The sequence below is a fragment of the Centrocercus urophasianus genome, unplaced genomic scaffold, assembly GCF_019232065.1.
Source record: "Centrocercus urophasianus isolate 14NV4802_14NV808 unplaced genomic scaffold, USGS_Curo_1.0 seq_14, whole genome shotgun sequence".
In the NCBI taxonomy this organism is placed as follows: Eukaryota; Metazoa; Chordata; class Aves; order Galliformes; family Phasianidae; genus Centrocercus; species Centrocercus urophasianus.
The window spans coordinates 29311948-29451852 of NW_024884586.1; the positions used below are offsets into that span (position 1 = coordinate 29311948).

Here is a 139905-nt window from a genome sequence, read left to right on the forward strand (position 1 = left end):
GTGAAAGCAAATGCTTTTCCTTGCCTGCTGGGAATGCATGTTATTTTCTCACCCAGATAAGTCCCAGGGGCCAGAACACCCTGTTTTTGCTTTTGTTTCTCCTTCAAAAGGTGTGAGGTGGGGCCTTTTCCAAAGGTTCATAATTTGTCTTTCTGCACCCCCTCTCCCCCTGTTTTTCTTTTTTGGTGAGGAGTGATAGTTCCTCTATCTGCAGGCAGCTGTGCTGGAAGGGCTGCTAATGCTCTAATGCTTTTTTCCTGCTCGAGTTGAGACTTCAACCCCCTGCCACCCCAACGGGCGGAGAGGCAGATGTGAGGGGGACGCAGAGCAGGCCAGGGAGCCCAGTCTGCCCTGTTTGACAAGCCGTTCCTGATAGTCATCCCCTGTACGTTTCTCCCCGGGCTCTCCTGGCTCTGGTTGCCGCAGTTGGAGGACGCGATGCCCGAGGTGTGGCTCGACAAGGCGCCCAGGCCCCGCGCGTTTCCCCATTCCCAGGGCAGAGGCCTAGGGACGGGAGCACAGCCGGACCCACTAGGCCCCAGCTGCCCTCTGTCAGCGCTCCGCCCCGCCGGGCGGTGTGACGGGCGGCGCCGCCCGGTTGCTCGCCTCCCTGGGCCGCGGCGGGCCGCTGCCGCCCTCCCCCGGCGCCGCGGCGGGCGGGAGGATGGAGCAGGGGCTGTCCGCCATCACCCTCTACTGCGCGCCCGCCGCCGGCCCCGCGGCCGCCGCCTGCGCCATGGAGCCCGAGCAGGTGAGCGGGACCGCCGGAGCTCGGCGGGGAGAGGCAGGGGAGGGTCGGCCGGGGCCGCGGCGTGCGTGGCCGAGCCCAACGGGAGGGCTGGTGGTCGTGTGGGCGGCAGCCGGAGCGGCTCTGCTCTTCAGTGCGCTGTAGTTACAGCCTGCAGCGCGGGCGTCTTCTGTTTCACGGGCGAACAACGCCTTACAAATCGCCTGATAAATATTGAATCAGGGCGGCTTATCCGTTTCCAGCCAGCGTGTCAGCAACAGAGCCGAGGCGTCAGAGATCACTGCCTCGGCCGCACGCGACACCGCGTCTCGGGCAGACTTCGACCTGCAGAGCGCTCATCCGCCCGCCTGAAGTCTCTGGCAGCGGCTCAGGCTGTGCGCCCGGTGCTCCTGTGCCGCGCCTTGGCTGTGCGCTGGCGTCCTGAGCCCTGCGGTTCCGAAGGCTTCTTTACAGCTCTGCTCTCCCAACCTTCACTTCATCGTTTTCTGCTTGCAGAAGACTCGTGCGGTTTAATTTCGTTTGAAACACAGGGTAGAAAGTTAAGGAGGATTATAAAAATAATACAAATGCAAGCAGGCAGGATAGCATGGGCAGGACTGAGTCTTGATTAGTATTACACCCTCCTACTGACTAGTGCCGATCAAAAGCTCAGTACGCAGCCCAAGTTCTGATGGACTGGAGGATGACAAAGTGAGTGGTATGTTCTCCTCTTTGTCCTTTAGTTTTCTTTTTCCTCTCCTCAATGAAACTTGAGGCTGTTGCATTGTCCTGTGTTAGTTGTGCTGAGTGCCGCCAGCTGCAGGTGTCCTGGCACACTTCATCCATAATCGTAGTTTATTTGTTTTGGCATTTTGGTTGTGGGCTGGAATTCCATGGTGCTGGGCATTGTACCAGCGCAGCTGAAGTGCTCCCTACTCTGTGTGCTTCTGTCAAAAGCCGAGGTGAGAGGGATTGAAAGGAGTAATGAGGAGCAGCACTTTGGGATGTAACCTTCCAACAGGGGAGATGTGTGAGGGTCACAAAGTGAATTAAGAATTCCAAGGGGGCATTTGAAAGGAAAAGGAGATAGCGCGACAGACTTCACAAAGCATCTTCACAACTAAAGCTGAAGCAGAAAGTACAAAGGTAACTAGCCTCGTGTTTAATAGCTGGCAGTATGGAAGCCAAGGTAAATGCTTCTTCAGCATTTCTTTGTCATGCCACGTGCCAGGGCTTTCAGGACTTGTGTAATGTGGTGGTGGGAATAGGCCTGTGGAAGAAAATGAGATGGCAGCCTGACCAGAGGTGTGCCCATCAGGGGTGACCTGCATGACAGCTCCTGGATTGGAAAAAGAAGGTAAATGTGTAAGGCCTCAAACAGAAGATACTGTTGTGTTTAGCTATAAAGTGAGTCTGGGTGATAATTATAGATAAGATCTGTATTGCCACATTTTTTAGCAGACCCTGTTGGGAAGAGAAATAAAACTGGGCTTCTGCTTGCAGCTGGGACAGGAGGCTTTTGTTGGTGTTGTGCATGTGAATATTAAAACGACAAACACCACAGGGATGACTGGAAACAACTTCTGGGTTTGCTGCCCATGTAATAATCAAAGCAGCGGCTGATGCATTTTATTTTATTAAGTAAATTTAAGTCTCTGGACCAGATTACTAAGGGAAACGTTTCATTGTTCCTTGATTCTTTTCTTGTATTGATTACATTTGTCCAAAATGTTGTAACAGAACCAAATGTGCTGTGCTCCTTTCCACAGGTAGTGTAAGAGGGGTACAGAAACGCACTGAGAAGTGTACAGTTTCTATAGCCAGAGAATTAAAACTTGCTTTTAAATTTTAAAAACTTATTACACTATTTTTCTAAGCTAAAAGATATTTGAAGTATTTGAGTTAAATGAATCAAAATCAGAAGGATTTCTAGGAGCTTGTAGTGAGGCTTACTGTTATTGATCACAATAAGTAGTCATAAGAAATTGTGCTCTTCAGTACTGCGACTAACCATGAAAAATGGAATCATTGTTCTGTGCCAATGAAGAAGTGTGAAATTTTTTAAGAGGCCAATTCTGTGGTTCTCTGTGCTCCAAAAAACACAAAACCAACTTGCAGTGAGCAGTGCCTGCCCTCGTGGCAGCACAAGGGATGCTCCCTGTGCTCAGGCTGTTGCATTTTTTCAGCACTCAGATTTCTGTAGATTTGCTGTTCTACTGCTGCTGTTTTCAGGACTGAAACTCAACAGAGTCCACTAGCCGCAGGGCTGTCAGCTTTGTGCTTCTGCATGGAAATGTAATGCCATTTCAGCTGGATTATACCACTGAAAACTTCATTCTGCCACTTCATTCTGCTTTGTTCCTCCAGAAACATACACAAAATGTGCCACGGTAGCTAAAGAAACACTGCAGGAAGCCAAAATGACTTGCAGTTTTCTGCAGCTGCAGTATGAGGGCTAGAAGGGATGATGAAAGTGTGTACTCCCTCTCCACATCATCAGGCATAGCATGTGATCGGTGTATTCCCTCCCTCTTCACTGGGTATGAGATAAATCTATTGCCTGGAATGAAAGAGGCAGTTCTGCCTCCCTACCTTCACCTGTCCCACTGCACTGTGCCCATTGGTTTTCCTAGTGAACCTAGCATAAGTGACAGGAAGAGCGATACTGTGCTTAGGATTGAGGGTAATCCTACAACTGTGTGTTAAAAATACACATTTTTACTAATATTTTTGATTTGTGATCTGTGAAGATCTGTGCTAAGCTTGTCTAGACAAGTAGTCAAAAATTGGAACGTGTCAATTTTACTCAAAGTTAGTTCTGTGTACGTATGCATGCATGCATTTCTTTCCCTAAGTTCCTTATGACACGCTTCTACAATACATGCACTTGTGTGCTTTTTAAAAACCTGCATGATACATTAAAAGCAGCTGACTAACATTTCATGTCTTCTGTGTCCTTCTCTGTACAATAGAAGTATTTTCAAAACACCTCTTGCATTTGTTGCAGTAGTATTTAAATGCTTTGCCAAAATGAAGGTTCTCTTTTGATGGATACAATACAAAACTTACTAAAATTCTCTGTCCGCATGAGTTGTTATCCTAAAGAATTATGGACTGGCCTTTGAACCAGAAGTAAAGCTTTCCCAGTGCTTTTTCTTAGACTGGAAGACTGCATTGTAATATTCGGCAACTGAAAGAACAAACCCACACTTCTCTTTTTCATTCATCCTTACCTGCTAAATTAAGTGGGTTTTAATTAAGCTTTTTTCATGCGCCCTTGTACTAATGGTGATTGCTGATGTACTAAATGATCTAAAACTCTTAAACAGATCATGAAGTTTTTTAAGGGAAAAGTCCAGTTTTTCAGCTTACTGCATAGAAGTGAACTTGAGATAATTTTTAGTTTTTTCTTCTATGTAGCAACTTACAAATGGAGATAGAGGCTTTGAGAATGTGGAGCTGGGTGTCATAGGAAAGAAGAAGAAAGTTCCAAGGAGGGTTATTCACTTTGCAAGTGGAGAAACAATGGAAGAATATAGCACAGATGAAGAGGAAGATGAACAAGAGAAAAAAGACCTGTTGCCTCCTGTAGATCCTGTAAGTACTTCACTTGATGCATTTCTGCTTACTGGTTTATTGGATAACTACTTGCATTTTTTCCTGTAGTTCTGATGTTACAAATTTGATATGGTGTATAAAAGATTGAGTTAATTCAATTGGCTCTAGGCACTGAGGAAACTTAGAAGTATTTGCCACATCCGCAGTCTTGTGTTTCTTTTATGACAGCTCCACAAACTGGTATCCCAACTATTTCTTCTCTACCTTCCTATGATTCTATTTTCCCATAAATTGAGTCTACAGTCCTGTTCCTTGCCTTCTGTCTGTGGGACTCCATTCCCAGCCGTCTCTGTACTTGTTTGCCTGTACTGAGCTTGAAGTGGGGTCCCAAAAATCAGCTAGATCTTTCCCCGTGTGCTGAGTACTGTCAGGTGGCTGGGGGTTGCTGCCTTGTGCAGCAGCCAGCCTGTCTGTGCTTTGGAGGCAAATACCTGTTTAGAGCTGCTTGTTCTTACACTTCAGATAAGAGTCTCTGCACACACAGAAACTGGTGGTGTTTTCTACCTGACATAAGCATTGCTGTTGAAATGACTTGTGCGTCATGGTTTGGGAATCCATGATTAAGAAATGTTGTGTTTAAAGTTTGCTAATTACTGTATGACTAGCTGCTATACTTATTTGTGTGTGCATCCTTCCCAGGGATACAAAAAGGAGGGATTTCAGTGGACAGTTTGACTTTGTTTTCTTTCTCTTCTGAAGAAGTGGTGTGGCCACAAGGTGTGCTTTGTGAAGGACTATCAATCAGTTCTCCTTTATTCCGTCTGTAAAGTTAATTTGGCTTGAAGAAAAAGTAATAGTTTGAGGATCGAGCTGATATGAGACTATGGAGAGCTGGGATTGGGGCTCCAAAGGATTCAAGTATAAAGATGCTGTATTTAGACCTGGATGGACGGATGCATCAGTACCTCTTTCTTGTACACAAAGAAGAGTAACATTAGCCTGAGAGCAGGCGTATCAGTATAAAAATGCATGTCAAGTTTACACGTTAATTAAAGTATAATCATTGAAAACAAATATATTTAACTTATAAACAATTGCTAAATGATAGCTGTTAAGCTACACTGTTGGGTATTTTTGTTTTTCTTCCCCCTAAGGGTTTACTCTAGAAGTGCAAGAACTGTGAAACTTAACTACCGTAACATTAATGGATCTTCAGACTCAGATCCTCAGATCTGCTTCACACAATGAGGGCTCTGTCAGATATCCATAGATATGTACAGAGGTTATTTTTTTTTTTTTTCAATTATAATTAGCAGGGGACTAGATCTGTGTAGTTTCTCTGTCATTTCTCCTCAGTAGCATTAGCATGATGGAAGGCTCACAGGACTTGATATGAGTGTTGTGAGGCCAGAGAAGTACACACTGTTGAACAGATGGACACTTAACTAAAAAGTTCTCAAATATCCACAACTGCCAGGATTTTGTGGGATCATACTCCTGCTTTCCTAATTTGAATTTTATTCTGAATACCAAAAAGCATATTGTGTGGTACAGATAAAATTGCTTTATTCCACTATAGTTTATGAAATATTTAATTTTTATTATTATTATTATTTTAATAATAAAAGAGCCTTCTGAAGCAGAATACTTTATTGTGGAGCACAGTATGCCCTATTAAGCATTGCTTTTTACCTTGGCAGAATAAACTTGATTAGACCAAGGGTTGCCATTAAGTGAAGTTTACCTTATCTGCTGAATGCTTCGTGTATCCCAACTGAGCCACTGAATTGAAGAAATGTTAGTCCAAGCTGAGCTTTGATGTTTTAGCCAACAGCTGCCTTGAAAATGTTTTTATTGTAGGATTTCTATAAAAGCAATTAAGTAGTCAGTTTGCTGAGACCAGCATGTCTAAAACTTGTTATCTCGGTTGGGATACTAAAAAGTATGTTGCAAATAATAGCTGTTCCTGGACCAATTTATTTTTAGAAAAAGCACATAATATTTGGAATAGAAACTTTAAATCATGAAAATTCAAAGCTCAGCTGGTATTGGCATAATAGCAGGTTCTAAGTGAGTTTAAACTTAAGAGTTTAAACTTAACTCTTAAGAGAAACAAATATTTTGCTGTGTTGTAAAGAAACTTCTTCAGTAGCCATACCTTGGTTTAGTCACGCTGCAGAGCTAGGCAGACAGCGGCAATGCCTTCTGTACTAAGCAAAGTAACATGTACGTATTCTGATAATATGAGAACCAAAGAACTCAGTGTGATGGGCTGATGCCACCTAAAACAAATTCTCATAAAATAGTGAGTCTTAAGTTTTGCTTTGAAGCGGTGATTCTGACAGTTCTGTAAGTCAGTTCATTGCTGCTTTTGGATCAGTGTCCAGTCTGTTGTGGTTTTTAGAGAGGGAGCTGAATCCAAAACACGGAGCATGTTTACTACATTTTTGTGATTTCTTTTTTTAAGATAGCATTTTTTATTATTCATGTTCTCCTTTGCCTCTTTGGTGTTTGTAAATGCTTTGCTCATAACTGAATCTTCTATCAAAAAATGTAATTTATATTGTAAACCTCCTTCAATTCTGTTCACAAAGACCTTTACCTTACTGGTTCTGGAAAATAATCTTTCTGCTTATGCCTGGATTGCCACTTTGTTGCCTTCACCTATTAGGTGAATAGGCAGAAATGCCTTTGCAGACCAACTATAAGCAACTATATATGTTTAGCATTTATCCTGAGAACGTTTCAGCAGCTCCAAAACAGATACATTTTGTTGGAAAGACTGAAAGATGTTCTTACAGGAAGATTATTCCGATATCTCCTAGTCAAAAAGGAGCTTAACTTCATATAGCAAAAAAGCATTATTTTATGCTATTGAGAACTCAGAAAGTCTGATTTTATTTTAAGAATTTGGCAACGAGGGAGGAAAGTTGCCAAATAATTGCTATTCATCACACGATGTATGATTATTTTTGATGCTCCTCAATCTTGTTTTAACCGGTTTGTGATAGCAGTTTCACCTGCTGCGCTCACTGAAGGACTTGTTATGCCAGTGACTAGGCAATCAGTAATTAAACTCATTAAACTTGCGTCTTGACACAGTAAACAATGGAAGAGTATCTGGCAGTATTTAACTCATTAAACACAACTTGCTTTTTCTTAAATCAGTAAATGATTCTTTATCTCATTTTGCCATTTTCTCTGAGGAAAGGCACACACTCAATCCAAACAAACAAAGCAACCAACCAACCTAACAAAAAACAAAGTGCCAAACCTACAATCTTTAGAAAGGTCAAGAAGTATTATTAGGGACTGAAATCTAGCAAAAGAAATATGGATGTGGATTGTTTATACGGCGCATTTAGAAGTTCAGCAGCGTGTCTGCTCCCTTAGGCAGCACCATACTAGGGAACAATATCATGTTCTGTTGCTGAATCATAGCCCTCTTGGTTTTATCAGTGGATGAATTCATTATGTTAATTCCTACTTAAAATGCAGTGCACTGACACCTTCTGTATGTGGACTTGGACAGATGATATTGTAGCTGAGTTTTAGATTAGAACTGTGCATTAGGATGTTTTGTCATTTAAAATCAAGTGTAAATAACCATTATATTTTTAACTTTAAAAAACAAAATTATATCATGATAGCAAAATAGTATAGTTAAGCACTGTAGAAACATATACTTAAGAGAATGATGGTAGGAGAAATACTGTTCCCTGATATAAAACTAGTGTCCTGCATTCCATTCAAGAAATACAGTATTATCTGTCCTTGTTTTGATTACACTGAATGTTAAGACTTCTCTGGACAAAGAAGATACGTAACATCTGGGTGTGCAGTTCTTACTGAACTGACTTTGGTACCGTAAGACCTGACTTCAGTACCATTTTCCAGTGTCATTCAGTAAATCAAAGATAATTCATATAGTACTATTAATTTGTATTCAGCTTTCGCAGAACGTTTATGTTCTTATCACCCATAAGGTTCTTGTTCTCTCCAGTACCTCTTCTCACCTCATATTTGGCCTTCTTGCTTAGGTATCTGAGGTTCTGCCAGAAGCTGCCCAAACTTACCCTGAGGAAATAAGAAAAAAGAAAACAGAGGAGAGTTATTTCTCCCGGATGTGTTCATGTCCCTGCTTGTTCTCAGTGGTGTTTACTCTACAGGGCATTTCATTTAACTGTTGAATCTTCATTACGTGGTTTCTTTTGGCTTTATATTGCCTTTTGAGACACTTGAAAGAATGTTCCTTTTGCAAGGTACCAGAACTGGCACAAAAATATTGGAATGAGGGAAGAAATATCTAGCTAGGCCAGAGATGCATGTTGTAGGAAGCAGACATTCGTACAAAGTTGAACTTAGAATTACTTTTAACATAGCAAACTGATCTTTAATTGTGGTGGGGGAATAGCAGAAATAGAAAGCATCTCTGTGCCTGCAGAGACTGAAATTTAATGTTTGTGGTACTGCAGTAGGACATTAGAATACTCTGTGTCTGATTTACTTCTGTCACATTGAAGCTCAGCTTCTCTTTTTGTCCTTAAATGTTAAAGGGGCTCTTGTAGCTTCTTACTTACTGCTGCACAGCAGGCTTTTGTTTGTTCTGTGCGCTCTGTGAGTGCTTTTTGACCTTGTCACCTCGTTATGAAGGATTGTACAAAGGCTTGTCAATGCCATTATTTGCACCTGTGGCAATGAGCTTTTCCAGCACTTTTTTTTGAGTTCTTCAACTGAACAAACTGAGAAATGATTGTCATTAGCTTATCTGCCAACTGCGTACATAATCAACAAGCTGGAGGTGCTTTTGTATAAAAGCAGGATAGCAGCTGGTTTTGCTTACACTATTACCTTGGCAGGATATTTTTAATGTCCGTTGCCAAAAATATGTAGCATCTGTTTTACTTGTGTCTGCCAGCTTGAGCTTCTTGCTTGACAGATTGTACTCATGGATAAGATTTCCCCAGAGTCTTCTCAGTGCTGAATAGCCCCATCTCTCTCATCCTTCCTTCACGTGGAAGATGCTCCAGTCCCTTCACCATCTTAGTAATTTTGCATTAGGGTTCGCTAACTTAGCTGTGACCAGTTTGCTTAAGTATTCTGGAAGCAGATCCTCTTGCACTGTCTTTCTTACACCGCACCTTGCTCCTTGTCCTTTAGATTTCTGAAGTCCAGTCCTACAAGGAAATGTGGGATGAAGGCAGTTTTCTCACTACCACAGATTTTTCCGTGTCTTGTGTCATCAGAACCTCTGCCCCCTTCTGCAGTAAGCCTGCACCTTCCTCTTGCCTCTTAGGTATTTGCAGAAGCACTTCCTGTTGCCTCTTACATTTCTTGCTAGATTCAACTCCTGGTGTGCTTTGGCTTTCCTAATTCTATCTCTGAATGCTCAGAATGCTTTATATTTCTCCAGTGTTACCTATCTCTGCTTCTACCTTCAGTATATTCCTTTTTACAGCTGAGTTTGGCCAGAGCTCCTTGTTTATCAAGACAGGCTTGCTGGCATTTTTGCCTGACTTCCTACTTTTGGGATGGATCGCTTGTGAGCTTGGAGTAGATGATTTTTGAATTTCAGCTAGCTTTCCTGGACCCCTCTTCCCTCTAGGGCCTTTTCCCATGGGCCTTTTCCAAGCGGATCCCTGAAAAGGCCAAAGTCTGTTCTCCTGAAGCCCAGAGTTATGATTTTTGCTTGGCTCCTTCCTCTCAGCATTCTGAACTTCATCTCATAGTCATTGCAACCAAGGTTGCCTCAACCCTTCCTATCCCCAGTGAGGCTTTGCTCATTGATGAACACGAGGTCCAGAGCACCTTTTCTTGTTTTCTCTGTTACTTGTGTCAAGAAATTGTGGTCAGGACCATGCTGGGTTTATGCCCTGCTGTGTTGTTCCTCCAGCAGGTGTTAAGGTGGTGGAAATCACCATTGAGACAGTTTCTAGCTGTGTGAAGCAGGCCTCATACGTTTGCTCTTCCTAGTCATTTTCCCTATAGCATGCACATGCTCCACTATCAGCCATAATGCTTTAATCCTTACCTGTAAGCTCTCAGCTGGCCCTTATCCACGCCTGGGCAGAGCTCTGTGAACTCCAGCTTCTCTTACACAAATGGTGGCACGCCCATCTTTTTCCTCACAGACATTTTTTGCTTCTCTCATTATTATAATCAGAGAATTATCAGAGGTCAGGTCAGTTCTCTGCTTGGTCTGACAGAATTCAGAAGATAATGAAAAAGTCTATATAGTCATAGGAAATATCTTGGGATTGAACTGGATGCTTGTTGCTTCCCAAGTCTGGAAGCAGGAAACAAAAAAGGTGAAAATAATGTTCCCAGATGTAAACCATGGTTATTTGTTATATCTTGTAGTGATATCTTGCTTCAGATATGCCTGGTCTATACTTACTGTAAAGCAAAAATACTGTGGTAGCTGCAAACAGGTGCCACTGCAGATTTTGTTCTAGATCTATTTGAGCATTTGCATGTCTTAATGTGTATCTTTAACATACAGCTATACATGTTGGTACTGTTTTTGTGGTTACAGACAACGCTCACATGGGGACCCTACTTATGGTTTCATATGCTGAGAGTTGCCACCTCAACCTTATCAGGTACTGATTCACTTAATTCTTAGTTAAACACATGGAAGAATATTGAGTCACTCTGACAGACTGTAAATAATCTTTGTAGTCTACTGGTCTTTTTTTATTTTTTTAATTTTTTTTCAAAAAATTAAATTAAAAAATTAAAAATTTAAATTAAAAATTAAAAATTAAAAATGAGATTGTGGTGTTTTCCCCTTGTTTAGGTAGTCATGTTATTTATTTATTTTCAATCAACAACTGTTGTATGAAGCATGAATCCTTTTGCTGAACACTTTTATTTTTCTGTTTTTCTCCATATGGAGTTAGATGATGTTGGCAAAGGTGCATATCAGCTTCCTATAAAGTCTTCTATGGAACCATTTTGAGTGATATTTGGAAAAAATTTTTCACCTAACTAAATCATCAGATTTTACTAAGACAACTGGCAAGTATTCTAAGAGTATACCTAGTCATGTACTTTTCAACAGTCTGCTGAGGTTGCAAGATAGACAAAAATAGGACTTATTGTCCAGAGTCTTAAACTCACTACACAGAAGTTTCTTTGACCTGTGGACCTCATAAAAATTGCTAAGTTTTTAGAATGCTTGTCCGAGTCTGTGTTCTTGTGTGTGAAGTATTTTGTATTGTATATTGACAAATATCTGTGGGATTTCCATCACTGTACAGCCTGATTGTGAGTATTTAAAAGACTATTGGCAGTCTATTTTATTGATTAAACTATTATTATTTTTAGAAACACTTTACACTACAGTCCTGTTCATTGCTGTATCTTTTCCTCATTCACAGAGATAGATATTGCTCTCCTTTTTTTTTTTCTTTTCTTTTTTTCCAGGAGTCTTTTATCAGTTTGAGGACAGCTAGATGCTTCCTCCTTCCCTCTTAACTTTTGCCTCCTGTATTTGCCATCTGAACTGATCTTTTGAAAGAGCTCTGTCTGTAAGATTATCTATAAAATGACTGTACACTCACAGAACCATTCAGTTGATTACTTCTGTTTTCACTGAAGATGACTGAGTAATTTATTTGCATCCTAAAGGCAGATTTGTAATTTGAAGTGCAGTATATTTGATTTCTTGTTTGCTTTTATTGAAGCAATAGAGCTGTAACCATTGTCTTGATAAAGCAACCAACTGACCCAAGCCCACCTGTGCTGTTCTTCTGACTTCACTACATGTTTTGGCAAAGTAATCCTACATATATCTATATGATTCTATGTAGCCTTGAAAACAGAGATAGCTAAAATCTATACATTTTATCAACCCCCATCAGTATGCAACACAGAGCATCGCTAAAACTGATATGGGATTAAAGTGTACATCTATCATTAAATAACTTCTCTGGTATCATTAGACTGAAGGACCACTCTAGTTGGTAGCCATATGTTTTTATCTAATCTTCAGTTAAATTTCAGTTGAAAACTGAAAGTAAGTAGCTTAGCATAGCAGATTTTCTCTTTTAAGTGATGTACAATGATGGAAAACCATTCGGGAAAGTTAACACCTTTTACAGAGAAACTGTGTTCAACAACTGTCTTGTGTTTGTTTTCAGTGTGTGATTTCCTTGGGGAAAAGATTGCATCTGTTCTGGGGATAAGCACTCCAAAATACCAATATGCCATCGATGAGTATTACAGAATGAAGAAAGAGGTATGTGTGGGAGATTGCGTTCTTAAACTTTTCTTTTCCCTACTTATCTTCCCTGGCATTTTCAAAAGTAAAATCTGTATTCCTACGCTGATTACTGAAATGAAGTTTCAGAATGTCTGCTTCGGCTCACCTTCAGTTTCACTTGATCCATGATTTATGCTTGCTTATCCATGAGCATTTTCTCATCAGGTAGTCGGTCTTAGAATTGGTTGGGTCCTTACCACTGCTCTGCTTGCTTCTCTTCTGCAACACATTTTTAAGTCAAAAGCGTAAGAAAGTTGAAAGGAACACTCTAAGGAGGCAGCTGCCTCACTTTACTCGGTTAAACTAGGTGTGCTTTCCAACTCTGAATTCAAAGGGAAATTGAACGTTACGTTTCCATTTATTCCAAAGTGCAACTGAAAATGAATGATGGATAGCCAATGCTTTATGCAAAAAAGCTTAAGTGTTAAAAGTGTTAAAGCTTTATTTTATTTCAATAGCTTTTCATTATTAAAATAGCATTGAAATGCTTCATAGAAAGTAGGCCTATCACTACTGTTGTTCGCTAAAGATTGCTTATCTGGACACACATCATTTTTTCTGTGTTGGTGGGACACAGTTTAATCCTTCACTTTCGGTGGTATTTTTTTTTCCCCTTAATGGAAGTTGTGGAATTACAATAAGCTAGTGACTGTTATTAAACAGAACAAATTTTTGTCTCTTGTAATGGGAAGTGATATGTTCTTATGGAATATAAGCCTCATTTACTTCAAGGAATCAGTAGCTTATGAATCTGGTTGTTTATTTTAGGAAGAAGAGGAGGAACAGGAAAACAGGATGTCAGAAGAAGCAGAAAGACAGCATCAGGAGCAGCAGGACAAGCCACAGGCTGAGGCTCCTGTCCAAACAGACCAGCCTGAAGCAACAAGTACTTCCTTTGTGAATGTAAACTTTGAAAATGAGGGAGATTGCCAGTCTGTTGTGGAAAATAAGCAAGATGTAGTTTCTACTTAAGTGAAAAGCTCTGTGTACTGTAGGAAATAGGAAGTGTCAGGTGTCACAGTCTGGCTACAAGCAGAAAAATAGGATTATACTTGTTCAGTGTAATACAACTTTTAGTGTTCTTATTGATCAGGAGAGAGCTAAGTGATGTCTCTTCCTTCTGTCAGCCTAATAAAGGCTGGGGCATTCTGCCAAATTGGCACTTCAGTTAAAATGAAAATTGGGCTACAAATGTTTGGTCTAAAATTGAATTTCTTGTAAAGCAAGTAAAACATTTAAATTGTTGTCTGGCACTGTGGATTGCAGATGTAGTGCTCTTTCCTACTTCTAAACACCTATTTCTGATTTGTACACTGCAACTTGGCTCTCTATGAATAGATTAATAGGAATCAATATCCTGTAACTCACAAGTCATAGTAGCTTCTGAATTCCCCTATTTGTTGTCACTACTGTGTGCATGTGTCTTTCTGTTACTGACATAAGAGATGTTAGATTTAATGTTAATTAGATTTAAAGGCCCAATGAAATACTTTTATTATTACTCTAAACTTTAAAGGAGGCTATCAACACCCCTGAGTACATAGGTAATAGTGCCAGCACTACTGGAAGCTGATACTGCTCAGCTGTTCCATTTAGGGCTATAATCAAGTACAGAACTAGCATCAGCAGAAGATGCTGTCCCTCTAGATCCAAGAACTAATAGTGAGCCACCTGTTCAAATACTTCTTTACATGCTTGCTCTGAATTGGCAGGGAGAGTAAACTCAAGTCTTGCTAAATTATAGTGAATGGGACATTGTGTATGGTAACAACTTGTAACTACACTTTTTTTTTTTTCCTTTTTGTTATAAGATACCTGAATCAGTGTACCTAATTAAGCTGAACAGGCAGCTTGTTTAATGTTATAAGTAAGGAATGTGCTATTGCAGGTATCTCTTTCTCCCTAGTGTAGAATTCATAAATAACTGGAAATTTTAAAATCAGGCTTATGAATCTTCTTTTAAATTAAAAAAAAAGAAAAAAAAAGAAAAAAAAACTTGTTTCATTATTGAAACAACTCATTCTTTTTTTAAGTGAAATGCAGCTTCATCCAGTTTTAACTACCCCCAATTACCAATCAAAGCAATTTATTGCAATGACTGTGATCCTAGCTCTAAATTGCAAAACGTGAATGGTTTACATTGGGACAATCAGGATTCACTGCTGCAGGCAGGGAAATAACTAACTGTCCCAATCACTTCCTTTGCAGAATAGTTACAGATAGATTAGCAGAAAACTTATAATATGTAGTAACCATTTGAATAATTGTTTCTGTCCTTGAGAATGCAAAAATTTCAAGAACCTTCAGTGAATTTTTCTGTTAGATGTCATCATATTTCCCCAGCCTTGTTTCCACTACTAACTAACCAAGGAGCCTGCTGGAACAGCACAGGCCAGGAACCTTGGGCATTAGTTTGCAGAGCTCAGCTATGTATTTCAGATAGCTCTCTGAACTAGTATCCTGTATAACACAGATTCTTTCTTCTCTCATATGCCCTTCTACACTACAGCAGAGCTTCTGAGAAAGATTCAGTCATCTGTTTTGATGCTCTTGTTTTGAATGGTAATACAGAAGTTGCTGACAGCTGTGTAAAATCATTCCACCCTGAGCACCTGCAAGGAAGAGAATGGATCAGTACCTGGGGAATACATAGAAAAATATTGGGAGTTCTTATTGTACTATGGCAAAGAGAAAGCCTCACTTAGCTTAATAGTGAAAACTTTAGAGCTGAAAGATGCTTTGTTTTTCTGCCATGAAATTAATGTCAGTTGTGTTTGTTTTCTTCTGTCCCTACTGTCTGGTATACCAGAAAAACCTCTCACAGCCTTGGGGTTAAACTTCTTTGTATAATATGCTGTATTACTCACTGTGCCTTAACTGAAGGATTAAGTTTTTTTTTGCAAACTGTATGAAAGTGGTTACTTTCATAATGGTTTAATTTTTCTGTAAATGCATTAATTGGTTATTTTATATTTAATATAATTTTTGAACTGAAAATTGGCTGTGCCTTTTCCTTTGGAACTGTGAGGCGGTTGAAATTTTATGCCTGCAAACAGGTGAAGTGCTTGTTCACTGCTTGCATTTTCCTGGAGTCACACACATCGTGGCAGAAGATCCAGACACTGACACTCAAGACATCTCCATACCACCACCCCTTCCTTACAACTTCATGGAGTATGTATTAATGAACTCACATTTTCAGCATTATCTCAAAGTGTGAAACAGTACAGGACTACAACCATATCTGGCCTGTACCTCTTCTAATTTCATCTGAAATACATAACACTTATGTGACTTTATTAAATCCGTAAAACACTCATTCTTTAACTACTGCTGTAGCTCAGCTATATAATTAAGTTAAATTTCCTATAATACTTACACAGGAGGTTATGCTGTATTATTTACCTCTTACAGAAGACTTTCTCCCTTAGAGTAGGATACTTCACAGTGCTGTCATTAGACAAAGCCATGCAGAACACTGTGACTGAGTGGATACAGGCCAGTGTTAAGAATACTCAAGAAATACATCCTTAATTTCAAGATAAATGCACATTCTAGAAAATTCAAATTAAAAAAAGGTTCAGTATATAAGGAAAAAATTTGAAAACATTTATTTGAAAAGCAAAACCAAAAACACAACAGATCATAGTTACCTCTTAAACATGACCTGCTCTTTCACTTCAAAGAATCTGCAGAACTAATTTTTACATACTGAGTTTTATTTTACATGCCTGAGGAAGATGAAGATGGGAGGGCAGTAAAAATGGAAGAGGCATCAATTTAAATAATGTTCCCAGCATCCAATAGTTAATGAATGCATCAGTTAAGAGAGATCTCAATGGATGCAGTTTACTCCTGTTGAAAGTCACGTATCATCAGCATCAGCAACGCTGTCGTTATCATTTGCCACAAGGACCTCTCTGTTCTCATATGTCCAGAACCCATTCAGATCGATTAGAATACTGGTAACAGTGTCTCCTTGACTGCTATTGATTAAATCTTGAAGGGAGATTCTGTAAGGATCTTTAGGCTTTACCATATCAAAGATCTCATCCTGTGAAAGAAAAAAAGTCAAAACTAGGAGTTGGGAGGGGGAAGAGCCCACACACATTACTGAGCAGAATAATGGTTACTTTATACTGTATACAGAATGATCTTAGGATAACCAAAGCCATCCATACTAATACACAAAACAGGCCGTTAAGTTCCTAACCATGTAAAATGTAAGACATAGTAACAACTACAAATAGGAACAGTGTGCTCAGCTCCCACAGCTTCAATAAGAGCTTGCTTTTCTGGGAGCCTTTGGGCTTCAAGTGCCAATATGAAACTCAGCTCATCCGTGTGAGTTTAGCTTTACTGAAGCTTGCACTTTTAGTACTGAAACTGCTAATGTAAGTAGGCAGTACAAGAAAATTGTATTGGCAACAGTTTTTTAGTCAACTCCATGCTTCCTTGGTCCTGAAAAAGAGACGATTCCAAGTTATATGAACTATCTTGAAGTGTAAGGCACAGCACTGTATATTAACAGACAATTTACCTATTAAATATAGAAACTACTAGCACAGTTGAATACCAGACTTTTTTCTTATGCAACACATGTTGAATAGAAAGACGTTTTCAAACCCATGAGACACAAAAGTCAGATCTACCTCTGCTACACTGCAATTAAATACCTATCAACCTAGAAACTACAATACTCCATTGGTAAATTGCAAAATGTTTATACAAATATTTCACATAGTACTCTATTTGGGAATACCAACCTTGACATCCTGAAAAGAAACTGGTTCTTGTCCATGGATTTTCATTTGTTCCTGAATAGCCTAAAAAAGAAAAGTTAGAAACAGGCAGTGCAGTATTATATTGACACTGGATGATACCTTTTAAACATGCTTCTGCTTGTTAAGATGCACTGCTGTGTGACAAGGTGTTAACAGAACAGCTTGCCGTCAGTTCTCTTCCACATGTAAGGCAGTGGTGAGTTAAGGTACAAACAGTGATGTGCATCTCCAAGTCCACAGTTTTTAGTATGATAACAATCCAACTTTCATTATGACCAACATTTGAGCATTCAGAAGACAGGATATGCAGACACTCTTATCACTCATTATTCAAGACAGGAATATAATCAAATCAGAAGATTAATTATTGTCTCTTTTGAGGAGGGCATCCTATAGTAGGGGGGTTGGAACTACATGATCTTAAAGTTCTCTTCCAACCCAAACCATTGCGTGATTCTAAAAACTGTCCAGTAATATGGAGTATGACACAAGCGAGAAGCTTTTTGCAATGATTACCTGGGATTAAAAATCCCACAGCCTTGCAGGCCATCACTGTACTTCAGCATTTTCCTTTGTTGTACTAAATTTTAGGATTACAGCGGAAACTAAAAGCATGAGCAATAGCCAACTAGAACCATCATAAGGGATTTTAACAAGTAATCATTACATATATATAAAATTTTTTAAGCTACAAAAATATTTCTCCTTGATTAAATCAAAACAATTTCAACTGCAGAAAAACAATGCTGAATACCTTTTGAATTCTTTCCAAGTTTCGGAATATAATTTTTAATGTTTAAAATCTTCTTACAAGCAGTTACTGGCTTCCCAGTGGGTACTGGTAATTTAAAGGGACTCCCTGCAGATCTGCATGCAGAAGCACACAGGCTGTAACACCATAAACACAGAAAATGGCCTACCTGTATAAAGAGACTTACCCTAAAGAAATAATTAAGGGAAAAGACATTCAGGTATCCTTTGTTCTCAATGTCGAGCAGTTTGAAAATATATTGCAGAGCTGCAGGCTCCTTTCTGTTTTCTAATGCAAGTACAAAGTCCAGGTAGGTTTTATAGTCCTAAAAGTAGATACAATCATGTTTATTATAGTCTTCTTTCTAAATTGATTTTGCAAGCAGGAACATTATAATTGGCAGCTATTTCATTGTAGGGGATCAGCCTATTTTCTGAAAAAGACAAAATAAAATGGAAAATGGCTGCTACCACCAACATGAACAGAAAAGTTAGTTCCTAGTGACTGCTGAGGAGAGGAAATCTTGCCATTTTTAGATGTAAAATAGTATTCCAAGCATAAATCCAAATTGAACAGGCTTCGTATACTTTTAAAAATGTTTATTACATCCTTAGAACACTGAACATACCTAATCAGTTAATTCATAGTAGTTTTCATTAGCACAAATTAATAGTGTTCAGAGGTAATAACCCTAGTCTTATCCCAAGAGTGAACCATTTGACCAACTGAAGTACACAATCCTTAGACCAGAGAAGTTGTTTGGCAATTTGTCAGGATGAAGCACTAGTAAACATCACAGATATGTACCTTTCTTACATTTTCCTTACTTTTTTGCTTATACTTATTTTTGGTCTCCTGATAAAGATACAGTTGTGACAATTAAGGACAGAAGCCTACAGTCCTGTGTGTGTAACTGTGTACCTTAAACACAAGGGGGTTTGCTGCCATTCAGAAAGACCTCAGCAGGCAGGAGAAACAGGCATCGCATTGAGTTCAGAGGGAATGCAAAGTTCTGCACACAGGGAGAAATAACTGTGTGCACCAGCACATGCTGGGGGCTAACCAGACAGAAAGTAGCTTTGCATAGAATAAGCTGAGAGTCTTGATGGGCAACAAACTGAATATACATAAGCAATGTGCCCTTGCAGCAAAGGCAACTGACAACAGCATTTTGAGCTGCATGAGGAAGAGCTTTACTGGCAAGTTGGTGAAGATGATAATTCTCTGCTTACCACTGGTTAGCCCACATCTGAGTGCTAGGTTCTGTTCTGGACTCCTAAGTACAAAAGAGGTACAGACCTACTAAAGCAAATCCAACAAAGGGCAACTAACAGGACTTCTCCTAAGCTCAATGATTCAGCAATTCTACAAAAAATTACTAAGGGAGCAGAAATGCTACATCGTAAACTGGAGTTTGGCACGTTTAGGGGTAATTAATCATCTGAAAACACGTATTAGAAGTACTGATACATTACATAAATATCTCAAAATAAACAGCACAGATATTTTTCACTTTAACTCTGATTTGGTTAGATTTCCCATGCCTCACAACTATGCAAAGCCTACAATAAAAAAATACTACTCTCTTCATGAAGAAATGTACAGATTAGCAGACCAGCTATGTATGTACAGATTAGCTGATAGCCCCAAGTATGCCACTTGCCTTCATCTCTCTTCCAAGAATCAAACAACCTCTAAAAACATGGATAAATATATATATATTTTTTCCAACGTGCACTTTATGTATTGAAGTGGAAGAGAAGCTTTATCCTGGGCTACCTGGATTCTGTAGCATTTCTGCTTTTCAAAACAAGAAACTTGTCTTCCAACTACACAGTCATCTTGCAATCACCTTGATATTAAAAAATTTATTTTCTAATCTAACAACAACCAACAGAATTTACTTTACCTCAACATACTCTTTTAGAAAAAGATACTGACTGTGAGACGTTTCCCTTTATTAATAAGTAAAAACTTCAATACTGTGAACAGAGTAAAATCATGCAGTTACCATTTCTCCATCATAAGTTAAGCACTCCTGAAAGACACGGTCCAGAAATATGTTGGTGAGGGTCCCTGTTCCATATCGGGACAGCTCTTCTTTACTGAGCATGCCATTGTGATCTTTATCAAGGTTTAAGTACTGTCCTAGGAAGGAAACAGATGACAAAAATACAGCATCCCTACAGAAACAACGAAGTGTTTCAATGGAGAAAGAAAATTCAGCACATTTAACATTTAATTAATTCTTACCATAGAAGTTAGTTAAGTGGGAGTATGCTAGAACCACAAAAATATTCATGGATCATCACAACGAGCAACAGAAGCAGTGGGGATGAGGAGGGGGTAAAGGCTGCTTACATGAGAAAGGAGCACAAGACCAAGAAAAACAGTATTTTTAATGTATCTGTTGTGATCAAATAAGAGCTAAAAGTGATGCAAAAGTATGAACAGACCATGCTTTTGCATCACAACAAAAGAGAAGGAGTTTTATACCTTGTGCAATAAGAAGCGCAAAATGACAAAGAATAAAACCACAGTAAAAAGCAACAATGGAGAACAGAAATTGTAATGGAAGTTAGAAGGCTGCACTGGAATGACAGCTAGAGGCATGGAAAAGACTGGTTATAAGAAGGAGTTAATGAGAAAAGAAACACAAAAAAAACCAGGCGAAATAACACCAATAATTTAACTAAGTCACATAAGGTACAGAAAAAAAAGTGTTCGCATATAAAAGGAACCTACCATAAACTCTTAGTGCAGAAGGAGCAGAAAACCAATTTGTTTCCTGACTTTCTTTAGAAAGTTCTTCATCCCTTAACTAAGTGAAATACAAAGTTAGAATTCAGAAATAGTAAAATAAAAGACAGCAGTATGTGTTAAGAGATCTTTACCTCCAGTAAGTCATCCAGGAAACTGCAAGCTAAGATGTCCTGTATCTTTATCTTCCCTGTAGAAGAGAAGAAAGCTGTGTTTTAACTTACTCGGCCAACATATCCATTTGGCTGTTCTCATTTAGGTGGACCTCACCAGAACACAAACAAATTTCTATTCTGAAGGAAAAAAAGCCCCATCAATTGATAAGGCAGACAACTAAATAACAAAATAAAAATAGCCTTTAAAATGGCAAAAAAAAAAAAACCAAATTGTTGATTCTGGTAGTTATTCTGCAACCTTGAAAGCCAGGAAACTTTATAAAAACATAAACATTCAACAAAAAATGCAAAAGAAAAATAATACACAGAAAGCACATACTTAAAACGCTTATTAGAACAACAGTGTCTTTCACATCTTCCAAAACTATAGACCTGACAAAGCTGAGGTAGAAGACTGAGCATCTGCTGTTGTATCTTTAACCAGTGGAGAGACTGTATAAATGGCTGTGCAGAATAATGACACTATAACTTCACATACACCTTCTCTATATGCTTGTTGTTGCTCCTGCTGGAGACACTGCCCACACAACACTGCTGACTTCAAGTGACACAGTGAAATTTTGGAAGTGCAGTTTGTGAATTGAAGGATATAGAAAAACCAAACTGTTGTCCCAGTAAGCTACATCTGTAACAAGATGATTAGCATCCATAACTGGAAACCATTTGTAGCGAGCTTACATAGTGCACACATTTAATCATGGGGAAACAATATCATAATCAGCATCCTTGAGCATTTCCACAGCTTGCAGGGTATTCTGCCACACATTCTGAATTCCCTGTTAGCTGCCATGCCTTCTATGCATTTGAATTAGCTGTTATGAATGTCTTATTTATTAATTTCTGTAACACAGAGTACCACAACTGATGGAGCTTTCAGTAAAATTAATTAGCACTGCAAGTAGACTATCAGACACACATAAAGACTCATGCTTTCAGGGGAGATTAAAATTAAAATACAGTACTACTGAATAGGAGTCTACAAAGACAATACTTTAGTTCAAAGGCACAAGTAGTTTCAGTAGAAACATTTATTTAACATGGAAACTACTCACACATTTAGAATCTGAAAAACATGGACCTACCTGTTCTGAGAGGATCCAGAAAGAAGAAAAACTTCCTAACTGCTGTGCAGACATAAAAGGAGTAGAAAGATTTTTCTAAGCCATCCAGTTGTGGCAAAGTAGGAATGAGTTCTAAAATGTAGTTTTCTAAATCCTGTAGAATTAAGAGAATATACACAGAGAAGCTTTAAACACTGTGGTTGTTTAAAGAATGTTTGTTATACTCCACTCTGACTTTCATGTATACTCAGTTAAAAATACAGCAATGCAGCAAAGAGCATAACTGAAGGCATAAATACAAATCTCTTGGTGCAAGAAATGCAGGTCAGACACATAACATGCACATGTGGTGCCACAACTGAAACTGTCTGCTAGCAAAACAGAATGTTAAAAAAGAAAGTATGACATTCACAACTAAATATAAATGAATTCAACTGCAACTTTTTCAAATACCAGTGTGTAATTCCTAATTGGATTATCCCTACTGCTGAATGTTCTTTACCATGTTGTTTCAATTACAGCGGTAACTGCAACCTTGTTAGTTATTTTATAGTATTATCACCTGACAGAATAGGAGATTAATTTCACTCCCACTCTGGGGAGTGAAATTTTTCACTTCTTTTTGTGATTTCTACTGTATTCTAACAAAGCTAGTAAAGAGCCAATCACAGAAAACTTTGCTATCTGCAACCTCTTTTTTGGAATTATCCATAAGTTAGAAGAACTAGGAACACTCACCACCAAGTTTCAAGTATACAAAGACTGCTAATTATCCAAATAAACACACCTCATCCAAATCTACAATATAGATTTGGATAGACAATATGATTTTGTTTTTGTGACACAAAATGAAAGAAATCTGGACATTCTCTAATCCTCTAGCACGTGAGTTAAGATAGACAGCAACTTTGTAAAAAATGTACTTACTGATTCTCTGAGGTAGCCCTGTCCTGCCACATCATATAAACTGAGACCTATTCTTGTCTGATGAAGCCACACTGTAAAACAGAAAATAGAATTATAAGAAAGAAATCTGGAGGATTTTTCGGGGCCTCACCAAAACGTGACATTATTCTAAAATGCACGATGCACTGTTTAATGTTAAGTGCCTCTGTATTTCCTGTTTTTCTGAGGCTTAAGCAGTTCTGTTGAAAAGCCATGATCCTGTCTTCAACTTGGCAAAAGTCAGCAGTGATAAAGAGTGCACTGTGACCAAGACTGTCCTATAATAACCAGCTGTGAGAAATGGCTGAGAAGCTACCATGTTTCACCTGGTACATGGAATCCTACATATTAGTTCTCTGTCACTAAATTATTTTCATGCATTAAAAACAGCTGCACAATGTGCTATATAGATTACCCATTAGACTGCTATAGCCCTCTGTGCAGTATGAAGCACTGCAGCCACCATCCAACTGCCCTGATCTCACTTCTGATGTATAATACAACAGCAGAATTTAAATAGCACATGCACGTACATTTGAAATGAGAAGGCAAGTTAATCAGATAATCTACAGGACAACAGTTAGGATCACACTGGTTACATAACTTCCCTGTTTTGTACTTCACAATACTGACTGAATAAAGAAAATCAGAAAGATAATCAACCCTCAGATTTCTATGAAAACAGCATCAGCAATTCAAGGATAGGATTCTACTGCTGTTGATGAGAACAGCAATTAATTAATAAAGCTTAAAATGCCTCAAAAATAAACTAACTTCTCATTAAAACGGGAAGCATCAACTAACCTTTTCGCATGACATAATTGAAAAACTGCATTATAGATATCCTTCCATAAGGATCATTATGGAGTAATTTAGCAAAAATCTTTGCTGTGAAGAACTGCCTGTAAAACAAAGAAAGTTACTTGTCTGCACCTGATTATACGACACTGACAGATGCAGTTCCAGTCCTCCCAACTTGCAGAAAATCTAAAAGACTTCTAACATGTTCTGTGTCTTCAGAAATATTAATTCACTAACCTGAAAGCCAACCACACATATTGAGTGCATTCATAGCAAGTACACATGTAGTTGGGATCCTATCAGATAGCAACGGTAAACTCAATAGACAGCAGCAGCCTTTGATGCTCATAAACACGAGACTCTTAACAGTCTGCGAATTCTTAATTCTTCTTCAACTTCATTTCTCTTTGGTACAATATAGTTGGTAGCTCCCAATCCTCTTCAGTGATATAAAGACAACCAATCTGCTTCTGACCGAAACTTAATTACAAAGCCATGTGTGCAACAGCAGTCCCCAATAAGAATGTAAAACAGCAATACTCATCACATGACATACACAGAATATTTTGTATTTTAAAGGAAATTTTCTATCAAAATATATAAGAGAATGCTGGACAATGTTGCTGCAGACAAGATTTTCCCTTCAAGTATAATGCGTGTAATTTCGTGGCCATACTAACTTAAAAACACTTACAATAGTGAGAATTTCTTCTTTAAAAACAAACAAGCAACACAGTATCCTCTTTTCCAAACCTATGAAAATTTTTTGCAGAGATGCAGAGAAACTTTGCAAGGTTGTAAACCAATTAGGTCAGCAATAACTTCATGAAGCCTCTCACCGTTAGACTGTCAACATTTACTTGAACAGTTAGAAGTTACAGCACCATTTAAACTTGGCCAGAGTAAGCATAAACAATAAAAGAAATGCTTACTTGCATTTAGGTCCAGCTTTTTCACCAACTTTCAAGAAGTTCTCATAATTAATCATCGCTTCTTCCCCAATCATTGGTGACGTCTGATGTTTGTCCAGTAGAAACCATAGATTCTTGAAAGTTATTTACATATTTGATTAAGAAGTTAGTATTCCATATACATCAATGCATCTAAGATAAAGCATCTACACAACGCAGCAAATATGTCTTTTTACTGTAAGGCTGTTTCAACCGGGACACAACATAATTTCAACCAGCAAAACAATCAAGGAGCACTTCCACCACTCTAAACTGGTGTTATAAACATGCCATGGGGATTTCTAGGGTTACATCTCTTTGTGTTCACACTGCAGTTAGCCCAACAGCCTTTGGAGTCTCTCTCAGCGATACATAAATAGAACTTATCAATTCTTCCAAGCCCTTTAGAAAATCATCAGAACAAGTGGGAAAACCAGCAGCCATTGATATATTCCTCAGGCATGTCATAACAAGGAAGCTTTACACTCACGTTACCAGCCTTGGACTACTCAGCACTTTGGCTTTAGCTAGTGTTTCACAACTAGTCAACCTGCATAAACACAAAGCACCTCATCAATCACACAAGATTCTGTGGACCCACAGGAGATGCTCAAACTCTGTGGAGAAAAGAAGTTTGTCAGAAATCATCATAAGCTATACATAAAATGTTTTCTTACCTGAAGCTCTTCATTATCCAATAGCTCTCTACTTTTTCTTTGCAGAAAGACTGCCCTAGATTCTTCTCTTAACTTCTGAAGCAAGACTTCATCTTCAGCTGGCAGCTAGAGAAATTGTGGCATTTCAGTTTTCTGTACAGTGGTTCTCTTGAAAAACCACATAGTCACTAAGTATTTTTAGGTACCCCTGCCTCATACACTTGGACAAAGTTGCTTACTTGATAGAAAGCAGTCAACTATCTACCAGAATACTACCATAGTACCTGCTTCTTCTAGAGGAATACTTCTAGGCTTGCATAGTCTCAAATTAGTTCAATACTGGCATGTTTATTTAAAGCAGGGCACCTTTATCATGAGAGACGGAAATTACCCCTTATTCTATAGTTTATTTGTTAGCACTTTCCCACTGTTATGGGACAGAAGGGCTTGAACACTAAACTTTTACTGCTGTTATTTCAGTCAGCAGAGTAGCACTTTCTATTTTATGGTGTACAGTCAATGAATATAAAGATGTTATACTTATGAAGTAAACAAGAGAGTTCGGCAAAGCAGATTATAATAACAAAAAGAGAATAGATAGAAAACTTATCCGCATCCCAGGCTTGCTACAAAACTCCAGAGGAGGGATCTCCAGAAGAGATCCTTTCCCACTGGTAGTCAGCTCTTAAATGGATCTAGGAGAGATGGAGCCAGGCTCCACCCCTTCCAGCAGCATAGATGAATTGCCTTCACCTGTGCTCCTGTGGTTGACTCATTGCTCGCCCCAGGTGATGCATCAGAGGTTCAGGCCATGATTCAGCAGTTCCCATACACATGGTAAGCCTGACTCTCCCAATCGTGAACATCTACTAGATGCATTTTGGTCAGAAAAACAGATGGGAGAATGGTTTGCATGAAGATTCTGCTGATGTTTACACACAAAATTGTATAGAATTAACAGAATGATGGCTACGTGTATATTCATCAGCTGAAACATAGTTACTTGAGAACTCTATTGGCAGAACCCGAGGATTAAGGAATGATTAGGTTAGACAGCTGCTGACCAATACCAAAGGTGTCAAACTTCTGCTTTTATTCCCCCATCTCAATTTGATTTATATCACAGATAAGTTGTCTGACCACGATGATGCAAGCAACAGCTCTGTCTTTAGTCTGCAAGGCCAATGACCCTTTCCACAAAGTAGCAGCCTACTGTGTATATACAGAAACAGGGAGATAGGTATTTGTAACAATGGTACATCAAAACATGAAAATAAGAATCATAGAATGTCTTAGATCAGAAGGAACCTTAGAGATCATCTAGTTTCAAGCTCCTGTTATGGGTAGGGTTAAGAAGTATCTCTGAAAGAGAAACAGGATTTGTTACCTTTAGTAAACTCCCAAGTTTATGGTCCAAATAGCAAACTATTGTGTATTCTACCCAAAGGTGCTCAGTAATTATTTGAAACTGCTGAAATTCACAAGTATGCAACGTCAAAGACAGATTATGCTTAACAATCTACATCTTTCAGAGCTCAACTTACTTCAGCTTCTGGAGCTGAAATGCCCCTTTGACATGACACTTTTTTTTCTTATAAAATAGCCTCTTCCTTAAGTGTACCCGGACACCTCGCTTACCCTGTAATAAAATCGTGGTATGTTTGCATATGACGTGTTGACATTAGCTCTTCCTCCTTTCCATTCCATGTAATACTTTGTGAACAACTCCATCTCTTCATCTTTCAGCTCCTGTTCGCTCTTTCTGGCTAATTAACACAGAAAAGGATTTTCAGATCGGACTCCAAGTAGAGCTCTAACGTAACGAGGTGCTTGAAAAACAGTGTTAGCGGTACGGCTTACGCAGCCCCGCTAAGGAGGGCAAACAGGCAGAAGGGATGGCACGCAGACGCTCGCAGACACAGGACCTGCGTGCCCCACCTCAGCACGTGCCGAGGGCCGCTTCCAGCAGCCGCGCGCGCCCGATGTACTGAGCCGCGTGTATGACAGACGCGGGCACGGCGGGCAAAGCAACATTACAATGGCCAGATTCTTTACTTAAGCCCCGCGGTGCGACTCGAAACCGCTCCCTCCCGCCCATCCCTCCTGAGACGCCCCGCTCCCAGTGATATCCCCGCGGCCCCACGCTCACGGGTGCGGCGCGCTGCCAGGCGGTTCCTCAGGCTCTGCTTCCAGTCCATGACCCCGCCGCACCTCACGGCGGCCCCGCGCATGCACCATACGCTGCCCGACGCGCCGGCCCCGAGCTTGACACGGTGGAGGGAGCGGAGCACTGTGGAGCCCTCTGATAGGCCGCGCCGGGTCACGTGCTTCTCCGCAAGATGCCATTGGCTCCAAGCGCACTGAGCGCGCCTGGTAGCACTTCCGGGTGAGAGCGGGGTGGGGAGTGTTGTGCGTGCCGCGCGGTCGTCTCTGTCCTACCCAGTGGTTGGGCAGCATCGCGCGGCGCCAGGCGCCGATGGCCGCCGCGCAGCAACAGAGGTGGGTGCGCCCCTCAGGGCAATAGCATAAGCTGTGCCGGGTCCGTGCTTCGCGACGCTCCGACAGAATAAATGTGGCAGAGTGGGAAAGACTGTGCTTCCCAGCAGGTAGCGCGCTGCTGGGACGCGGTGCACTGTGGGAGTTGTAGTGCTGGGGTTCTCTGGGGGTTGTGGCTCGGATCCCTAGAAAGGTGTCGGTCCCTGGTTGGAGGCCTGAGGGCGTTCCTGTGGGCGTGCTGTGCCTGGGCTGGCTGAGGAGTTGGAATTTGTGTTCCTGATCTGAAATCGTATCGAACTTTGTTAGCGTGGAAATTTAAATGTGGTGGTCATATGCCCAAAGTGTGATGTTTTGGTGATTTTTACTTTTAGGAAGACTTCTGACTCGATTTGGATGAAAGCAAGAAAGAAAAAACTTGTGCCTTCTACCTGGCAGCATCAGTGGTCCCTGACTGCGCACAGCACACACAGTGCTCATCTTCACAACATCTGACAAAGAGGAATAGTACGCTGCAAACCTGCAGAACATCTCTAGAAAGAAAAACAGTCTCATCTGGGTGAATGTCCTTATAGCTCTGAGAGAGGTTGCTGGGTGGTTGTTTTTTTTTTGGTTTTTTTTGGTTGTTGGTTTTTTTTTTTTTTTTTTGAAGATTTCACTATTTTGCGTATGTCAGAGCTATGAAGAACTCTCAGAACAAGCATTCTGAAAGTGAAGCATATTCGGCTTGACAGCTCTTAGGCTTCAATAATAAACTTTCCTATGCAAACTGCATTTTCCACTTCAGAACTTTACTTGATACAGTGAGCTAAAAGTGAAGTGATTCATTTTGGTGATGGCACTTTTTTCTCAATCCTGTCAGTATGGTTTACAGGTTTTGCTGTGGAAGAGCCGTGTATTCTGGCCTGCTTCAAGATGCCGTCAACTGTTTGCTGCCTCTTTTGGCATCCCAGAAAGGGACAAGGTTAGCTATTTCAGCTTTATGACATCTTCCAGCACTGCTTTACCAGCGGATCCCCAAGGGGCTGATGCCTGTCCAGCTAAGAAAAGGTCTGAAATTGATTATGAAGAAGAAAAAGGATGGGATGAGGATACTCAAGAAATACATGAAGGGAAACTCCGCTTTTCTTCCTCTGGGGGAGCTTTGAAGAAACAGTTAATGAATCACACTGTATCAAGGCATAAGTTTGCCACTGTACAGCCTCCTGAAAGGCCTTTGTGTGCCGAGGAGTGGAGTAGACTGAGGGAAAGTTTTCAGTCCCCAGAAGTATTTGAAGAAGTGATGTTTAACAGTATGATCAGATACAACAGCCCCATTGACGTGGCTAAGTCCTTACTGACTCATGTGGCAAAGAGTAATGGTGACATTGGGTATAATTTATTGGTCAAATATCTGGCACTGTGTGTCCAACAAGGGAAAACTTCAGAAATTTGTGATGTGTACGACATACTGAAAATCAGATTTAAGACTTTAGAGAGTGGGGCTTACAACCTTCTTATCAGAGGACTGAGTAATTCAGATCAGTGGAGAATGGCACTTACTCTTTTGGAAGAAGTTAAAAGGGTTACAGTTCCTTCACGATCAAACTATGAATCCTGCATCAAAGCAGCTGGCCGTCACCAAGAAATGGCCCTTGCTTGTGAACTTTATCATGAAATGTTGGCTAAGGATTTAGTGCCAACCTTGGATGTCCTGCAGGCCCTTTTTGACCACAGCAGGGGTATGAAAAATGCTGCATTACGAAAAGAGCTGTTTGGTATCCTCTTATATTTGAGAGAGAACCAAATATACCCTCACAAAGCATTTATGCGGAGTATAAAGCTGTGGTTTGAAAGGTAAATAATGTTTCAGTAGCAAGCTCCTGTTCTTGAGGGTCAATTTTGATTGTCATATATTAAATCTAATAAGATACTTGAAATAGTGTTTGAGCTGTTGGCTTAAAAATAAATAGGCAGTTTATGTGGAGTTCCCAAACAAAAGTAGGATCTATGAACTTTGAGCTCCATTAGCATCACAGAAATAATGCAGATTGGGACTTCTATTAACAGAGGAAACAGAAGTTACAGTAAGCACAGAAGTGAGTGTAACTGAAAAAGTGTTATTTTCAATAATGATTTTTCTGAAGAGCAGTCCAGCGCTGACTTTACGAGTTAGTAAAGCCAGATCCAGTAGTGATCTCAGTGTCTAACAATCATGATATTTTATGCTGCCTATTGTCTTTGTTAAAAAACAAACACCTGAAGAACCTCTGTGTATCATCATACAGAATCAGAAAGGAGGCAAGTTGTGCTGTGGGCTTTGGGATAGCCGTTCCACATAATTGTACAACCAAAGATAATAAAGGCAGTGGCAAAGGGGGAGGTATCTGCAATTTCATGCTGTTGTGCATATAGCCTATTCTGTTCTGGATCTTGTGGGCAAAAAGGAACATTTGCGCCAGTGTGGTGACACCAGTGTTAATAGCAAAGGTGATGATAATGATGTGGCATCAGAAAGTCTCAGTGCAGCATTTTGCTATGACCAACATTACTCTTAGAAGTGTGTTTGTAAATCTTTCGATTACACTTGCATAGAATTCTTGATTTCCTGCTTTTCCATCTGATTTCTGAGTGCTTTATGAATGTGTATGGCAGCACCTTGGAATTTGTCAGCGCAATCTTGTTATTTGTGTGTCTTTATATCTGGGGACAAAGTAAACGGAAGGACTTGGTGTCAGTTCTCAGCATGTTAAACACTGGTTTGTTGTTTGGTACTTCAAGTTGTTGAATTATGTATGAATTTTTGTGTGGGGTTGTTTTTTGTTTGTTTTTTTTCTTCAGGGTAGATGATGGGCCTATTTCTAAATATTGACTAAATATAGATTTTTATTTTATTTTATTTTATTTTATTTTTGTTATCTGTAATGCTGGTATAGCTAAATGAGAATCTAATGCTGTAATTTATCTTTTCCTGTGTATGTTTTAGTATACCAGGAGAGAATTGGAAAGGACACCTGACCAATATTAAAGACAGGTAAATGCAATGTTTTACTTAAAAATGAGCTGCTGTCTTTGTATAAGATGAACTTTTCTTTCATAACTGTAAAACAACTTTTTAATCCTTGACAATATGAACATTTGTTGCATACATATAAATTCCCATACTCTAGTTTCCAGAGGTTCAAGGTAATGATGCATGATTCATACATTTTTGATTGTATGGATTGTATGAAATGGATTTGTGCATTGCGTTGGTGTACAGCTTTTGTTTGGAGAAGTAGCGAGGGAAACAACTAGGAAAAAAAAATGATGGTTGAGAGCAATGACAGTTACAGTTTGATTTCCTTCAGAATGTGGGTTAAGGCAGAGACTGTGGCTGTGAAACATGGAACAACTTTAAAAAGGCTGGGTCTTTAAAAAGGTTCTTATTCTTTCTTCTGGCATAGTTCTGGAAGATCATACAAAAATCTAGAAATGGCTACAGTGACTTCAGAGTTTTGGATGCATGCCAGAAAGACTGCAACCGATTTTCTTTTGTTGTGTTGGATTTGTGTTAAAAATGTTCTTATAGTCAGATGCCCATTAAGATTGTAAAATTTAAGATAATTCTTTTTTTTTTTTTTATCTTCTTTTTTCACTATTCGCAGTGGACAGTGCCCAGTTTGCAGCCATCAGCTGGAAGATAGTGAGCTCACTGAAGAGGAATACAATAATTTGAGAGAGAGAATAATTAGAGATGTGATACATGGGACTGACACTTTCAGAAAGACAAGTCCGCAGGTAGGTCTTGTGTGCTGTCAACCTGAGAGAGTAATATACAATTGGTGTTGATGTACTCTGAAAACAGCACAGGTGTTTTTTTCCCTTTGCTTTAAACTTTAACAAGCCTTTAGATTCTTTCTGACGTTTTTTATTTTTAAATATATACTTTCATCTTTATAATTACAGCATACATCAAGAGTATCAAGCTTTCTCAAAGAATGTTTTAAACATCTGAGGGGGCATGATTTCCATACTCTATTGTATGTTGCAGTTCTGTTCGTTACTCTTCTTATGCAGAGGTTCAGCCTTAGTGGTACTGAATGAAGCTGAACTCCACTAGATGGAGCCCACACCACATTGTGGGGTCGTTTTGCATTACCTTATAAGCAGTGATGTGATTTGGCAGTAGGTGGCAACTCTGGTCCATGTGGATTTTGAAAATATGGAAAGACTCAGCAGGTTTAGTGCTTAAGGCTTTCTGCTTTCTTCCTTATACATGCGTAACAGTTAAAGGAAATTGAAACTGTCAGGGTGCTCATAGTACCTAAAGCCAGTTCAGACCTCTAATTTATGTGCAGATATTCATCTCAGTTCAGGACTTCTGGCTGATCTGCTGTGAATTTTAGAGGAGAGTGAAATTATCTTTAAAAATGTAGCAGTAATTCACTAGCGAGTATTTGGTGATTCCAGTTGTTCCGTAATATAAGATAAATGAAAGGATGTGTTTTATTGCATGCTGTAGAATTAACTTCACCTGTTCTCTAAAAGCCTTTGTGAAAAGATGAAAATTATGTTTGAGGTAGGTTTATTAAAGAAAGCTGTGACAAAACTTTGATTCCTTAAGCAGTTTATACAAAGCTTTGTGTTATATATGGTGACTGCTGTCTTGAAAATTTCAAATGTGGGAAGTGTTCAGAGCTAGCCCGTTAGCAGTACTGGTTGGAGTGAGAAAGATTTAGGAAGGCAATTCATGTTACCACTGTGAAGACCTGATTGATCATATGAGTGCAATCTAATGAAACAAAGAAGGAGGTTGTAAATGCCCCATCCCTGGACATAGCAGGGGAGTTGAAACTAGATAATTATTGTGGTCCCTTTCAGCTCAGGTCATTCTATGACTTCAAGTTTTAATGCCCACAGATTTTGCTGACTTGTGTGACAGCTGAATTTCTGTCATTTACCACCCCAGGGCCACCTTTATGGCTGTTGAGAGTTGACCTCAGTCCAGTTCTGTACCAGCAGGCAGATTGAATGGGGATAAAATGGGTGTGTTTACTGGTGGCAGTGCAGCTGATTCTGCTTTCTCCCAGTGCTTAGCATGGATGTGTGGCAGAGGCAAAGTGGTGTTTTGATGTGTTGGAGGTTTCCAGAAATAACTTTGGGACTTTTTAGTTGCCTTTGCACTCTGAAAGCAGACGTGGTAATGAAAATATCTTGCCCATTTTGGGTATACCAGACTGTGTGACTTCTCCTGCAGCCAGGGTTTTCCAGAGGGGAAACTAAGTGAAAAGGCTGTACAATGTAGGCAAGTATATGTGAGAGGGTGTTTTCCATTTTCCAGTCAGTCATGCTTTTTTTTGTAGCAGCCACTAATAGTAAACATTTCAGCTTTCTATTCCCTTTTTTTTTTTTTTTTTAAACCTAATATTCTTCAGTGCATTGCTGATTAAGCAGGGAAACAGTTTAAGTAGTTGTGAGCTCTGAAAAGTTTTATTCCAACAACACTTTAAATTGCTTTATGGAATACATTTGGAATTTTCTTTTTTCTTCACTGTGTACTCTTTTGTTTTGCTCTTGAAACAGTATTGTTGCTTTTACTCCTCTCAGGCATAAATGCAATCAGAGTATTTAATGAAAAGCAAAGGTTTAGTTTATTCTCTCTCTGAAAATACTCTGTTATGCTGTATGTAAAGAAAAAAAAAAACAACCAAAGACTATGTGATTGGACACTTCTAGCAAAGAAGATGAAACAACTTAGTGTGATGCATAAGAATGCCAGTGAACAGTACTTACAAATATTTTTAAGGTGGCCTGCCTGAACTATTAAACATTATCTGTAATGAGAAAATATCTATTACATAGATAATACAAATTCAAATCTTTATATACATCTACCAAAAGCTGTTAGGATGTTAGGTGGTGATCTGATTGCAAGCAAGTTGCAGCCTTACAAAGTGGTGTAGGAAGAAAACAATTTTAACAAGGCTGTCTCTTTTGTATTAAGGTCTATACGATACTTCCAGCTGTTTACTCTGGCTACATTTAATTGGGAGCTATACTATCGAGATGGAGATAGTGTAATCAGTATACTGAGAGACAGTATCATCTCCTGCTGGATGACTTTCATGCTCAGGTGTTTCTCAAATAGTTCAGTAATATCATCCTATTCGTAGCTACTTCATACTCCTGATAAGGGCTGATGTGCATGAGGAAAGAAGTGCTTGGCAGATGTGCATGTGCTGTGAGGAAGACAGGAAGAGATGGATTTGGGGCATGTATAGTCCCCACACTAGGTCTGGTCTAGGTGTGTAAGGGGGTTTTACATGTTCTTTTAGAATGTAGTAGTCCGGAGGGAGAAGAGAAAGTGACCCATTCATATACCTGTAATTCTTGCAGCTGATTTTGTGAAGCTTTGAAAATAGATCTCTCTGTCTTAACATTTAAGTTGATGGCTTTTGTATAATGCATTGGTTCTCCTTTGATGTGTGCGTTTCCCCACTCTAACATTTGCCTCAAAGCCCTTTGAGCCCAGAGGGACTGAGTGCACCCTCCAGAAGTTTGTCAGCAACAGCAAACTGTGTGGTGTGGTCAACATGCTGAGGGAAGAGGGTGCAACCCAGAGAGACCTGGAGAAGCTAGAAAAGTGGGCCCATGTGAGCCTAATGAAGTTGGCTGCTTTTGAGGTTGGCTACTCATACCTGCTCTGAAATGCCCGGATGATTATGGTTATCTTGCACTTGGATGCCATGACTAATTTGCCTGATCCTTTCAGGGAGAAAGAGTGGTTAATTCAGCTAGGCCTGTGAATCCATCTGCAGATAGGGCTGAATATGTTTTTTTTCCTTCTTTGCTAAGTACGGACTGCTGGACTCAGTCAGAGTGAGGTGCAGCAGTATCCTATGTTGCATTATAAGGCAGGTTTGCTGCTAGGTCTTATAAGATCCACAGGGACAGAGCAAAGCTGGATTGAGTGGGACTCTGGTTTAGTTGCAGGTTTCTTTTGGTTGTGGTGTTTTGGTAGGACAAAGGCTAATTTGGGGGTTAGTAAGAAAGCTAGCTTCAGTGCTTGATCCAGTACTGAATCTTGTAAGGGCCAGTAAGCATAGAATAAAGATGGGTAAAGTTATGGTGAATGTTCAGATAAATCCAGTACTGGACTTCCTGAACAAAGTCTGAGAACACTGCAGCCCAAGCTGCAGGCTTGTCGTGCTTACGTTCTGTCTTCCTACCTCCATTTAATTCAGGGTGGATGTTAGACTCTTCCTTTGATATTGTCTTTTAGGACTAGAGCAGAGAGAACTTAAAAAAGTGGGAGAAGAGGAAAGACTGAGTGGAAAAATGGGTGTTGAGAAACAAAGGCAGCCGGAATTTTTTAAGGCTTCTTATTTTTCTTGCATCTCATCTTACTGCAGATGCTCCTGATTTATAATGGAAGTAAACAGAAGCACAGAGATTATTCTGGTAGAAGAGTAAAAGACTAAGCTGCTTCCTTAGTAGCAAGGAATAGATCTCGATGAAAACATATTTATCATGTATTTCTTTCTCTTGGTTATGTCATTGTTAGAGAATGTTCTTGAAGTTGGGTCAGATCTTCTGGGGTGGCCCACTCTTCCTTTTCTTGATTCATTTGACAAGGAATGGATTGAGATTTTGTTCAGGTCACTGTCTTTAACTGGTTGTTCAGCAAAAATAGGTCATCATGCAAAAAAAGTTACATTTCCATCTTCCAGGTCAATGTAAAAAAGTCCAATGTTTTGTTGTCCACCACAGTTATTTTTTTTGTAACAACTCCTTCATCACCTCTGTATTTGAAAATTCTCCTAACGTGATACATGTTGGAAAATCTGTTTCTGATCTTAAATCTTTTTGAAAACTTTTTTGCATGGTTGAAAGATAGGTGCTAATGATACACAGTTTCCACTGTATGTAATTTGGAGGTCTTGCTAAGCAACATACGAAGTTGCTTTGCTGATGCAGTGATTTTTTTCAGACCTGAATCTTTCTTTCATTATCTAGTACATGTAAGAAGAAACAGGAAGAATCCACTGAAGTTTTAGAATGTCATACCTTAATAAAGTGCTTTTTTTTTTCCTGCTTGTTAGGTTATTTTCCTGTTCGTTCAACAGATGCAGATAGATCTATAAACATAAAATTAGAACAGTAAATTTTCACCAGAGAGTTAAACTAGTCTGACTTAGCTAAGTAGCTAAATTTTAAGGAGATTATTTTATCAGGAACTCCTTGAGTACACAGTCTGGTACTTGTTGATCATCCATTCCACTTAGAAGTTTCTTGAGAAGTCTGGCATGATGCAGTTTTGAAGTGTTTTCTGCGTTTGAATATTGCTAATTTTTTTTAATAGTACTTGTAAAATGAAATTAATGTGAACACATGTTGGGTTTCACACAGTTTACAAGGTTACCCCTTTAACTTGGGCATTATCAAGTGGTCCTTCACCATTTCATTGTTTGATCCATCACCAAAGCTACTTCAAACCTGAGGAGCTGCTTTCCAGCTGTGGTCAAAGCCAGAGTTTTCTGATATTGCAGAAGATGGCATTGTAATTTATGATAATTAGGATGGCATAACAGGTTATAATAATTTCATGTTATCTATCTGGTGCTTTATTTCTGAAGATTTAATTAGCTTTGTTTTAGAACAGCAACAGTTCAAGCAGATATTTTCATTACGCATTATGATCCTTTAAGTCAATGCAGTTTCTCCAGAAATGTGTAAAATATAAGGATACTTTTTTCCTATGGCGTGCATCATTTCATCCCTTTTATGTTAAATTTAAATTTTTTTGTAATCGTTACTGATTTGGCTTCTTAGCCATTCTCTTTTCTAAATACCTGTAAAGCATTTTATGTATATGGAAATTAGTACAGAAATTTGGAAGATGATGCTAATTTTTTGGCACAACCCTTTGTTTTTTCTGTTCTGCATTTTTAAGATGCTATAGCTAGCTCAGTGTTCTAGTAGCCTTTTATGAAGTTGTCAGGTGTTTTTTTTTTGTTTTTGAAATCTAACTACTGTTTCCTGGTTTTCTTTTACCTTTTGTATAGATATGTGGAAATATTTTTTTTAAATACTCCTTTGCAAAAGGTATGTACATCTAACTCAAACAGATCGTAGTATTCCAAACGTTTTGTACTGTTTTTAATTGTCAGTTTAATCTTATTACAGTGTACAGATGCTGGGTGCATAGGTTTTATAATTCTCTGGGTTGTTTCCAGAAACATAAGGGCAGAACGTTTGGTGCCATTCAGCCCCTTGAGTTGCTGCTGTTTGTATTGAGATTGCAAATATTACTCAATGTGCAGTTGGTGGCAACATGCTTTTCAAACTAGTGTAACTGGCCTCACCACCCTCCCAGCTGCTCATTTGTGTCCCCTTCAAGTGTGCCAAGGGAGAAAGAAGGTGAGCGTGTCCCCATAGTGAGCAGGGGATGTGGCTAGATTGCAAAATAAGGTTGTGTTTTGCCTTGGATGACTTTTCACCTTTTTTCAGCTAGATGAGTTGCTTGCTTAGATTTGCTACAAACATTTGCACCAGCATAGCAGACAGCAGCACGGGGGTATATTTGGCTGTCTGATCTTCATGTGACATCTTTCCACATGGAGATTATGGACTGTCTAAATGAATGCTTGCTGGCCTCATGTACTTGTCATGCTTTTATATTGTCCTGCTGTCTTTGTATAATGCCTGTTACGGTATTATTCGGGATTCAAATTCATGTAAGATGACAGCATTGCAAAGCTGAGGGTTATTTTTTTTCACTGAGGGCAGCAGCACGAACTGCTTGTTCTCTCTCCATTGTCAGTGTACTCAGGAAGTGCTCTGCATGGGCACTCGTGGCGGTGGGATTGACTCATATCAGGCAGCAGCAAGTCCTGCAGCAGCACTGCCTGCTGCTGACGCAGGAGCATGAGCTGGCAACACGCAGCTCACTTCAGCCTGGCTGTCTGCCTGCCTGCTCTTTGCTGCTGGGATCCTTCTTGTTTGTGACAGTGTCTCTGGAGGTTACAGCCACAGTACTTTGAACCTCTTGCATTATTTTTTAACTTTGCAAGCATAATAATAGAGGACAAACAAATCGTATTTAATCCAGAGTACATAGTGATACCATACACATTACTGAGAAAAGCCTTCCTGCTTACAATGGTTCGAAGGGGATTTCCAAGCTTTGAAACTAGAGGGGGAAATATTTAAAGCCTTCAGGCATAACAACAGCAGACTTAAGGGTACTCCAGCAGTTTCAACACAGAGCACCTTAAAAAACTGTCTGGATTTCAACTTGACAGCTGGATTCTGTGTCTCACGCACTAACGCCTATTCCTGTGTTTTTCTTCTGATACCAGGAAACGCTGCCAAAAACAAAGCAGCCTACACCACTTTGTGTTTTATGAAACTGATAAAAAGTGAGTGTTTTCAGTTCTCTAAAAACTGCTCTCACAGTATTGAAAAATGCCTTGCTTGATGCTTAGGATAGAGTTGCATAATAGTTAAGTGCAGTGTAACATTCTGTTCAATGTAATTTGCTCTTTCGTTGCACTTGCGTAAATTGCCATTCAGTGTGGAGAAAGGACTGATTTTTCTTTTGTTCAGAGCTTAGAATTACGAATGTTTCTGGAAAATGATGCATCAGTAACTGTAGTTCTGTTCTTACACGCATCTTATAGTGTCTCTACCATTCCTTATGAGTGAGCACAGGTTTTATTGTGTAAAAGTGACAAACTCTTGTTTCTGCAGTGGTTTTGATAGCTTTTGGTAGGGTTTTCTTTTTTTTTTTCTTTCTTTTTTCCTTCAAATTCCATGCATTTGTATAAACAGAAAGGCCTTTCTACTATTAAAATTCCCCTGTGGATTTGCTCGTGTGTCCGTGTATCTTCTTTGCATGCTACATTACTTTGTTTTAGCATTTAGATCAGTGGGCATTTTGGCTTGGTGAATTTGAAAGACTGATTTTTATTTTTGGTTGCCCAGATATTTTCTATTTAGACTTGAGCAAAAAAAAAAAAAAAAAATGATCTAACCTTCCTGTGGTCTTAAGCTTTCACCTGGTGTCTTAGATAGAGAGATACTGAAAATCTCATAAAATTCTGTAGTTTCATAGTGCTGTAAGTTAGCCTGGTCAGTGCTACCTGATGATTACAGTAGCCTCACCTGCTCTTGGCCTCACCCCTAATCTGTGCTGTCTGCTGCTGTGCGATACAGACTGACCTGAGCAGGGGAACCAGGCTGTTCCGTTGACTCAGCTCATGTGAGGTAAGTTCTTAATCTGCTCCTGTCTTCCTTGTTGCTCCAGCAAACTTGTTTGCATAGGTAGACGAGAGTTAGGAATGAATGGCTGAGGGAAGGGAAAAGATAGAAACGCCTATTTCTGTGTTAGCATCAGTACGTGCCGGTGAAAAAAAGAAAAAGATGGTGAAAGAGAGCATGGGACATCCAGATGGTGTGGAGTACCTAAAAATTTGAATTCACTTTGTGCTGTTGCTGAAGTATGAATGGATTTTGGCCACCCAAATGCTAGTGGATAATCAAACAAATATTTCAAATGCCTTCTTTGTGTAAGGATAAATTCCACGGTGGATTTTTATGGCTGACTTAGTGAAGAACTGATGTAGTCACTGCCATATCCATTTGCAAACATAAGCTCTCTTAATAGAAATGGCTGTGAATCACTTCTGCTGACTGTGTAGTTAGCATTTCCCTGTTTTCCCAGCCAGGCAGTGAATGAAATTGAGTGTATTCTTTTTCCAGTTCCCTTTTCTTTTGAACATAGTATCTAAGAGGCTATGACTGGAACCTCCCTTCTGTAGGCTCTCCACAGTCCTGCTGCAGTGAGGGATGCTCATCAGGTACACAGACTGCTGCAAAATATCTGGCAGCAAGTATGATGGAATTGCTGTACAGCTTATTGTGGTACTTTTCTGTGGCTCCCTTGCATTAAGATAAACTTTTCCTCAGCAGCTTCTTGAGATGAACACAAGTTAGAAATTGGTGTAGTGTCTAGAGTTTGTTTGAGTGTCCTTGTATGTGAAGAGAGATATTCTGCTACTTGTTGGTGTCCTGCAGGGTTTTGCAGGAGTGTACCCTGTTGTATTCAGCAGGACATCTTCATCTAAATGTTCCTTTTGGTCTTCCTGTGTTCATTATCTCCCTTCTGGCAAACACTGCTGCATGCAGATCAGGTTCTCAGTGTGGAAGGAGAAGCTTGTTTGAGTAGCACAATTTCTTTTGTCTAAATTGGCCCTCATGTCATTACTGTACTGTACTGGTGAATTTTGTGTCTGGCTTCTCTTGATAGGTTGTAGCTTAGCTACAGCTGTGCTCTGCTTAATTACATTTCATAAGGAAGATCTTCAATTTCTTTTTCCAGATGGTTAGTGAGGGGAATGTCTTGAGAGAATTATGGGTGAATCATCTCTTGATTACTGTAGCTGTAAGTAACAGCTGGATAAAGCCCAGACAATTCTTGATCTTTGGAAGATCAGCATCTTTCAATTTTTATACTGTATCTCTTCTAATGTAGGTCAGTGCTTGTGTGTTTGAATAACCCTTTGTACTGCATTAGGGTGGTGTAGCCTGCTGCTAATTCCCAGGGTTTGCCCTTTTCCCTTCCCTAAGCCTGGAGAGGATGGGAAATCTGACAACTTGGACTCTCTTTCATAGAGTCACATTGGTCATGTGGTTGGAGTGGACCGTAAAAGGTTATGGTTCTAACCCCTGCCATGGACAGGGTTGCCTACCAGATCAGGCTGCCTAGTGTCCCATCCAATCTGGCCTTGAACGCCTCCAGAGGTGGGCCATCCACAACTTCTCTGGACAGCCTGTTCCAGTGCTTCACCACCTGCGAAGTAAAAATCTTCTTTCTAGTATCTAGCTTCAATCTCCCCTTTTTCAGTTTAAACCCATTGCCCTTTGTCTTGTTGCTATCAGACTATGTAAAAAATCAGTCCCCCTCTTGCTTGTAAGCTTCCTTCAAGTACTGGAAGGCCACAATGAGATCTCCCCAGAGTCTTCTCTTCTCCTAGCTAAATAAGCTCATCTCCCTCAGCCTTTCTTTGTAGGAGAGGCACTCCAGCCCTCTGATCATCTTTGTAGCCCTCCTCTGGACCCACTCTAACAGTTCCACATCCTTCCTCTATGCAGGGGCCCCAAGCAGTACTGCAGGAGTAAAGGGGGCAATCACCTCCTTCATCCTGCTGACCACCCATCTTTAGATGCAGTCCAGAATACTGTTGGCCTTCTGGGCTGCAAGGGCACACTGCTGGCTTGTGTCCAGCTATTTGTCCAACAGGACCCCTGAGCCCTTCTCAACAGGGCTGCTCTCAGTGAGTTCTTCTCCCAGTCTGTACTGATATCTGGGATTGCCTCAACCCAAGTGCAACACCTTGCACTTGGTCTTGTTGAACCCCATTAGATTCTCATGTGCCCACTTTTTGAGCATGTCCAGGTCTCCCTGGATGGCATCCCTCTCTTTTGTTCAGGGAAGGAGATCTGAGTTATCTTCTATGTGGTTCTTTTAGGTAATTGGCTATTTTGTTTTGTTTTCCTGAAAGGAAAGGAGTAATCTTCTGTGTTGCTGGGGAAACATAGATGGAATGGAGAAAGTGAACAGATTCTTGGGGTTTTTCTAGTCTCTCTGAGGCTTATCATTGTAGTCTTCTGAATTTGGGGATGTGAATTTGGCCTTTTGTCTTCTGCACTTATTCTGATGTTAACTCCTCACTTCTGCTTGTGTGACTAAATCTCCTGTGGCAGCAAGCCTTCTCTTCCAACTGTATTACATTGTCTCCTGGTATTGGGAGTGTTTTCTCATGTGCTCTTATATGCTGTATTGCATAGATTACTGGTAATGAGGCAAAAGAACAGTGCAGATCTGGAGGCTGCTGGCAACACAACAAAACAGGCCTTTGAGGTTGGAGAGAGAGGTGGTGGGGTAGGGTGGTTGAGAGAGTGACCATACAGGATGCAGCTTCTTTCCTGCTCTGAAAGTGAACCACAGAGAGCCAAAGTTGGCTTCTGAAAGGTGCTGCTCCATCTGCCCCTCTGGGAGAGGAGGAAGAGCAAAGCACAGGGTGTGGAGAGAACACCCAGCTCCTCTGTGGCTCTTCCAGTGCCTGTGCTGCAGTGCTTGCTTGACAAAACTCTCTGCCATTGGGGTGATCCACTTGCTTAAGGAACTGCTCTGTAGCTATTGTCACTTGAAATAAAATACCCCTGTGAAAAGTCTTCACTAAGTGTTTATTTTGTAGGGAATGGAGCCCTGAAAGACAAGATTACAAGTACACCATGTTTTCTAAAAACATCTACTTGACTGTTAGTGTTGCTCCCAGTAACATTGGTATTTGTTGGCACTGGAAAAATAATGCCCTGTTGGAGTGTTTCCCATGTATTTTCATTTGCTTCCTCTTTGTCTTTTCTTATCTTTGTCTCCAGGCTTTCTTATTTTGCCTTTTTTCTCTCTGTTTCCTTCTTTTTACTCTTCTCATTTCAGACAGCTGTCCATTGTTGCAGCAACGACTTGCCTTATTTTGAACCATGAGGAGTTCTGCTGGGAAGCCAGGGATCTTTTTTTTACCTCAATTGCCTCTCTTCCTGTTCCCCACCCCTCTCCAATGCCATTGCTAGTGATGTCCTATCTGAGTCTTGATGTCCCTGTCCCTCAGATGGCAATGGAAATATTTATTTGTCTATATAGAATGTCTGGAGATTGGGAGGGGAGAAACACTTTACAGGTGTCAACAGTTTGTTAGTGGTTATAGCTTTCTTGCCTTATTTCTTATTCTTTCTAAATGATATTTATTTAAGCTGTGGAGAAGTAAAAAGATCCCCTGAAAGGCAGTTGATTCTGGTGATACCAGGCTGAGCCACGTTGTCTATGTTTTTACCAGTGTGCTTTTGATTGGTACAGGTCTGTTCACTTAGAATTTATACCTGAAATTTTAATGTCTGAATGAGGCATTCTTATCTCACTTGGTCTGTTTGTGCTCTTAATACAAGTAATCCTTTTTGTATTATAATTTGTCATAAACATTCCAACTAAATTTGAAGTTGGTGATCGTATGTTGCTGCCTGACAGCAGTATGCTTTTTGAGCAGATACATTCTTTATTATGCTTCTTTCCTGAAGAAAGAATTGTATGTGCTGTTTTTTATTGTATGTGCACGTTTTTTTTTTCATGTGGTGGACACGGCTTATAGTTCTTTAGATCCCTATATGGCTATGTGGATACACAGGAGAAATGAAGGTTGGAGGAGTGGTTCTTGAATTCCTAGCAGCAGAGATTAGATTTGTGATTGTTGTGAGTTCCTGTGAGATTATTGTAGCTTTAGACTGAAACCTCTATTTCCCAAGAAATAGGCTTTATCTTTAACAGAAGAGCCTGTTAGGAACTGCTCACCTAGATGGGTTACGGTTGACAATTCTGTTAAAATCAGTCAGAAACATGAGATTGAAATGTAATGCAGGTGTCTGCTAAAAACACTAAGTCTTAAAAATAAAATCACAGATTCATGAAGGCTTTATTGCAACTTTCTACTCTCTTCCTTTGGGATCTCGGGCATAAAGCAATTGTGATTTTTCCTTCTGTTGGAGGAAAGAAAAATAACAAACCAATACCACCCAGGATTGATGCTGTTTGTTTGCTTAATCACTGTGTTATGTTTCTGTTATAATAAGGAATTCATTGGTTTGTTAGACTTAAAACTGTATCTTTCAGAAACAAAGGCCTGTGCTTGTAAATGAATGCTTATGTAAATACAAACCTGTTATTCAGAGACTAGCATTTGGTGATTTCAAGATTCTTACAGAGAAATTAAGAACGCTGCTTATTTTATGTTTGGAAACATTAGTGATAGTGTCACAGTCTCCTGGGGTGTAAATTTGCTTTATTTTGAAGCTGTTCTGTAAAAACGACTGTAACATGCATCCTTATAAAAGTGTGTGATGCAGATTATAATTGTTAAAATCTGGACAACTGCAAAGTTCTGGTTTTCAATAGTAATGTAATTTAAAAGTATGTCAAAACTATCCAATGAAACATTTATGTCTTCTGAAAGTTTTTCTGCCTGTGTTGTTGTTTTTTCAAATATGCAAGTAAGAAAATTGAGAGATTTAGTGGAGGCTTCTTTGATTGACTGTTTTTTATAATAAAAATTGAATGAAAACTATTTTTATTAAATGAAACCTACTATTTCCCATATCCTTTTGTTGATTTATTTCAGGAATTTGAAGCCTTTCAAACATTTGTGGAAAATCGACTTCCGTTTGATATCGTTATTGATGGACTCAATATTTCCCATATAATGCCCAGAAAGGTGCAGTGTGAAAATGTAAGTGCTGGTTAAATATTAATTAAGGATTATGTGTATGCTTAGGCTGATGGCAGAACAATTAGTACCTCATTATTACTTACCCTCTTGAGAAAATGAGCAAACATTTTTGTAGCACATATTACAGTGAAATTCAAAGACTATCTAGACTTTGCAGATTAAAACAATTAGATGAAAGATGGTGGTTCTTACATATTTGACTGTATTAGTCAAATAAAATCATACCTGAATTTCCCTTAGTGTGTCATGCTCAGAGATAGGCCTAACTTTATTAGGACATATATTGTATTTGTTTTCATAATAGGGAACAGAATAAATGTACTATATAGAAGACTTGGTCTAGTACAGTTATGCTCATATATTGAAATAACTCTTATTTCAAACTGTATCCTGTACAAGTTTCAATTTCATTTTGGTTTCTGTTGTCTTAAGCATTTGAGTCCTGTAGTAGCAAGGGGCAAACAAGCTTCATTTCTTTCTATACTTTGGTGATTTTTAGGATAATGCTGTCTCTTTACCAGTGCCCATTTTTGAGAATTCTTGATACTCCTTTTTTAGTATTTCACTAAGAAATGGCTTCATGTTTTTTATTGTTGTTGCTTTTGTCCCATTCAAGATCTATTTTAAATTAGTAATTATGGGAAATAAAACTATTAGAGACCATCCAAAATAGGGCTAGGAAGATGGTGAAGGTTCTAGAGGGGATGACATATGAGGAGCAGCTGAGGTCTCATGGTTTGTTCACCCCAGAGCTGAGGGGAAGCGTCATTGCTGCAGCTCCTCACAGGGAGTGGAGGGCAGCACTGAGCTCTGCTACAGCAGTTGCTAACAGTACCCAAAGGATGGCATGGAGCTGTGTCATTAAAGGGTCAGACTGGGGGGTTAGGGAAAGGTTCTTTACCAGAGGGTGATGGGTATAGAACGGGCTTCCCAGGGCAGTGGTCTTGACACTGAGCTGTCAGAGTTGAAGAAGTGTCTGGACAACACTGTCGGATGTATGTTTTGATTTTTGGGAGCCAGAAGTCAGACTCAGTGTTCCTTATGGTTTCCTTCCAACTTGGGGTATGTCTTCTAAAGCCAAACTTTACAAAGAGTTTGAAAGTTTAATTTACTTCTAGCAATTACAAGAAAAGCATTTTAGTTCTTAGAACTACTTTAAAACTATTCAGAAGAGGCAGGATATCCTCTCTTATATAGAGATAAAAGTGGTTGAGCTAGGAGCTAGATAAACCTGCTGAAAGATGTCTGAGAGCTGTGGTGAAGTTTCATGAGACTCTGGCTCATGAAAAGGAGTGTGTCCTTAGTGTGAAAATAGGAAAGGAAGTTTACAAGTTTGTATGGAAGATGGGGAAGAGTTGATTACCTGAGAAGATTCCTAGGCAGTGTGCAGTGGCACAGTATTTTTAGACCTATAAAGACAGATTCATGCTGTCAAGGGGGGAAGAGAAATGAACTGTTGGCTTGTTGATGTCCAGCACTGGTTCATGCCTGTACCAGTGTGGGAGCTCTGAATGAAGTCCTGAGTATTCAGTGAACTCTCTGAAGATATTCAAGGCTTGCCTGGACTCCTTCCTGTGTGATCTATTGTGATTTCATAGTGGTGTTTGGACTTGATTTCTACAGAGCTCCCTTCCAACCCCTCCAGTCTGTGTGACTGTAGGCAATGGGGTGAAGAGTCAAATTGGTTACTGCTGATTTCTGGTCAGAAGTCTTTCTAGGAGATATTGGCATGTTGAGCAGCATAAGCTACGTTTTCCTTCCTGGCTTCTCCTGTGTTTGTTGGAAAGACGTTAGGATCTGCCATGCCAGGCAGCTCCAGGAGGGCAATATGGAGACATCAGCTTTCCATTTAGATGATTCTGTGTTGGTACAGGTTGAATTCCTCATAAGTCCTAGGTACTTACAAATTAGGAGAGTATGTATGCTTTCTGCCTTGCATAACAGGACAGCAACTGTTAAACAGAGGAAAAGAAGAAAAAGAATGAGCAATGCAGAACAGTGCAACTCTTTCTTCTGCCTCCAAACTTTGCCTCTGGATAAGGGAAAGATAGGCCAACTTTGCAAGAATGGCTCCCTGTGTGTGACTGTTTATCTGGCTGTAGGCTGCCCTTTGAGGGCTCGTGATGCCACTACCTTGCTGGAGGCTGCCATCATCACAGCAGAAACAGCTGACTGGCAAGGTACAGAGTAGCAGGTCTGGGGCTCAAAGGGCAGAACTGAGAGGATGAAATGAAGAAATACATGCAAGAAAGGTTGAAGGAAGTGGGAAGGATAAAGTTGACAGCGAAGGCTGCTGAGGTCGAACTGGATGTCCATCATGGTGAGAATGGCCGATTTAGAGGAGCGTGTTGTGACTCTTTAGTGTTTCTCTGGTTTAGACCTTCTGTGCTTGTCCTGAGAAATGATAATACAGGAGCATATTTCCAAGAACTTGTGTTAAAAGCTGGACAACACAACATGTTTTATTTGGAAAAAGTTAAATTATTTTATATCTCCAGGTGGGAATCATCTATGCTCTTCTCAAGGGTTTACTACAGCATCTGTCAAAGTTAGTCAGGATGCTGCATGGTATACCTGTTTCCAGCCTACAAGGAATATGCTATGATGGGTAGAAGAGCAAATGAGATTGCTGTTCTCTGTAAATGTATGTGTAAACTGTTGGCTTTTTGTACCACTTGTAACACAATTTAGAGAGAATACCAGAATATAAGTCACTGTCAAATGTGGGAGGTGGCATAAAATCTATGTGGCAATTTTGATGCTTTCTTGTCTTTATTTAAATTTAACAAAAAATACTGTGCCATTTTTAGATTTAGTTGTAGGAAATGTGAATGTGGTGCTGAAGAACAACTAGCTAACTCTTAGTGAGATTACTGAAATTAGAAAACATTGGTAAAAATACTACTTTGTTTTTCAAACAGCTTAATATTTGTAATTCCACTTATGCATTTTGTAAGCATCCTGGAAGGTGGCTGGGTATGTGGGGGAGACACAAGTATCTTGTTTGTGGGATGAGAAGAAAAGACAAAACAGCAGAACTTGAAGGAATGATTTTTACTCATTTAATCCCAAAAGTATTCCGGTGTTCTTTAGAATGAGATATGTGACTTCCAGAAGCCATGGGGACCTTCAGTTTTCACAACTAGCACTTAACAGAGCATGATGAATCTTATTGACTTAGCAGATTTACAGGAATATTCTGTGGTAATTTCTCTATTACACGTTATGGTCACTTTGTAATTATAATCCTTTTTTTTTTTTTTTTTTTTTTTTTTTGCCAGGTTGATTTTTAAACTAGAGCTGTTTTTCCTGATGCACATCACTATGCAGCTGCATCAATTACTGACAAAAGAGGGGGGAGCATGAGGGTGGGGTCAAACAATTTGTAGAGGAATAGAACGTTGAGAAGATGTCTTTTGAAGGCAGTCACTATAAAACTCCCACGCTAGGTATTAGCAGTACCTCTTTTCAACCCTTTGCAACTTAGCTTATCACTTTAAATTAGACATTAAAATTAATTCTAATTAAAAGGTATGATAGAGTGGAAATTATTCTGCTAATCCAAGCAGCAGAAACAGAATCCCATAAAGTGTGAAATAGTTGAGTCATGTATTTCTTGCAGTCTTCTGTGCATTATATTTTCTTCCTGTTTAAGACTGCTCCTGATGTCTTTGCCTTGATGAGTCAGTCACAGTTTATAAACTAGCATTTTTGCAATAGAAACTGAAAAAGCCTTGCTGTTTGACTAAGCAAAGGTCACTGGGGCTGTGTTGTGACTTTAAGTTAATCCAGATGTATCTAATGACATAAATCCTCAGCTAACACAGTATCAGTTGGAATTCCCTGTCCCTTGCTGCCCTGACTCCCTACAGTGCTTCTGCCTTTCACCTTGTAAAGGTCAAGAGAGGGAATTTCCACACATTAGCTGCGCAGGTCTTTTGTTAAACAAAAATGTTGCATAATTTTAAATGCACTTTTTCTGGTTTATCAGTTTTCTGTAGTATTCCCTAGAAGTGAGGGGAATCTAACTGCGTGCAGGGATACCAAGGCTCTGAAGCATCCCACTTCCCTTGTGGCAGGGGAGTGTGGAAGCTCTGCTGAGCTCTTTCCAACTATTTCTGGATTGTAGGAGCAGGAGGTAAGAGGTAGGAAGCAAGCATGATACGGAAAGGGCTTCACTATTTTTAATTTACATCGAAATTAGTTTGTTGTAAATGAGGTGTGCAGCCATCTCCCCTCATAGCTGTACCCAGCTGGTCTTTGACATAACTGAATATATATGAAAAAAAAATATATACATACATATACATGTTTCAAATGTGTGCTGGAATAGATCAAAGCAAACTCACAATTCCGTTCTTCAAACAGTTCAGCCACTTAGGCCTGATCAACCCTAGCTTTTTACTCTGATCTCTGTATTGAACTCAGACATCTAAAAGATTGGTAAAATACTTCCAGATTGAGTTCATTAAGCACAAAGGAATAGTTCTTGCTCTTGGCATGGAGTTCAAAGTGGTTGCTTCCAAACTTAATTGGAATTTCTGTAAATGGACTACACAAGTTCATATAATTCCCATGCAAACTACAGTAGGCTTGTACAACAGCTGACAAAGCCAGACTCTTGCTGTTCCCCTCTCATCCCAGCCTGGTGGCAGCAGTTGGCAGCCAGTTCTACCACACCTCCTCCCCACAGCAGCAGCTGGGAGGAAGAGCCACCAAAACTGCCTTTCTGCATCTCTCACAGCCTTCCACAGGAAAAAAAGCTGTGACTGTTCCTGTTGGGGGCAGCTCTAGGACAGGCAGAGGGTTGAGATTTACCTGGTAGATACTTCCTCTCTCTGCTAGGGGGAAATAGCAAACTTGCTGAATGGAGATTTAACAACAGGAGAAAGGTTGTATGACTAGATGAACTATGTGGTCACAAGTAGCATAACAATCACTGGTTACTGCATTTGTTTTTCATGTTAATTAGTTTTCAAATTTTGTCAAAGTTTGAATGTAGTATTACAGTTTTAGTTGTTCCAGTGGTTTTGTGTTAGTTATACCTGTGCTCTCCGTCCTTGGCAGCATGGAAAAGAAAGAGAAGAAAGAGGTTGCAGCCTGTAAGGGAAAGCTGACAGTGGGAAGACTTCCACTGGAATAGAGAAGTAAAACAGGATGAAGGATGCTAACCTACAGGCAAATAGTGAATAGTCTTATTAAATTTTACATTTATTAATTTTTAAATGTATTAAAAAAAAGAAAAGACTAAGGAGTTGAAATAATTTAAAGAATTATTCTTTGTGAATTCAGCTCAGAACTACTGTTTTTGATATGAACCTTACTCACAATGTCTAGGCTCTTTCTTCATGTATGAAGATTAAAAATACAGCTCTTAAAGTGGGAAAAAAAAGAGGAGGAAAAGTACAGGGATGCAGTAACCCATCATTATTAATTCCAGTCAGTTTTGGAGTATAACTTTGTTTCTTTGAATTCTCTTGCACCATGATGTAAGGGGAAAAAAAAAAGCTATTGGAACTTACAGTATTTGAGTTAAACTACAAGCAAAATTTTCTCTCGCGTGTCTGATGTACTGAATGTATTTGGAGGTCAAAGAATGAAAGAAGTGTGCTTACACGTAGTAGACAAATTCAGGTACTAATGTACCCAGATTGTCATTTAGGAACTTTTCCCAGTAATTAAGTCTGTTTCTAGTGTACTACATGCGTATGAGATCTAGCGAGACAGTGATACTTGGTACAAAACATAAGCACTTCTGTATGAGCTGTCCTGCAAAACAAGCATTTATTAATGAATTTGCCCCAAATCAAGTCATGCATGGAAAACTGTTTTTTTCGTTGACTTGTTTGGCAGCATCTGTGATTTGTTCAAGTACTTTAGTGTCTTCAAATGAAGTGAAAATTGAGTAGATCCATGAGTCATTCTCTGTTCAGAATCAATACATCCAACAGAGGTCTTATTTGTCATACTGTGACAGTTCATCAATTCTTCCTCCCACCATCTCTTGTCTGACAACTTTGCTGAGCGGTAGGACATGTTTGTCCATTTGCTCTCAGCCTTTTCCATCTCTCTCTTTTCTGTCTTTATAATGATAGTCCAAGTTTACATTTCCGTGATGACTGAAAGTTTGCCTTGTTACTTAATTTTAAAACAGTAGGAATTTGTCTTTGCAAAATCTTTTTCAGTCTTTGGAACTGTGTTTTCAGTTCCTTTGAGTATTAGTCAAATGATGAAGATGGATTTGATGGATTCACTGAAAATCACCTTCAGCATCTATGTAACATGATACAATCCTCAGTTGATTTAGTCACAGGATACCTCTACTAATATTCAAGTTTTCTCTTAGAAGAGAAAAGGAATTCAAATACTAGCAGGTACTCTTGCAACTTCACTTATTTTTAGTGTTAGAGGTGTGTGACTAGTGCTCTCAGCATTGCGTTTTATCTCTCCTCAGTTAATTTCTGAGGGTCCTTGAGTGTGTCAGGAGGTGTACTGGGTCAGTTTCTTCTTCTAAGTCACATGTAAGAGACTGATAGGCTAAAATCTTCCCTCCACACTGGGGCCATGTAAAATAAGGTAGATCAAGTTTGTACGTTTTTGGTCACCAGATCCTGAAGAAGAGCATAGCTTTTAAGCTTCTAAGGAGAGGTGAATGAAACTAGGCTTGTTTGCCTCATACCTTGAGTGAAGACTGTCTTCTCACAATTCTTTGGAAAGGTCTGACAGTTTCCATTTGTAGCTAAAAAAGAAATGAAAGGACACTTAGCATACAGCTTCACCTACATAATAATTGAAAGCATATTTGTCACGAGTGTCACAGATTCTAGAAATACACCTCCAAGTTGTAAGGATGTATGCTTTCACTTTCCTTTTAGAGGTAGTCAGCCTGCTTTTGCATTCCTTGTTGGGGAAAATGAAGCAGCAGAAACTGAGCAGGTTAAGCCATTTGACCATCAGGGAACCTCTCCCTGTTGCTTTCTGCCCAATTTTGATAGTTTGTTGTGGTGCCTCACCTTAATATTTGCAACCTTTGCTGCTGGTTACAAGGCTGAATAAAGATGATTAAATGAAGGATCTGTGTTGATTCCTCTCTGGCATTTATTATTTTCTGCCTTTGGCAGTAGCAGCAAATCAAATGTTGAGTGACGCAGGCACTCCTTTTTTGTGAGAGGAATTGCATCACATTTTTTGTAACTAAAACTCTTGTACATCACCAGATACATGAGCTTGAATTTCAAGAAAGCAGAATGATTCTGGCCTCATGATTTGTGTCCCAGTGAACTCTGTAACTGTAGCAACAGGTTGTTTGCTGTGCTTTAGAGAAGTCCCACTGAAATCTAGGTGATAAAGTCAAATGGCATCTATAAAGTGGATGAGTTTCAATCTGGCTGTTTCACTTCCCCCTTAAAAAAAAAATGCAAGATGAACTTTCTTTGGGCTGCCCAACAGATTCATCTAATTATGGAACTGTTACCTCTATGGCAGTAGTATGGTATGCCTCCAGACCTGAAACCCAGTCTTCAGGGAACAGAACTACATCCTTAGAAGGTATTCTTAATGGCACTGGTCCGTATTGAGCAGTGCCATAAAGATATGGAGAGTAGGCCAGAAAACAGGAAGTTTGGTTTATTAGGGGCTAATTCTATGTAAAAATAAATATTTTATTTGAGCCTGAGAAATACTGTGGGTTAATTTTGTGTGTCGTCTTAAAGATAATGTAGATAAAATCATCAGAACAGTGGTTGCATTCATTTATATGCATCTGAATTTATGTACTTCAAAAACAATCGATTTTTGATTCTCTCTTGGCTTTTATTGCTGATATGCTAATTTTAGCAGAAAGAAAATACACCTGTTTTGAAGCTGTGTTATCTGAGGGAGAAAAGGTACGATGAATCTAAAGCCTAAATTTCATTTTGATTTGTTTTTGAAGTTATGAAAGCCTAGACTTCCTTGCATAATCAGTTGTTCCCAGAAATTTCAGTATATTGACATGCAGATTAATAATTCAACAAGTTATTAACCAACACTTTTGTTTTTTCTCTAGTTGAATACTATTTGTAGAGCTAGAGTGGAGTAAACATTTATATAGGCAGCTAAATCTATTTAAATTGATAAAATGGTTAGAAACTGCAGTGGAAATTAAAACCAAAGTTAAATAGTTTTTTTTAATATCTTCCAGAAAAATTGAGTAAAATTCTCCACAGCTTCTGATCTGAATTTATTCATAAGCTGATTTTTCACACTCATCTTTGAAACAAGAAAATTATGAATTCCTATTTGAATCTACCACGATGAAGAAAGCACGGTGAACGTGATCTCACTGACAGTGTGCTTGTTCAAAAACAATTCACTAGAATTCCTATTTCACACTTCTGACACATTGTAAAAGCACTAAATGTAGAATACTGTTACCATTACAGGTGAATCCTGCATCAAACAGTTACTGTGAAAAGCATATTTTTTTCCAGTACTGATTTTGTATGTCAGATGCAGAAGTTGACGGGTTCTATCAAGTTTGGAGGGATGATTCCTGTTATTAGTCTCCCACAGTTTGTTACTGATATAGGAACTTGTAGATTAAGAAGTTGCATCCTGACCAGCAAATCTAACTGCTGTTGATGGAATTTACTCTGATAAATTTTGTTAATTACCTTCTTGGAATACTTCTGATTTGCATCCCTAAGGGTGTCCCCAAAACCACATTTTAAATCACTTGGAATGCTTCATCTCTGACACTACATTAAACTGCCTCATATTTTTAGGAAACCTACATCTTCTTGAGAAATTCTCCATTTCAATTCAAATCATTTACATATTTCATTTTGATTTTTTCAACTATGTACTGTTGCCCTTTTCTTTTTTTTTTTTTTCCCCACACAGGGATACTGGCTTCTGATACTCATGTTTCCTCCTGGTCTCTTATTCACCATGCACATCTTTAATAATCTGAACTGTTCTTTTCATGGTTCTATTCAGAAACACACATTTAAGTTATAGTGAGTCAAGTAAGCCAGAAGCTAAAGATTTTGTCAAAATTGTGTGAATGTAAAGACTATTTTCCAAAGAATTTTACCAGTATTAACTGATACTTTCTGAATTGTTTTATATCATTCCCAACTGCTGCTTTGTCCTGTCCTTGCACAATTTTTCCTTCCGTTTTTTACTTGGGTTCAGTGTGGACCCATGCATGTCAGATTTTTTATGACACCAGCTTAGCTTTGATGTAAATGAAGAAATACTAGAAATACTACATCTTGCTTATATTGTGTCCTCATTGCTTTCCTGCATTCATCAATTTACCTGCTCACTTCTGTGATCATTAAAAAAGAAACGGGTTGGCAGTAATATTTCTACTGCTTGCAATATTTTAATCTATTTGATTTAAAAATATCCTTTCCAGAGTTCGTGTTGATATGGCTCCTTGAGCAAGTTATGTACACTGTGTGGCGTGAGCTCTCTAGCAGAAGTTAAGAACCAGTTCATTCCCACCGATTCAGCGGTGCTGTTCCTAACACACATGGTGTACCTGTGTAGAAGAATCCTCTTTGCTGGTGCCTTCTCTCCTTGTTTATTTCCTAACTGCATCATAATTGGGTAAACTAGGTAGTGCTTACACTATGCAGTGGAAAAATTAAATGTAGAAGTATGATACAGGAGCTTATTAGAGTTGAGTTTCATTGGAATTTGAGCATTGATATTCAATATGAGTCGGGGGAAAGCTGAGTGGAAGACGGGTATTGCTTTGATGCTGATACTTCCTATATTACTACCTGATTGATTAATTGATAGGAATTTTCTTCTACTGCAGCCCGAAGTTGGCATTTACTTGAATAAATAAATGAAGTGGTTGTAAGTGGGATGCATGAGGATAGTCAGAGAACTGAACCAGACAGCCTTAATGGCGTTCATTTATCCTGCTCATTATTAGGAGTCATTGTCCTGGGCTTGTCTAATGTTAATTTTGCTGCATTGCTTTCAATATCTAAAGTCATTTTTTGTTTACATGTTATTACCCTGAAAAACATTGCACTGCACTATCTACATCCATTTATGCATGATGGCCCTAACATGCAGTGGTTGAACGAAGAGGTTTAAAATAAAATACTTGGAGGCTTTTGACATCATCACTTGTCACTGATACGTATGTCATACTTCATGTCTTCTTGCCTTGAAAAGTAGGAAGTTCTATCTTTCTGCTGAATGAGCATCTCCAAAGGGACTTTCAGAAGTGCCAACAGTAAAACAGGGATTCTATTTTCTTGTCCTACTCACTCTCACATCCACAAGCTCCTTCACTGGGCTCGCCTAGCCAACGTAACCTGTAATATCAAATATTTTTAACACTGAATTATCAGATAAATTGGGCTGTATTGTCTGGAAACTAAAGTTATCCCTTGCACTTGAATGCAGACGTTTGGTCTTGAGTGCTGCAGAGGCCATTATGTGGTATGTGCATTCTTTCCACAGAAGTGGGCAAAGATGCAGTGGAATTCCTCAAATGGGCTGGTGGGTATAGTCACAGACAGATAGCTGGAAACAATTGTTCCAAGTCCTCAAAATGAAATCTCCTTTGAAATGAGAAAGACTTCCCTGAAACAATGGGTGGAATGTTCTTATTTTGCTTCTGTTGCCTGAATCTTTCTGGTGATCATATTTTAATATTCTTGGGCTTATTTTTCTGACCGTGACAAAAATTAACAAAGTAGACAAATGTTTTTATATAACCAGTTATTTCCAGGAGATAGAGCTTTCAGATAAATGTCAGATATCACCCATAATTAACTCGTGGAAGCTGACAATATTATCAATTTGTCAAATTACTTTATCTTATCTCCTTAAAGAAAAGTACTTAAGATAAACACTGACCCACCCAGTGCTCAGCTATTGAGTATTTCAGGCTGTTATCAACCCGCTTCTATTTAAAAGCATTGAAGTAAATTAGATCTTGTGGATCTTAGCCATGTCTAGGCCACTGTCTAGGATCTCTAGCCTCAGATGTTGGCAGCAGTGATGCTGGTAGCAAAGTAGCCTGAGTCTACATTGTTGCACAATGCAAGTTAATGTCTATATTAATAAGAATAATGCTGAAATATTGAAGTCCCCTAGGTTTTCTCCAGCCTGATAAATATTAGTTATGCTTACGTTAGTATTAAGCAGATTGCTTCCTTGATCTCTCATTGCCAGAAGCCTCATTGCATGGTCTGCCAGGTAGCTGGTATGTGTGCAGGGCAGGTGGGCCTGGCTCTGGCCATACAGCTGTTCCTCCACCCTTGGCCTTTTTTTGCTGTAGTTTGTTTTTTCTAATTTTTGCCCTCTAGAAGGTGAACATTTGATATGTTCTCTGTCGGATTAAACACATTTTCATCTTTTAAATTGAAATCACTAGGTCTGAATAGTATTGGTTAATGTATTTATTTGTGTAAAGGACTAGAAGTCCTTATTGGAACAATGTTTTTTGGAGGTAGTGTCTTTAGCTGTGAATAATAATCTGTAGCAAACAGACGGGAAATAGTGGTAATGAGGAACAGAACGAAAACCATGTGAAAATTCTACCACAAATATTTGCTGCATGCTATAGAATTTTATTTATTTATTTTTTTAAATTGCAAGCTGTTGATTTACAAATGATTCTCCTTGTTATTGTGTCATTCTTACTGGGCCGTAGGCCCGTTTACCTCTTGGCACAAAAACTGTCTATATTTTAAAGTTTTTCTGTAATTCTCAAATTTATTGAGAGGTAAATTGTCACTGCAGAAGTACAGCTCTACTGGGCCTTGATCAGCATCATACCTGTGCCTGCTGACCCACCGATCTTCCCAGCTGGTGCAGCTCCTTTCCTCAAAGAACAAAAGTACTGCCTGGGACTTTCTGAACCACAGATTGGAAAGGGGGAAAACACTTCACGCTGTACTGGGTCAGTGGTGCTTTACAGACATCTGCATAAGACAGTGGTGAGAACTAAAATATTGGTATCTTTTTAACTGTCATTTTTGGTCTTACAAAGCTGATTTCAGTCCTGCTCTAAGTTATTTCCTATCTATGGAAAAGATCAATCAAGCTTGTTCTTTCATTTTCGTAACACCACTGCCACCACCACCTGGAGAGTCTGCTCACATTTTGGATTTTCAGTACTTACATACAACTTCTGACCCAGCCTGTCAAAATGTAAGATTGGTGCAGCTTCATGTAGTTCACAAATATTCCTTTCTAATAACTTTTTACATTTTTTTCTGAAATGTGAAATGGTAACAGAAACTCTTCTGTGATCTAGAGGTTTTTGTATGTAGCTGCTACAGTAATAATAGAAATGCGAAAGTGACAACGCAATGGCAGATCCCTGAAATTGCAACTTCATTTGGGATAATTATTTCATTTACAGTTTGTGGCTCCAGTAGATGAAGTTTCACTTCTGCATGCTATATAAAATAAATCAAATACCTTCTCATTTTCATAAAACTTGTTAGTTCATGAAAATAAAAATGGCATATTTGCAGTATGAGGTGCCATTAAGCAGCGAGTAGTGAACAATAAGAAAATAATTGTTGAGGAAACAGCAATACAGGCAGGAAAAATTTCAGAATGAGGATAAAGGATAGTACTGAGATGTGGAAACGCTTATGTGACACTTCGTGTCTTTCGAACTTTTACGTGCTCATTTTCCTCCTGCTGTATAATCACTGATTGACAGAATCATCTCACTCATTCCCCAAGTATGGAGGATTTATACCAGTGGCTCTTCTCAAGACTTTGCATATCTCCAAGTTTTGGTACAAAATTGTGAATACTCAGTAGAAGTCTGGATTAAAAAAACGCTCCACGTAAGATTCCTGTTGTGGCTTAACTCTGCAGGCAGCTCAGCATGACACAGCTGTTCACCCACAAAGCAGAATTTATTGAAATTTGGGAAGGATGTTGTACCATGATAGTAGTGTGTTGTACCATAGTAGTTTTATTTGTGTAAATTGACTTCCTAGATTTCATAATAAACCTTTTATCATTTTTTTATTTTTAATTGCAATGTAAGGAAAAAATGCCTCATCTTTTTTAATTTATGGTATTGATACTTAACTCCTGGAAAGGAGTTATCTAGAATGGGAAACATCCAGGAATTAACAATAACAATAACGTTATCATAAATTTGCCATTATTTCTAGAGAATTAATTTCTTAGACATGAGTAAAATGTGTATTTTTAAAACTTAGACATATCTAAGAAAGAGATTTTATCCTTAATAGTAAAGAGTTGTGTTCCAACAAATCATGCTATAATTCCTGGAAAGACTTGAGTGACACAGGTGCTCAATGTTAATTTCTAAGGAGCTCCATCTAACAGGAGTGTAATTTTCAGGGAGAACAACTGAAGTCTAAAACTGTTCATGTTTAGAGTTGATTAGCCAAGCTTATGAGCGATGAATGATACCTATGTCTTTTTATTGCCCAGTTTAGTCTGAAAAGAACATATTAAAAAGTATAATTCTACAATAAGAATAAGCTTTGCATGTGAATGTTTTAATTGCTTGGAGAGATGAGCAGCTCTGCCTCCCACAAATTCCTTTGCAGGAGAAATCTCCATGTTCTCTTCACAAGCCCCTTGTCAAGAAATCAAGTCAGTTAGATGGGAACATAGAATCAGGAGCCACACACCTAATCTTCCTGCCCCTCAAAACTGTGCAGCCAAGTGGAGAGTGTGGAGCCAAAACAGCAGGAGCCATCTCAGCCTAGATTTGTAGTTCTCACACATGAACTTTTTTCAGGATGTAGAGAGGTGCAACTTCTGAGATCGCGGAAGTCAAAGCCTAGGTGTAGGTTTCAGATTATTGATTATGACTGCATTGTGTACTTTTGAATTCCTAAAAATCGTAAGGAAGTTTGCTACACTTGCAACAAAAGGAAAGAATGACTGTATTACATTATTTTCCTTGTGAATACAAACATTTCCCAGTTTTAGTTGTTGCTTTGTAAGAATGCTGCTTTGGATTTCAAATTCACTGCTTCTCTTGATCTTTATGCTACTTCATAATTACTGAGCCAACATCAATGAGTCTGCTTGCATGTATAAACCAATAGTATACATATATTTTTTTTAAGTGACTGGGAAAAAATGGTATCATAACTGGTTAACAAAAAACTTCTCCATGCAAGTTGGAGCTTGTTGCTACATAACAGAATAGTTTGCGGATTGGGAAACTTAACTGGCGCTGCAGTGACTTTCAAAACTCAACTTTCAAAAATTCAGTTATGCAACTGAGGAATGTTTGTGTTTCCACATATTTTTTTAGTTGTTTTAAGAGTCAGAATGTGGCTGTTTTTCTCTTGTACAAATTCTGCTACAAAATTGAGCAGTTCCCTACCAATGTTTCTCTTTTTTAGCTGTCACTTCAGAGTTCTTGGCATTGTTCATTTAATAACATGCTATGCTAACTGTTGTCATTACGCATTTCTCTCATTTATCTATAGTTGACCTTTATTCATCTGAAGATCATGATGATGATGAAAATATTATCATTCAATAAGAGTGACATTCAACAAGTATGTGCAAATATGATTTGTGAGGTGTAAGCTCTGAGAAGGGGCTGAGGTCTTCCAAAGTCATGATCAGTTCTGAAAAGCCAGAATACAGAAAGCTCTCTTCCAACTAATGATTGTGCTCCTGCCTCCCTATCCTTCATGTCACACTAGAAAGTTAAATTGTGTGTACAGTATATATATACTATATATATATATATATATACTATATATATATATATGTTTATTTGATACCTACAAGGGTCCCATTTGATTGTTAATTATTGTAGAAAATACTTCTTCATTATCCATTAAATGATTACTTGTTATGCCTTCTGAGTGTAAGAGCAGGGAATAACTGTAATTGGATTATATATTAGAAAATATCTACTTCAAAACTTTTTTTTTTTTCTTTTTCTTTTTTTTCTTTCTTTTTTTTCTTTTCTTTTGCATGCCTCTTTGCTGGAAATTGTAGGGATCTATGGCATAGGAGAAATTTGGATCAGTTTCCCAAACATAAAGGCAATGTAAAGAGGTTTATTTTGTTGAGGTGGCTCTTCAAACTTGTTTGAAATAGGAAATTTACTTATAGTCTATAATAAAGCAGAATGGAATGCCAGTGTCTAATTACAAACATACTGCTTCTGCATTCCAGACTGTTTCAGAGATTATTTTGAGGAAGTTCCACCTCCTTCACTTTAATCAAACAGAGTAGTAATTAAAGGTATCTCCATTACTGGCAAAATACCCAGGGTAGCATGAATGCAGGGAAACATAAATTATGCTATTGCTTCTGTGCCTGAGCTTAATCTGTTTGAGGCTGGTCTTTGAAACTCTTGTTTGCATTTAGAAATCAAGAAGACACATTAGCTTGGATGATGTGCATGGAGTGTCCTTGTAGTTAGTTTCTACCTGGGTGAAGGCATGTTTGTATTTATGCAGTGCTGCACTTGGGCAAGTCTTGCAATTAGTATCAGTTCTGACTGTGATGAAACACCAAGTGTCTTGGTATACAGGTCAGACTTGGCTGCAGAAGCATCCTCAGGATGCCTCAGAAAACAGACTTTCTCAGTAATAACGTAAGGAATATAAGAAGCTTCTATTGTGTTTGATGCTTTGATGCTGGTGTTGAATTCAGTGAAATTACCAGGCTCAGTGGGAAAGTCCAGCCTGTCTTGTGTGCCTTCCTGCGTAGCTGGGGTGCTGTGGGGAAAGTCTCTTTCCTCCTATCACGTGTACCAGCTATGTGCACAGGTTTCTTGAGTTTCTTTGTCGGTATTATGTAAAAAAGGAACTAAAAATGATGAAACTGTAGTTCAAATGAATATATTGATGGTGGGAACTTGTTCCTTGCTTAACCCTGGGGATGCTTATGCTCAGTCGCAGCTGGCAGCGTGCTCAGGCCTGGTACCTGCATCAGCACAGTGGTTTCCCCTGTAATTCACAGCTATAGGAGTGGGTGGGAGGCAGCACTACCAGCGGGGGAAAACAGCAATAGCAGTAAGAGCAGTTTGTTGCTGTTATTAGCAGCACCAGGCGTGCTTTGCTTTTAAAATGATGGTTAGTAACACCCAATGTTTAGAAAATGGTTAACATAAATTTATTAGCATCAAATGGACTTAAGCTATTTGTTTGGCTACTTCTTCCTGCTGTAGCTGTGTGCAGGTGAGCCAGCTCTTGCTGAGAGGCTGAGTGCTGTGCCTCTGAGTGATGGCTCTTAGGGGTTTCCCATCTGACAAATGGGAAAGCACCGGTAATGTCTAAGGAAAAGTGCTGTGTGCAGAAAGCTAACCTTTGAAAATGTGACATGTGGCATAGGGTGATCAGATTGGGTGGCTGGCAGTGAGGCCTTGGGAAATCTATATCCTGCCCTGTTCAAAGTCCCTTGTATGAGCTCATAGCCTGTCTTCCCAGTGCTGCATTGTGCACCTGTGAAAAAGGAGATTTAATTGTGCATTTACTTCATAAGACTATTTTACAACTGAAGGAAAAGGATTAATCTTGCAGTGTGACAAAGACTGTCTGCTCCTCAGCTTAACTCCTGGGTTTGATCCTTGGTAAACTGTGCACAATTTTTGCGTGAACGTGATTCTCTGCAAAGCTCCTTCCAGGAACTAGTGCTGGAGCATTCCCTTCCCATGGGAAACTGTTAATGATTGTTCCAGCACAGCTAGCAGCGAAGGTGCATTTTACTGCAAGGGCAAGAATGTGATGGTGGTGGCAAATTCTTTCAAATAACACTGCATCAGGAACAAGAAAGAACTCACTTGGGGGGAAGTAGCTACATGCACGTATCTCTGGGACTGTCCTGAGGAAAGATGAATGTACATACTCAGCCAGAGTGCTGATTTTTCTCTGATTCACAGCTTAGGGAGCTGAAATAAAAATTAGAATGCACACACTGTAAATATGCATCAATTTAATTATGCTTTTCCTATAAAAATTAAGCAATAACAAAGTCCTTCAGGGAGCCACACTGGGGATCAACATACATTTGTGAACCTGGTCTTCATTCCTGCATTGATCTGTAGTAGCTTCAGACTGACTTGTGGCTGCATCCTGGCTCCCTCAGAGTCTGGTTTACCAACTCATTATAAATAGATGTGTATAAAAGGTCATTCTTTTATTTTGTAATCCTCATTCTCAAGAAATTCTTGAGTGACATGAGGAATGTGCGTGCCATATATTTTTTAACGTTTTCCACCCACTGCCTTCTGAACAGATTATTGAACAGCCAACATTTGCTGCAAACCTAGTGTAGGAATGTTAGAAGAGTGCATCTGCACAGAGCTTGTTGCATCCAGGGTGCTTGCACTTTGTAGTGGTACATAACAGTAACTTTTAGATAACTCTTGGAAACAGGAGATTTATAAAATACTCCTTGTTAAGTGAGGTATCACTGCTGCTGCTCTGTTAACAGTATTATGTTCATTTTCCTCTCTGACTAAAGCAAGTGTTACTATGTCTCATGTGTTCCTTTCTCAAGAAGCAGCTGTGGGTGGGAGTAGCCACACTCAGGAAACCCCCACCTGGGCAATGTGACACCTCTGCTAGTGCTCTAGCCTCAAAGGAGACACAGTGCTCTCTAGTAAAGTCACATCATGCAAGGCAGTGTGCAGAACAAAATTATCTGTACCTTGTGAAATTAAAAGTTATACCTGCGTTCTGCCTTTCATTTGTGTAAGTCAAGCATAGTCTTTGTGGCAATTAGAGGAAGGATGGCATGCTGTTGGGCCATTTTTTTTTAATGGTGAGTCCAGTTAATTTAGGGAAGTTAAAGGGAGGGAAAGAGTAAAAAAAAAAAACAGGAAAAAAAGAGAAAGGCAGTTGGAAGTATAGTGGGGGAAGAGAAAAAGGGGAAGAAGGAAGTAGTTAGCAAAGTAGGAAAAGGGATTGGAGAAAAATCAGGAGGCTGTATCTACAAACAGTGGCAGCAAACAGTTGCAAATTAGAGAGCACCTTTCCCTGGAGGTTGAGCATACAATCGTCAGCCTTCGGTCTGAAGAAACAGTTCTCTTTTTCTGGACAGAATTCAGGTGGCAGTGCTTTGTGACACCTACCAACTCCTCTCCATGTGTACCCATGTGTAGGTTGAATATCAGAACCTTTGCCTGCTGAGAGCAGGAGGAGGGAGGACAGGAGCTGGAAACATGCTGAAGAACAGCTGGAAGAGGGAGCTGGGCAGAAATGCCTGCACTATGCAGCATTTATGGCTCTGAGAGCCTGGCAAAAAGTCCCTTTGAAGAGAAGCTGATACAGCAGTGAATTTGCCACCTCAGGACGTTGGTTCATCAGTGGGAGGCTAGTCTGGATGTGGCTTTCATAAACCCTTCATCCTGAGGTCATGAATTTCCTTTTGCCGTAGCTTGCTACTTCCTCACAGGGCAGTACATATCAAATGTAGTTCTGTGATTTGGACAACAGGTGGAGCTGGAAAAGCAGTGTGGCTTAGGGTTTGGTCCTTCTCTCCAGTACCAGCTAGGACTTCTCTGTATATCTTTTCCAAGGCTAGACATTATTTAAATTCCAAAGTGATCTAGGTCCCTAAGGTAGCTCAATGCAAAATTGCAAGAGCTGGGAAAGCTTTATAGAAGCAGTGCATTTTCTGTGTTTTGAGAACAGCTTCCTGCGAGGAATTTTTATTTGTTTATTTATTTATTTATTTTACTTTTTTATTGAAGAATCAAATTAGTTATCTACTTAATTTGTGTTGCAGGTAAGAGCTGTGGGAAATGAGGGTGTGTCACAAGTCCCACTGGCTGACATACAGATGTGAAAGTGTTTTGTGCCATTCTGTTTGCTTACAGCTAAGGAAATCTTTTTGTTTTGCTTTGTTTTTCTGCAGCTATTTGAGGCTGTCAACTGCCTGGCAAAGGACTATGCCCGTTTACTTGTGCTGGGCCGCAAACACATGCTGACCAACTCTTCCAATTGGAAAAGAGAGGTTATGAAGGAAATGCAGAATAAGGCAGACTTTTTCTTTGCTGAAAATATGTAAGTTGAAGAAAATACCTAAATTTCATGGCAATCAACACCTGATTTATGTGTGTTTTTAATTAGTATTAATAGCTATAGGTTTTAGTATCTCTAGTTTGCATGTGTGAAAAAGAAACATACTCCTTGCTATACTTGCTTTAAAAAACTACACATTAAATGATGCATTATTAAGAGTTACATCACATGAAATTGTTCACCTGTCTCTGCTGCTTCTTCTGTGATCCTAGTTCCCAGACCTTCTGACCAGGTTCCATGTCCCAACAGCCAGTCCGACACTCTTCTGTCTTGCTCCTTCTTTCAGATCGGTTCTCTTTCATCACCCTTCTAATTCTTGCTCTCATTATTTTTGCTGTCGAGTCAGTTGCTTTCCTTTCTACTGTCTGAGCACCAGCAAAGGGGACACTGTCACCCTGGATAGAGAGCCTTACTAATCTCGTGTTCTGACACTTACTGTTACAGTAATCCACAACAATCAAAAAGGAATTTCAAGCAAAGTTCTCAGCATCTTCAGCTATAGGGTAACTATAAATTCAGTTTTAGAGATTTTCCCCTAAAGCTATTTTTGTTTAATAGTGGCTAATGTTGAATACCTTTTGCAAATAATCATCAGGCCTTTTTTGGAATTATATTTATCCATGTTACAGATTTAAGCCATTGCCTATATTATGCTTTATTATCAGTGGTGATTGTTTATATTTCTGCAAAGTTTTGAGGCTGCCCTTTCTGGTTTTAGCAGTTCTGTTCCACATAGTGCTGTATTGTTAAGTTTTGTAACAAAAGATTATGTTGTTACATTAGCAGATGGTAACAAAAGGGAAGAATGTTGTGTAGTGTGTATTTTTATTGTACTCTCTTTCTTTTGGTGCCTTATGGTAAGCAGAAATTATTTTAACACAGAACTAAAATAGCGACGGGAATTTTGTGTTGCTGATGAATGAATCCCAGATCAGCACTTGATTCATTTACTGCAGCCAGTTACGACCTTGTGAGTGATCTCTGTCTTTTCCATTTGTTTTGTTAAGTTCTGAAGATGATGCCTTCTTGTTATATGCCACTCTCCGGTCAGGCAAACATTGCAAATTTGTCACAAGAGACTTCCTCCGGGATCACAAAGCTTGTCTTTCTGACAGCGTTACTCGTCATCTGTTCCGTAAGTGGCAGCGTGGACACCAAATAGTGTTTTCCTCTTCTGCAGGAGGAAAACACATAAAATTTTTGGTAAGTTTTCTGCTGCGTTCAGAAAGCACACAAAGGATATTAATTAACTGGAGTTTTTAACTCAGTAAGCAGGAAGTTTTTTGTTGGAGCATAAGAAGCAGATTTGTACCAGTGGGCTCAAAACTTCCATTTTTACTGAAGATTATATTCACAAAGCACGGCATAAACATGAAAGCTGTCAAGAAGTAAGAAATTGTCACCTTAAATGTTTATAATGTAAATGTTATATTTTTGTGTATAATAGTCTGTCTGCTGCTGTAAAATGTAAGTGCTAGTATTTTTTCACTTAATTTAAATTTTGAGCTATAGAATTCTCTGTAGCACTATTATGCTTCTAATTGTGTAATAGAATTTCTCTCATATTTACGTTAAAGGAGAAGCCATAAGAAAATACCTGCATTTCAGTATTCTCTGTAATGTTATCCAGGCATAACTGTAAGGTTTCATGAAGGAGATCCCAGAGTAGTCAGAGCTGTAGTTGGTATCTAGCTACTGAAATCACAGACTTCCTAGCACAATCTCATACTGTACTTTTTGCTTTATGTGTGTGTGTGTGTGTGTGTGTGTGTGTGTGTGTTTGTGTGCACGCACAGGAGACAGAAGTCCTTGTGAGTCTTGAGCAGATTTTTCTGGGGAAAAATTAATCATGTGACATTGCATATCATGTGGTTTCTCGGTGGCCGGTCTACCTCCAGTGTTACTGCTGAATTAAAGCAATACTGCACTTATTTAGATTCATTTTCTTGCTGCTCTAGTTAAAATTGTAAATGAATGTTCTTCACTGCAGTGTAACTGCAGAGACACAGGTTTATAAAGATGACAGCTATATACAGAAAGATGAATGCTATATACATTCCTATTAATGGAAATGAATATTGGATGTAGTGTTACTTGAGTAACACAGCTTTAGCTGTACTTATTTTGTTGTAGCAGGGCTAGTAATTTTCAAATCTTAATTCACATATGAATGATTTTGGATGTTGGACATTCCCAATCATAGACTTCCAAGTGTATAAATACAGAGTGACAATATGTTCTGAGAATAATTGCAAACCAGTGATTTTTTATATTTGTATTGCACACGTTGAGTTAATATACCTGTAACACAGTAGACCAGAATTATATTTGTCTGACTGGCTGTTCTTGTAAGTGTTATTGAGAACTCCTTTTCTTAAAACATCCTTGGTACAAATCAGTTTGTGGAGGTACACTGGAGGGACAAACACAGGATGTCTTTAATGTGCCCTATGTGTTCAAGCTGCCAAACACTGCATCCTGAACTAATTCCCATATGATTTCATTTAACTGAACAGAAAAAAACAGTTTTGTGTTTCTGAAAATGTAATGTGTTGTGCCCAAATCATTATTACCTGGTGGAGATTGAAGACAGAATTTTAACCATTTATAACGCCACCTAGACCTCAAAATAGTAAAAGAGATTTTAACTTTTCCTCCAGTGCTAAATCTTATAATTTATTTTCATGAGCAAATAATTGAGAGTTGCTAAATAACTGAGTCTGTGCAGATTTCTAAGGAAAATAGCTAGTTATAATCAGCGTTTTGCTAATGTATTAGATAAAGTCTAAACAATTGTTTTTATTTTTCTTTATCCCACAGCCTGCTTGCAGTTATGACTGTGTGGTACAGACAACGGGTGACACATGGCATATCCCCTATAAAGACACTTTTGAGGAAAAATATTCATATCAAATACCAAGAAAATGGCTTTGCCTTCAGCAGAAATACAGAACCAAATAATTGCACAAGCTGAAGCTTCTTCTGTGATGTTTTTTGTTTTTGTTTTTGTTTTGCTAGGCAGCTGCTGCAAATTAGGAGGACTCAGCAGTACAATTATGGGATTAATGTATGAGGCCTATAACTAAAGAAAATTCAGTAACTGCTTTTTGTCAAACTCATTCTTGTTATAAACCTGTGGACACAAATGCTAATCCAGTAAGGTTGAATTAGGTCTGTTATTTCCATCTTAACAAGCAATTTCTGTACCCTCTCTACGTGATTTGAATTAAAACTTGTTTTTCCCTCTGGAATTTCAGGTGATGTGTTTATTGTTTTAAAAATTTTTTTAAATCTTTTTTGTTTGTTTGTTTGTTTGCTGAAGCTTTTCATCTACACTGAAATTCATGAACTCTGTTCTTCAGAAAAATTAGGCAAGACTTTCAGAGTACCTTCAAAATTGGCATGCTGATCTTGTCACAGTGTTTAATAGAACCTAGCAAATAGAGCTTACTGAGGCAGATGGCATGATTGCCATTGGTCTGGCACATGTAGCTCTAATACTTCCTCACTTTAATTGGAATTCATTTGACTACATTCAATGCAAAAGATTTATTGTCACAACATACTTTAAGATTTTGTCTGTAAAAACAGCTGGTGAAATACTGTATTGTTCTTTCACAGTCTTAGATTTGCTACTTCTGACAAGATTTCATGCCACTGGACTAGTTTTCTTATGGAAATTCTTGAATTTTCTAAACAAAAATTGGCAGTAACTAGAAATTCTTATAGGCAACAACAAAAGAGCAAGTCGAGATCTACTTGACACTTGATACCTTTTAGTGCAATAGTACTGTAAAAACAAAACAAAACAAAAAAAACACAAGAATTTTAATGTTTTCCTTGTGTTACTTTATCAGATTGATGGGCTTGTGTTTAAATCCAGAAAGGCCAATTCTGGCAAGTCCTCCCAATGCAATAGAAGTTGGTATGCCTGCAACCACTGCAAATGGCACAGGTGCCCTTTGAGAGTCCACGGAGTGAGGGGAAGGGGAATGAGATGGAACGAATGCTCAGCTTGGCTTTTGGCAAGCCCTGGTTACGGAGACACATTGGAAAGTTAGTCTGGAGGAAGAGTGGACTGACTGAGCCTGTGTTGTAGCTATTGTGGAACAATTTCATCTCCAAGATCATCCACTTATTGTTTATAATGTTAAAAAATATGTGAGAACATCTTTCTCAGAAGCTTTCAGCACGCACTTTGATTCTCATATGGCTGGTAAGAGATGATGGATATTACATGGAAAATATTTGATTACTCATGTGAAACAAAACCATACTTTGGAATTTGATGAAATTGCTACATAGATGGACAAAACTTCTAGAAGCTGTATCATTGAAGTGGTATGACTTCTGCTCTGCCATGTTGATGGTATTGAGCAACTGTTCAATCTCAGTCCTGATCTAAGAAAAATATTGGATCTTTGAATCCAAACACTCAAAAGTCAAGGATTTTCTTGCTTGGTTGCTTTTTGGAAATCTGATGAAATGTTTGAGCATTCCTTCTGCTTTTCTTGTCTCCTTTTTCTCGTGGGGAAAAAACTAAAACATCTGCTATTAAAGTCCTATGTTGCAATATAAAATAGCTTCATGTATGGTAGGAGTTAGGAAGCTAAGGCCCAGAGGAAAAGAGATCTTAAAAGAAACAGAGGTCTTAGGAATCCTGAGTGTTCAGATGAAACTTCACAATACATTGTGCTGAGCAGCCCTTTGCCACTGCATGTTGTGGATGTAGGCAGTTCACAGGAGCTCAAAGGGAAACCAGCAAGTTCATGAAAGAGAATCCCAGCCCGGGCTATTAAATAACCAGATGCTATCACTGTTTTGGGAAGTCCCTGCAGACAGCAGGAGGCTGGGAGAATATTCAGGGAATGCATCGTTAAAGGCTCTCTGTAGCCTTAATGCTTTTCCTTGGGCATCTGCTTTTGGTCACAGCTGGTGATGGGGCCCTGGGCTGGAGACTTCCCACCACAAATTTTAAACGTTTTTCATCTGCCCACAACACTGTTCCAAAATGAAGGGGACAATTTTGTAATAAACACTCAGTGTCCCATTAATAAAGGATAGCTGTAAGGAAAAAATTAAAGCAGATCTCATGGGGGGCAAACGATGCACTCCAAAATGCACCTGTCACCCGCTATTTTACCAGGCAGTATTTGAAATGAAGGTCCGGTTATCCAAACAGCTTTCACAGCTTTCGATGGCCCGACTTAAAAAAAGAAGAAAAAAAAGTAAGACCCACCCCACTGAGCGGGGAAAATCCAGGCTGCTGGGCAGATGTGTGTTCGTCAGTTTAAAGGGAGATTTCCCTCCGCACCGACGCCGACTGAGGCAGCCTTCAAACATCGCGCTGCAATGCAGCTGTAGGAACAAGGACTCCTCATTAGTACCCTAACCGCCCTCTTTGAGGCTGCTGTATTTCTTTAAAATTACGCTCACTGAGACAACGTGTGGAAGCGCTTTGTTAGGAAAGCAAAGGGGCTGGTTTTCCCCAGGCTGCCCGCGTAGCTCACACCGGAGCTTCTCTGTTTCACGAGTGTTCCCGCGGCACCGCGGCCTCCCCCCGCCTTTCCGCCAGGCAGCGTCTTGGCGGCTCCCTGATCGTCCGGCGGAGGCGACGAGTCACGACGCGACAATCCTCGGCCCCCCCACGACCGACCCCAACCGCCCTTGCGCACACTCTCCGGAGGGGAGGCACGAGGCAGAGGGGCGCCGCGCAGTTCGGGCATGCGCAGTGGTGGGGATGGAGCGTGACGGTGCGGGAGCTGGGAGGCCTTGGGCGCCTGCGCGCCGCCCGTGACCCGGAAGCGCTCCGGCGGCGGCCCGTTGCGGTAGCGGTGGGGTCCTGCACGCTGACAGACCCTCGGCCGTGACGCTCCCGCCGCCATGTCTCGAGGTTCCAGTGCCGGCTTCGACCGCCACATCACCATCTTCTCGCCCGAGGGCCGCCTCTACCAAGTCGGTGGGTGCCGAGCCCCGGGGATGTCGCCGTTGAATTGCCCCGTCACGGGCCGGGCCTTCCCGCGGTGCCGGGCTGCGGCCGGCGAGGGAGAGCGCCTCCGTATCGGGCCGCTGACTCGGAGGAGAGGGAAGCGTGGTGCTTCCCTTGGCCGGGCACGGGGGCTCGGTTCTGCCCTAGCTGGTACCGCGGCGAGAAGAGGGGCGCTGGGGCAGCCAGCCAGGTCGTGCGTGGAGGCTGAGAGGGCGGCTTCGCTGGCGGTGAGGGGCGGTTTAGAGCCTTGTGGTGTGTCCTGTGCCTCCGTGCCACTCCGGGGACTTCAGGGCTGCCCGGACAGCCGTTTGTTCCCCTTAAGTGTTTCTTCCAGTCAGTCTTGTTACCAGCGTTGTGCTGTGGGGTCTGAGAGGTACGATAGCGGTTTGGAATGGGACTTGGGCTGTCCCAAACAGTACCGGAACATCAGAGTCAGAGCTTGGCAGTAATCCATGCTCCCCATTGTTACACCTGAGTACGGTGTGTGTGTCCTGTGCAGCATGGCCTGTGAGATAATAGCAACCAGCCTTTATTTCCAGCGTCTGCAAACCTTCTGAGATTAAGCTGCAGCCAAAATTATTTTTCTTCTTTAGGTAACTGAATCTATTTTTCTTTTTCCAGTGCACCAGGTTCTGCAGAAGTGCCTCCTAGTGCTCTTTTTAGGGTCCTCTGTAACAACGTAGCCAATTTTTAGTAGTGCAAAGGCAGTTTATCCACAGCGTGCCTAAAAGATCTTCAGTACTGGACTAGATGAGTTACTTGTTCTTGCAGCACCATCCTGATGCTCTCTCCCTAGATCCCAGTGGCTCTTTCCCAGCTGCAGCAGCCTGACTGTGTGCAATACATAGCACATCTGTGCATTCATCTGTTCTCCAGGAAAGGAAGTTGCTGAGATCAGTCTGCACAAGTTGTCAGTAGTAGCCAGTAGTTTCTTTTGTGTCTGACCTGCTGTGTGGAATAGGCTTACCTGGGTAGGCTGTGCAGTCTTGGAGAGCCCTTTTCACAAGGTACAACTATGAAATTGCATGTATATGGATGTCTTTATGTAGGTAGAAAGTTACCTGTACTAGCTACACACATATACGTGTGCTTTATTAATACCTATAGTGCATGTAGAGTTTGTATGCAACTTGCACAGTAAGCCTTATATATGTGGTTAGTGAGAGCAACGCTTTTTTGCATTGGTTGTTGGTGGCTGTGTAATGTAAGAGTCACAGGATACAGTCTTCAGTTGCTATTAAAGCATGCCGGTTGGTCTGGAACACCTTTCTGGCTCTCTTTGCTGCAGTACTACCTGCTGGTCATAGTTTCTGCATCCTGTAGCAAAGAGTAAATTGAGGGTTTCTGCCTCCTGGGTATGTTCATCAGTTAAGTTAATATATGAGGAATGTATGGCATTTGCGTATCTTTTGTCCAGGTCTGAGGAGTATCTGTATGTGTGTTTGGGAGTATTTACATGTAGTTTGAAGTTGTATTAAAGGTACTTTGAGTACCTGTCTGCTAGGGAAAGATGGGGAGATAAGTACTTAGATGTGCAAGTTAACCTCAAGTAAGTATGAGATCGCTCTGCCAGCAGCCAGGTTAATAAGTTGGGAATGATCCCACACAAATGTCTCTCCTGGCTAGTATCTAGACACAGTATGGGTAGAAGATACGTTTGCTTGTGGTCAACTATATGATTCCAGCCTTTTTCTTTTTTTTCTGAATTGTGTGGATCTTGGTATGTGTGCTAGATTCCAGTTAATCAGGTGCTGTTGAGGATAGGTGTAGGCACACGTGTTGCTCTGAGGCTGCCTTAAAACTTGATTTTTTTTTTCCAGAACAGATTTCCAGTATACTGATACCAGACTGAAATGCCAGCACTCTGTCTGGTTCTCAGTATTTGTGAGCAAAAGTTTCTGAAGGCGCTTATTCCTTCTCACACCTACGTGTCAGATTTACAGACTGGTTGAGACTGTCCGAGACCTCTGGGTCCATCTTCTCCAACCCCTGCTCAAGCAGGGACACCCAGAGCAGGATGTCCAGGGCCATGTCCAGGCTGCTTCTGAAGATCTCCAAGAAGGAGACTCCACAGCCACTGGCAGCCTGTGTCAGTGCTCAGCCAGCTGCACAGTTGTGAAGCACTGCATGATGTTTAGAAGAAAGATCTGATGTTCCAGTTTGCCACAGATTTTGCAGCTTTTAAAACAGCTTACCTTCCTTCTCATATTGTTTTAGAATATAGTTTTAGTGGATTGTTCTGAATTCCAGCCTCATTCACATAACTAATAAAAAAAAAAAAAAAAATCTACATCAAGTTAGTGCCTGAAACTTTCATCTCTTGACTAGATATTAGGAAATTCTGGGTACTTATCATATATTACCAGATAAAGATTTTTTTTTTAAAGACCTTTGTGGCTTTTGAAATTGTTAATAAAGGGAAATGTATTTCTTAGATTACATGAAGGGAACTTCAATCATTTGTCTGAATAATGCTTTTTAGTAGGTGTGTACACAGATTTTGTTTTATAAAGTAAATTAAAACTCTGTAGTATTTGAATATCAAGTCAGAAGATGTGATAAGATTAAAATTTCTCTTCCTTGCATGTTATTTCAGTTTTTGTCTGTATTGACTGAAATGGACAGAAGAAATCACATCCTTGCAATGGTAGTAATACTTGAAAGCTCCACATATTGAAAATGATGTGTAAGATTTACAGTTGTGTTGGATTAATGTTTCGGTCAAGTGCAGAATTGCCATTTTAATTTAAAACAAATTGTTAGATATTGTCGTAGAAGAAAAAGGCAAATTATTAGAAATACCTGAATGAAGCACTAATAGAACGTGGTGAGATTTCAAGGGCTGTAGATGTGACAGAGTTGCTAATAGTAACGTATCTAATAGAGTTTTTAATATCTTTTGTATGTTTTTCTAGAGTATGCTTTTAAGGCCATAAACCAGGGTGGACTTACGTCTGTAGCTGTTCGTGGGAAAGACTCTGCAGTAATTGTAACGCAGAAGAAAGTACCTGTAAGTAGTCTGTTTTTGAAAGAGGGCTGGGAGGAAGTGAGGAATCAAATAAGCAGAGGGTGTAGTGCCACACCATTACGATTATGTTTATTATCACTGACGTATATAGCTGTTTGATAGCTTGTTGTTCTGATTATACTGAATTATAGCTTTGTTTAGTGCTCAGCTGTATGTTTTATCACCGAGTACTTCAGTAATGTTTTTTCTCTAGAGCTGCTGAAGGAAAAAAAAATATTAGGGTCTGGTGTACTTTGACATGCATACATTGTTCTGAATTGTAAGGGCTGAGTTACCAAAGTCAGTTTTCTAATTTCTCTTCTTTAATTCCTACTAAAAAAACAGTATGCCAGTAGCATAATAATGTTTTCATGAGCGTTTTAGCACAGTGGTGTTGTACTGTTGACAAATGGATTAAAAAAAACTCTTGTGTTTGAAGACAACGTGGACTAGGAACTCAAGTCTTATTGTTTTGTTTTCAAAATTTACTGAGATAGAAAAGGACTTCAGTATTGGTCATGCTTTAGTTGACAGCCTTTTCTAGATATTGAGCATCTGAAGGAGAGCTGCAAAGATGGTGAAGGGTCTGGAAGGCAAGGTGTATGAGGAGCAGCTGAGGTCCCTTGGTTTGTTCAGCCCAGAACAGAGAACTCTGAGGGGAGGCCTTGTGGTGCTTTGCAGCTCCTCACAGGGAGCAGAGAGATGGTGAGGATCTTTGCTCTCTAGTAATGGCAACAGCAACAGTACCTGAGGGAATGGCATAGAGCTGCATCAGGGGACGGTTGTGTTGGGGGTTAGGGAAAGGTTCTTCACCAGAGGATGATGGGCATCAAGCAGGCTCCCCAGAGCACTGGGCATGGCCTCAACCTGCTGGAGTTCAAGGAGCGTTTGGACAATGCTCTCAGGCATAGGGTTTGGATTTTAGGTTGTCCTGTGTGGAGCTAGGTGGTTGGACTTGGTGATCCTTGTGGGACCTTCCAACTCAGGATATTCTGTGATTTATATTTCTATTTCTTCTTTAGGACAAGTTACTGGATTCCAACACAGTAACTCATTTGTTCAGCATTACTGAAAATATTGGCTGTGTGATGACAGGAATGACAGGTATTTAATTCACCATCTTTTTAACTATCCGAAGCGTCAGTATTTCTATTTAATTTACCAACTGTGTATTGCATAAAATTAATTATTCACTCAAGGAAGTTTGTTTCTCTCAGTCTAGTTTTAGAAAAATTGTCTAGTTCTCATGTGTGTGTATTTTAACTGAGTTGGGTGTGGCTTTCTCAAATGCTGGGAATAAATGTGGTACACAGTCAGTACAATTAATATTAACTCTTTCTCTCTAGCTGACAGCAGATCCCAGGTGCAGAGGGCCCGCTATGAGGCTGCTAACTGGAAGTACAAGTATGGCTACGACATCCCTGTGGATATGCTATGTAAAAGGATTGCGGATATTTCTCAGGTCTATACGCAAAATGCTGAAATGAGGCCTCTTGGTTGCTGTAAGTACAGTGTATGGAATCTGTGCTGTTTCTGCTTTAATCGTGCAACAAGTGTAACTTACGAGATTCTTACCTGTTTTCTAATTGTGAAAAATTGCATGAATGTCACCAAAGAACTGAGAGGGATGACCAACCAGATGAGAATAATCTTGGAAGTCTTGAATTGAAAGCACGATTCTACCACTGTCTTAGCTTTTAAATTTAAGAGAATTATTTAAGTGCTTTTAAAACATGTCGCTGTTTTATTTTAGCTTTATGGGCCTAGTCTGCTTGCTGGGTGATGGCTGTTAATGGAAGATGCTCTTCTTTCTAGCATATGTGGTCTGCATAAACATCACGGATATGTGGAGAATGCAGATTGTGCACACTTCAACTGTTTTGTATCTAAGTAATGTGTATAGGCTAAAAAGAAGCTTAACTGGTGCTTTTAACTTAATCTTTTTCTGTGTATTGTACGGAAGATGTATTTAATTTCACTTGTCTACGTTTCTGCACAGATACTTCTTCATAATAGCAAATGTAACTTATGTTTAAATGAGAAAATATATATATATATGTATGTGTGTGTATTTCTACCACAGTTAGTAGTCCTTGTACTTTGAGGTTGGTTTTGACTTCCTTTTTTTTTTTGTTTTTTTTTTTTTGTTCTCTTACACTTGGCCATGAGCAAAGTGTAGCCATATTGGTAGATTGTCTGGGAACTGAGGTAAAAGACTTCATGTTTCCTCATTTGCTGTTTCATTAAACATTCTGTCTAAGTTTTTTTCTGTTGTTGTTGTTTTTAATTTTTCTTTTAAAGAGAATATTTTTGGAACTGATGAATCACTTCTGGTAAGGCAGAAGTGTAGGCACTAGAACTTCTTACTAAAGCAGCATTCAGGGTTGCACCACAGTTTCTATGATGGGGAAATTTTTCCATGCTTATATACTTGTAATGTTTGGGAACAATCATTTCTTTGCTTGGCACTTCCCGTACTTTGATACTGATAGAAAGTGAACTTTTTTCTGCGCAAGAAGAAAAATGTCAAAATTAAGAAATACTTTTTTTTTTTTTTTTTGAGAAGTTGATAGGGATTTATTTTTCATCTGCAGTACTAGTTGTTCAGAAGCTGATATAGCTGCAACTACTATTTAAAAGTTACACACACGTAAAGCTAAAAGCAGTAGAAGATGCTTTCTTTTTGTTGTTGTTATTTTGAGTTATTTTTAATGTGTATGCTGAAACTTCGAAACTGTAGATCTGGAAGTGTAGGTGGACACAGATGCACTGCAGGGATTTAACCAGTTTGTACCACTTGAAATCGCAAAATGGAAAACACTTAGTCAAATGGCCTTCAAAGATTCTGTTCTGTCTTCTGATATTTCCTTTTTTTTTCTCCTCACTGTTTAAAAATCTAAAAGTGATCTTTTAATATTTCAAATAACGTCAATGTGTTTGTAAAGTTGCTTTCTGGTTAAAAGCATCTTTATTGAATGATTTTTATGTTTTCAAAGTCTCATTGGTATATGATACACAGGATGTGAACTTGTATCAGGATTAAACTTCTTTATTTCCTGACTTTGTTGTTCTTTACACAGTGAGGCTGCCCAGAACATTTCTGTGTTTAATGAATAGCTTTCTTTGGGTATGACACAAATCTAGTTTGCACAGAAGTGAGTTGCATGCCTGGTGTGAGTCACTGGTAAGAAAAGGCAAATGAGAGATAAAAAAGAACACTCAGGTCTAGATATTGAACTTATGTGTGAGGATCTACTGCTTTGCATGCATGTGTTTCTTAGGAGAGGAGTATCAAACTGTTCTTTGGTTCAGTAAAACTGCTAATATTGGAAAAAGAAATAATAACAAACAAACTTTCTCTTCAAGGTATGATTTTGATTGGTATTGATGAAGAGCACGGCCCTCAGGTGTACAAGTGTGATCCCGCAGGTTACTATTGTGGATTCAAGGCCACAGCTGCAGGAGTTAAACAGACAGAGTCGACCAGTTTCCTTGAAAAGAAAGTAAAGAAGAAATTTGATTGGACGTATGAACAAACTGTAGAGGTAGGCTGGTAGAAGGCAGTAAAGATTTGTCAAAGTATTTTTAATGACTATGGCATACGTAGAATTCTGATACAGAGGAGTGCAGTTAGGCATTTCCTGTATTCTGACTGCTTTGTACTGTTGCCAGAGCAAGGATAGCTTTTCAACCAGAAAGTTCTTTGAAGGTATTTTGTAAGCATTTAGAGTCCTCTCATCTGGTTTTTCTGCGTTATATTAGCTGAAGTAGAACCTGTGGCTGTAGCACTCCAGCTGTAGTTGGTGGCTAGTTGTTGCAGTGCTTGATTCTGGGCATACCAGTCTAATATTTTTTCAGTGGTGCTCAAAACAATGTTAAACAGTGTTTCAAACAAGGTGAGCACCGCTATTGCTTCAGTCCAGCACACAGAGCAACAGATGCTCTGCCTACTGTAAGAACTGTTGTTCAAGGCCCATTATAAAAGCATACCCTGTTTATATAACAGGTTAATGTGCTTGTGTTATAGTTATCCTTTTTCACCTACACTGTAGAGAGCTGTTTAAGCAGTCCTCTCCTATGGCCCACCCGTTTCTCCTGCCTGGTCTTGTTCTCTTGTAATGTTAGGTCTCTTGCTTTGCAAGATCAGCAGTTGAAATAAGGTATAAAATCTGAAGCAATTGACCCCACTGTAAGTTAAAACAGAGTATTGTATTAAGACATGTGAATGCTGTGCAAAATAACTGATTTGGTAAGCATCTGGCTATGTAGCAGTTTTACAAAGCTTTTTGTGGTCAGTCATCATTTTAGGAATACGTCTTCAGCATTATTATAACTTGACTTCAAAGCATGAGTGAAGTTGGAAAGAACACCTCTTAAAACAGGTGATGACTAAGGTGGAAAAAAAAAAAAAAAGCCATAATTAAATGCAACTTCTAAAAACAGCCAGTGTAATTTTAGTGACCAGAAGACAAGCCAAAATGGAAGCCACACAAGTAACATGCTTTGAGTAATCCTGGACTGTAATGATTATATCTGTTGTTTGCCACTTAGGGAACGTGTTCTGTTCTCAGGACCTGGGATGTTAATCTTTACCTGATAAAGGTTTTGTGTTTTTCTTTTTTCTTTTTCCTGTTAAGAAAATGTATCCATTGGCTTTTTTAGATTGAGCTTCTTGGAGAGAGAACTGGAGAGGCAGTATATTCTGTACCAAACAGAAACTATTTGAAACTTTATGGCTGAGGTTTAGAGGTGGAAGGAAATAAAACTAGAAGAGAGAATAACTGTTAATGCTAAATCTACTAAAAATGCTTTAGTTTTTTCTGTTTATTGATAATTTTTTATCATCTTTCAGACAGCAATAACATGCCTGTCTACTGTACTATCCATTGATTTCAAACCTTCAGAAATAGAAGTTGGTGTAGTTACAGTGGAAAATCCAAAGTTCAGGTAAGTGATCATGATCACTGTTGATAGAACGTGAAGTTTGAGCTCTGTTTTCTGATTGTTATATTTTTTTTACTTGTAATTTCAAAATGTGTAAAAGACACTGTTGAAATAATAATAATAAAAACAAGATGCTGCTTTAAAGTATTTAAACTGCCTAGGGAGCCCAGTCTTTTTAAAAGAGTGTTGTTTTGTATGATGATCAAAATCTTGTTATGTCTGCTCTGGATATTTCTTTAATGCTTAAGAGAATTTCTAAAAAATGGTTTGTACTAGTATCTGGAATCTACTTTCAACATGACAATTAATGCAGTTATTTTGACAAGATTAAAATATTCTGGACAAATCACTGCAGTGATTTGGATCTGGCTGAACATTTACTTTCCAAGTACAGCACATTCTTACCTAGATTGAAAGGAAGACCTGCCATTTCCTCCCTGCTGCCTTCACTATTGTCTGAGTTGGAGTGCAGCCCTGTGTGTGCAGCATGGTTACGAGGTCAGCCTAGCCAGACAATACCTGGAAATCTTCCTGCTGCGGGCTGTGCCTCACATTAGATAAAGTGTGCTGGACTGCCTTCTCATATAGCATATTATAGTGTGAAAGAATGTAAGAGTAAATCTGGAGGCATTTTGATTAATGCAAAAAGACCATCTAGGTATGTGTTACTAGTCAGGCTTGCCATAGAGTCATTCATTAATTTTTGCCTTAGTCTTTCATTGTCTCTTGGTTTGATTTTTTTCATTAAAATAAAACAAAAAAACTGAGGAACAGTTGAGGTGGGGAGGAAATCCTCTGCTGTTTCAGTCTAATCACTTAGCAGGTGAGGATAGGAGAGAGGCTTCAAACCTCAGAGCCCTACAGGTGCAAACTTTTGAGTGCTTCTTAATGCTGTAAAGTTGACGTGGTGTTGATGAGTGATTTTACATTTCAAAATGGATGTTTAGGACAACAGAATAGCGTAGCATTTCTGAAAAAGCATACAGGAGCTGAATAATCCCTTTTCCAGTGCCAAACTTCATTTACCAGTCATGTCCTTTTCAGAAAGATGGGTAACAAACAGAAGGAAAAAGCTATAAGAACATGTGTGTTCCTTGGAGTAATTGCACTAATTACCATACCCATTATTTTCACCAGGTCCCAGCTTGCAAATGTATTGCATAGGAGAAATTACCTATTCTTTTTCTACCACTTGCTACTTAAAGAGTTAGTGGCTTTGATTCTTCCTTTTGTTTTTCAAAAACAGTTGAAATGTTGGATTGTGGCCTTGGCAGCAGGGCTCTAAAGGGCTGAAATGTATAAAAGCAATTTGAATAGATAGTAGGTTGGAGTTTAAGGGGAAGAATCATTGAAGCTATTCAGGATTTCTTTTTGTTCTTTCAGGATCCTTACAGAAACAGAGATTGACATGCACCTTGTAGCTCTGGCAGAGAGAGACTAATTAGCTTTCCTATTTCCATTGTCTGTGCTTCTGACCAGGGTATTTGGTGAAAAGAAGACACTTAATAATGGCTTTCGATTATGGGATGAAAACGATGTTCACAATACAATGTATTTTACTCTGTACAAATAAAACAGAGGTTTTTGAAATACTCAATGTCTCCTTTTAATGTATTTTTTAATCTTTGTTTTATGAAGTTCTCATCAAAATACATGACTTCGAATGTTTCTATGGTGATTATTTGCCTGTTAATTTTATCTTAATATAAATTTTGTCCTCAGCTCTGTTTTCACCTGAGCTATTTTACTCCTAGTATAATGTTTTGTGTCAGATTGTGGTGTGTGTCTTGATAACTGTTACATTTCCATTTATTCTCTTTTTCCCTGATGTTGAAAGTCTTATAACATTACTGTTTTATCCCAGGAAAAATTAAAAGGACATCAATTTAAATCCTGAGGATTTGCTCAGGTTTGTATGAGAAAGTATAACAAAAGCTGAAGAAAAAACTTGAGCTGTGATTCCCTGTGCATTCCTTCAGACAAATTTGTTTGGGAAGGGGAAGGAGTAATAGATGTCTGTTACAATTGAATAGCTCTGAAGCTAGCACTTAGGGGAAACGAATTCTCTGTGTACTTTGGGATTTTGGATGTCCCCTACCCGACTGGAGTCTTTGGGTAATGACAAAATCTGTGTTGGGCTGGATGGGGCTGACAGAAAAGATCCATGAACAAGAATGTCTCTGGGAAGCAATTCTCCTCACATCTTCAAAGGTTCTAGCCTAGGAGAAAAGTTAAGACTGAGAAACTTGAGTCAAAGTGAAGGAAACTGCTTTATTGTTTTGTTAGAATTGGAGAGGCTTCAGTATCCATGCAAACAGAGAGGTGATGGAGCAGAGACTGAGAAAGGGAAGTTTACTAGATTCTTGTAACTGTTGGGTGGTTGGGTGGACATGAAAGTCCTCCTGGAAAGACACCAAGCTAATATGACTTCGCTCCTTACCTTCTTTCCACTGTCTTGCAATTCCACTGGTCTTCATTGCTCTAAAATTCTCTTTGATTTCTGAGACCTCTGGGAAGGCCTCGTAAGTTTTCAGAAGCTGGGATTGCTTGATTCTTTTTTTTCCCTCCACTTTACACTTAAAGCCTCTTGAACGTGTATCTTTCAAGTTTGTTGTAGTAAAAGAGATGCAGTTCATTGTTTGGCTTTAATAAAATATATTGCTAATTGTTTAGCTGACTTGAGATTCTAATGCTCAAATGTTTTTTCTTATGCTTCCAAAATAGTATGAAATGCTGATTTTGTCAGATTCCCTGAATTTTTAGTACTGCCCCTAGATTTCAGCTTCTGTCATGTCAGATACTGTTGTACAGATAGTAAGATGAAGCCATTTCTGCTTTTGGGGAGAAGAGTGAGTGGATTATTTGAGAACTATGGGGTTTATGCAACAGTTGGCTAAACACTAGAGGCACATTTGGAAAGGTATACATGTCTTTGTGAGTGACAGCTGAGTTTCTGAACTTTCCTAGAATCTTTTCTAATATTACAACTATAAAACAACCTGGAATGTTGAGTATACTGGAGTCATTATTTACTTTGGCAAAAAACATTATCCACTGATACTTTGTTCTTGATTGGCTTTAATTGCACATAAAAACTTGAACAAAACCAGTTAAAAGGCATATGACAGTCAGGGAGTCATATGACTAGAGTGTATTTGCATGGTATTCAGTATTAAAGCTCCCTGCAAGACCTTTAATTCAGAATTTTGGAAGCTTATATGTGGCTGTGTAACTTGCACTGTTCTTCTGAGGGCGGTGGGCGTTTGTTCATACCTCATGTTTTTGCATGCAGAACGTTGCACCTCGTGTTTAGACATGATGAAATACGTTGTCTACAGTACATTGTTTGGGAATGTTGCATCCTTTTTGATAGCAAATTTTAAGTTGTGGCAGCTGAAATGCCGTTTTTGCTGGTACCTTGTCCTGCAATGAAGATTCGTGGCTCTCTCGTGAACTACTGATGGGGATTTTCCTTCAAGATTTTTATTGCTTAAAGCAAAAAGGCTGTGAAGAAGATCGATACCTGACCTCATGGGAAAACCCCTTGTTTGACGGGTATATGTGTATCCCATTTCTCATGCTCTTAAGCAGATAGCATCTGCAGCCAAACTGTTTCAGCTGTGAGCACTGTTGAATTGTACCTGGTGTCACCTGCTGGTATGTGTGACATACAGGTATGGTACCTGTATGACGTACAGGTATGTCACCTGTGTGGCACACGCAGAGAAACTTGGGATGCATGGTGTGATCCTAACAATTCTGGTTTTGGGTAGAGTGCCTCAAGAGTAGTTTGTATGACAGTGCTGCAGGCTGGTAGAAATGGTTAGAGTGCGAGTGCATGAATTGCTAAGCAGAAGTAGGATCGAGTCTGTCTTACTTGACCTAGATGAGTATTAGCTGTACTAAGCTTGGGCTGGCCCTGCATAGCCCCATGACTGTGGCCACATTATATTTATTCCCCGTGCTCTGTTAGTATAGAGCGTAAAGGACACAAATACAAAGTACATGCAGTCTGCTTAGGTAAATCAGTATTTATTGGACTCCTTGGTGAAAAGCAGTTGAATTACTTACGAGCAATGCCCCCCTGCCCCTGAGGGAGCCACAGTAGAACAGTAAAGGCGTGTTTTATAGGCTCAATTAGTTTAATGGGAAATCATAATATAAATGGATCATCAAGAGTTGTCTGTGTACTCATCCAGAAACAAAATATTAAGGCAGGCAGTAATGAACCTTCCTAGGATTTCAGGTACTTTGTAAATGCAGCATATGGCACTGAATCAACTTGTGATGCAGTGTTGGACCATACCTTCTCACTATAAAGCCTTCAGTGGTGCCATCTTTTTAAGCATAGAGAGCTGAATTGGGAATTCATGTGGAGTGAGTTCTTGTGTATATGTAAACAGTGCTTGTTTTAGTCATGGAATGATGTGCTGCATTCTCCTCTGCCTTTTCTACTCCTTTGCTTTTTAAGTACTAATGAGAAGTACCAAAGAATAAATGTTTTGACTCAGTGTGTGTTTTGTTAGAAGTAACATGGAAGATCTAGTTGATCTGAAGGAAAAAAAAATCCATTTTTCACCTGACATGGAATGAAGCCTGCTATTTTGAGTTTTTCAGAACTTGGTTCATGAGATCAAGTTTGTGAAGCATATCTGTGGGAGTATTCATGCTTTTCCTTCTAGGAAAAGCACTGTACTCCTTGGGGTAATAATGGGAGAGCGAGTTGTTCTTTGTTTTGTAATGAGTTATTTTTTCAGATGGAAAGTTCATAGACTGTCACAGCTTGTTCCAGCCAGTTCTTGCTAGTAACGATTTGTTCCGTCCCTTGTTTTGGAAGCAATGTGAGATATCCTGTAGTTCAGGATTTGTTGGAACAGTGAGCTTAAGGCTCATGTCCACAGTAAAACCCAGAGAGTCATGTGCTTATTGTGCAAGTCTGCTTAAAGCAACTGGTGTCAGGATTTTGTTTCTTCATTATGATTCTTCCATTAAGAAATAATTACTTAAAAATATCCTATTACGTTATATGTCTGTACAGATAACCTTGCATTTTTTAAAATAGCTATCAAAAATCTTTGCTAACTGCTGCTGCTCACCACACCTTTCTTAGCATAGCAACCTTTTCTTCAGAAGTAGTCTTTCCTGTGTCACCATCTAGGAGAATTCTGTGCTGCAGCATTAAATACAGGAACTGTAGTGCATCTATCCTGGACGATAAACAGACTGAGCAGTATCAAAATTCAGTTAACTGCGCTTGGCAGAATTGAGTAATCCACATTGAAGTGCTTTCTGTCAGCTACAGTTGAGTGTTTGGTCACTGTAGATTCACCAGAAGTCCTTGCTGTGCAACTTGTCACGTCTCAGCTGATTTAATGCATGTTGCACCAGCAGCCTCTGGAGTAAGTTCTTCTAGCTATGACTTTAGCAGCACAGTATGCAGGGCAGGTTAAGAAACGCAAGCCCAAATAAATTTTTGCCAGTAAGTTATATCTGTTTTCTGGGAGGGAGAGTAGAAAAGCAAAACAACAAAAAATCCTTACCTTCTGTGACACCCTGTACAGACGGTTGTTGAAAATGGATTCTTTAGACTATAAAGTCACCTTCTCTCAAGTCAGTCAAAGGCAGTTATGAATGGGTTTGGGGATGAAAGCCATCCTGTCTGAAGGCAAAAGAAGCATGTCGTTTACACACAGGCTGAGGAATTGCCTGCATATTTAGGGTTTCTTTGAGGAAAAACAAAACAACAAAAAAACATGGCATGAGTGCATACAGGCTCGGATTGCATAACTGGGAGTGGAGATTCCTTTCAGTGACAAATGATCCTCTGTGATGGGGGAGTTACTCCTCCCTGTTTTGATCCCAGCAATGTCTGTCTGCTTCCTTCAGCAAGCAGCAGGACTCTTAAATTTGTAATAAGCCACTCTGTTTACTAAACTGCAGGGAAGGTTTGTTGTTTTGCATTCGTTCTCTTTTGCATTAGTGGCCTGGATCACTGTAGGATTGAAGTAGCTGTAGGGCTGGAGTAAAGGCAAATGAATGGCAGACACTGTGGAAATTAGTCAACATCACCAAAGGAGGGAAGGAACAGATTTCTCATTTATTCCTCTGATCACTCTTAACTTAAACTCAGGCAATGACACCTAGTCCTCCAAAGTGCAGTGTACACCTGTGAGCAGGTGACACAAGCTGTAACTTGACACTGACATCCCTTCTGTAGGCCAGTACTGGGCTGAAGGAGATTTCTTTGGGGATGGTGTTATTTAGTCATTTCTTCTTGGCTGGGCTACGCAACAGGTATAGGAGCAGAGAAGCAACTTCCAAGGTTACCCAGGGAACCTGACTCAGAAGTGTATCTATTTAAAAAAAATAATAATCCATCCAGAGACGTTGTGTTGGCTCCTTGTTCAGCCTTGCTGCTGGTCCTGCACCAGTCATACCAGCCCAGGGGGCAGTGCAGGACAGGAACTGCAAACGGGTCTGGTTCAGCTAGTGGTGCTCCTGGTAGGTGTGATAGACTCTCTGGTAGGCTCTCAAATGAGTAAATACTTTCCTTGGGAAGGGGAGCGATATTCATTCTGTGAGTATGTGGAAGCCTTCTTTCTGGAATCCAAAAAGAGAAATGCAGGCAGCCAGGAAGAGGTCTCAGGTCAGTGCATCCTGAGGTGTGAGGAAGGTAGAGCTTCCAGCAAGATGCTAAGAAAACCTACAGCAAGTTGGGTACTAGTGGAGCAGCTGCTTTGTGTTGGATTTTAGCACAATTGGAACGTATGAGTTTCTTTCCCGCCTCTTTCCATCTGTGTCCTTTAAATCATCTGCACCTGTGCATACCTTTTGGCACCATGAAGAAGTTGATTTGCACTTGATGTTAGCCTTGTTTCAGCTAGCAGCATTTGGAAGTGCCTGACTGGCAGAAAAACGTTTCACCTAAGGATGTGGTGAACCTTGAAAATAGGCTAGCGGAGCAGCTTAGCTTCTCACTGCCCCAATGTAGCCTCTGGTGTCTAAAGGTGACAGGATATGACTGTGAGAAAGCCAAGCATTGGTCTCAAGGCTGTTGGCAAAAGAAGCAGGAGATAAAAGCACTTTTAGTGGTGGCCAGGGAGGTGGCCTGACCTGCAGCAAGGCGGAGGGCAATGTGTCCTCAGCCTCTGGTGGATTTTCAGCCTGTGGTTCCGGGTCCTGAGGGAGTCAGGGAGTTGGACTCGACAATCCTAATGGGTCCCTTCCAATCAGGATATTATATGATTTATGCTTTCTGAAGATGTGCCTATTGACAAACAGTAGTATGTACAGCGCCGTCAGCAGGAAGACTGAGAAACTACTTCTGTTGATGAAGTGCGTGTTCAAGTGTAAGTCATTTTCAAAATGACTTACAGCCCTGGTTTCAGGCGTAGGTAACAATGTATATGCTGCCCCACTTCAGTAGCAATTCAAAACACGTAATCAGTGTGTGAACACTTGTGCTTTGCAACAAGAATGAACGTGTGTAGGCTGGATGTGCTGAAAGCCAGTTCTGGGAGGGGGGTGTGAGGGTGGAGGGCTGGCGGTGCCAAGTGCTGTAAGGGCAGGGCAGCACGTGGCATTGTTCCAGCCCCAGGCTCAGGTTCACTGCGTTCAGCTCGACATGAGCAGTGTGGTGCATGGCCACAGCACCTTTACAGACCCAGTGGGAAACACTGCCTTCCCCCCTTCTTCCATCCTGCCAGAGTGTAGAAAGCACACTGATGCAGACGGACGTACTGCAGGCTGTGTGGCTGTGCTGCGTTGGCACTGTAAATCTTTCTGTGATGGTTGGTTGGTTACCTGGGAGAATCAACAGCTGCTCTTTGCCAGCCTCACACACATCACTAGCCTATGACACACTCCAGCAGTAGAAGCATGATCCCCAGGCTGCATTGCTGCGAGCAACGTGAGGTATCTGTGTGTGTTGTCTGCAGTGCCAAGGGTCGTGCAAGGGTACCTGAGCTGGAGAGGATGCTGTGTGCTGCCATTGCTCTACCCATGTTGCTGAGCAGGACTCACAGCAAAGTGAGACACAGCTGCAGCAGAACCTGCCCACTTTGTTTCAGGTTGGCATTGTTTGCACACCTGTGATACACAGATGACAAGAAGTTCTGTAGAAAAGTAACATAAAATGTCAGGATAAGAAGTCAATTGAAATTTGTCCTATCAGTGCTTCTCCTCACCCTGTCCCCTCCAAGTTACATGCACCTTGCAGTTAACTGCTGCTCTGATAAGCCATAAACAGAATGCTGGCAGCTGCCCAAAGACCCACCCTGCGTGCAGTAGCACAGGGCTGCTCTGTGCCCACACCGCACCCAGGCCCCACCCAGCAGGGAATTCCCACACTCGGCAGCTGCAGAGAGTACTGAGCCAGCACAGCATGCAGCCATGATATGGATCCTGCGAAGGAAAGAAAGGGCTGTGGGAGAGTGCATGGCTTTCAGCCTCTGTAGGGGATTTGTTGTGCCACTGCCTTTGATTCTCTTACAGTGAAGCCTAGCTGTATCCGCTCAGCACAGAAGGGCTTCTTGCAGCAGGGCAGTGTGGTGTTTGCTTTGCTCCTGTTTTTACAAGCAATGAACAATGGTTTTCCTCTGTTAAGCTGAGTCTGCTCTGCTCTCAGTTTTATCTCTCGTGGTCAGAAAGGCAGTGACATCTTCCTGCCTGGGGCTGCAGGTCAAACCTAATCGTGTTTCAGCCGCGGCTGTGCAGGATAGCAGTTTGAGATCTAGATCCTCTTTGCACTGGATGCTGCAGCTGAGCAAGGTCCTCAGGCTGAGGGCTTTAAGGTCTGCAGGGTGCTGCAGTGGCCCCGTCCAGCCTCAGAGGTGCTGGGAAGGAGGGTGAGCACCATGCTCAAGGGTGCTGGCAGTATTTCCCAGTGCCACAGGTCTGCAAGCAGTCAGTGCAGGTGGTTACTTGTGCACTGTGTGCACATCTTTCAGCTCTCAGTATCTGTATTTACATGAACCTGCAGTACACTGCCCGAGGCAGGGAACTGTGTCATGGCCTCCGCTGGAACCTGGGTTTTGGGTTCAGCAAGGAGAAGGGAAGGCAGCAAAACCCCCTCCTGGTTTTCCTGTTTCCAGACTCCTCCATTCAAAAGTACCTCGTATGAAGGTGGTGTTGCAGTCTGGGAAATCCCTGTCTTGCACGGTTTCCTTCTTCTTTTCTTCTTCCTAAAATGTGGTGGCTTTGTTATTGCTCAACTGTACAGGGCTTTCTAAGTGACGAGCTGACGCCATGCCACGATCCCCATTGGATGGGAGGCTGCTGCTGCTCCATTCATGGTAATTGCTGCAGACTCTCATGCATCTTTGGTAGGGCAAGGAGTGAGGGATCTTCATTTTTTCCTCGCTGTCATTTTGCCAAGAGAAATGACAGTGCCTCCAGACACAGGTAGCTTGTACATTCACAAGCTTTCTTACAGCTTTTTGACCCAAATATTCCTGCTTTTAAGCAGATAAGGAGCAAAGGGAAACAGACTCATGTAGTGTGCAAATGGAGAAGAGCAGGTGCTGCAGAATGAGTACTAATGGAGATTCTAACTTTGACAGATATTTTTCACAAAGAGGAATCTTTCGAAAATCCCTTCAAATTCCAAAAGCCCAATTTCTTCAGTTTCAGGGGCTGGAGAATGAAGGGCTACGAACAAGTCAGTCATCCTCTCACCGCTGCTAGCAGGATGGGGTCTGGGTAAGCATGGGTCATGTGGAAGAGCTGATGCTGATGAAGGGCACATGCTCCTCAGCTGAGTGCAGAGATTGCTTATGGGCTGCTGGAGGAGTCGCGTGAGCTACGGTGCTGGTGACTTTCTGCTAGAAATCCCCCAAAGGAGAAGCTGAGTGAGCTGAAACCATGCATGTTGAGGCCAGAGCATGGCCTTCCTTGCTGTGTCTTATGTAACTGTTGCTACATAAGATGAGTGAAAAGCTGTCAAACAAACAAAAAAGCATAGTAAAAAAAAAAAAAAAGAGAGAGAGAGAGGAAGAAGTGTTCCTGGGAAGATGCCCTTACTATGGAGGTCTCAACTGAACTGCTTTGTTCAGTTGCAAGGCAAAGCTGGTTGAAAAAATGGAAGGAATGTGCCTTTCTTCAAGTAAGCATTATGGCATGTACATCCTGCAGTTGCTATCAGCTTGTTTTTGTCCCTTTTTTTCCACCTGCCAAATCTGTCTTTCAGATGCATATTTTTCCCACCTTGGTTCTCCAAGCTCACTGAAAACATCCCTAAAGACTTTCCTCCTGGAGTCTGCACAAGTATGGGAGATTCAAAGTGACACACGTGGGTCAAGGAAAGGCATCTCAACTCCAGGACCAAAAATCTGTGGTACTCTGGGGCAGCAGAATGCTACTGGGAGGCAGAAGTAGGACTGCAACAGGGAATGCATTTTTGAGAAAGGAGGATGCTCTGTTGCCCTGCATTGTAAGTGAACAGCCAGTACAGAGAGCCATAGCAGTACTAGTGCTTTTTGCCTATGTGTTGCAACTAGGTGGCTTGACTGCACTTCCACACAGCAGCCTTCTGGTTCACCAGCTGAGTAGAGCTGGCAGTGCTGCTTTGTTATCTTTGTCTGCTGGAAACATCCGTTTTTTCTTTTGCTGCTAAAATAAGAGCAGAACACATAAACTGCCACTGAACCTTCCATCAGCATGTGGCCCCGTAATCTGTTTGTTCAGTGGAAATAGGGCCATAGCAGTATTTCCACTTGAATCACTATGAAAGTAGGTGAGGAGAATCCTAGGGAGATGTGCATTAACCAGAAAATTGCACAAGGCACTTTTTTCAAGTAGCTGTTAATATTGAAATACAACCAGCTGATTAGTGTGACAGTGAAGGAGGTCGGCCTGGTAACATGGAGAAAAGCACTGCTTGATCACCTGTATGAACCAGCATTGCAAATCTCCCTGAAGTTTTCCAGCCTTAGCAGCATTTGCAAACACAAAGCAGCCCCAGCCAGAGTTGTGGAGGATGCTGGCTCCCTGAGTTAGGGAAATGAGATGCACAGGAGCCATCAGGTATGTGCTTTATTTGCTTTCATACAATCACTGGGGTGATTCCCCAGAAAACCACAGTTAAGGCCAAACCGGTGGTTGGTCACCAGCACTGGCACAGCTCTGCCAGTCACAGCCTTCCAAGGCTGTGAGCCACTGCCTCTCTATTTCTGCAATAGCCAGGCACAATAAAAGGAAAGGAGGAAAAAAGGGTAAGGAGGAGAACCAAACCCCACTGCTCCAGGGCCAACCAGAATCCTTCCTCCTTCCCAGCGTGTCCCATCAGAGAGGGGCCCTGGGGAGTGTGGAAAATTTTCTTCTTTCCAGAGCTGAGAAGGAGAGTTTGTCTCAGCCAGTTACCAAGGGAAACAATCTGGTTTCTCAGCTAAAACACTAGAAGGACAGCGTCTGTATGACACGCCCATCTGCTGAAATCCGGCACATCCAGTTAGAAATTATATCAGCTTGATCTAGGGGTGATTTTGTTCTGAGGATAGCAATTGCACACAACAGCTCCGTCTGTATACATCTGTCTGGATTTGTTTCAGCTTCCTGTCATCTCCCCAAGCTCCTCAAGGCTTCTGGGAGTTCCTCCAGGCCTTGTCTTAGTCCTGCCCTCATTAAGAAGCATTCCCAGGTTCTCACAGACAAGGTGGGTAATGTGAGAGTGCTGCCAGACAAAAAAGGGTTTATCTGCCCCAAGACCATTCTGCGCTGGCATCTGCTTTTTGCATTCCCTGTTCTCTTCTTCAGTGTGCACACTGCTGCCCTTCATCTGCTATGGGAATCATTTGTTCAAGGTAGATCCATCCTGTAGCTATCTGCTTTGTAAGGCAATGGGGAAAGAAGGGCATTGGCCCTTTGTAGTGCATCAAGTAATGCAGAGAAGAAAGGTCACCTCAAATGCACGTGACCTTGGCCTCGCTAACTAGGCTGGAAGTGGCAAACCCTTATTGATGAGTGGCAGCACGTCATGGGAGCTGAGTCACCCAGGCACCCCCCTGTCAGCAGGTGATGTGGGGAATGCCAGCCCCAACACCAGCACATGTGATGGCACGTGCTGCTCACCTCACACACATTCATCAGATTTAACTGAACATTACTGGGGAAATGGATGATGTCTGCCACACCACAATTAGCAAAGAAAGTGTTGATTCAGGAGCTCTGTGCATACCATAGAGCTGATACCTTCACTTTCAGCCCTGTTATTTTTCATACAGTCTGGGTGTAGGCAGGAATCCCACCAAAGCAAGCCTGCAAATGAAGATTCCACATGTGGAAGCAACCTGGAATTTCCCACTGTATGAGCCAATGGTCTGGCTTGTGGTGTTTGCCATTCTGCGGGCCCACCTCAACCTCATGCCAGGCGAGAAGGGCCTGGCCCATGGCGTCCTGGAGCTCAGTAGTCTCCCTGCCTGGTGTCAGCTCAATTTGAATGTAGGCTTGTACAACCTACCAGCATCATGACTGAGGATCTGAGGTCTCTTCTGTAATCTATGCCTGATAAACTTCTGCTATGCTGCTGAGAAGCAAGCAGCCTTCCCTGAAGCAGGGGCTGAAAAGCTCCTGCATTTCTGCAGCACTGCAGAACTCAGCTCTAGCTGGGATCTCGTACATAGCTGCTAGTAGTCCTGCTACTGGGTGGCTCAGATGGTCTCCCTAACAGGCAGAAGCATCTCCCTACACAGGTCTGTTCTGTTGCTTGACTGGGAGCTCTGGTGACAATGAGGTTATATTCTGACATCTCAAGCACGAGACGTGGCTGAAGATGATACCAGATTGGAAAGATCTCTAGGATGGTGACTGTGATATCTTTAAGTATCAGACTCAGCCTGTTGTTCAGAGAGCTTCATGTAACCCTAACAGCCTGAAACGCTCTGGGCAGCAAACAAATTGCAGAGCAGTGCTCAACGTGACCAGGTCCCCCAGTGGCTCAGCATGCTTCCAGAGCCCATCATCCCCAGCAAAAATTATGGGTTTGCTCAACTCAGAGAACGAGGCCCCACTGTATTAGCCAACATAAGTTGGATTGCCCTAAGCACAGCTTTGATTCCCACATTTCACAAAGGCTCTGCAGGAGCGTGCAGCTGTGGCAGGGCCTGCTGGAGAGATGTGCTCAGGATGATGGAGGGAGAGGAGTGGCCTTGGAAGCTGCCATCTCCTGTAACTTCTGGCATTGCCTTCTCTTCTTTGTCTCTGGTGACTGGTGGAGGCTGCCAGCTCCTGCAGCAAAGCTTCTAGGAACAGATCTGTTTATCCCTTTAGGCTGATAAATCTCATCAAGCAAAACAAAAGTGTTTTGCACAGGAGCTCATGTAAGGGGACACTGCTTTACAACTACTAGCTGGCAGCAGTGGGGGGTGGGGGGAAGATGGGCTGAATGGCTTTGAGGCAGAACAAGAAAACTGTCAACACTATCTCCGCAGACAGGGCTGCAGCCTGAATCTATGACCTTGGCATTACAGTGCGGGAGTGTGTTAATACAGGCATGCTGCTGAGAGCTGCAATTAGGCTGTTGGCCATGGTTTAGGGAGGTGGCTTTATCCAGTGATAGAAGGGTTTGGGGGTGGGGAGATTCCAGGCTCCACGTGTCATTTGAGCATGGACAGCTAGGAACTCACGTCAACAAAAAAGTGAGATGTACCAAAGTTAATGACAAGCTATGCAATGTACAAACCTGGCTGTTAGATTAATGGCAGCTTGCTATCCAGAGTCGTGCTCAGATCAGCCAGGAAAGCCAGCAGCTTGATGGCGTGTGCAGGTTAATTCATGGAAGGGACCAGCAGGGGCAGGTGGCCACATCTTAGTTCCTGAAAGAGGGTACCAAACAACAGAGCGGGCACCTTGTGCCTGGACAAGCTCTTAGCACCCTTGAAAGTGATGCTGGTGCTGAAGCCAAGAGCTTTGGTTGGGCTGACACCAGGCAGCACTACAGCTGTGGTCCAGCAACAGCCAAGTGTTTGGAAATCCTGGGATCTGTTGTGCAACAGCAGCTGCAGCTCTCTGGCCACCCTGAGCAGATTGCCGCCCACAGTGCAGGAAGCCTGATGCATATAACCTGTCAGTGTATGCACAGCACCACAGCACATATACATGTATTTCAGGCCAGGAAATCCCAACAAAAGCACAGCAGCTGCTGCTTGTCCAGAAGCTCGCTAGGATTCCTCCCTAGGGCAGACATGCAATGAGCTCTTTGCTTGCAGCAAGCAGTTGCCCAGCTGGCTTGCAGTGAGTTGCACAGCTTTTCCTTGCCACAGGCTCACTGGCTGGCCCTGACCCTTTCGGGCAGCTTGCAAAGGCTCCACAGCATGACCAGCTTCTGGGCGTAGATGTGATGCCTGCAGCTTCCTGTTGCTTTGGCAGGAAACCACTGCAGATACCATGGCCTCAGTGCCCCAAAAGGTCTTTACGTTTAGTAGGGCAGGAGCAGCCTGAAGTGGTAGAAGGAGCTGGAGCTGAGCGCTCAGCTCTTTAGTAGAGCCCTTGCTCAAAGCACATAAACAAATTCTGGATGCTCCTTTGCAGCAGGGGATCCACTCCTGTGGGGCTGCATGAGGGAGATCCTGCTTCACCTTCTGTTCCCTACCATGTTGGCCAATGGCTTCATATTCCCCTTTGCTTGCTCAAGCTGCTCCTTGCTCTGTACCTTGGGTGCCAAAAGTGCCCTGTTGATTTCAGCAAGCTGTGAAAATTTTTTTAAAAGTGAAGAGGTGCAGTGCTTATCATTACCATGCTTGCACTTTCCTGACAAGCTGGTTTGCTTTCTCCTCACACCACATCCTGCTGCCCTTCTACATCTGTAATGCGCAAAAAGTCTCTGGACAAGGTGAGGTTGAGTTACATAACAGGAACTGGCTTTTTTGGAAAGTATCCTTTGGTTCACTCCACAGCCAGTCCTGGATAACAGCTTTGTGTTCACTAAGATGCAGTCAGCAAATCTCCAAGGAATGGCTTTAAATAGAGCTGGGCTATTTCAGTCCATATAACTGCACGCAGGGAAGGATTGGGCTGCATGGACCCGTGTGGGAATAAAGCAGGAAGCGCTGTCACTGTCTTTTGCATTTCATACTCACAGCAGCAGTTGTATTCTCTATTTCCCTTAAATGAAAGAAAAGGCAAAGATGATTCACATCCCATTCCCCACTTAGCCTTGAAGCACTGTTAGTGTGACTAAGGTCCTCGCTGCATCATTTCTTTCTCCATCTAATGCTGAGAAGGGTGATAGCAGGGCAGGCTATGATTAACTGGAATTTCTCAGTGTTGAAAGGCGTTTGAGAATGGTCCCAGTGATTAATAAAATGACTTGAGGGGACATAGGAAAATCTGATCCTATAAATTGTTCTCTGAATAGCTTGAACATTTCAAAAGTCACGTGTGTTAGAGCTTGAGAACTGCATTTGCATAGAGCGCCTCTGCAAGATGGGCTGAGCAAAGGTGAAACCTGATGGAACTGCATAGGCCAGGCCCAGCCAGAAATCCTACTTAATATCCACCTTACTCTGCTCAGGACCCCACAGTCTTTCACCTCACATTATTATATATCACCGATGGAAATCTGCTCTTTTGCTGGAACCTAATGCACCTGAGGAAAGCCCTGCACAGAGGGAGGGCCTGAACAGCAGACATTGGTGGGTACACTTACAGCTGGAAGCATCACACTTTTAACTCTGCTAGTGCTGTTTTTACCAGTTTGTAATCCTTGTGGCCCTGCAAAGGAGAGGACTGGCAGTACACCTTCTCCAGGCAGATGCACAATGATATTTGCAAGCAGCCTGAGCCCCAGGGAGCTCACAGTCTGAGTCCTGCAGGCTGCATGCCCATTGCAGGCTCTGCCTTGTTTCCAGGGCAGGTTTGTGCTGGGTCCTAGTGACCTGGGGCACATGCAGACTTGGGCTAGCAGTGACAGGGCCAGAGGCTTCACTCTCTCAGCCCCTGCTGCTCTCTGTCCCTGGAAAGTGCTTTGATGGATCAGGGATGCTTTAATTATGGCACCCAGCAGCAGGGATAAGATAAACCATCGAGTAGCTACACTTCAGCTTTCCCCACTGCAGACCTGTAGTATTAGTTTTGCTATAAGTATTTTGAAAAGCTAATATCACCCTTGGTCAGGCTCATTCGTATTATTGCAATCCTTAATTGCTGGCTGCTTGCTAGCAAAAACATCTCTTTCCCTCTCCCTCATTCCTTTAGAATTAATCAGTGTGCGCTGTGCTGGCTGCTGGCACAGAGGCTCTCTTGTGTGACACCCGCAGCCTGGCTGGCAGATGGGGAGCACACAGCTTGCAAGGGCTGGGTGGAGCTGGGGCCCACCCTGGGGATGCTCGGAGCCATGCCAGCACCACGTCTGGAATTACACTGGAGATCTTGGTGCTTTGCAGGCACAGGACCCAACAGAATGCCTGTTAGCAAAGGGAAGATGCTCTGGGTTTGTGCAGGATCAAGCTTATTAGGTGTGTGACTATAGCTATGCAAGAAATAATTTGGCTGTCAGCACTAAGAGAGAGAGTGACAGTAATGTAGCTGCAACACTGCATCCTGGGAGAATCATACTAACTGCTGTTTGATGCAGCTCATGTTGCGTGCATACAGCTCAGATCATTTCCTCTTTCTTCTTCATTTCTTGTAATGCCAAAGGCAGCAATGCGTGTCAAGCTCTCCCTCTTAAGAGCAGATCTTCAGCACCTATTTCAACCATGTCTTAGAGGGAGTCCAAAGACTCCTTACTCCATGAGATTTTTCAGCAATATTTCTTTCCAGAAGAGCAGTTGGTCTTTGCAGCAAGGCCCATGTGAATCACATGTCACAGCCACTGCTCCTTTCTCTGCATGCTTGTGTATTGCAAGGGGTGAGCAGGTTCAAAATATTTTCCGTGCTGAGGCCCTGATGTGTTGCAGATATTTGCATTTACCATCACTGCCTCTTTTTCACCACTTCACAAAATAAGGTAAAGTCAGATCCTTCACTGGGAGCCAGCTTGCACTTTCCTGCTTCCTCCAGAACTCCTGGAGGCTCAGTGGGAGAGGCGCTGAACTCCTGCTCACTTCAGTGGAACTGGTGGGCAGATGGCACCTCTCCCAACCTGCGTTAGGGCATACCTCCATTTTAGATCACCCTTTAAAGCTCCCTTTATAGTAGGACCCAGCACTGCTCCATCGTTCTTCACACCCATGCTGGGGTGGTTTGCTGTCTCTCCAGGAAGGATGGTGTCATTCACAGCAGCAGCTTCCCCAAGGCAGCTTGCACTGGTGGACCCCTACTCACCAGGCAGCTCACCACTGCCCATAGGAATGCTGCTTCCAAATGGCTCCCTTGCTAATTTTAGCTGTGCTCAAAGACTCGGATGCTTTGCAGACCAGAGATGAAGATGATATTTCATACAACATTAAGGAAAATCATTAATAAGGCTATACAGATTTATCTTTCCCCTGTTGTTACAGCAGGCAAGGGTCCAGTTGTACAGTTTGTGAAGCTGTGGAGATAATGTTTTTCCTAAAGCAATGCTAAGAAGTCCTTCTTGCTGGTGTTTCATGACAAACTTGCTCGCAATGCGAGGGACTTACCCACAGGAAGAGAAGGACAAAATGAGTTCCTTTCATGCAACTTTGGTGCTAAATGAAAGCATCTGCATGGGAAACACCTAACAGCCCTGGGTCCTGTGCACTGGCTTCACGCCTTTGGTTGAATCAGCGTGGAGACATGGTCTAAGTCATGGGTAACATCTTACACACCAGGACACTAACCACAAGGTGCCTGAATCAGCATCCATTAACCTGTGAGAAGCTGTAAGCTTCCAGCCCCAAAACTTCCACCACAACAAAATTCTCTGGATCTATTTTGAAAATATCCCCTCCTGTGAGCTATCTTCTAATGCTGTTCATCTGGAGCAGCCAAAAGATAGAGTCAGTGGATGTAGGAAATAGGATCCACCTGTGTGAGGTGAAGGAATGCCTCAAATTGCAATGGGCAGCTGAGTAGACCTGACTGAAGGCTTTCAGCTGCAAGGCCAACTGAAAACCTGCCCCTAAACAAACCCAAGGAATTTAATAGCTACTGTAGAGACTACAATTGGATGCAAATTTTGGGGCTGGCTTTTCACAGATGAGACAGCAAGCCCCAGGTCAGATGTATGCCCAGTTCACATGAGTCAGGAGAAGAGTGGAAGAGGAAATTGTGTTATCACAATTGCAAAAACTTGGGAGAAAAATTATTACAGGTGAGTGACAAAAACATCTGGTGTTTCCAAAGAAACAAAACAAACAAACAAAGAAACAAAAAACCTTGTTTTCTAAGCCTCCTGAGTATTCTGTTTTAGTTCAGAAGTTCTCAATATTATTTTAATCGTTGTTTGTTTGTTTTCTAACAATAATTGTTTCTAACTAAAGCAAAACAGAATGTTTCCTTTGAAACTGGGGGAAAAACAGCTATTTTGAATTATTCCACTTTTTTATTAAATTAAACAGAGAGTCTGGTGAAATTGGCATTAATTCTCAGGATGTTGCAGTGCAGGTACATTTGCGCACTCTGCACACCTAAATATTTCTGAAAAGTGTGCTAGGTGTTATGTGTGCCTTGTTGTTGCTGTGCTGTACTGACATGCTCTTCTCCAGTTTGAGACAGTGTGTGGATACAGCTTCTTCCTCTTATCTGCTACCCTTCAGCACAGCTACGTTTAGGAATGGGCTTCCCAGAGCACCCAGTCTCAGTGGACCACCTTGAATGCTGCTTGGAAGGAAGGAAGCGCTGAAGACAGCCAACTGCAAAATGATCTGGGTGGCTTCCTCATCCCACTTTGTCAAGAGTTCTCTGAAAAAGGAAATGAAGACTTACTGGTTCCTAACTTCACAGGTCCTTTGGAAACAGAAATGGCTCACAAAGAGAAGCAGATACCTATGCGTTTTGGAGGTCAGCCTCCTTTGCCAGGGCACAGAGAAGAAAACTAACTGGCTTGGTGTGTTGTTGCCAGGGCAGAAGGCAATGCTGGCAGAAGCGCTGGCTGTGTGTGGCTGTCCACCTCTCTTAGCCTGGGAGCAGATCCAAAAATCACACAGTGGGAAAAGCTTAATGCATTTTCATGTGAAAAATAACCACCTTAAGAAGAGGGCCAGGGTCCCACAGGATATGCCAGCATCTCAATGCCAGGCATTTCAGCTTGCTGTTGCTGTAGGGCAAGCCTGTAGGGATGGGAGAATGGGTAGGTCTTGGGCAGACAGGCAGTGTGGGATGTTTTGCTACAGCTCAGGAAATTTCCTGAGGCAGTTAGACAGGAGATGCAGGTCAAGTGTGTTTAGAGGTGAGTGGGTGGTGTGAATCCCCCTCTTCTGAAGAGTTTTCCTCAGACCAAGCTTGGCACAGCCCAGGGTAAGTAGGCTTCATGCAGCTGAGGTGAGATTTTGTTTGCTTTCTTGTTTGCTGGTGCAAGGCTTCTCAGAGAGGCTGCTACAAGAAGTCAGGCTGGTGTTTTAGCTTGAGTCCAGAAGCATCAGCCCTGACGCAGATTGGAGTGGAAAGTTCTCCTCTTAGAAAAATTTAAATAAGAGGGTGGTTTCACTCTGTGTGCTGCTTGGGCCAGGCAGCTATCATTACTGACTTTCAGTCCTTGGTTCAACACATGCTCAGATCTCTAGCTCAGAAATTGCGTGTCCTTTTCCCATGCAGAGAGGAAAAAGACAGCTCAAGTCCTCCTGCACTGTGTGCATGGTGAGCAGCACAGCCCCTTGCTGGCAGCTGCTCAGTGTGGGCTGCCTCTTGTGCAACACCTGAGCAGTCCCAGGTGCAGACAAACAGGCTTGTGAAGCACAGTGCTTGCAGAACTCTTCCCTCCTTCCTTGTGAAACTCCCTCCTCCAAGCTATTGAAATCCTGGGATAATAATTAACTGAGTTAAAACTTACTCTGTAATCATAGCCATGTGCACTTTTCTGGGTGCGCTCAAGTTAGAAATGTTTGCGTTTTAAGGCTCTTTCTGTGTGATGATCTTGCAGCACTTAGCATGCATTCACTCATTTGTTTTCACACTGTGCTTTGTGTTTTATTTTTGATTGGAGGGATGACAAGCTTCTTTTCAGGGTGTCCTTTGAAAGACACACAGGGAAATTAATCTCATTACCTTAAACAGGGAACATGGAAAGGATTTAAATTGAAGTTTTGGGGGCCTATTCCTTCCAAGTAAGAACACTAATCCCCAGGTTAAGCTCAATAAATAAGCAGGGTAGCAGCAGGCAGGAGGTGGGACCAGGGTGGGGACAAGTCTGCCTGGAGAGGTGGTGAGACCTCTATGGCCACAAGCAGTGTGACCACTGCTGGGAAAAGTGACAGCATGCATTGCAGCGGCTTGTGATGGCTATAAAGCAGTGACACAGCAGAAAGGATTGAGCAGAGAAAAACCCATCTTTCTTCTGATCCAGACTGGAAAGTCCTCTGGAGAATTGGACAAGCACATGGCCTTGGGACAAACTGAGAGCTGAAGTGAGGGGGAAGAAGGGAAGTCAAACCTCCAAGGAAGGGGTGGTTCTGTTTCAAGCCCTCTGGACTTTGGTTTCTTACACTAAAACCATGTTAAATGTACCAGCTTTTGGTTCTGATGTGCAGGCTTCAGAGAGCTCTGACTGGCTGTTGGAGATGAGGAGAGGCTGTGCAGCTGCAGTTCCTGTCCCAAATAAATAAAGCTGTGGGGTAAAGCCAGCAACTGTTTTTTAAACAGATTAAGATTCTTAGTGTCCTCCCTGCCTTTTGGTGCACTGAGCCTTACTGAGGCAGTCATGCAGCAGGGCCCACTAGCTGTATGTAGGGCCAGTTTATTGCTAAACCTTGTGCCTTGGCCCTGTCTGGTCCAGTAGTGCTTCTGTGCTATGTGTGGTATGTAAAATACCAAAGAGTCAACAGGGAGCCATTTCCTAATGATGAAGGGCTGCAGTAGAGCAAGAGTTAAACCCCACACTGTAGGCATTAAATCCTGCAGTGTAGAGTCAAATCTGCAATGTAGGAGTTAAATCTTGAAGCGCAGGCCCCTCATGCTGTGAGCTGCCCAACATGTGGGCTGCCTGTCCTAGCTCTCCTTGTTGAGGGTAGAGAGGCTGAGGTGAGGCATCTGCATCTTCACAATTTGTACAGTGAGTTAAAGAGAAGGGTTCAGAATTTGCTGGGGGGTAAGAGAGGCCTGCAGGGAGCCAGAGTACTAAGAGGAAGAGGAGGGTGTGGGAGGAAATAGAGTTCAGACCTGTCTGTGCAATATAAGGAAGTATGGGAATATCCCTGAGAGATTATCAAAGAGATCTACAGATATGAGCAAAGGGCACAGGATGGACACAAAAATGCTAGCTCGTGGAGTACAGTGCATGAAAGTGGATGAGTGAATGAGTTCACAGGGAAGCTGGTGCAGGAGAACAGGAGAGACCCAAAGAAAGGGTTCAGTCTGGAATGCAGAGAAGAGCAGGAAAAGGCAGATCATGCTGCTGGTTGGGAGCAGAAAAGGGGAAGACAAAGGTGCTGAAGACCTGGGCTAATGGAGAGAACTGACCCTGTTAATAACAATAGGTGTGATTACATTAAGAAAAAATACCGAGGGAATTCCCAAGGAATGGGAGAAATGTACTGCTGTGTGCTTGTCCTGATTCTGAAGAACAGAGGGATGAGGGATCCTGTGTGGGAAGTCCCCAGCAGCTCCAGGGCAGCAATGTCCATGGAGTGAAGGCAGCAAAAGTTGCAGTCCCAGGAGGAAATAGAGTTGTGATACCACAGGATAAATCGGAAGGAGAATGTGCTATGAGGATCAATCTGTAGTCAGGGGCATTTCAAAGGAAGTTATCTGATTGCTTCTTCACACCACTTGTAAGTGGACTGGGGCAATCCTGTCACAAGATGCTGCTGATGTTGGAGGTGTGCAGCAACTTCAGAAGTTTACAAGTTCTGTACAATAAAACCTCATAAAGAACCATCTCACAGAAAGAGGCCACCTTGATCTCTGGCAGTCTTTAAATCACAGGGTTGCTGAAATTAGGAGACTGTGCTCAGTACTGCTTGATAGTTGCTCTTTTTGTATGCTTTTCTGTAGTGCATGCTCCTGGCAGTTGCCAGTCAGGAAACTGAAACTAAACTGAATCGGACCCTGATCTGTATGTGGAATGGATGCTTTTGGACCCTTTAAAGATTGCTGAGCCTCATAGTGCCCTATTCAAGGTGCTGGAAGAAGGTTTTGGGCCACTGTGGAGGAGAATTGGCAGGAGGGAGCAGACAAGTGAGAGCAAGCTGAGTTGTTCTGCTAACAGCAGCCATAGTGGCAGAATGAATGAATGGTGAAGGATCTTCCTTTCCTATTCTCACTAATGAGACATGTCTACAAGAGTGCTAAGAAGGAAGCAGAAGGTAATCAACAAAGCCAGTCTCAAAAGATCTTTCCAAATGGATAGGTGTGGAAAAGAGTGCAGATAAGCAGTAGCTAAGGGCATGTGTCAAAATTTGATTTCTTGGGAGGTGGGGGGTAACGTATAATGGATGATCTTCACTTTTGTGTTACAGCACAATCAAGTTCCATCAAGTGAAAAGGCGAAACACTGCACTAGCAATATACCCTGTGGAGTGGCTGCAAATATAAAACATGCACAAAGCTAGTTTGTGAACAGACACATATTCTCACATTACCCTCTGTTCTATTTGCTTTAAACTGCATTTCCTGCATTTTCACTACTTTGTTACTTTTGCATGACTGATGAAGGTAAACAGTAGAATAACCAGTACTTTGGCAATGATTTGGTTAGCTGTAGAACTTCCTTGTACAGCAGTACAGCATCTGCTTCATTTATTCAGTCATTGTAGAACTCTTATGATGTTATAACTGCACCTGCCTAAGGTATTATTTGTCTAAATGTTGCGCTGGGCACCAGGGAACATACAACTGCCTCTGAACGTACTCAACCAGACCGATACTCCTGATAACTGCACTTTTCTCTCTCGCTCCAGCCTTTGAGTAAAAAATATTTGTATTCAGATGATATCTATTTAAATATTTGTATACCAGGTCTGGCCATGTACCTCAGCACTTCCAGCACATTGATATCTATAGGTGGTGAATGCTTCCAAAGGACCCTGACATAATTTCAAGCCCATGTTTTGTCAGTGGGAAATTGGGATGTAGCTGGATGTTGGAACATTTTCTATTTTCAACTGTTGCAATGTGGTGCTTAATCAGGAAAGGCTGAAATTTGTCTGGGATTCTTTGCTGTAGGTGGATAAACCCCCACCACTTCATCCACAGATCAGATTTAGTAGGTGCTATATCTGCAGGAGTGCAGGGTGAGGCCCAAAGCCCCAGAAAAAAAGATTATTGCACAGACCCAGTCCTGGAAAATGTGCAGGCTTGAACTTCAGGCATAGCCCTTTCTACAAGAAGGAAGTTCCAGTGTGTACACCTGGGCAATTCTAATGCTATGAGAGTGGAGGGGAAGTATAAATGACTCAGGATTACAATTTCTGTACAGTCACTTCCACAACAGCCTTTAGCTCCCATGCAAATTAAGAAGCACCCAGGCAGTTGCAGTGCTCTTCCTCATACCAAACAGCCCTTTGCACAGGTTGTATCAGAAATCCCTCATGGGAGAGGAAAAGGGTCTCCCTGTGCAAGCTGGAACCATCACCACCCACACTGGCTTTTAAGCCTGGCCAACTGCCAGCTGCACAAAAGTCCCCTGGCTGGTGCTCCTAGCAGAGCTCTGTCCTGCGTCAGCAGCTCTGACGCACCCCACCCTGATCCCAAGGTTGTGGCACAGGTGAAATGCAGCCCGAAAGCTGGCTGTGGTCATGCTTCACTCAACTGAGCGATTGCTTTATGTTCATCACATACCGTTCCAGTATCTGCAGCTAAAATTAGGCCTGCTCTGCACCACACTGCCAAAAGGCGATCAGATGCAGATGGGAGTTTAAGCAGAATTATTCCATCTGCACTAATTCCTGGTGAAAACATAGAGGAATAACTTAAATGTGTTAAGGGCACCTATTTCATAGCTGTAGGCTGAGCAGGGAGAGCTGCAGCTCCCACAGCAGGGAGAAGGGGAGGCCCCCACCCGCAGTTTGGGGAAAGGCAGCAGAGCTCCTTCCCGGGCATGCACTCCTTCCTGCGGAAATCCCCGCTGGAAAGTCTGAAGGTGTCCAAGTTCAAAGCAGATTCAGGCTGTGATAAATGAGAGGGAAGGCAGGCACAGGGCTGCTCTGCAAACGTCCCTGAGCAAGTCAATACAAGAGTAACCAGGTTTCAAAGCTGTGCTCTGCATCCTCACTGCACCCCGAGACACCAGGAGCCGGAAAAAAGGTGCCCCTAGAGCAGGCACCTCTCACTGAAGATAGACTCAGTCTCTCCGTAGCATGTACAATGTGGCACTTGTGTAGCAGATGGGGAATCCCAACCCCCTACCTGCCTGCAACAACCAGCACAGGAAGCTACACCTACGTGTGTTGCTAAAATTAGCTGCAGCAGAAATGCTGGGAGCTGAAAGCTGCTTACATGTCCTACTCTTCCTGTAGTGAACTACCCAAAACCCCCCAGCCTCTGACCCCATATGTTTACTACATCAGCTCTTACTGAAAAAGCTGACCATGTGGATCCCATGCAGCTCATGATGAGATGGATAATGAACTGTTTCAAAGGCTGGGTACAGAAATTTGCCTTTTTTAATAAATACATATCTCACAGGTACCAAAATAATTATAAACAAAAATGTACAGTATTTACATTCTTTACAGTTGCTAAAAAGTGTAGCAATTATGACACACATGGTGTGAAACACACAGTTTCCAATGCCCACAGTTAACATCATTGCTACCTTCCTCCCAGCAGCCAGGTCACCTTTCCCATGGTCAGACTTCTCCACCTGCTGCACCTCAACCCTGAGCAGCCATGATCAGGGAGCAGGGCACAGCAGTGCCTTAACCTAATGCCAACTTCACAGTCTTCAAGCAGATGGGACGTTTGTGCAGGCCTGTCTTGCCACCGAGGGGATGAGCACTCCTCACAGCACTTAGTGTCACAAGGCCGCTCTCAAATGCATTTTTTACAGTACATTGGACGTGCAGTCTGTTATCCTCATGCAGCAGAGAAAATTAGATAACGTAGCTCTTTATCAGATGGTGTGCATGTTCACTGATCTCTTAACAATGTTACACATCCCATTCCTGTTACTGAAGTACAGGTCAGAACATGGAACCTGTTAGCATGACGTGCTCCTGGCTGGGCAGTGTAGTATCTCAGTACTTTTTTCTCCTTCGAGTATAGACTTTCTTTTTAAATGAAGAAAGTCAGGCTTTTTTTCCTATACATATGTACATAGTCACTTTTCAAAGAAACTTCTGCTTTAAAATGTCAGCTGTCTTCCTCCAATACAGCAGTCATCATACATAAGCTGGAAGAAAAACAAAATGCTGTTAATGCCAAACTCCTACTAGGAGTATCCCATCTACTCTGGGACAGCAGCCAAATTCTACATGCCCTAACTCCAGTAGGTCTGCAACTTACACACTGAAATGGTTACATTTGCTATTTAACAGCACTAAGACTGTCACAAAAACAAACGCTGAGAAGTCCAAATCCACTCATTAACTATTTTATGTCATGAAGTTCTGTAGTATACCTACAGAGAAATCAGTGAGAAGCTACCCTCTGTTCCCCAGTGTATTATTTATATTTCACTCTTAAGCTCATTCTATTTATATCCTTGCCCTAACCGTCACTCCTGTGATGGTTGGCAGCACAGCCTTACTTCATGGGCTGTTATCCCAAAAAGTTTTATAGGGAAGAGGTCATCCCTGCAACACCAGCCAAACAACGGGCAGGATGTGACTCCTCTCTTGAAAAGAAGCAAACAGTACTTACTTCATCCTCTGTGAACTCTGGCTCTGATTCACTGCTCTCCTCATCCTCACTTTCAGGCAGTATCTGCAGGTCAGCTGTGGTCAGCAGCTTCAGCTGCTCCTGTATGCTGGAGTTATCTCGTCCCCATGTGAGCTGATATGGAGAGTAGCCCTGGTAGGTCACTTTGTTCACATCGGCCCCATGTTTCACCAGAAGTGACACCAGGTCTGAGTTCTGCAGGTCTACGGCTAAGTGTAGTGCTGTTCTCCCATTGCATGGCTCCTGTTTGGAAACAACATTAGGTACTGCATTAGGGGAGTGAGACTTAGCACTGTCACACCTGTTGATTCTTCTGACTAGACAGCTCAGTCAAATTCATATTGTAAAGTACATACCTGAGCATTTACATCTGCTCCTAAGGACAGCAGGTATTCGACAACAGCCAGGTATCCCTGAATAGATGCCAAATGGAGACATGTATGTCCTGGGAGATAAAAACAAAGGCAAAATTTGAGTAAGTCTTACCTAATGTCCCATAACTTGTTTAAAGTCAGGATGATAGGACAGGACAATATCTAAGTTTGTAAATTAACCAGGGCAAAAACACGTTTTTCAAAACAGCTTTCCAGCTTCTGTTAAGTATGGATAACTGGGTTGGATTTTGGAAATATTTCTTAGAGGCTTTATTCCAGTGTTTAACTGTGCCTTACTGTAACAACTAAAAATTAAAAGAAAAAAAGGAAAAAAAAAAAAAAAGGAACACACAAAAACATAATTGCAGAGTATGCAGTTATGCAGAAGTACTCACTAAAAATACAAAACTTAAGGGCCCATGAGAGCCAACGATCATGAGCAAGAAGGCCCAGAAGGCTGAACCCAGGACATCTTAAGGAAGTCAGATACTGCATTGCTTTGGGGCGTCCTCAGCACTGCAAAGGGAACGAGATACTTCTCAAGAGGTCTCTGCCAGAGCAGCGCGAGCGTACCATTGTAGTTGGTGGCCTGCAGGACAGCGAGGAGGTGGTGGGGCTGGCAGTGCTGCGTGAGGACGCTGACGCTGCGGATCGAGCCTTGCTGGCACGCGATGTGGAGTGGGGTGTTCCCACGGAAGTCCCTGACATCCAGGTCGCAGCCAGCCTTCAGCAGGTGCTCGGCGATTTCAGGCTGGTCTGTGATTACCGCCAGGTGGAGTGGAGTCTGCAGGCAGGAGGGAACACACAGCTTTGAGTTACGTGACAAGTGTGGCAAATGTCCAAATACACAAACCATGCAGTGGCTTTTGAGGACTTCTGCCCAACTGCAAGTACTGCAAGTCAGGTCTTTATGCTTCCTGGCACAGCACACTGCTGCTCTTTAGTCTGGAAGCCATGGACTTGGGGCTCTCCAGATATCAGACATTCCATCCATATGAAGGATATCATTAACATCCCAATGGAGAGGAACACAATCCATTGTATCATATACAGAAAATGTAAGAGGCTGCAGTAGGACAAAGTGCTGCATCCTCACTGCTCGAAGTGGGCCAGGTGCTTTCCCCAACGTAGGCTCCAACTTAGCATCCATCCAACTACAGAGAAACTTTTCCAAGGGAATTCCCCGCGGGCCTTTTGTGGGGGCGGCCCGGGCCGGGGGTGCAGCGTACCTGGCTGAGGTTGTTCTGGAAGTTCAGGAAAGCGCCGTCCCCACCGGCCTGCCGGATCACCTCCAGGCTCAGGGCCTTTTCCTCGTGAATGATCGCCAAGTGGAGGAAACTGCACCAAGAAAAAAAGGAAGCACCCTACGTGAGCCCTAAATCCCCCCGCGGGACGTGGCTGACGCGGCGCCCGGGTCACGGCCGCAGTCATGTGCACGTTTCGAAAGCCGGGGCTTTCGGCGGCCGGGGCTTTCCGCGCCGCGGAGCCGCCTCTTCCTGGCGCCGCTCCAGGGACTTTCCGCGCTCTGCTCCGCTCCCCGCCCGGCGCCTCCCCGCCGCCGGCGCGTCCCGGCCCGGCCTCCCGCGGCCCCGACTTACGTGTCGCCGTCCTCGGTGAGCTGCTGGGCCCAGGCGTGTGGCCGAGCGGGCGGCTCGCGGGGTTGCAGACGAATGTCCTCCAGCTCTCGCACCAGCTGCCTGTACTCCTCCTCCTTCATGGAGTCCAGCCCGCTGTCGTGGCGGTCGTCTGGCGGTAGCAGCCCGCCCTGCCGCTCCTTGCGCGGCGGCTCGCAGCCCTCCACGGCGGGCGGCTCGGCGGGGCGGTGGGCGCTAAGCATGGCGGCGGGGCTGGCGGGGCGGCGCGACGCCGCGGCTGCTGGTGCTGGCGACGACGTCTCGAGACAAGCAGGCATCCACGAGTGAGCGGCGGCGGCGGCAGCGAGCGCCTATACACCCCGGCGAGGGGATTTCTGCGGGGGAGGAGCCGCCGCCGCGGGAATTTCCAGCCACTCGGGCGAGCCCGGTCCTGCTCGGCGCCAGGGGCGGGCAGGGGAGGGACGGGGCCGGCCCAACTCTGCCCGGCCCAGCCCAGCCCGGCGGAATTCCCTGCCGCGCCTGCCGGGGGGGCTCGGCGCGGGGAAGTACTCGCCGTCCCGCTGAGTAACGCGCTGCCCGCGGTACTTCCCTGCGGCGCCCGGCCTGCTGCCCTGCGCTGCAGCCCGCCCGGGGCTCCCCCGCCCGGCGCGGGATGAGGGCCTCCCCGAGGGGGCATTAACCAGCGCTCACCTGGCGTGCGTCGGACCGAGGGCAGATTTAGGCCTTCTGGTGGCGAGGTGGCGCCACTCTGGGCCCGTCGCTGCCCAGAGGGGTGGATGCTGAGGCTGCGGTCAGCGCGCTGAGCACCTGCTGTGCTGCTCCAAGTGCTCCGTCCTTGTGCCCGCGTTGTCCCAACAGCACCCACACCTGCCCTCTGGCGCTGCCTGTCCTGCAGCAGTCTCGGGGGAGGGAAGCTCCACGCAGGGCCTAGGGCTGCAGGAGAAGAGCTTGTCTGCATTGACTGCAGGTCCCAAAGCCTTGAGTGTGTCACAATGCTAATAATTTATTTGAGAGATCCATGCTATTGTGCATGACTTGTGTTAAACTGTCACACTGGCTGCAGGCCTGCAGGTATGGCATCAGCCTTCAGGACAACTCACCTTCTGCTGTGGAAGATTTTAATCTGTCTCTGTGATATGCAATGGGAAGGAAAGTCATGCTCCGCTCTGTGCATGCAGTTCTTGCCAATTACTATACAGAACCCTTCAGAACAGTTGTGAAAATTTAAAAAACAAAACAAAACAAAAAAACCTTTTTTTCCCCCTTAAAAAGTGATATATTCTGTCTGCATCCTTATTCTCTGAGTCCACTTTAATTTTTTCTTCTCTGCTTTTTACTGATGCCCTCCCATCTGCTTGCAATGAGAGCTGGCTGAATGCAGCCTCCCACAAGGATTAAAGGCAGTATGGGGTTTAGTGATGCCGAATTTTTCCCTGGTGAATTTCTCTGCTGCTTCTCAGATGTGGGGGATTCCCATTAAGAATTTTTCTCCTCTTGCAGCAATTGCTGGCCTGGCTGACTAACTGCCTGAGATGTGCTCTGACCACTTTCCCGTGGGATGGTGTCCCTCTGCAAGAGGCCCTGGGAGAAAACCTAAAGATGAAAGGGGGAGGAAGAGCAGAGAGGGCACATGGGTTCCTGAAAACATCTGGTCTTGGTTTCCAGCCCGTCCATACCATTCCTGGCCTTTTTCTCATTATTCATCTCAAGGCCTGGGACAGCCCGCTGGTGCTTTTGGGCAGGTTTAAAAAAGCCAGGCAACTTTTTCTTGTATAGGTTATAGGGTTATGAAAGTTTTGCAAGCTTCTTGAAAGGGTTTCCCCTTTTTAATGTAAATTGGCAGGGGGAACTTAATTACCAAATGAATCTCCTCCTGCCTGCCTCATGGCAGCGCAGGGAGTTGGGCGCAGGCCTGAGTTGAGCAGCCTCCCACCAGGATTCTGCTGGAGCCATACAGAAATTACACTGCAGAACTTCCCATCCACATTGCAGCAGCTGGAAACCAAATTCAGCAAAACAAGTTCTCTGCCTCTGCAAATTACTTCCAGCTGCTGTCACAGGCAACCTCAGGCTATTTTTAGAAACCATTTGCCAGGCCTCATTTTGGAGGCACACATGTCGAGGTGTACTTGTTTTACGTATGTCTGGGAGCTGTGGTGCTTCAGACAGTTGTAGATGGTGGAAAGGAGATGGCAAAACGATTTCTGGCTGGAAAGGTCAGCCCACTTCCTGCTGGCTGCAGTGCCCCAGCCATGCCCTTGGCAGCGGGGGCTGAGCTTCAGGGCCAGTGGGTGCAAGTCTGTGCAGCATGTTTACTGACGCCTATTTTGTTTTGAGTTTTGCTCTAAGAAAATGAGTTAACAGTAGCTCTGACAGTCTCACCACAGGGCCCCAGGCTGGTGCCCAGGCTGTGAGGCAGCCAAGAGCTCAGATCAAGGAGCAGCCCTGCTGGTGCCCCAGTCTCTGTGTGAAGTAGCAGGCAGCCAGTGGATGACAGGACAAGCAGGATCTATTAAAACAAATAAAGCTGCTATCTTCTCTGTAACTCCTCTCAGCTAACAATGTTGTTTACAGTATTTGCCTAGAGGGAGAGCATAAGCTTGTAGGAGACAGAGTGACAAAGGTTTTGAAGTTGTGGGGAGGTCATTGGTGCTGTTTTTATACTGCTGAGGCAGTATAAAAATAAATATTTTCTTGCTGAAAATTAACTCATTCTATCAATCATTCTGTACAATTTTCCACATAGTCCACAAGCACGAGTAAATATAATAGAAAGAAACAAGCTCAGCTTTTCAGTGTGTCATTTTGTCCTTTCGGTTGCCCGCTGCTCAGATTTGCTGTATGCCCCTCACTTGTATGCTGCATGCCCCTAGGATCAGAGCAGCCATTCAGACCCATGGTCTGTGCCAACCTGAAGGCCTCTATCCTCTTGCATATGCTGGTTTAATAGGTCTGTTCTGAATGTACTCATCTCACAGGAGTGCTTTTCACACTCATCATCATGAGACCCAGGGTATTTGCATTTTGTATTTGTGACTATGTTAGGAGTCCCTACTGCCTGAAGGAGGCAGTTCTGTGGCACTCAGTGAAGGGCTGTGCAGATGCTCTGCAAATGGCTCCTTCTCCTTGTTACACGAACATCACAGTACAGAGGGCATTCCCAAAGCAAAGGGCTACCGGAAAAGTGCTGTGCCAATGCAAAAGGCTGGGACTGTGTGGGTTTGCACCTGGTACCTGAGGACTGGATTTTGCAAAAGTTCCCTCTGCCCTAAACACCCCATCTGCTGTGCTGCCAGCTTGCGGGGAATATGTTTGTGGGTTTTTTTTGTCTCTGGCTGGCAAGGTTCAGAAGCAGTCTTGCGTGCCTGACTGCTGGAAAGGGGCAGTAAGATTTTAATCCATTTTTGAAGTACATGAAAGATTCTCGTGCTGCTTCCTCAAGCAAACACATTAAACTGCAATTTCCTGATTGCCACACTAATCATGAGAGCTGTCTACTGCTGTCTCTGTGATGCTGTTGATTTACCAGAGTTGGTCCCTCAACTTTGTGCTTTTGTGATTGCCACTGCAGATATCTGTTAACTCTTTCCACCCACTTAATCTCAGGGATTGTGAATGTCTAGGAGTAAACATAAGAGGAAAGGGAGTTCACAGCATTCACGAGGATCTTGGCCCAGGCTAAAAACAAAAGCAAAGCAAAGCAGTGCAATAAACCCACTGCCTGCATGTGTTGGTCCAAGTGAGGCGCCCCCTTTCTAATCTGTGCGCCCTTTTGGAATAGGATTCCCCTTTATTTATTTGAAGGATTAAAGACTTTGTTGTTCAGTGGAAGCTAGGAAACAGTAGCTAGAAAACACTTATTCTGACAGTGTTTTGCAATTAAAATCAGTTTACCTTGGCCTCTCATCTACAGCTGCTAGAGGGGTAAGAACTAGACAGCATTCAGTTCCAAACTCTTTGTCCAGAGCTGAATGAGGACGTTTCCCTCCTGCTTTCCAATAATAATTTGACTGTTGCTAATTTGAAAGGATTTTTTAGAAGCCCATGTGGGCACAAGAGACTTAAGCACAGATTATTTTTATCAGCTCACAGTGTTACGCGTGGGCTGTTCACCTCCCCCTCATGTATTTTTGACTGGGGACTGTCAAAGAACAGCCCCAAAACTGTGAGCTGTGGATACAGAGGAAATATTTATCTATCTTATTCAGGCTGACATGATAACCAAGCAAACTACGTGGGAGGTACTTTTTCAGCATGAATAGCCAAGGTCCAAATTAAGTCATTTGAAATCTTAAGGCTGTTCCACAGTTAAAGAAATGGAGCTCACCAGGGTATCCAGCCAGAGCTCCACAGTGTTGTTATGTTATGTAGATTTCTGACTGACCACGCTCAGTTCTGGTTTTATTTTTAGGCTGTGTCTTATTTTTGATGTCTCTTAAATTGACTGTTGCATCCCTGGGAAGATCTGCATTTCTCTCTGTGAACTGTGGGGCTGTTTATAAATCCATTGCTTGCATGTTTGGAGATCCTTAGGGATGAGATGTGTGATATAAATTTAAAATGCTTTTGTTGTTATGCCTTAGGGGTAAATATAGGTCACTTCATTTGAAATCTGCTACCACTTGGAAGGCAAGTTTTCTCTGGTGTCATTCCCATTTCTCTGCATGGAAGTTTTGTTACAGCACGTTGCTCGCAGTGCCTTTGCCTTGAGCTGATGCTTGTTGCCTGCTGCAGAAGAACGTGCTGCCATGTATAAGAAAAGCTGTGGAGTGTGAGGGGGAACACAGGCAAGTCTCGTGGGCTTGTAGTACAACTTCCCCCTCAGCAACACAAATAACACTGCTCCCCATCAGCATGGCCCCTTCTCCTACAGCAGAGTGGAAGCACCTGAAACAGAAAACACCAACTGGAAGCATGCTGACAATTACAAAGGGACTTTCCCCTGCAGGCAGCTGTGACATGTGGTAATATTACCTTCTCTAGTTTTTCCCAGCAAGAAGGAAGCTTGCAAAGGTGGGGAAAGAAGTTCCATGGGACTGTGCAGAAAAGCGGTGCTGTAGGAATTCAGGGCAGGGTTCCTGTCAGGCACAGGGTTGTACTAAGGTGCTACTTTCCTTTCTGCTTGAATTTGGGATATAGAAAGATGAAGCTGGGTCTAGATGTGAGTTTCCCTGTGGTACAAGATGGTATTTTGAGCAAATGGAATACCTGAGCAGGGCAGGTGAAGCAGGGCTGGCTGCAGTTTGAGTCCAGGCACTGCAGGCCTCGCTTGTTCTGATGTCTAAAGTTGGTGGGTGCAAAGGCTGCACTTCATCCCAGTAAGCAGATGTGCTGCTTATATGGAAGTGTCTGAAGCAGCTGGAGCCCTCTGCAGAAAGCAGCCACAGGGCAGCCTGAATTAGTAGCTGAGTTGTGTGTGGGCTCAGGGATTTCTCTGAGGACGGATGTGGCAAATACAGGGGTTAATTTACCAAGTGCTGTAACTGCATCTGTGAGATAGCAGGGGAGCCAAGGGGAAGGAAGCAGGAAATACTAGACAGAATACAGAGAGCATAACCCTGAGGAGGAAAAAAAAAAAAAAGAGGAAAAAAAAAGCACCACATAAAATGAACTTTGGGCTGGGTGCTTCCTGAAAAAACCTTGGGACTACAAACAGAGGTCTTGAGGTTCATTCCTGCTGTGCACACCCTCTGCAAATGAAGAAGTCTTTGGCTGGCCCCAGGCCCACTTCTCCCCATCATAAAGCGGTTGCTGGACTGGCACCAGAGAGGACTTTGCTTCATGTACCACAGTGTGGCATGCTCCTGACAGAAGCTCCTTTTTTTCTGGACTAGTTTTGGAGCTGCCTTTGCCTTCAGGGAATGCAGGCAGTTTGGCCAGGGTTGGATATGTTTTCACACAGTGTTCTGCTGTTCCAGCCCATGCTTCCTTTGACTTGACAAAAGACGGCTGCTGAGCAGGGCTGCATGAGGGCTGAGTTACAGAGAGCAGGGATCACTATGAGCACTGCACATAGTGTTGGAGGGTGCCCATGTCCTCAGGTGCTGGAGTCCCCCAGCTGCACCTGGAAACACAGTAAGGAGTCTACAGTGCTGGGCTGGGAGTCATTAACAGGGCTCTGGAAGAAATAGGAACAGATGGAGATGCCATGCAGATGTTTCAGCGTGAACCGAGTTTAAATTTCTCTCTCTCCAAGGTTGGATCAATTCCTGGGATGACTCAGTATATGCCTTTCAGGGCCACGTTTTCTTCAGATTTAGTGGTTGATGCTTAGAGAGGTTGGGCTTTGATGTTTCCCAGGTGGAAACATCTCTAAGATAAGCTCCAGTATTCCTACTTTGTGCACAGGCCCCATGGAGACATCTGGAGGCACACAGTGTAGTCCTGATGGCACACATGCCTGTCTTCCCTAGGTGCTCAGTTAGCCAAGCTATCTCAGTTCTGTTTAACCCTGATGGATGGAGGGAGAAATAGTTCTCCAGTAGCTCCTTTCCTGAGGAGCATCCAGAGGGACACACATGTGCTGCCCTATGGGCAGGATGCAGCTCTGGGAGGGGGACTGGGCAGACAAAAGCCTGTCTACTGGCGGTCAGCTGCACACTAGTTTCAGCTGCATTATCACAGTGAGTCATTCAATAAAAGCAATTAACTGAAGAAATATCACTGAACTACAATAATTATCCAAATGTCCTACCATTGACCATTCAGATGGTATAAATAAATCCACACAATCAATTGTGTTAGTGAATGCTAATTCAAATCTAATAACATCCTGGTTTATTTGATTATGTATAAAGAATTTACCTGCAGAGTTGATGCAGGATGGGCTGGGGAGTAGCCAGGTCTTGGATGGCTGCCCACTGTGTGGCCTCCATGTACATTTTGTCCCTGGACTAGCAACACAGCAGCCACCTGGTCTGGGGAGTAGCAAAGGAGTGGTGCCCAAGGCTGTGGCTTTCATGGGCATAGGAGGGACTTTTTTATGAAGTATTTCAAGGTATCATAGAATCATCAAGGCTGGAAATGACCACTGGGATCATCTAGTCAAACCACTGATGTATCACCACCATGCCCACTAACCATGTCCCTAACTTCATGCTGCGAATGGCCATGATGCACATCGTTACTTGACACTGTGCCTGTCACTGTGGGACCTGGATATGTAAGAATGATGGATGTTGCAGATTCAATGAGCTCCTTTAACCTTCACTGGCTTCAGCCTTCCACAAAGGCATGGTGAGCTCCTTCCCTGCTGGGGCAGTTCTGCCCTGTCCTTGCTCACCGAGAGAGGAGCCTGCTTCTGTAGAACTTGAAGCGCTGTGTCTGTGCCACTTCACCTTTGTGAGCAGAGCAGGAGATGCTCTTGAATTGCTGTTGAAAGTGAATGCAAGCTGGGCTGCATAAGACCATGAACAGAGCTATTTCTTAGTTAATTATGGTGGGTAGTCTGAAGAGATGAATTCAGTAATGCTTGTTTTTAGCAATATTTCAAGAACAGAAAAGTTAGCAAAGTTACCAAGAAAGACAGCTCTGAAAGCTGTCTGCTGTGTTGTTTTCACATTTCTCTGTGAATCTTTATGCATAGCTCTCATGCTGCTTTGCAAATGCAGGAAGCAGTGAGCAGATTTAGCACAGGGACCAGTGACACACTTTCACAATGCGAGGTGCCTGGGATGGCAAAAACCTGGCACTTCTGAAGTCAGCGGCAGCCAGAACGTGCTTACATCTTTCACATCGATGCCCCATCCATTGAACTGTGTTGTTCCCCTGGGGTGAAAAACAGCATAGACATCAAGGCAAATTTCTCCTGCTCTCATTATGACATTTCAGGGCTTTCTGAATGAGGCTAATAGACAGTGAATCACCACGATGTGCTGTGGCAGCGTCGGCTCTTTCCCACTTGCACTCGATACCAACTGTATGCCCAGGGCTGTCGGGATGTGCCATGGCAGCAGGTCCTGCAGCAAGGTAGGAGTTCCCCCAGGCACCTCTGTGGCATTTGGCCACTGGCCGGAGGAGCCTGGCTGTGTCATGTGAGCTGTTGTTAGCATGCTCCTCGGCAGCAGAAGCAGCCCTCATACTGTAAGGACAGGGCTTCTCTGCTTGTCTGTTAGCATGAACAGTCATCTGCTCTCTGAGGTTGGCCACTTTTATTTTTTTAGGTCATTCTATGTAACACAATTATGTTGGAATAGGATTCTTGTATCTAATCAAATGAAACTTCATGTAGTTAGTTTGTCATTAGCATTTATTAACGAATGTGATTGTGAAGATTTAGTTTCTCACATGGTTAATAGGAAAGCATTTAGATAATTACAGCTGTCTAGTGTCTTTCCACCTCTAATTGCTTTTACTGCCTGGTTCATTTCCAGAGCAGCAAGTGAGACACTGGCTTGCAGTTGTGCAGAGAAACTGCTCCTGCAGTTAATCCTTGCTGTATCACTGATATGATGCTTTGTAGATGAGAAGTCAGCTCCCAAATCCTTCCTAAGTTTCACATGAACTGCAGAAAATCACAGCCATACTGTGACCCAGCTTTCCCCCTTGGCTACACCACGCCAATTCACCTGGTCTAGCATCGATTCTGACATTGGCTATCTGAAGCTACCTATGAGAGAAAAATAAGTTAACACCCAGCATTCACTGCTTTAGGAGCTTCCCCAACATCTGTCTTTAAATTTAACTGCAGTGGATGTATCTAATCCCTTGTTAAGCTTCTCCACATCTTTGGTCTCCACAGTGTCCTCTTACATTCATTATACATACATTAAAACCAAAGCTCCACTAACACTTCCTAGTGTCTGTTTTAAAACTATTAGGTTATAAAAGGAATGCTCCTGACATATTAAGCAAAGAATGACATTTCTTCTTCACTTCCTTAGGCCATGTGTGTTGTAACTGAGCTGTAACCACCTTCTTCTGTCTCCTTTCTAAGTTTCACCTAGCTTACTCCTAACTTCATTTCCTTCTCATGGAGCTTTTCCGTACATGGTCACTTTTTACAGAACCTATTTTTTTTTTCCTGTCCTATATAGCATCTAACCTGTATTTAAGAAGGATTTAAAGAAAGTCAAAATGGTATATTTTGCTTTTTCTCCACTTCTTCCTATTAATTCTGATGATCTATCCTGTTCTTTTGGCCTCTGTGGAACTGTGATGTCCAGTATCCACTCTGGCTCTGAGAATTGTTTCTAGTCAAAACAGTTCATTCAAAGCTCACAACTGGGCATTGTAAATAGCCTTTTCCCTTTGGGTGCTGTGTAGTGCATTTGATGCAGAATTTAATGTAAAATCTGACTTCTGATTACTCTGCTACATCATATTTTTACATATTTCTAAACATTTCTGTACTTCTTTTCTGTCACAACTTCACCTGTTATGCTTAATTCTGTATCAACTGTGGTCTTTTCTGCTTGGTTCTTCACTCTGCTTTCTATGTCTTTCAAATGTACAGAAAACAACAAGGTGAGGACATTGTTATCTTTAAAGACTAAATATGTGGAGAAAACATGTCTATTGTACAAAGTAAAAGTGGTACATTATAACAAGGATGACAGTAGTGTTCATTCTCATAAACTTTTTTGTCACTGTTCTGTCTTTCAATAGCTATCTTGGTTGTAGCGAACTGTCCCAGGAGTACTTCAGAACAGAGCTATCTGCACTTGGCTAGGCAGACCAGTGACCCTTCACTGAGCTGGGGACACCTGCAGCCACAGAAACGATGCAAGGGAGGACCTGTGCCCCTGGGACTGATGCGTCCTGATGCTATGAGCCTTTGGGAGGCTTCTTCAGAGGCAATGTGGTGGACACATTTGAAGCCTACATCTTTTTCACAGGGAGAAGCTGGGCAGCACTGATCTCTGCTCTCTGTGACAGCGGCAGGACTGGAGAGACTGGCATAGAGCGGTATCTGGGGAAGGTCAGGTTGGGTGTTAGGGAAAGGCTCTTCACTACAGGGTGGTGGGCATGGAACAGGCCGCCCGGGCAGTGATCACGGCTCCAAGCTGCTGAAGCTCAAGAGGCATTTGATCATCTCTCTCAGACACTGGGTTTCCAACGCCTCCCGGCCCTCGGCTTCTTTCTTCCCGGCCGCTGCCGAGAATGGTTCTGCGTTTGTGCGTTTCCCTCTGTTATGCCGCGTTTGCTTCCCTCCGTGGTGCTGTGTTTCCCTCTAGTGGCGCCTGAGCCCTGCAAAAAAGTGCAGCCGCCTGCAAGCTGCCTTACTCTGCAGGGATGGCTGGGGTGATGGCTTTCAGAGCTCACAGAACTAATCTTTGTTTCAGCGACCGATCCGAGAAGGTTGCAGCATGTCTCCAGATGAACAACAGCGATTTTACCGCAAAAATATTCCTCTGTGCTTCATTGGACTCCCAAGGCACATCTTTATGAAGTACACTTGATGTGGCCTCAAATATGTGAATTTGTTGTCCATTCTGGACCAATAACAGCATCGCTTGGTGGAGTGCTCTTGAAATATGAACTCAGTGATCCCTGTGAGTCTCTGCCAAGTGGAGATATTCAGTACTTCTATAATTCTGTGATTAACAAAACCTTCTCCCCACATTCAATCTCATTACACAATCTCTGCTGGGACAAGTTCTATTTTATGCAGAGCAGAGGTTAAGGGAATGACACCTGTTGTAGATTCAAGTCCCATGTTGGGACCCTTATGCTAACATTGTCCTGTATTGCCCTTGTCTTTTCTTTCTCCCATGTACGTAGGTTGCTTTGAAAGTAATGCTAATTATTTATTTCCTGGAAATGATGACAAAGAGCACAATGACACTATTTGATAGAGAAAATTCTCAGCTACAGAACATGATTTTTCAGCAGTTACCACCCTTAGCCAATTTGTGTGTATGAGTTGATCAAGATGCTCTTCAGTTTGTGGTGTGACAGCTGTGAGTGGCCATCTGAACGTGGCTTGTCTTTCATATTGCTGTCGTCACTGCTGAAATGCACCTCTCACCACCTCACTGTGCTCACATCCACTGTTTGGTCTCCATAAATGTTCAGGTATTGATAAATGTCAGCTGGTGCCAGTTTTTCTGCAAGGAGGAATTTAATGATGCATATTTGCTTCATATATATTTCCATGTCATATGCCATTTTGTCACCCCTCTGCCATCTGTTACACGGTGACAAAATGTAATGGAATATTGGTAGGAAGGTTCAGCCTCTACTGCCATTCTGCCAACATCTGTTTTTTATATTGTGCACCAATAGGATAAAATAGGAGGTATTACTTTTGGAGCAGCCCTCATATTTTCCTACTAGTCTACCAGGTTCCTCCCTTGTAAGCAGCTGCTATTGGCCATGGACAGGCTGCTCTCTTAGCAGTGCCTGGGTGCAGACTAAGCCCCCTGAAGCGCATGCAGCACAGGCTGCTGGATTGCAAATCGTCCTTTTGGTTTTCATGTATGAATGTGCCATCATCAAGATGGCATTTTGCAATGATTCTCAAAAGCTCATCCTAATAAAGCTACTTAAGCACTTCAGTGCATCCTCCTTGACATCCCTCTCTCCCTTCAGCAAAACAATGGACAAGTGGAGAATATGTGGCACAGTTCATTCATTTTGACAGATGAATATGTGAAAAGATTTTTAGAGTCTCTGAACAAGAAAAGGAAATGTTTTGTTCCTCAGCATCTGGTAGGGGAAGCAGGTGATTTTTCTGGTTATTTTTCCTTAAATTAAAAAGCTACTGTGGGCACTTCAAAATGTTATAAGAGTTAGTAACAGCATGTTAATAATGTTGAATAATATCGATTAATGCATGTTCATTAATGTTGAATCTTATAAATATTATTTCTATTATATAAAAGTCTTGTTGGAACTGCTTTAAAGGCTCTTAATTAGCTTTTACTGAAGCAAAGTACCAGCAACAGGGATGCCAGAACAATGACTCGCAGGTGTGCATCCAGCCATAAGAGGGATGTAATTGCAGGACTTGGCAGAGCTCAGATGCTTCAGTTCAAAGCTGTAATGATGAGAACCACCACTCTGCTGCTGTCTTGCCCTAGCCTGAAGCCTGAATGCCACAGTTACCTGTGGTAAAGGACTTTGGCTGCCCCAAGTCCAATGTCTCAGTCCCCAGTTGGATCCAGGGCCCCCTGAGATGCTCAACACCAGTCCCTGTTCAGTCCCTGTTCACACAGTACCCTGTGCTTATTTCCCAGGATCCCAGCTGCAGCTTGGTCTGAAGCCATGGCTGCCCCTTTTCTCCGCCTCTTGCAGCCTCTTGAGGATGCTGAATGTTGACAGGATGTCAAAAGTGAATGGATGAAAAAGCCTATCTATTAAAGATATTAAATACAAAGACAACACTCAGGAATTGCCAGAGCCAAAGATTGCTGGCTGTTGGGAGGATATTCAGAGGAAGTACCATTTTATGCTTTCCTTTTTCTAAACATTTCCCCCAGCATCTGAGCATCTGCTTTTGGCTGCTATAGGAGATACTAGGCCAGGTGGGTTTTTACTGAGCCAATAGGATGTTTTTGGGACAAATACAACCAAACAAGCGATTTTGTGCTGCCTTGTTGGGAGAGTGTTTCCAAATTCCCAGTAGTGTTTGTTTTGTGAATGAGTCTTTGGCAGTTAGCCAAGTTGTGTCAGAAAACTAAAAGTTAACCAGAAAACAAAATAGCAAAAATCATAATAACACCATCAAGATTGCAAACATGAAGCACTTGGAGGGAAGAAAATGTAAAAGTAAATGATCTTTGAGAATCTTCAAGATTAGATTAGATCATATAAGATTGTAGTCTTATCTGACGCCGCTCAAGTGTGCAATAGGAGATAGACTTGTTTTACACAGTAGTGCTCCATTTTTTCCACAATGCCCTTTCCCTACTCTGTACTATCACAGATGAGCCTTATTTGAGGTGTGCAATGCTGCGAACTTAGTGAGGATAGATAGTCCCTGACATCCGGACATGTAGTCCTGGTCTCCACAGTTTGTTGGGCACATGACCCAGGGGACTCTGGGACCTGAAGGTAGATTCTGTTCACTTAACTTCAACACTTTCACAGGTCAGCAGAAGTTCTTTGTTTTTGTCGTATTTCATAACATCTCAGTTCCTCATTTGAGACTGGTAACACTTCCACTTACCTTAGTGTAGGTCCTGGCTCAATTATGACTTTATTTTCATTATTGTTGAAGTTCATGTTTGGCAACTTTCCCCATCTCACTTTGATCTGCTTATGGAGTCTTCCCTCCCCTGTAATGCTCCTTGTCTTCAGCCTGGGATTTGAGCTCAGGCATGGTTACTAATGCTAAACATTGTGTGTGCAGGCTTCTTGGTCTGCAGTAAAACTAAGTGGAGATTCCTTTGTAAAACCTGTGCTGTGGAACAAAACATGAAGCTCACTGGTGGGCTCACCGTATCTAAGCTGAATTGCCTGTGGTCTCAGTTGTGCCACAGAGAGAGAAAAAACTACATTTGGGTCTATTTTAGGCTAGATTCAAATGCCCCTGAAGGCATCCTGTTGTGGAAGGTGGTTAGCCAACTGATTTAGATTGGACAGCTGTCTTTTATGTGGCTAAATGTTGGTGAGAAGAGGGGGAATGTCTTGACCCGATGTTCACAGAGTCATTTATTGTCACAGGAAGAATGTTGTGGGATTCTGTTGGTGGTGGGTTTTTGTTTGTTTGTTTTGTTTTGTGTGTTTGTTTTTCATAATTTTCATAATCTGTTTAAGGACAACTAAGAGACAAGGAAAATAAAGTCTTTTTTCTAATACTTTAACTGTAGTTGTGCCTTGTCTGAAAACAAACAAGCAAAAAATAACCAAAAAACTTTCAAAATGGAAAAAAAAAACACCACAATTGCAGCTCAACCTCAAAATTGCCTCCTAACAGTAAATGAATATGTCAATTCTCTCTATGATGAAATTAAAATGTAATTAAGGTGATTTTTCTTTGGAAAAGTTCATTAATGATGTGGTTGGTAGAAGGAGGCAGTAATGCAGAGATTAAACATGCTGGAAATTAGCATAAGGTGTTATGCGCTCACAGCAATCTTCATAGTATCCTGGCAGCTTGTCATGAGAGTGTCTTTTGAAGGAGGTGATGCTCTAACTGTGATGCACTGTGTGAAAACATGATAAACAGGAAGGATCGTGTGATGGCGAATTTTCTGAAGTATTGGGTTTAAACTTCATACAATTTAGAGAGTGTATGCAAATATCTGTGTCAGTACAGCCATGATTTTGTGTGTACTTTCCTTGTGAAGTTGAGAAACTTCTGAACTATAAACTTTAATAAAGTTTATTTACTGAGATTTCATTACTGCCTAGCATGTCTACAGCATCTACAGCGTATTTACCTACAGTGGAGACTGCAGCAAAGAGATTTTATTCTTCATTTTTATTGTCCATTATAATTAAGATTACTGGAAACTATCTTTTAGCAGAAAATTTAAGAAGAACAAAAATAAAACAAAATTCAAAAACAAACAAGCAAACAAACAAACAAACAAACAAACCCTATAGGTGATGGCATATCTTATTTAGAGACTTGAGAGGGTTAGAGACTAAGAGAAAAATGATTGTTATCTGGCGTGAATTAACATATAGTGAGTTTGCTCACAACTGAAGGAAGTGATAGATATAACACATGCATTAATAAAACACCAAAGAAAAGGTATGGCTGTCATTAGGGATGGTACTTGGATAAATGCTATTGATTGCTGAAATTTAATTTAATTTGATGGCTTTTACTGTAATTAACACAATGGTTTGTACCAGCATAGATCTCTTAACATTGTTATCTAAGGTGACAAATTTTGAAATTAAATGTTCATTTAAGATTAATTCAAATTTTCTAAAGGTTTTCCCAAGTCAATGGATCTCAGTTAATTTCTTTAGACTGAATAGACCTCATTTTTTTTTCCCCTCTCAGATGAACAACCTCCTTATTTACATCAATGTTGCAGTGAAAGCAGGATATACAAAGGAAATGTTTGCAGATTTTGATGAATTCTTGACAACTATTGTTGCCTATACTTTGCAAGCTTGAAAGGTATTTTCTTTGTAGCATTAGATTTTAATGGTACCAAATGTAACGTACACATATAATAACAATAATTCACTTTCCTTGTGTTCACCCATTTACCTTGTCGTACATCTGCTAGATGCAGGGCCTGGTTCTCTTCTCTTTTACACCTGTTTTACCAGAGGGCTGTTTATTTTGATGGAGTTACTCCTGATTTAGACCTGTGTATATGAATCTGTTATCTCAGAGAGGTAAATTAATGCTTTTAATCAAGACCACTCTTCTGCCTACCCATCAACATCAAAGCCTAGACATGCTATTAGTTATTGAGAAAGGAAGCACAGTGTGAGTAAGCAGCCCTTATCCATCTCTGGCTCCCTATTACCAGAATTTTAGCACCATTACCTCAAAACCATGAATACTTTTATCCTCATAGTCACTTGGAAATGCTGCATATCCCCATTTTACAGACCAAAGCTACAAAAAGATGTGGAATTTAGGCAGAAATGAGGGACCTACATCCAAATTTATTCCTCAGGGTCACTTCTTGCAGATGCAAAGTCTCCCTGGTCTGAATGTGCCTCTGTTTTGGACATTAAAGTCCCATATAACTGAAGATTTCTTTCCCTGAAGAACTTCAGTCTCATCAGAATGCAGCAGCTGATATGCCTAAGCTTTCTCCTGCCTGAGCCTCAGCACGTCTTTCCTCATTTCTTCCACAGGGTAAATCTGCTTCCCTGGCCTCTGAGTGTGCCAAAATCCTTTGGCCAGTTTTCACAACTAACAGGAGCGGAATGCATTCCTTAGTTTTCTAGATGATCCTAAAGATCATCCTTAAGAAAAGGATGCAGATCTGTGAATCCCAATATGCATATACCTGCCATGCTGAGGTGGAGTACCAAGTCATAAGGAAGTGAAAATTCAAACTCATCATTGCCAGCTGGCTACACTATGTGCTTCCCTCCTGGCTCTCCAGGAGATGCCAACACTGGGAGAAATTGGCACTTCTGGGCTGGGCGCAGCAGCAGAAAGCAACTCAGTGGGAAAGTCGTTTACTTAAACTAGTGAGATGAAGAAACAGACTTAAAGTACTTCCAAATAGGGGATGGTAGGTGTAAAGGAAATTGCGGCAAGGTGGAGGTTGACCTCTTCTCCCAGGTAACGAGTGATAGGACAAGAGATAATAAGTTTCACCAGGGGAGAGAGGTTCGTTTGGATGGAAGGGAAAAAATATGCTCAGGAAGAGCAGTCAGGAATTGGAACAAGCTGCCCAGGGAGGTGATGTAGTCACTGTCCCTAGAGGTGCTCAAGAACCACATAGATGTGGCGCTGATGGGCACGGTGGGGATGGGTCAGCGGTTGGCCCGGTTGATCTTAGAGCTCCTTTCCAACCGTAACCATCCTGCACTTCCATGACCCGCGGCCGGCGGAGCTGCGGAGCTGTCCCCCCTGTGGTGCTGAAGCGCCGGCAACAGCAGCGCCGCACTGCTGGCCGCTGCCGGCCCCTCCCCCCCCCCCTCACCCCCCCCCTCCCCCCCTCCCCCCCCCTCCCCCCTCCCCGGGGAACCTGAGCGCTTGGGACTTTGAGAACGAGGGGCAGTTACTTTCTAAAATACACTGTCGTACGTGTAGGCTGTAGTCAATCTGTATTTGCCGGCTGATTATAGCTGTAATTGCTTTGCTTTTTATCTGTGGAGGAGCTTTCCCCATATTGAGGATAACAGCGTTAGGATGCCTCACGAAGAATATTAGTTGCTTAAACACAGAACTTCAAATTTCAGGTCTTAAAGGCAAATGGAGGAATTAATTGAAAAATCAGATTTGAGTCAGTCTAGGTGATTAAATGTACTGAGACAATATGCATACTAGACTGCTGATCTGAACAATATTCCTTTCCAGTGGTAGCAACAGAAACAAAAATGGGAAACAAATTGATGAGCTATTCAACTACAGAATTATTTTAAGGAGAAGGCTGGGAAAGTGTACGTTTATCAAAACAAATGTAACATTGAATACTGTAATGCAAATTGATGAAAAATTTGTTACTTGCAAAAGAGAAAGAGCTGAAAAATGTAAGGCTAAAATCTAGTTTTACTTCTGTATTTATATAATTTCTCAGAGGAAAAAATAATGAAAAACTATAATTAACAATTATAAAGATAGTTTATGTTTCTATTAATGCCTCCAAATACTTTTAGTATTTTAGTATTTAGTGTCATTAATCACACAATTTATAGAAATATTCAGAAAGTACTTAAGAGAGATTTTTACAAACCAAATGTCTGAGAAACGTAATCCTACTGTACCTCAGTGATTGGTAAAAGAAGGGCACATTATCTTAATTATTTTTCTGGAGCAAACATTATTTCAATGTGATAAAAGATGACATGACACTGAAGGTAAAGCTACAGCAGATGTTACATGAGTAACAAGACAGTATGCCTACATTCTGGTAATTTCTCCCCCTCTAGACATGTTCTCATTAATCTGTGATTAATAGGATTTGAGTATAGTAAATGATGTTGATCTATTGTCTGTCTTTGTCCTACACCGTAGAGAGAGCAATTTGTCAGCTCGGCTTTTGTGTGGCTATTTAATAGCAAAGAGGGGAAGAGAAAAGACGCTGATCTTCTAATTGGCATCTATAGAGAAAGGTCTAAGAACACTGTCTGCCTGGAACTAGGTTGTGTGCAATTCCTATGCCTGTGAAGCTGAGGTGCACAGTTGTACAACCACACGTGCACACAGGAAAGGAACTGTATGTATCTTTCACACAATCATCTGCTTCCAAAAGTAGAACCAAGAGAAAGAGCACCATACAACAATCTGCAATTGCCAGCTCTTCAGAATCTGTTGTGTTTCAGCCTGTTATATGTCAAGGGAGCAATTCTTGACTGATGTGCCTTTATTACAGACAGAAAGCTCCTTCCTTCCCAGAGCAGAAAGAAGAATAAGGCAGGGGAGGAATGGAGGGTAGCAATAGAGACCAGAAAAGTCCTCTCATCAGAAAAAATCAGAAGGAGAAGGAACATGAAGTGCCCAAATGCAAGGTGAATAATGGCTCAGATAATGTCACTCAGAATTTAACTGTCCTTCTTAGGTGTCCGGGTTATCTAATAAAATTATTCTACCTAATGTGAAACAAAATACAGATAACTTCATAATTAAGTCACCAGTCCCAGTTCAACAAAGCGTGTCAACTACTGCTTCAAAATAAGCATGAATCATGGAATCATGGGATCATAGACTGGTTTGGATTGGTGGGGACCTTAAAGATCACCTAGTTCCCACCCTCTGCCATGAGCAGGGCTACTCCCCACCAGATCAAGCTGCTCAGGACTCCGTCCAACCTGGTCTTGAGTACCTCAAGGCATCGAGCACCCGTAGTTTCTCTGGGCAGCCTGTGCCAGGGCGTCACCACTCTCCGAGTAAACAGTCTTTTCCTAACATTTAGTCTGCATCTCCGTTTAGCTTAAAATCATTCCCCATTGGCCTATCATTACCAGACCATGAAGGTCTCATAAAGACAAGCACTTTGCTAAGTTGTGTTTCCTCAGATGCCTTCCCTTAACTCCTGCTAACTGTTTGATGTCCTCTGAAAGGTCAAGACACTTTTTTTGGGTGTGATTCAAGAACGGATCCCTTTGGCATATCTGCATCTCAGCAAAATGCTTATTTGTTTCCTGTTATGATGTCTTCAGTGGTGACAATAGCTGAGGAATTTCTGATTTAGTTTAATTACCTGAGCAGTTATCACAGTACAACTACTTCAAACAACACAGTAACTCTTTAAATATATACCTATCTAAAAACACGTAACTGGTGCAAGTTAGGACACATTTCTTCAAATAGCTTTGTCCATCCAATGGGTGGGAAAAATAAATTTCATGAGAGAGAAGTGGAATCATCTAAAACTGGCTTTGCCCTTGGAAACTGTGCTGTGGAACTGCACATAAAATTGTTTCTACCAATGTAAGTCTTCAGTGGATTATAGAATAGAAAATCTTTACTGTCTCTGTTTTAATGCTAATGCATCTGGACAAGATTTAATGAAAACTGATAAAAGATTAAGATTGGATGAAGATATGTTTTTCTAGGGAAAAAATAAAGCCAAAGACAGAATTGAATCTGATTTAAAATGTAGCATAGTGTAGGAAAACAAATTGATGGTCCTGAGGTTAGAGAAATGACTCCCAAAAATGTATATGTAAGTCTACAGTATCTACTGCCACATTTCACAATCACACCGCTGTATAAAGCCACTCGGATCCACTGCTCAGGTATAAATCAGTGTATCTGCATGTGCAACAGTTGTTGTGATGGAGAACAGATGTGCAAGGATGAAAAAGTGGGGAAGTATTACAGTATATAAATTGTTCCATCTTGTTTATGAATTTGCAAAAATTGAGCAGTTCTCTGCTGCTTAGAGATGTTACTTCTGGATGTGCTGAGCAGAGTTATCACCAACCACAAAGTGTAGCCATGCTTCTGTCTTCTGGGGGGTCTTCTGGCATTTGAGTCTATTTCAGCCATGGAAGGGAGAAAGAATCCAAACTGTCCTAGTGGAAACAGCTTCCTAAGAGGAGATGCTAAAGTTGCATGAATATTGCACTGGGGAGCTGGGGACTTGTGAATCAGTCTTTCAATCTAAACTCATACACTTAAAATAAGCTCAAATTTTACACAATTCAAGCATCTGTATAAATAAATAATGTGGCATGGCTTAAATATGGCAAGTTTCAGTTCTTTCTAAAAATGAGGTTAGTTTTTTATTTTTTTAAATGCTCAGAGCCGTGCGAATGGAAATGTTTGCTAATCCTCCATGCAAGTGAGTGCAAAATGCCCCCAGCTGCTCACAGGGAGTACAGCAGGAGGCACTGGGGGCTGGGGGACTCTGTCTGTGACCTGGGCTTCATCTGACAAAGTCCTCTGTGTTAGGGTACGAATTTATTGCATCTGTCCATCAACACAGCTCATTACACAGAACTTGAACTTAAGCTGCCAAATATTTTCTGATAGATTAATCTCTATCTAGCATGTGAAGTTGTTGTGAGAGCTATTTGTTATTTGATATTTCATGCTCTCAGATTGTTGAAAAAGCTGCTGAGTTAAGGAAGATCAAAATGCAGAGTGACATTTCTCTTTAAAGAGCCATTATTGCTGAAAGATAGGAGGACTGTTGAAATGTGAGAATAAGGTGATAGAAGCAAACGTTATAAAACTGTTATTTTAAAACATTACCTGTTTTCTGCTGCCCCTTAATATTGCTGTGCTTAGAGGGGGAAGGAGGCTGCATTTGAAGCAGTTATCTCTTATGCAGGCAATAGCATCTGGTGATATTAAAATGTCATCAGATGAAAATATATGCAACAGCATCAACCTCATTTGAATATGAAATGCAGAGACAATCCAAGGCAGACAACTGCTTGTTTAGAATTATATCTGAGTCCAAAGGCTGGATCATCAATAATAGATTAAGGTTTTTTTGCTTGTTGTAAATTAGAGGTTGGATGGGTATTGTCGTTTTGCTTTTTAATTATTTATAGCATTAGCAAGATTGTATGTTGCAAAACACCAAGGAGAGTAAAAATGTAAAATGCAAAGGGGGGAGAATTAATTTTAAAATCTGACACTAGAATAAAGCTTCAAAACCTTGTATCAACCACACTGAAAATTAGATAGTAACATTCTGCTAGTTCTGTCAAAGTCAAATACAGAAGCAATTGTTAAGTGTTGATAGGCAGTGGCTAGAAGGTGTAATCCTCTGGGAAGGTTTTGATCCAAAATGAAACAGTTTTCTACCCCTGCTAGTCAGGCAGAAATCTAATTACTCTCTTTTGATCTCTATGGAGAGGTAAACCAAGGAGTTATAGGTTATGGACAGTTTTATTGATTTTTATCTCAGAAATCAACAAGTGCAGGCTTTACACTTTACACATACTTGCTTAGCTGGTGTTAGGATCAAATATTTCAAACTGGCTTTCCCTGCTACTGCATCAATAAGCATTTCAGTTGTTTTGTTCAGGTTGTACTGTTGATGTTAATATTACAGAACTTCTTTGCACTTGGAAGCTTTGGAGGAAAATGACAGGTAGGTTTATATTTTGGCATTTTAAGATAAAAATCTAAACACTTCTTTTCCAGCTACTTTCTTTTCTTAGAAGACTGAATTGGTATATCCAGGATATAACCAGGCAAACTGATAAATATTTTTATCTCTGTAAGAAAAGGATCTTTGCTGTAAAGGCAGCAGAACCAGAGTCTCAGTTGGAAGAGGCCACCCCTGTTTGGAGATTTAGCATCCCTCCCATGTTCAAAGCAGATAAGGATTGCTGTGATGCAGCTGTAACAGCAGGTATTTCTGTGGTACACTTGGAGAGTGGAGGATGGAGAAGGCATTGTGTTTCTAGAGTCTGCAGTGCTCCTGTAGGACATAGCAGCTGCCAACCACACTGCTCATATTCTAGCCTTTACTTTGCTCTGGTCCTTTGTCCTGCCTCTGTGAATGTGGACAGTTCTGCAAATACCCACTCTTATCAAATGCAGCTTACAGAAATACTTAACCTTAAAAACAAAACAAAGCGAAACAAAACAATCTTTTCTTCCATAAGCTATTTACCATATGTATGTAGTTTTGCAGAATGAGTAAAGACACTGGCCTAGATGATCAGTGGAGAAGGAAGTCCTTGTTTTTCATGTGTTTTTAATTAAGCTTATATATATGGGAAAGACTTTGATGCTTTTTTAACTAAAATCTTGGAAAGTAATGATGTCCCCATCTCAATGAACAGGACTTGTGCTGTCAAGTTAAAGGCGTCAGGATTTCATGCCAGCTTTTTAGAAATACAATAATTTTGGTCCTATTGTTGTTAATTACATGTTTTCAGGCAATCTAATCAGTCTTCAAGAATGTGCATGAATCAGGACTGCCTTGTTCAAGCACACAGCATAGCCAGTCACTCATATTTAACTCTGCTGTCAGATCCACAGGCACAGGCACACAGCCCAGGATGAGTGCAGGTTCGAGATTGTTTTGATAGCTTCTCTTCTTCGTGGCCAGGGAGATAAGGCTGTTTCTCCCACAGCTGCATTTTTCCTGAATGACTGACAACCCCTTTAGAGGAGATCAGCTCCTTTTTGTGCCCTTTCACTCACTCGGAGGTTATCAGCTAAAACTGCACTCAGCATTCAATCACATTTTTCCCCTGTGGCCATAACTCCTGTTAACACAATTAACCTTCTGATGGGAACATAAAATGAATCTAGGGAGGGAAAAAGAGCAGAAATACATTCCCATGTTACAGATTAAATGGCCATATTGCTTATAGCAGTGTTTTTTCACCTCTTTTCTCTTCCACAACATTGCGTATAAGGGGCTATTAACAGGAAGTTGCCTGTCACAAAATTCTTCCTAGCAATCCCGGCAGCTCTTATTTTATTGGCAATTTTTTGACTTTAATGCTGATGGAAACTATTATGGGACATAAAACTGTATTGCCAGACAAATGAAAATTTGTGTTTGCTTGTGTTTTGGCTTGCTGAACCCCCTAAAATATCTAAATCTGAAAAATACTTTATCCATCTCCTTTGGGTTTCTTCTTCTATCACAGTATTTTGAAATGGTAAACAGACTCATTGCATGTTCATTTTTGTTTTCATTGACTGGGTGTGATTCTCAGACACCAAGGCAAGATTGCAGCCAGTGACCCTGTGCAGGTTTGGTGCTGAGCTCCAGCTCTGTCTCTGATTATCTTGAGCAAGCTATTGCTCTGCTCCACTTAATGCTACATATTTAATTTTATCACTCTGACATCCTCTTCAACTATACCCTGTCAGCATCACTTGTTCCCACCAACTGCAGTGATGAGGTAAAAGGTGAATCTGGGTTGGAAGATGTTTGTTCTCTTACTGACAGGGCATACACCATTCTTGTGGGCAAGAGGAGGGCTTGAAGATGCTGAGCCAGTTGTCTTTCTCAGATTGTGTTATTCTAATCTATTGTCCAGCCACAGGCATGTGGCCACCACATAGTATTATGACTCCAGGAACTTGCAGAACTATGTTGAGAAACAAGCAAGTAGACAAAGGAGGGAAAATAAATGCCACTTCTCTAGTATGGGCAAATCCCTAACCACAGGCAGTGGTTCTATTGAGGCAGCACTTAAATGAGATCAAGACATTTTATGTTTTCCTAGAAGACTGTAATAATACTGATTTTGACCCTTCTTCATTTACCAGGTTTGATAGTAAGCATGCAGTTCTAGTCCTAGCTGTTAAGGACAGATTTGAATAATTTCTAGATTTATTTTTATGTTGTCACATTTCCCCTTTTTTTCTTGTTTTTTTTTTTTGTTTTTTTTTTTTTTTTTGCTAAAGCCTCGCCTTTCCAAAGCAGGGCTTAAGGGATGGTCTTCATGTGCCAGCATTGCTGCTGTTGATTTAAAAAAGTCTTGCAAGATTAAAGTAATGTTGAAAAACCTGCAGTTAATAATGCTGGAATGTTTCCCTGGCAAAATAAGAGAGGTCTTTGCTGCTAGAGACAAGTGCTGCTGAGGAAGAGCCAAGGAAACCCTGTGACTGCCAATTTGCAGATGAAGGAGCTATGTGGGTATATAGGAGAAGAATGAGAAAACACAGCTGATGGGAAAAGGAAGATGCAGGACTATCACCTGACAGCCAAAGGTTGGGCTAATTTTCATTGTAAGCCTGTTTTTCTCTATTTCATATCTCCTTTCTTTTCTCATTTCAGTTTAGATGTGTTAGCTGTTCATCTGTTCTTGTCCTGAGAATTGATTGTTTCATCCATGGGAGATTGCTGACATGAAGAAAACACAGTAATTAAAGTGAGGAGAGAGGATGTCAGGCTTGCTTTTCCCTTTCAAGAGAAACTGAAAACTTCTCCAGGAACAGTTTTGCTATAAAGCAAACATAATTCCACTGGATGTAGCATTCAGACTGGCACAAGTAAATATGACTGATACAGCCCCATAGGAGGACCAATAGAGCTCCATGGTGAAGATCACTTTTCAGGTAAGAGTCTCAACCATTTGTCAACAAAATGCAAGGCTAAATAGTAGTGTATCCCTTGGCTCTCCTTTCACAGGTAATACCTTTCATCTGCTGTTCCGCCCCAAGCAACAGACTCCAGCCCACTGGTTCCCACTGCTGTCTCCTTAGTGAACACAAAGGACACACTAGGCAGGGTGGCAGGGAGTGTGGCACAAGGAGGTGCACTGTGCCAGGCCATGAGGGTGCAAAAATGCTGCTGCTGAGCCGAGCTGGCTGGGAAGATCCCACTGGTGAGCTGGAGATAACTTCTGTAATTCAGGTTTTTCCCCAGGATTTAAAATGAATGGCTGTAGAAATATGAATTCAGTATATATTAAGTGGATCTTATTCTGCTGGAAGACACATGTGCTGGAGCATTGGATAAATCCTGAGAAGATAGGACTCCCAGCTCATCTCATTATTGGAAGGGATTAGTCCTCTGTGAGCCCTTGGGGATTACAGATCAGCATTCAGAGGATGTGCCTAGCTGTGACTTATGGTTTTCAAGGGCTTTGTGCCTTTACTCAGCACTTACAGCTGCAAAGATTTCTTTTGCTTGGTTTTTGAGGGTGCCAGGGAATATTTTGCCGAGTCTTGTGGCTACACAAAATATCACTAACTGCCTTTTCCCAGATCCACACAGGCGTGCTACTGAAAAACAGCACTTGAGAGAAGGCTCCATGTCTTGTTCGCTAAAGCAGGTCCCCTTCACACGCAGCACATACTCCCTGCCCTGCCCTAGGCTGCAGCTCCACCAGGTGAACCTGTTGCTGCTCTTTGTCCAGCAGACTCACTGCACCTCGTAGACTGCAACACCTCATGTTGCATATCCATGTACAAGTTCAGCACTGTGATCCAGCCCCTGGGATTTGCCATCTGAGCTGGCTCTGCAATGTCAGGTTGATGTGGTTATTAATTTTTTCTGATAAGACTGGGGCAGTCACCGGTGTAAGGGCTTCTGTAGTGCTGCATAATACATCAAAACTCCAGTGCAGCGGCTGCTTCTAAATAGCAGATATAAATTCTCTGTGGCTCTGTTGGGGTCTGCTGTCCTGTGGGAATGCGCAGGCTGGGCAGTCATCTCCAGCCCTCGGCACTGAGGCTCAACCAAGAGAGTTCACAGGAAGTCCAATTGCTGCGATAAGCCTGACCTGGTTAACAAGATGCCTTACATTTGTGGTGGGTTTTTGGTGGTTTTGTTTGTTTGTTTGTTTTATTTTGTTTTGGGTTTTTTTGTTTGTTTGTTTTGTTTTTTTGGTAGGTAGGTCTTCTCACAGTTCTTGGAGAAAAGAAAAAAGGGCATAACTCAGAAATTAGAGGAAACAATTCAGGGACCAACTGTAAGGAAATCAATTGCTACTCCTTATATTTCTGGGTGGACGTGGTACGACAGCCTCAGCTCCAGTGGCTGTGGAGGAGCCATACATTCACTGGAGATTGTTGGTGTTTCCTCTTGAGATTTACTGCCTGGTTCTGGCTCAAGACAATAATTGAGGTTGTACCAGTGCAGACTGTCCCCTGCTGTTTTACCCTCAACATTTTTTTTTTTATTTTTATTTTTTAAATCTACTCAGAAAAGAAACAGAGAGTATGGGAAGATATTGAATAATATCTGACATTTTCAGTTTTCCTGGCTTGTGCTTCCTACCTTCCAGTAGGCATCTGGTGGTTAAGCAGAAGTGAAACACATTGGTCTTACCTTCGGAAAGTAGACATTAAACTTCCAAACACAGTAGACATTTTCACCTGTATTTTCCATGCACAAAAACCTAATATGGAATGATATCAGAGTAAAATAGGTGGTGTGTGCTTAGAGGTCCTTTAGAAAAAAATTGATCAATTCAGAAATGTTTTTTGCCTTCAGTCCTAAACAACTGATTTATGTTCCAGGCGAATTTCTGCAGCAATTTACAGTTCTTCTACTTCTTCAATTATCCATTTTTCCCCTATTGAGATCTTATTCATTTTCATTTACTTCTGCAAAATCTTTTTTTCCTGGCATTACCATTATGCCTTCTCCTACTATTTCTTTTAAATTAAGTGCTTGGTTCTTTATCTTTTCACCATTAATTACTGATGTCTTTTTGACCTCTGCTTTGTAAGATACCGTGTCATATTTCTATTTCCTATCTTTCAGTCTCCGATTAGACTTTTTTTTCCTTAACGATTCCTCCCTGAATAGCCTTGTTCTTGTTTTTCAGGCAGTTCCCAGAATGGCCGTACAGCCGAACCTTTGCCCTCCTCTCTCATTTCTCACCTTGTCTCCATTGTATCAATGGCCTATTTAAAAATGTATTTTACAGCTCGCAAGGCCAAGCCGCTCTCTCTTCTTATAATTAGGCTGATTTCAATTATCTATATCGGCATCTCAGCAGCCTTTTGCTATGACTCTGAGCCAGCGAGCACCTCTCTTTTGGGGACGTGTAAGGTCTGGTGGGAGCAGCAGGTGCTATCATGAGACCCGAGGTTTGGTTTAGCAGATGGGGTGATAGGACTATATCAGAGTAACACGAACAGGAACTGCTATACAGATTTTGGGCACGTGAAATGCTAGTTTAAAGGGTTGAGGTCTTTTCTGAGGAAAAATAGTGAAGTTTTTTTGGCATAACAGAGTGCAACCTCTTCAGTGATAAGCTGTTATTTCAGAGTTTCAAACTCATCCTCAGGTATCCAAACCATTTCTTGGACTGGCTCCACGTGTACCATTTTACCATGTCTTACAGAGGCATTTTCATTTGCTTCTTTCTCTGTAATGACTCCCAAAGTTTTTATTTTGCCATTGAAAAAAATGTGAATAGTTCACAAATTATTTTCCTGTCTTTGCCAAATCACCCATTAGCTTCGGCGGAGCCTCATTTAGCGAGCGAGGTGAGACTGCAGCAGAGCCTTTAAGCATTGCTTTGTCGGGGGGTGATGGCTGTGAAGGGCAGCCAGCTGCTTCATCCAAACTGCGAGTGGCTGGGCCTTCCTGCCGAAATATGTTTTATAAATGTGTAAAGCGAAACAGCATAAATGCAGGCATTTGCTGTCATTTTGTTCTTTTAAATAAATAAGTGAGTATAATGAGTCTCAGCCACAGAATGAACATAATGAACCTCCGAACAACAAGATGTTGTCTGAGAGCAATATTTACCACTGAGGAAGGGATTGTTGCAGAAACAAAAATTGTTTAGATGTTAGTGGGTGAGATAAGAATCTATTAAAGGAATTAAAAGCTGAGATGATTCATCGCACATTTCTGCTTATTTGTAAGCAACACATGAAAGGCAGGATTTCAAAACATTTGTATTAGAAAAACATCAGTAACAAAGCCTACTGATTTAATTTTTCAGTCTCTCGGGCTTCAAAAGAAGATGTGACTTGTCCGCATTTGCCTTGAAAAAACATACAGCTCTGTAAATTCGCCTGGGCTCTGTTTGTTTTGCTACGTTTTGAAATTTGTCACCAATAAATGATATTTACACAATTTTGCCACGCACAACAATCCCAGAGCTGCTTCTGGCTGTGCTGGGAGCCAGGTTTGTGATGCATTTCAAACTGGGGAGCTGCTTCTCCCGGTGCTGCTGCTGGGGCTGTGCAGCTCACAGAGAAGTGCATCCTCTCTGCTCCCCCCAAACACACTGCAGCCCTCTGCTCATTGCAGGCTGCAGCTCTTAATGCCAACCAAATGCTTCTGCAGTGAAGATCAGTGCCATCATTCAAAGATGGATGTTTTGCTTTCCCCTGTCATTTGCAGGAGGAATGTTGCAAGGAGCTGTTGCAAATGTTTTGGTATGACAGCTGAAATTCATAGGGTTGGACTTCTGTTTTATTGTCTGGGTCCTGGCCCAAGGTCTCACAGCACAACTATTGGAGAAAATTTGTCTTAAAGTGTTTTTCATTGCAGAATAGAAATAGCACTGAAATCTAAAAATGTGCAAGGCTGGCAGGAGTTTTTGAGTGAATTTTCTATAGGAGGACAGTAGAGAACATGGCAACAAAACCAAGAAACGGGGAAAGAAGTGGCACCAGGAGGCAGTGTGTAAACAAACAAGAGAGTGAACAGCATGACTGTGAGCCATTGGCAGGGAATGGGAGCTGCAGTTCAGCAAATCTGAATTCCTCCTGCTGTACAGTCTGGATTTTCCTGAGCAGTATTCCCTCCACTGTCTCCTGTAAGTTGAGCATCTTTAAAGCAACCTTTGAAAGCAAACTGGCTTGCACCAGCTCCTGACCACTGGGATCAGTGGAGTGAAGGAAAGCACAGCTCCTGGTAGCTCCCCGCCCTTGAGGAGATGAAGTGAGCATCAGGGCAATGGAGCTGTGCAGAGGTCAGTGCTGCTGAGATTCAGCACCAAACTCCTCCACCACTGCCCCAGGCTTCTGGCCATGACCAAGGGGAGGAGGGCATTTGGTCGGGGGAGAGGAGCAGAAGGGAAAAGCAGGTCTGCTGGACCCACGTGGTGCTTTAGAAGACCCTCTTACAGCTGAGAAGCTCATTGCAAAGCTGAGAGCCTCATCTTCATGCAGAAACATACACCTTGCCTCTAAAAACATCTCTGTCCTTACAACAGCTCGGTATGGCAGCCACTAAAATTCAAACTGCTTTTTGGGAAAAAGTGGTTCCTTTCTAAATGGCAAAATGGAAAAAAAAAATAGAAGAAAATCCCCATTTTAAGCATTAAGAAGGAAACATTTATGTTAATGGCAATTTTTCTCTTTATGTCATCTAAAAATATTAAGCAGTGCTGTGGCTCCCACCTAAAGGTGTGACAAAACCTTGTAGCACAGAACAGGCACAGGACTTTTCAACTCCAGACCTGCCTATTTTGCAGTTTCATAGCTACCTCAAGGAAAACATCTTTATTGGAAGAAATATCATGCAGCTATAGGAGAGGCTGCCTTGTTTGTCCCAACGCCTGATGCTTATTTGAAGGATTAACTCAGCCATTCCTTATTCCCATTTTTCACTTCTAATGCGTTTCTGTTTGTGTATCTTCCAACAGAACATACTGTGCTTCTGTTTAACTGTCTATTTATAGTCATAAGAGAAATAAACATATAAAATAAATGCATCTTGATGCATAGCTGTGCACAAGTACAGATGTTTTATTAATGAAAATGAATCTAGCTTTTTGTAAGTCATGGCAGCAATATAACATATCATTGTTTGGTTCTCTGCTAGACAGTCCCTGCTGTTTTTACATAGAAATTCCTGTAATACTTAATGGACATCTGGAAGAATTCAGCCAATTAATCGAATTCACACAGGAGCTAGGCTAATGGCTGTCTGAAAGGCAGATTACATTAAATCAAACTTGCAATATGAATGAAAGTACTTAATCATACATGCAACATTCATTAGATGCGGCACAGCAAGTGTTTTGATTACTTTAATGAAAGATCAGGTAAAGTGCATCAACTGAACAGATTGAAGAGACAGCATGCTTACAAATGTTTGATTATGTTGACTATCAACAGAAACAGTGCCAGTAATTTATAGCAAAAACATATTTGGAGGAGGAGGATTATGGAGCTGGTGAACTTGGGAGGGGAGCTGAAATTTCAGCCTCACCTTCAAACACTTTAATTAATAGCCAGGGTAGCAAGACTTTAATCAAATGTCACAGAAGAAGCAAAACAGACACGTTTGGAGACTCTTGTATGGTGACTGCTGGTCTTCACCAGTGTTTGCCATCCTTTCACTTGATGCTGGTTTTGAATCCCCTGTGTTTTGTCTGACTTGGGAGTAAACACAGCAATTTCCTAACTGCACAAATATCTTTAAAGAATGGTATGATTTGAGAAAGGCATTGAGTTCTGATCTGTGCTACTCCTTGCTGCTGGAGGCAGCCCCACTCTCCATGCCAGCAGCCCTGGCCCACTGCACCCTAAAACACCGTCACATTTTTCCTTCTCTGAGTTCTTCAGCTGGAAGCTAATTTTGTCCTCTTGCCCAGGAGGTTCCCCCCCTGTTCACCACTGCTATGAGCACAGCTTCCCCCCAGTGACCCACTGTAACCCACCTGCAGCCTCACCAGTCTGAAGATGGGAGCTCACTAGCTCCCAGAGCCTGAAAGAGTTCCTTCCACACGGTCCTTTATTCCTTGCCTGCACTCTTCTGCCTTGTAAACAAGTGCTTGGGTGTGGGCAGAGGTGGGTAGCTCAACTAGGGGCATCATTTTTTCTTTTATGTTTTACTGCCTTACCTGGAGCAGATTTTATATTTTTTGGAAGCACGCACACATTCTTAGGAGAAGGAGGTGGGTCTTAGAACTCAAGCATCCTATGGCTATGGACCGTGACATATTTCCTGGACAGGGGTACCAGCTTGCCGGGAGGGATGATGAGGACTTCCCTGCACTGCAACAAAATATTTTGTGGCTGTGGTTCTCCTGGTCCTGCCTTCTGTGCTCCAGAATCCTCCTGGATCTAGCCCTCTAAGAGAAATGAACAGAGAAACTGTGGGATTCTCCCTCCTGCCTGAACTCTATTGGAGGCAGGTGTGGCGTTACGCAGCCCAGTGAGCTCCATCTCTCTCACCCTGCTTTCCTGTTATCCTTCAGGCTGTGCTTTTCACAGGCAGAGTTGCCCACCTGTCTCTGCATACATCCACGCAGCGTGCAGCTGGGAAGCGATCTCACTGAGAGCTGCTGTTACTATTCATATAATTAATAACTGTGACCTTTCCATAAAAATGAGTATCTTTTTCAGTGAATTACAACATATAATGATGTTTGTAGGAAATAGACTGCTGGGTATCTCATGCTGAAGAACGCCTGAGCTTCCTATTTATGACTTTGTGAGATCAATAAATAACTCCATTACAAGCAAAATTGTAATGGCAAATGGCTTCAGCCTGTGGGACACCAGCTGAAACCCATAATGAAATCACAACAGCCCTGATGGTCCCATGGAGGCCCTTGGAGGACTGGTGGGAGTTTGGGCATGTCAGCAGCTCCCTGGAGAGAACCCAGTGGCCCGGAAGCATCCCTGGTGGGTTGAAGGTGGGGAGAGGTCTGTGGGTACACTGAGGGTCCACAAGCCCTCTGGCACAGGGGCAAGGCTGGGAGTCACAGCACTGTGACCCTGTCTTCATCTCTTAGTGACAGAATCATTGCCACATCAACAGCTCTATGACCAGGGCTACAATGGCCTGACTCCATTTACACAAAAGAAGAGAGGGCGAATGCTTTCATAGTGTTCTAAAATGCCCTAAAATCCCTCCAGTCCACAGAAAAAAAGTGTTTCATACCTTCTCCTCTGGAAACCTTTTGGCTAATATTTGAGCAAGAAAGAAAACACAGCAGCTGTTAACGTAATTTCCCCCTTGAGGCAGATTGTCCTCAGGTAAAACAAAACCCAATTAATGTACCATCAAGGTCAGGTAAATTAGACAACGCAGACCATCATAATGCAGAGCTTTCCTCCAGCGTCTGCCACCGGCTCCAAGTACCAGCCCAGCAGAAGCACCAGAGCAGTGGGGCCTGTCTGTGTGAGCGCTGGAGCTGGGGCTGCTCTGCTGGCAGTGCCGCCGTGGGTATCGGGGACAGGCGGCTGCTGTCTGCCTTCTGCTTCCCGCTTCTGTCGTCGCAAACCAGATGTTGAGGAAAGATTTAAAAGTCAACTTAATTTGAAATTCAAAAATACAAAAAAAAACTTGACCACAGGATTTTTTTTTTTTTTGTGGCAGGGAGGGGACACATGAAGGGGAGAAATATTCTTTAATCCTCTGATTATAGTCCCTTTCTATTTTAGTTTTGACATTTATTTTTTAAAGCTGTAGTTATTTTTTCTTTTATTAAGCAGCCAGAGTCACTTCTCCCTCTCTCTGTCCCTTCAGTCCCCAGAAGGACTCCTCTGAGAACCAGACCTCACCCCAGACTTTTCCCTCACAGCTGGGAATGCTGCCATACATACATTCCTCTCCCTGTTGGTGCCTGAAGACTGCACAGAAGCTCCAAATGCAGCTGCACCAATTTACAGGGACATTGCATCGCACCTCATTCCCCAACCTCACCAGGCCTAGATCACAAGGGATGCCATTGCATTTTTCAGCTAGAAATGTGAGTTCCATACACTGTGGGATTAACCCTTCGGCTAATCCAGTCTCACCTAAGGATGACTGTTTTACGTAAGCAGCCAATACATTTGATCAAGCCCAATCCACTTTGATCAGACCACAGAAAACGCAGCGTATGGGAGGAGACCTGGCCGGTTCTCCTGAGAGCAATCAGTTCCTTGTTTAGGAAACCTTCAACATAAAGCTTCCTGTCATTCAGTGGTTGGATGGGCCGAGAGCTGCACCACCAGCAGTGTGATGGTGCCAGTGGAATTCAATGTCAGTGGATAAAAATCCTGCAGATTCAGGATCTGTATGCGCATGTGCACAGAATTGTTGAATATTTTTATAAATTACCTGAAATTCTTAATTATTAAAATTTTAGAAGGAATACAGGCTGAAATTAAGAGTATAACTCCACATGACAACCCTGAAAACTGGCAGCTCACAGAACCAGTGCAAGGACAATCAACAGGGTGAACTTCACTGGGGCTGGGCGAAGATAATCTGGAATGAAACTCTAAGTGGGAGTCAAGAAACTGGAAGCCAGCATAGGAGAAGGGGCAGAGAAGATGATACACTTTATCGTGGCAAAACCAGGCACAAATCCCAGAACAGGTTTGCAACATCTTTGTTAACATCCCACAGGCACTTACTGTGGTGAGACACCAATGGGACAATGAACTCATTAGGCCCAGTCCCACCTCAACCTGACATCCATGGAGCTGAGCATGGTGGGTGCCGTGGATGCTGCAAGGCCCAGGGGGCTCAGGGACCTCACTGTTAGAGAAAGAGCTGTGGAAGGACAGAGGGTGGTAAGGGGTGAGGCTGGAGCAATTTTTTGAGCTGTACTGCTTCAGTCTGGGAGGCTCTGCAGTGCCTGCAGCCTTCTTGCATCCTCTGGGGACAGGCCTGGACTCTGGGACCCAGGGACATTCCTGTCACAGCCCCAGCCTGCAGCACAGGTGCTGTTACTGGAAATGTCTGGTGTTCCAGTTAACACACCCAGTGCACCTGATGGTGTCCAACTGGCACGACCTGGGCTGTTCCCAAAAGGAAGAGACACCAACAGGCTTCTCAGCCCTCAGGCACATGGGGTGCTCCTACCACAGGCTCCTTGTGCAACGTGACTGCAGAGAGACAAGCACTGAAGGGAAGGAACACCGCTCTGCAAATTAAAAGAGCTATTTACGCTCTGCAAGAGGAGCAGTGAAACACAGCATACTTGTAAGTAGGGATGCGGTAATTCAGTGAGAAATGCAGTTGGGAAGTCCCAGTAACAAAGGTCAACCAAACACTAGGAAAAATCATGCAGTCAGACAGGGAAGGATCCAGCTGTGCTGAGCACGGCTCATCGGTCCCAATTAGAGTGGTTTGTACTAACAAAGGGTGATCTCTAGCCCACAGAGCCTGTAATCTAATTTAAAATTCAGTGCAACAATGAAAATGAGGGAAAATAGGAGAGTAATGTAAAACATGATTAAGAGTTTGCTAAGCAAATGTAATCAGAGCACTTACAGAGACAAGTGGCTGAGTGTTCGGAGCAGGTGGGGAAAGTTCTCTTTCTGCATGAGGGCTCACATCCTCACCACCACTGCTGCAAATCCCCTGCTTGAGGGGTGCCGAACGGCTTGAGGGATGCCGTCCCCATGTGCCTGCATTTCTGCAGGCAGAGGATGCTCTTGGTGGGTTCTGTGGCACAGCCGCGGCTGGGGCTGGGCTTCAGGCACAGTGCAACGCACGGAGCAAGGCTCCAGCCTGTGCATCGGCCATGGCACGCTGCTTTGCCTAGTCGCCGTGGGACTGTTCCAGCTCACCCCGGGTAACCGAATGACCCAAAAGTGAGGTGCTGACAACTTGAGGCGGCTCCGAGGAACCGTGGCAAAGCAATTCCTCCCCACACGTACATCACTACTTCCCAAGGGCGGCTGTTAGCAACTCGGTGAATGCCGCTGCTCCCGCTCCGCGCACGGCTGCAGACTCGTGGCACCCACGCGTGTCCGCAGCTTGCAGCGGGGCAGAGCCTGCTGCAGCCATTCCTTGCCCCGTGGCTCGGCCTTACACCCCTCACACTCCGTAGGATGCCTAGCAGCGAGGCGGCCGGATGCCGTATCGCAGCAGCTCCCGGGGTGACAGAGCATTGCGAGCGGCGGAGCTTCGCAAGGGAGCGGCGTTCCTCGACGCCTGCACAGTGATCTGCGGAAACGCCCTCGAAGTGCGGTAGAATGGCGCGCGCCGAAAGCCGTGCCTGCAGCCCCTCCAGCTTCTGGGAGGAAAACGCGACAGAGTTGTCGGCTCGGCCCGCGAAGGGCAGCAAGGGGCGCTCCTGCCGTGACCCCGCCGGGTTGCCGGGTCCGGGATGCCGCCGTGCCCCGTACCGCGTCCCCTTCGGCAAGGAGAGAGCTGCCGTGTCCCGGGGGACGCCGCGGGGGCCGCATCGTCCTCTCCGCGCCCGCCCCGGCAGCGTGGAGCCCCGGCCGGGTCCGGCCGCCCCCGCCCCCGCCGCCGCCAGCGCCGGCCCCAACTCCTCATTGGCCGCCGACGCCGGAGGGAGGATGACGGCCGGGCGGGAGCGGGCGCGGGGGTATAAAGCAGAGCGGGCTCCGCTCCCACCGTCCCCCGCCTCGCCATGCCGCGCGGCTTTCTTGTCAAGCGCAGCCGGCGCCCCGGCGGCTCCTACCGGGCGCGCCCCCGGGAGCGGGACCCACCGCCCGCCCCGCCGCCACCGCCGCCCGCCGCCTTCGAGGGCGGCCCCGCTGCTCGGCCGGGGGCGGAGGAGGAGGAGGAGGGCG

At 42.1% G+C, this 139905-nt stretch overlaps 5 protein-coding genes and 1 long non-coding RNA gene across 8 annotated transcripts; 3 read left to right on the top strand and 3 right to left on the bottom strand.

The window, feature by feature from the left end:
- The first annotated feature begins 658 nt into the window (after window positions 1-658).
- Window positions 659-15548, top strand: FAM177A1 (family with sequence similarity 177 member A1). Its single transcript, XM_042814722.1, has 5 exons — window positions 659-751; window positions 4148-4324; window positions 10821-10887; window positions 12430-12527; window positions 13320-15548. Exons 1-5 carry the CDS (start codon window positions 665-667, stop codon window positions 13521-13523), a joined length of 633 nt encoding a protein of 210 aa, XP_042670656.1. The 5' UTR covers window positions 659-664; the 3' UTR covers window positions 13524-15548.
- A 591-nt stretch (window positions 15549-16139) lies between these two features.
- On the bottom strand, window positions 16140-27695 carry PPP2R3C (protein phosphatase 2 regulatory subunit B''gamma). 3 transcript variants are annotated; one of them, XM_042814719.1, is made up of 13 exons: window positions 27585-27694; window positions 27074-27197; window positions 25457-25561; window positions 24762-24874; window positions 23833-23930; window positions 23011-23081; window positions 22105-22237; window positions 20981-21036; window positions 20832-20907; window positions 20098-20234; window positions 18274-18411; window positions 17318-17377; window positions 16140-16605 (listed from the first exon to the last, which is right to left on the bottom strand). In XM_042814719.1, exons 1-13 carry the CDS (start codon window positions 27671-27673, stop codon window positions 16417-16419), a joined length of 1389 nt encoding a protein of 462 aa, XP_042670653.1. In that variant the 5' UTR covers window positions 27674-27694; the 3' UTR covers window positions 16140-16416. The 3 variants fall into 3 exon arrangements, with proteins under 3 accessions (XP_042670653.1, XP_042670654.1, XP_042670655.1); XM_042814720.1 differs by having other exon boundaries at window positions 16250-16605; window positions 27074-27201; window positions 27585-27695; XM_042814721.1 differs by having other exon boundaries at window positions 16250-16605; window positions 27074-27201; window positions 27581-27602.
- A 705-nt stretch (window positions 27696-28400) lies between these two features.
- LOC122157791 (protein only RNase P catalytic subunit) lies at window positions 28401-66499 on the top strand. Its single transcript, XM_042813910.1, has 7 exons — window positions 28401-29764; window positions 30894-30941; window positions 31555-31687; window positions 44122-44229; window positions 63082-63230; window positions 64256-64451; window positions 66069-66499. The coding sequence occupies exons 1-7, from the start codon at window positions 28764-28766 to the stop codon at window positions 66207-66209; spliced, it is 1776 nt and encodes a 591-aa protein (XP_042669844.1). The 5' UTR covers window positions 28401-28763; the 3' UTR covers window positions 66210-66499.
- Window positions 43319-51346, bottom strand: LOC122157792. The gene is made up of 4 exons (XR_006168023.1): window positions 51243-51346; window positions 50909-50968; window positions 46134-46181; window positions 43319-43483 (listed from the first exon to the last, which is right to left on the bottom strand). It is a non-coding gene; the product is annotated as an uncharacterized LOC122157792 (long non-coding RNA).
- A 2548-nt stretch (window positions 66500-69047) lies between the features above and the next one.
- PSMA6 (proteasome 20S subunit alpha 6) lies at window positions 69048-78780 on the top strand. The gene is made up of 7 exons (XM_042814596.1): window positions 69048-69207; window positions 72153-72247; window positions 73267-73348; window positions 73591-73746; window positions 75611-75789; window positions 77097-77191; window positions 78572-78780. The coding sequence occupies exons 1-7, from the start codon at window positions 69132-69134 to the stop codon at window positions 78627-78629; spliced, it is 741 nt and encodes a 246-aa protein (XP_042670530.1). The 5' UTR covers window positions 69048-69131; the 3' UTR covers window positions 78630-78780.
- Window positions 78781-101826: 23046 nt separating this feature from the next.
- Window positions 101827-105271, bottom strand: NFKBIA (NFKB inhibitor alpha). Its single transcript, XM_042814125.1, has 6 exons — window positions 105033-105271; window positions 104664-104772; window positions 104008-104218; window positions 103417-103505; window positions 103043-103303; window positions 101827-102572 (listed from the first exon to the last, which is right to left on the bottom strand). Exons 1-6 carry the CDS (start codon window positions 105269-105271, stop codon window positions 102525-102527), a joined length of 957 nt encoding a protein of 318 aa, XP_042670059.1. The 3' UTR covers window positions 101827-102524.
- Window positions 105272-139905: the final 34634 nt, after the last annotated feature.

Excerpts from the sequence above, each read along its gene's own strand:
- FAM177A1 (XM_042814722.1), top strand. The coding sequence starts at position 665 with ATGGAGCAGGGGCTGTCCGCCATCACCCTCTACTGCGCGCCCGCCGCC. Across the intron at positions 4,325-10,820 it reads TGTTGCCTCCTGTAGATCCT|ACAACGCTCACATGGGGACC; the intron begins GTAAGTACTTCA and ends TTGTGGTTACAG. Across the intron at positions 12,528-13,319 it reads ATTACAGAATGAAGAAAGAG|GAAGAAGAGGAGGAACAGGA; the intron begins GTATGTGTGGGA and ends TGTTTATTTTAG.
- PPP2R3C (XM_042814719.1), bottom strand. The coding sequence starts at position 27,673 with ATGGTGCATGCGCGGGGCCGCCGTGAGGTGCGGCGGGGTCATGGACTG. Across the intron at positions 22,238-23,010 it reads AGGGCTACCTCAGAGAATCA|GATTTAGAAAACTACATTTT; the intron begins GTAAGTACATTT and ends TTAATTCTACAG. Across the intron at positions 16,606-17,317 it reads TTTCTTTTCAGGATGTCAAG|GATGAGATCTTTGATATGGT; the intron begins GTTGGTATTCCC and ends TTTCTTTCACAG.
- LOC122157791 (XM_042813910.1), top strand. The coding sequence starts at position 28,764 with ATGGCACTTTTTTCTCAATCCTGTCAGTATGGTTTACAGGTTTTGCTG. Across the intron at positions 44,230-63,081 it reads GAAAGGTGCAGTGTGAAAAT|CTATTTGAGGCTGTCAACTG; the intron begins GTAAGTGCTGGT and ends GTTTTTCTGCAG. Across the intron at positions 63,231-64,255 it reads TTTTTCTTTGCTGAAAATAT|TTCTGAAGATGATGCCTTCT; the intron begins GTAAGTTGAAGA and ends TGTTTTGTTAAG.
- PSMA6 (XM_042814596.1), top strand. The coding sequence starts at position 69,132 with ATGTCTCGAGGTTCCAGTGCCGGCTTCGACCGCCACATCACCATCTTC. Across the intron at positions 73,349-73,590 it reads TGTGATGACAGGAATGACAG|CTGACAGCAGATCCCAGGTG; the intron begins GTATTTAATTCA and ends CTTTCTCTCTAG. Across the intron at positions 77,192-78,571 it reads GTGGAAAATCCAAAGTTCAG|GATCCTTACAGAAACAGAGA; the intron begins GTAAGTGATCAT and ends TTGTTCTTTCAG.
- NFKBIA (XM_042814125.1), bottom strand. The coding sequence starts at position 105,271 with ATGCTTAGCGCCCACCGCCCCGCCGAGCCGCCCGCCGTGGAGGGCTGC. Across the intron at positions 104,219-104,663 it reads TCCAGAACAACCTCAGCCAG|ACTCCACTCCACCTGGCGGT; the intron begins GTACGCTGCACC and ends TCCTGCCTGCAG. Across the intron at positions 103,506-104,007 it reads GCAGGCCACCAACTACAATG|GACATACATGTCTCCATTTG; the intron begins GTACGCTCGCGC and ends TTTATCTCCCAG.